A 144,179-nucleotide genomic window follows, 5' to 3' on the forward strand; every position below is an offset into this window, starting at 1 on the left:
CAATGACTGATGTACCATGACACCCAGATCTCGTTGCACCTCCCCTTTTACTAATCTGTCACCATTCAGATAATAATCTGCCTTCCTGTTTTTGCCATCAAAGTGGATAACCTCATATTTATCTACATTATATTGCATCTGCCATGCATTTGCCCACTCACCTACCCTGTCCAAGTCACCCTGCAGCCTCTTAGCATCCTTCTCGCAGCTCAGACTGCCACCAAGCTTAGTGTCATCTGCAAACTTGGAGATATTACATTCAATTCCTTCATTTAAATCATTAATGTATATTGTAAATAGCTGGGGTCCCAGCACTGAACTTTGCAATACTCCATTAGTCACCGCCTGCCATTCTGAAAAGGACCCGTTTATTCCCACTCTTAGCTTCCTGTCTGTCAACCAGTTCTCTATCCACATCAATACATTACCCCCAATACCATATGCCTTAATTTTGCATGCTAATCTCTTGTGTGGGACCTTGTCAAAAGCCTTTTGAAAGTCCAACTATTCCACATCCACTTGTTCTCCCTTATCCACTCTACTAGTTACATCCTCAAAAAATTCTTGAAGATTTGTCAATTTATGATTACCCTTTCATAAATCCATGCTGACTTGGACCGATCCTGTCAGTGCTTTCCAAATGCGCTGCTATTACATCTTTAATAATTGATTCCAGCATTTTCCCCGATGTCAGACTAACCAGTCTATAATTCCCTGTTTTCTCTCTGCCTTCTTTTTTAAAAAGTGGGGTTACATTAGCTACCCTCCAATCCATAGGAACTGATCCAGAGTCAATGGAATGTTGTAAAATGACCACCAATACTCCAAGGTCCCTCTGTTCCTCCACACCTCTCAGTATCCTACCATTTTTTGTAGATTCCCTTGCCTTGTAGCTCCTCTCCAAAGGCATTACCTCACACTTTTCTGGATTGAATTCCATTTGCCACTTTTCTGCCCAACTGACCAATTCATCGATACCTTCTTGCAGTCTGGAGCTTTCCTCTTCACTGTCAACCATATGGCCAATTTTTGTATCATCTGCAAATTTCTTTATCATGCCCCCTGCATTCAAATCCAAATTATTAATATATACAGGTTGGACCTCTCTGGTCCGAGATTCTCTGTCTGGAAACATCCGAGGTTCAGCTTTGGCACTGGTTTCCCGCACTTCCTGGCTCTCAGTGATCAGTGCGCAACTGCAGCTTTGCGTGGGTGGCGTCCCAGTTTCCCACGCTTATTCTCAGTTTTCATTGCTGCAGAGAGAGAGAGCAAAGCCCGAGTTTCACAGCCTGAGCCAGAGCCTAGGCTCGGCGTGATCTCCCGTGGTTTGGAAAATTCTCTGTTCCAGCACCGGGCAGGTCCCAAGGGTGCCATACCAGAGAGGTGAAACCTGTACTACAAAAAATAAGGGACTGAGTACTGAGCCCTGTGAAACCCCATTGGAAACAGCCTTCTAGTCAAAAAAGCTCCCCTCAACCATTACCCTTTGCGTTCTGCACTGTGCCAAAGTTGGAACCAATTTGCCACACTCCCTTGGATCCCATGGGCTTTTATTTATTTGTTTAGTCTATCATGTTGGATCTTGTCAAAAACCTTGCTAAAATCCATGTAAACTACATTAAAACACACTGCCCTCATTGACTCTCCTTGTTACCTTCTCAAAGAATTCAGACACGACCTTCCTTTAACAAATCCATTCTGACTGACCTTGATTAATGGGAGCCAATATCGGGGCCAATATCAGAGCCAGTCTAATTCCAGTCATGTTTTGCACAGGCTTGATTCAGTCATTAAAGGGGATGTGCACTGATGCTGCAGCCCCTCATTGTCAAGCCACTCAAAACTATAGCTGGAAGAAGAAAGTACTGCAAAGCCATGGAGGAATGTCATCATAGGAAGAGAAACGGCAGATTTTCCGACCCGGCTCTTGAGCCATCAGTTGTGGCCATGGAGAAGCGGCAAGCTGTCCTCTTCCCACACATTGGCAGGAAGCCCTCGCCCCACACCTCCCAAAGGCAGTGGCAGGAGGTAGTTGCCCATGTCGCAGCCAGCACTGTGGTGCCAAGGTCAGCCCTCCAATGCCGAAAGAAGTTTAATGACCTCACACGGCTGGTCAAGGTGAGTGAAGGCTTCAGCAAATGCAAAATCCCACCATTTGCATCACAAGCTTCACACACTACTCAATGCGCCACACCCCAGCACCCACCTACAACAATCTCTACTTATCACCACTCATACCACACAACCTTGGCTCCACTTAACCCTCACAACCTTACCAATGCTGCAACAATCACACCTACATCTCACACCTTGCACACACTGTCAGTTATTCAACTACGGCAGGTAGATCACCCAAACACATTGCACCACACTCATTGACACACTTTCTTTTTCTTGCAGGCCAAGGTCACACATAATTGGAGGGAGCAGTGGTAGACATGTGGGGGACAAGCTGACATCCACGACCTCAGCCAGCTGGATGAGAGAGTGCTGGATATAATTGGATGGCAGATCATAGAGGCCATGGCAACTGGCGAGGGGACAATAGTGGTATGGTCATTCCAAATCCTTCTTCTCACATCCCATTTCCCCTTCATCCCACCATCACTTCTCACTTACAAGCTGCCAATGCTGAATGCACGCTTAAATTGCATCCACCACTGCTCATCTCCCCATGACCTGATTCTTGTGGCTTTCTGCTTTTAGACCAGCCTGTCCCCAAGGTGATTGAGGAGAACGAGGAGGTAGAAGAAGAAGTAACAGCATCACTTGCAGACACCAGCTCAGAAACTGGCATTACGTGTTCTTTAGAGGTTAGTGTAGATGTGGGATCTGCACAGGGTGCGGCATTGAGCACGAGTGGGCTGCAGCAAGGCCAGAGGGAAAGGGGAGTTCAGGGGCCAGCTCCCCGGAGGGCAAGTTCACATGTGTGTTCTACTGCACATGACTCAGATGAGGACCTTGATGAGATGGCCTTCAGAAGAAGGGTGATGGGCATACAAACCGAATTGCCAGATGCAATGGCAAGCCTGCTAGAGAGCCTCTTGGCAATGTCAAAGAGCATGGAAGAGTTCGCGTCCAACATTGCAAGGGGCTCTGCACAGATCTGGGAGCCCCAGATTCCCAGGCTGGAAAGGATGTAAGACTGCCGATGAGATCGAGTCGACCCAGGCATGATGGTGCATGTGATGAGTGATGTCGCGGCTTAAGGCATGCCAATAAATGGAGCGTCAAAGTCCAAATTCACAGATTGGGCATTAAGTGAGCATTGTATACTCACTGATGTCACAATCTGCATCATTTCCATGATTTACATGATCCACTGATATAAGCAGCGCTGCTGGCCATTGGAAAATGGCGGCCACCACGTGATCCGCCGGCAGCTGCCGGAATATCGCAATCACATTTTTTTCACCTGAATCTGGCAGTAAAGTGTGACTCTAAATCCCCGAATTTATAGGCCTCTCTTGAACCACATAGCTATCATACCTTCAGATTATTAATGATTGGTCTCTAGTCTTAGAAGATGGTGATACTGGAATTGGCAGAGAAATTTTGCATGGGGAGCTGATATCTTATTCTGATTTCAATTTTGAACCCTTACTGCTGCAAGGGTGGGGACAGGTGGGAAAGGAAGGGAGTGACGGGCAAATGCCAGGGCCTAACTGTGGCAGAACAGAGAAATGGAAGTGAATGGAAATGTCAAGGCCCTACATGAGGATGGAAAGTAGGGGACTGACTATTGATGTTAGGGCAGGGAAGAGGAAAAGTTGACTTCAGTTCTGCTCTGCATGTAAATAAAGATTTTTATATTGGGCCTCAGAATGTAAAACATCAACTGAATAAGTTAGCTGGGCCTGAATTATCAAGGAAGAGTGTACCTGAGATTAATGATGGTCATGAGATCTGCGACTGAGTAAATTTGTTGCAGTCACTGGAAGATAGGTTGAGTAAGTTAATCAGTATGTTTGTGATCTGTTTTTCTGATTTGCTGAATGCTTAATTGTTTATTCCATTATAAAGGTTCATTTTAGTGGTTTATAATGAGGCTGCTGAAGGGCTATAATGGAAGCTACATCTAAGATAATTATTTTGCTGCAATGCAATTGGGGTGATTTGTTTTAGAGGGGGAGAAAGATTTTGCGTGATATGGCTGGTGAACAACACAACTGTGAGTCAGAGGCAGGGCTCCAACATTAGCTCGGACGCTCTTACCTGTACGTCCAGTGAGCACAGCTTCCAGCTGGGAATGTACAATCGCTTAGTTAATCTTTATATCTTAGCTTTAGACCATATCCTGCTTTGTTAATGTTGAATATTTCATAGGGTTCCCATTTATCTGTTCCCTTTAAAGATCCTAAATACCTCAATAAGATCACCTCTAAACCAACCTTTTTTCCAATGTAGCCATCACTAGTACCCTACTCTTTCCTCAAACTACATGGTCAAGCCAATTTATCAACTTCGTTGCCCTTTATTCCACGGCCAGGATGTCCCTCCTTTGTTACAGAATCCAGACCTTTTAAAAACTAACTCCCATTTACGAGGACTTATGCTCTATTCCTTGAGCTATACATCCTTTGACCCTGTTTGCCGTTTCAAGTACTCCTGTATATTTGCAATAACACCCCTCCCCCCCCACCCCCACATTTCTACTTCATGTTGTTTCCTGTTGACTGTTTTCATTTATTTTACACTCCCACTGCTTGTTTCACTTTTCCAAACTCTTTATTTTGCATTTGTCTATCTGTCATCCATTTGTATCCTTCTTTTGGTCTTTCCTTATGGGTACTTTCCAGATCTAACAGTTTTTCTTTCTCTTGTCTTTTAAATCTTGACCATGTTTGAGGAAAGTGGTGCTCAAATTAATTTGCAAACACTGACAGAAAGAAGTTATGAAGGACACCCACTATTCCTGGTCATTTGTCAACCTGTCCAACACAGGATCCCTCAGGGATCCCTTGTCACGTATTATTCTGAATATATATATATATAGAAAAGCCTTTCATTTTTGTTTTATATTTAGTGCAATCCTCATCTCATTATTTATTTTGTCTCCTCTAATTGATTTCTTCACATCTTTTCTCTTTTTCCTATACTAATCCCAATCTTTAATCATACCTATACAGGTTGAACCTTCCTTATCCAGGACTTCCTTATCCGGCACCACCACTCATCCAGCATCATTCCCGGCAGGTTGGGGAGGGCACATGTGCAGATAAAAAATGTTCATACTCACCGCTACCTTTCTCTTCGATGCTGAGGTTACTGGCTGCCTCCTTCTCATTGCCCAGCTGGAACTCCTGCAGCCACAGTCCTCGGGCTGGCCACTCCTCCACTCAGCACTCCCTCCGGGGGGGGTCGGGCCGCCGACCTCCTTCCCCTCTGACCTCCGGCAACCTCCTCCCTTCCCCACTGCCCACACCACCTCGGGCCGTTGGCTTCCAATCATCCGGCAAAATCCCTTATCCGGCACAGGCCAGGTCCCATGGGTGCCGGATAAGGGAGGTTCAACATGTAGTTTAATGCTTACTACAGGTTGAATCTCCCTTTTCCGGCACCCTCTGGACCTGACCTGTCATGAATGAGGGATTTTGCTAGATGAGGGGTGGTCACGTGTTTGGGTGGACTGCGTCTTTAAATGCCATTGCTGGGGTAAGTGTGTGAGTGCGCTGATTGGCTGGACCGACTGTCAGTCAGTCAGTCAGCCAATCAGTGTTCAGGGGCCTCGAAGAGTCGGCAGACCCCGAAGTCAGCAGGCCCCGGTGGGCCCAGAAGAGCCAGCAGGCCTCGAAGAGCCGACGGGCCTCGAAGAGTTGGCCCGACCCCCCCGAGGGAAGGCAGTGGGGAGGAGTGGCTTGCCCGAGGACTGTGGCTGCAGGAGTTCCAGCAGGGCGACAAGGAGGAGGCAGCTGACTGATGAGAAAGATTATATTGGTGAGCAGGATTTGACGTTCACGTTCAGCGCATGCATCACCAGGAATGGTCCCAGACGAGGGGTGGTGTCCGATAAGGGAGGTTCAACCTGTATAAGATATTTTTCTAATCCTTTATCCTCTACATCATTTCTCTTATTACCCATCATGTTTCCCTAGCTCCTCTACTGCACATAGTACCTGATGGAATGTATTTGTTTTATAGCTCCCTGTTTATGTCTCTGAATATATTCTATTTGCTCTCTATACTTACCCAGCTAACAGTATATACCAAATCATTATTCTTAGTTATTTCCTTGTCACCTCAAAGTCTGCCTTCTGGCAATTAGAAGTCTTTATTACACTCTTATTTCCCACCATCTGCATTATATTGTGATTTCTATTCTCTAGTTCTTCTCTGCCTTTAACTGTATCAAACATTCCTTATCCATTGCATAACGGCAAGTCTAGCATTGTCCTCCCTTGTAGGTTCCATAATTATTTGACTCAATTAACAGTCCACAATCATGTCCAGAAATAGTCATCCACTCTTCTTATTCCTACTATAATCTTCCCAACCAATGCCTGATTAGCTTCCTTAAACATTTCTTTGACTCGAGAGTCAGTTGCCCTATCTATATCTTCTGCCTGATTGGATGGCCTACAACAGAGTGCTAAGATTCTTCTTTTCATCATTTAGCCAGTCTTGGTACAGTTACTAGTTACCATCACATCATTGTTAAATATACAAAGCCACTCAACCTCTCATTTCTTTTTCCTTCAATCCCTTTGGTAAAATCAGTAACTGTGTAAATTTCTCAATCAGTTTGTGTTATGTCTGTTATGCACTTATGAATGACTCCACGAGGCAATATGTTGTACTCAAACTGTAGTGACCTTGGTCCTTTATTTGTAACTCCAGAGTGAGGCACAAGCATGGTGGACAGCCTTTTATACTGGGCCCTGCACACCTGTGCAGGTAACCCTCAGATCTCCAACCACAGTGCCTTCTGGTGGACAGCCTCTGCCACAGGGGCAGGAAACCTCGGTCTGCACCAGTTGCACCCTCTAGTGGTGCCAGCGTAGTATATACACAGTGTAAACCTTATTGATAGGACATCAGGTAACGTCTCCATCTTATGCAACTATACAGTCTATAGTCTGCATAAAAAACATCACTTTTCCCCAAGTCCTTTGTGCTGATTACCGTTGCACTCATTATGTGCTCTGACTTAGCTCTCCCCAGACCTAAGTGCCAAAAGCCCTTGAACCTTGGCTGTGCTTTGACTTGGCTCTCTGACTGTTAACCCCCAAGTCCTTTTGCCACAATGTTGGGTCGTGGTTACCAGTTTGGATGGTTCGGTAATGCAGTAGAGGTTCCAGTGGGTTCTGGGTGAGATCCATGTGTGTGTCCATGGCTACATACATCCATTCCCCCCCACCTCCCCCCACAGCGAGATCGTGCAGCAGGCCTGTTACATTAACATAGAGGATCGGACACAGTGCAAGTACAATGAAAGGAAGTCGCAGTTTGTATCGTGGCAACTTGGTTCAGTGACTTACATTCGTTACGTTTTGCAGTTCAGCGCCAGGATTGGGAGATTGCATTCATGGTTCAGTCATAGTAATTACTGAGGTAGCAGTACAGGTATGCGAGGACGCAGGTTCCAGAGCAACCGGCCGGGGTCCTAGTCTTCTGACAGCGGCACTGCACCTCCTGCTAGCGGGGTGGGCTTAGTTCGCTCACCTAACCAGGACTCGGGACCTTTGCCGTTGCCTAATGGTGGGCAGAGCCACAGATGTATGTGGCCTCCCTGTCCTCCTTTGAGGGCTGCAGAATCTTTTGCCTGCTCTCTAACAGTGTTGGCAACCTGGTTGTTCCAGGTCCTGTTTGGGGAACTCGTTGGTTCTGACCTTTCGCTTCTGGACATGGCCGAGGTAGCGATTGTGTCTGGGGGCTGCGCCGTCTCCACCCGAGTGGTGGGCAACGGCGGCCGACTGTGCATATTGGCGCCATTTTTGTTTCCAGGTCCGTGGCAAATAGTGCCATCGGGTGCCTGCAGCGTGGGATAGACCTGGGGCAGGGTATCAGGATCAGTGCCTTCACCTTCCTGAGGTCGCTGGCCTATAACTTGTGGGGATACCTGGGGCAGGGCATCAGGATCAGCATCTTTACCCTCCCGAATTCGCTCGCTTACTACTTTTGGGGACACTCTATTCCCGACATCTCGTAACAACATTTTATTCTTTACACTAGGACTGGTACCGACATCTCGCAACAACATTTTGTTCCTTACATTAGGAATAGTACTGACATCTCACAACAACATTTTGTTCACATTCTTAATCGGTTCGTTAAATTGATTGCCATGCATACAATGTCTCTTTAAGTTCAGTTGGTTGCAGGTCTCCTTTAAGAGAACCCTGCTGGCTTTACCCCAATCAAATCCTTTGTTAGACACCACGTGTTGGACCCTCAGCATTGCACCTCGTGATATGGCCGTGGCCATCTTTTTTTTCAGCCACGCTGCACCTCGTTGCATTAGCAATGCCATCTTGCCTCTGTCCTCGAGGTCGACTGCCTTTATCCTTCTCTCCTGCGATTCTGCCACAAAAGCTGGAAGAGTGCCTGTGAATTTGATCTTCCTCCCCAGGAGTCCTGCCACTGGAGCCGGGAAGGTACTTTTAGGTCATTCCGGTCGCATCATTGCCACGCTGTCATGATGGATGGTCTGTGCCTCAGGTGCTGCGCTAGTCTCTTCTCTGGTGCCTGGCCCAAGCAAAGGTGAGATTTTGCTCTGCCTCTGAGCACGGGGGACATTGATTGCTGGAGTGAAGAGACCTTCCCATTTCCACTGGATCTTCCCCATCCACCTTCTTCCGAGTAGCGTTGGACCATCACCTGCAACAATCCACAGAGGTAACTTGTGTACCACGCCATTATAGATTACACTTACATCCGCACTACCAAGGACTGGGATCAGCTCCTTGGTGTAGGTGTGCAACTTTTCATGTACTGGAACCAGCTCGGGTTGTTTTTCATTCCATAGCCTCTCAAAGGCACCCTGGCTCATTACTGACTGGCTCGCTCCCGTGTCCACTTCCATGAAGACTGGAATGCCGTTTATCTCGATTTCCATCTTCACTGGAGGACAATCGGTGGTGCAGGGTTAGGGTTAGGGTTAGGTATACACTCCATACACTTCTTCTTGGGGCTGAGCTGCCTCTCTGGCTAAAGTAATTTACTGACTCCTCTGCTGGATGGTGAGTCGTATTTCTTTTACACATATGCTGGAGGTGGCCCTTCGTGTTACAGGCTTTGAATATGTACTCAGCAAACCGACACTGGTGAGCCCTATGGTTGCCTCCACAACGCCAGCATGGTGCTACTTGATTAGCACCCCTCGGCGAACTCTGAGTTCTGAAACCCTGAGGTCTGTGCCCTCTGCCTTGGGCAGAGCCATGTTCTACAGTCTTGCCTGTTTTCCTGCCAAATAACTTGTCTCAATATCATAGAAATGTGCAACCCTCCTTTTTACATCAACTCTCAACACGTGTTGTTATGTCTAGAATGACTCTCCCTTACTAGCCTTGCACATTGCACTGAGGAAAATCCTGAACCTGTTAACCTTGATGTTCTGTTTATCGATCTAACACAATTCCTCAACTTCCAAACTTCCTTTACAATGTCTTCTCCAGCTCTCTCTCATGAACCCTGACTTCTGACTGCTCACTCTCCTTTTCCAGAAACTGACTCCATTATATTCACTTATCCTGACATAGGAAGCAATACATAATTCTGGACTCCATGTCATGATTACATAAAAGACTATCAATGCCTCTATAGAACCCCCCATTATTTTCCCTTGAATATTGATACTATCACTCCCCCCCACCCCATCCCGCCCCTGGCCAGGTAGAGACTTGTTCTATGGTACTACATTGATTTTGCTCCCTGTTTGCATTATGAGTATCCACACTGTATACCTACCATTCAACTTCAATCTCACACTGTTTCCTGTATTACCTCTACCTGAATATTTTTTCCTCTTTGTGGATGTTCACCCATTTCCCTTCCTCTGTCCCACAATGGCACTTGTCATACAAAGTGGAGTCGAGAAACTCTTCTCCGTCATGTTGTAGAGTTTGTCTACCTGTTTCACAAGTCCAGTGACTTTGTGCTTCAGTGAGTTCACCTGGAGATATTTCTTGTGCACATCCTTGTCCTGGACATTGATGCCTTCCAGAGGCTTCCACATGATAGAAATTGTGTACAAAACTGGTTCTCATTGTCCTGCTGCACTAAATGTTTATAGAATCAAATATATATAAATGTAGCTTCAAGCCAATTACATTTCAGTGCCAAACTCTTTCTAAACAGTATGTTCCCTTGTTACTTTGCTGGCCTCCTGCATTTTATGTTGTTCTCAAAGGACTACCAACATCATCTTAATCACCACTGTTGGAGTATGTTCAAGTAGAAGTGTTGCCCATTTTCTAATTGTTGTTTTCTTAACCTTTGCAATAAGCCCATATTCAACCGTTCCATTTGAAGACAGCACAGGTCCTGGTATGTAATGCGTCTGGATGGTGTCTTGTGCACAGGGATTATATCCATTTTATACTTGTTCTCACAGACAATGCATTTTATTGATCAAACTAGTTTCCTTGCAAATCTACCTATTGTCACACTTGTTTTCCCCTGCTCTATGCTTCTATTTAAATGCCACCTTTATCATATTTATTTTGCTTCTTTCTTTATTTTTTTTTGCCTGCCAACAGACCTTTGAGTTTTTGCATGTTGAATTTCAATTGTCTCCAAATTTTATCAAATTTGCAAGTATTAAAAGAACTGCCAGTTCAGCAGTGCATATTTCCATTTTGGCTACTCAAATTACATGGAAATACTCTTTAGCCTATTTTTTTCAATTCCTGAGTTTAAGTATCATGTTTCAGCTGTCAACTTCGAATGGTTTGGTTGACTCATTGTGGGACTTCCGTCGAATTTCCATCTGAAACCTCATTGCATTACCTATCAATAATGGTCTCCCACTGAGTTAAGTTTATTAAACATTATATGGAATAAATTATATGGGTTGTACCAAATCCCATTCCATGGATAGCCAGGATCCAAGTGTGTGAATGACACAAAGACCTTTGTGAATTGAAGGGCAAGGTAGTAATTTAATGGATCGAACAAGGCCAGGTCAAATACTTGCTTTTCATTTGGAATAATTCCCTTGCTGCAATCTTCATTTTGTCCAGTTTGTTTAAACATTCAAATGGTGGAAGAAAGTTAGCAATTGCTTAAATAACTAATTGAAGTGATAGGCCAAAGCCCTTAGTAAAGGACAATAGTATGCTTGAAAGGAATTTTAAAAACAATGAGGTAAATCATTAGTAATGATTAGATAGCACCACCGTTTTTTTAAGACGTCTGGAGATGGTAGGAAAATAATTTCTCATAGTTAAGAGTTCCACAGATCGAACATCCAAGGAAAAGGTTAGTTAAAATATGGATTCTATACTGACTGTTGATTTCAATACAGTGGGAATATAAGGAAAAGGAAGAGTGTGTATATTAGTTTATTTGGAACTGAGAAGGAATAATTGAGGAAAGTTCAGAGGAACACTAACTGTGTAGACAAAATAGAGAATGAGCAGAGAAAGAGTGAGCTTAGTATCAAGAGGTGAAAGAGATTAGATCAACCAGATGGCAAGATTTTTAATAAATGCTATCCAGAGTGCAAGAGAGATGCTAAAATAATATTTTTAAATAGGAGAACATAATTCTAGTTTTGGGTGGACAAACTTCAATAGTTAGTAATAATTTAGGGATAAAGACATTTTTGCACAAGAGGAAATCACATTTTTAGTGGCAGCTTTAGCAATGGAAGAGATATGGGAGTTTCATGTGGAGTCAGAGGAGATAGACAAACCAAAATGATCATGAAGGACCAAGGGTGAAACCATCACATGTAAGAGGAGTACCTACATTTATTTTATAGGCTACAAAAAAATGCTGTTGGACGGATCATTACATTTGCTAAAAGCAATGAGTTCACTAGTACTTCCCACACTAACTAATGACCTGCAGTATTTTAGAGGGGTAGCTAGGTTGAGTTGCATACTTTGCTGACCCAAATAATGATCGAGTCATTAACTGAATCAGTCAGACTCAGTGGTCATCTCTGGTAGATAATGACAAGAGAATGCCAGGAGATCTCCAGACGGGATATTTCTATCTTCTTAAGTTTTAATACACACATTTGTAGGTGTAACTGTTTTATAAAGAGGCAAATTGATAATGGACAGAGCAAACATATGGGATTAGGACTACTGCTTGTAAGGAGGATAAACAACATGGAATAGTTGGGCTGAACATCCATGTTGTGATTGCTACATAATAAAATGTTTTTGGATTGTTATGCATTTTCACTGATATAAGGATTAAAATAAATGTAAAATTATGTTGCCATAGATGTGAAATTACAATAGTCCGAGTTCTGTATTGGCAAGCTGATCTTTGGTGTATAGGTCATGGAAAGAGATAGGACATACTGAGAACAGATACAAAAATAACAAAAGGAAATAATAAAAGCCAGAAAACAGGATACGTTGCTGAAAGAAAACAATGACAGCATATTGAAGGAGAGAAAAAAATACAATGATTAAGAGGATCAGAGGAAAGGAAAAGATGGGGAGAGATGAAATGATGGAAAGCCAAAGAGGAAAGCTATTTGTACACTGACCTCCTGCATTATAAGAAATTACACAAGGAGACAGCAACAGGAAACAGGACAAAGATGACTATGAACTGGAATTAATCCAGATTTACGATTCTCATTATGCGGTTTGAATACAGCATGCATAATCTCCAACCATCACAATATTATATACCTAAGGGGTAACTTTATGGGTCTGCAATACCAGAAGACAGCATTGTCCATTGAATAGTCAATCATTGGCTGCGCGTGCTAGACTTTCTGATATGCATTGCCAGCTGCTGAAAGCCCTCACCAGCAGCATTGACTTTTAAGGTTACTCCCCTCACCCAGCCTCGAGGAGTGCAGTGTTTGGTTCTTCACCATTATCTAGTTGCTGGAGGTAGATTCTTACAGTACACAATCAATACACGTGCTTTGGTAGTGTGTACTTGACAGAAAATTGGATAAAGGGAACATACCAGGTGCTGTAGAGATAGAGCCCAATACTTTCTTAATGCATCTGAACTTATTTATGTAATAAAGTCTGAGAAACCATTGCTTTCATAAATATTGTAGGTTATTTTATTGCATATTGCTATTGAAAGAGCATTCATGATCAATACATATATAGTACAATACACTATTCTAGATCCGTTTTTCATCTTCAGGCAGCATTACATTGAACCTTATATACAATATATACAATGGAAGACACAGCAAGATATGCTAACGTTACAATGATCTCTTGTCTGGTCACAAGAAGAAAAATTACATGTTATCTTTCCTGATATCCCAAAACTAAAAGGTAACATGAAAACACTGCGCTTACATTGTTTAGAGTTTATACAGCATCAGGAGAAAAGAAAACACACGCATTGAACTGAAAGGGGCAAAATATACAAATAGCAAACAGTGCTGTACACTCTATTGAATGTTACCTTCATATACAGATATTTTATCATTTGGTTCCAAACTGTAAACTAAGGATGTAAAATATTGCATACACAGTTTCTGAATCAAACATTTAATTGTTTCTGATACAGTGTAGCTACGAAAACTGTATTTAGTGGCAAGTGGTCACTTATTTCAGTACATTCCATACTCTGCTGTTGTCTCAGATAACTAAATTTGAAGTCAGCATTTTTATTTCAGTGCCATGATTATGAGTGGCTTTTAATGCAGATTCAGCCACTGTTTCAAGATTAACTCTGGTGTTTTTTATCCAATGTAAAAATAAACAATGCTCACAGTACAGATTTTCTTTGTACAGTATATTTACACACACCATCAGACATGACTACAATGGAATTGGCCTCTAGTGAAATATAGAGACCTTCACACAAATCTGTAGTGAAACTTAAATTTGCATTGCAGAAAATCATGTCTACATTCAGAATTTTCTGGCACTTTCATCAGTTGTTCCAATATTAATAAATAAGTCAGCAGGAAGGTCTTATGGAGCCACATCCACTAAAGCAGTACTAAACAATCCAAGTTCTGCGTCCAACATAAGGAGCACTCGTGGGTAAGAAACAGCAATAACTTTTTCCTCTATATATCTTTTAATCAAAAACTGCTGACTCCTCTGTGGAGGAATAAAACTTACATTTTAAATAAGCTGTACAGTTAACAATGTTTTGCATTTAATTGCATTTAATATTTACATTCTGATGCAGCTCAAAATATGTGAAGATTCTTATTGTCCACATTTGTAATATCACATCTTTTCTCCTTATGATGACTTACTGAAGGTGACCATCCTGGTTTTAGGGAAAGCACTTGTTTGAAACTTGCTGGGTTTTTCATGGGTCTTTTGATCCAAGTCCAGTGACCTTTTCATTCCTCCTATCTGTCAGACCATTTTGTTTATTAAGTTAGGCTTAAACTCCTCAACATGGGATCCTTGTTGAACATAGCAAGCCCAAAATTCTTGTTTGTTGCAAGAGTACAGTATTTTCAAGAAGTTAAACTTAGTTAAGGCCCAGGGTTTGTGTCTCGGGAGTTCAGCAGTGATAAAGCTAAGTTTTTGCTCCTTCTCCCATAAAAGGCTGCCTTTAGTATTTAAACGAGGTAGGATTTATACCAGGTCAGTAATGTTCCAGTTCAGTTGGTTTCTGGTGTGAGAAGCATTTCAAAAAGGTAATGTTACCAGACTGGGAAAGTTAAGTAATAGAAGTTGGCCATATCTCAGCTTAAAGCAAGGCTTAACTGGCAACAGTTAATATACTGCTAAATAAGTACTGCTTCAGTGCACTCCACCTAGAAAAGGAAGAGGATGATCAATATCCATAACAGAAACTAATGAGGCAGAAAGCTTCCTTGTCCTTGAAGGTATGCTGTGCATTGCAGTGCTATAACGGTCTCGAGGCATTATTGGTTACCCATTCACAACGAGGAAAAAAGGTAAACTAGAGCAGCATTCCACAAAGGTGTTTGCTGAGCAGCATCGCTTGTGCGAGGTTCCAGAGATGCAGAAGGGTCTGTCAGTCTGAATAAGAGAAAAGAAGAATGTTGTTTGAAACAATTTTTGACAATATATTAGCGAATTCGATATTCACACTTGTTGATATTGCTTAGCCTGGATCTTTGCAATTATTTTATTTCCTTAATAAACTATTTAGACACACAGGAGGGTCCAATAACAAGTTGCATCTATTAGTACTAGTGTTAGAGCCAGTATCCTAGCCCCCTCTCCCAAAGGTTGTTTGGTTAGCTATCTAAGCACGGCATCAATTCACATGGGAAATGTTGCTTTCGAAGCAATGTTTATTTCTGCTGCAAAACAAGAGTTTAAGGATTAAGACCAGGAATCTAGACAGTGGTCCAAGTGGATGGGATGTAGAATGCAAACAACAGGCACTGCAACTACAATTTCATGATTCTAGGAAGAGAGTCCGAATTAACAGAGGTCTCAGAATAGTCTGCAGGTCAGAGACAAGAGTCAAAATACAACATGAAGACAGGCCTATGGGATTGATTAAAATGTGATTTCAAAGTGCATCATACCAAATCTGTGCTCTATTTTTGAAAAAACACATTTTATTTCACTTTGTGTGTTTTTTTAAATGGTGAGGACTAGGATTGTGAAGTGTGGTAACTGTGTCTAACCTTTGAACTGTGTGCTCTAATCTGCCATGTCAAGTTAAGTCGCTTTACTCTTTCAAGTTTTTTTTGTAAAACAAACTTTGCACTATTCTACTCAGATGGTACTTAATAGGTGTAATTAAGTCTAAAAACAAAAGATTAAAGCCTCAAAAAGATTCTGAATAAAAAGAGTGCATAAGCAGTGAAAGAAGTTTCTGGAAAGTATGGGGCTGGTGTTTACAATGGGAATACTGTGCTCTAAATGTTACTGTTGGCACAAGTTCTTTTCAATTTCCTAAAGTGCAGTTATCAGGCAGCTGGACACAGGCTTCTTTTGTTTTTCAACATCCCATTGAAGTTTTAACAAAAGAAATCCAGAATATAATGAGTATCAGATGCAGAACAATCTGCTGCTGGAAAGTCAAACCCTTGAAAGGAAGTTTTTGAAGCTATGGCTGCAAGAAAAACATAGTATATCACTATAATCGTGGATTGGCACACATAGCCTCTAAGGCAGTACACGATTCTATTGCTAATAGAGATCCCTACCAACACGTGTTCTTTGGACCTCGAAGAATAGGATTTGAAAACTAAAAGAGGGTTTGAGACATACAGCTACTATTTTTCATTTTTATTTGTTCTCAGGTTGTGGGAAAGCTGGCAAGGCCACATTTGCCCATGCCTAGTTGCCCTGAGGTACATGATCTTCTTCAGAAAGTACTTAGAGTCAATCATATATAGTATTGACTCAGTCACATGTAGATCAGAACAAATGAAAGTGACTGGCTCCCCTTCCCAGAAGGACATTAGTGAACCAGTTGTGACTTTACAACAATCCAACAGCATTCTTGGTCACAAAAGTTACTGAATTCAATTTCACAACTTGCCATAGCTACTGTCTAGTGTAATATTGCATGTATGATTAATCTATTTAGATTATAACACATTGCCTGTTTGAATTAGCCTTCACCTTAAACTCTTAAATCCAGATAATTTCAATCACACAGTATTTTTGATTAAAGACAATATGACCATTACCAGAAATTCACCAAAAGCTAAGAAAAATGCACCCAAAACCAAACCACCTCAACAGAAGGTACTGGCAGCTGGCTGCAGTTATCATACTATACATGGTAATAGTTACTCTGAGGGAGCTTTAAATAGGCATTGCCTAGCATGACTAAGCAGGATGTTAATAAATTCATGCAGTAGCTAAAATATATGATATTCAGCTTACTTTGCTTCTAGAATGTTGTGAACCAACACACAATCAAAACGCTAGCTGGATGATAAAAGATTTTGCATAATCATCATCAGCACAAAGGAAAAATCCACTGTTCCCCAGTCATCAAGATCCAAGGCATGGCCCTGGACAATGTGACCACTTCCCATATCTCGGGAGCCTCCTATCAACAAGAGCAGGCATTGACGACGAGATCCAACACCGCCTCCAGTGCGCCAGTGCAGCCTTCGGCCGTCTGAGGAAAAGAGTGTTTGAAGACCAGGCCCTCAAATCTGCCACCAAGCTCAAGCCCTCCTGTATGGCTCAGAGACATGGACCATATACAGTAGACACCTCAAGTCGCTGGAGAAATACCACCAATGATGTCTCTGCAAGATCCTACAAATCCCCTGGGAGGTACAGATGCACCAACCTTGACCAGGCCAACATCCCCAGCATCGAAGCACTGACCACACTTGATCAGCTCCGCTGGGCAGGCCACATAGTTCACATGCCAGACACGAGACTCCCAAGACTTCCAAGTTCTACTTGGAACTCCTTCACGGCAAACAAGTCAAAGGTGGGCTGCCGAAACGTTGCAAGGACACCCTCAAAGCCTCCCTGATAAAGTGGAACATCCCCACTGACACCTGGGAGTCCCTGGCCAAAGACCATCCTAAGTGGAGGAAGCGCATCCGGGAGGGTGCTGAGCACCTCGGGTCTCATCGCCGAGAGCATGCAGAAAACAAGTGCAGGCAGCGGAAAGAGTGTGCGGCAAACCAGTCCCACCCACCCCTTCCCTCAAAGGCTATCTGCCCCACCTGTGACAGGGACTGTGATTCTCATATTGGACTGTACAGCCACCTAAGAACTCATGTTAAAAGTGGAAGCAAGTCTTCCTCGATTCCAAGGGACTGCCTATGATGATGATGAAAGGAAGAATCAGCAATGGAGCTCTGTAAGATAAATTACTATAGTATACAGTGGCACTGTGAAATCAGTATTGTCTGACTAGTTAAGACCTATTAAATCACATAGTTTAAAAAAAAACATTAATTTGACTAAGCAGTAGCACTCGTATCTCTGGAGTCAGAATCCCATTCCAAAGACTTGAACACATAATCCAGGCTGACACTCCAGTACAGTACTGAGGGAGTGCTGCACTGTAGGTGCTCTCTTTTGGATGAGACGTCAAACCGAAGCCCTGTCTGCCTTCTCAGGTGGCCATAAAATATCCTATTGCCCTATTGAAGAAGAACAGGAAAGTGCACCCAGTGCCCTGGCTAACTTTTATGCCTCAACTAACATTACTAAAACAAATTAACAGGTCATTTATCTCATTGTTGTTTGTGGGAGCTTGCTGTATGTAATTTGGCTGTCATATTTCCCTACATTACAACAGTAACTGCACTTCAAAAGTACTTCATTGAAGCGCTTTGGGGCAGCCCAAGGCCCAAGTTCTTTTAATGCAATTTAGTATAATTCTACTTCTGCTTAAGCACTTAACTATAGTGACACCAATGTAATTGGACAAAGAGGTATAACAAGCAAAGTTTTTTTGTAAAATAGTTCTTGCTGGGACTCACATCTCACCATCTGGTCTCAAGTAGATAAATAGATTCAGTACACCTTTTATGTTCATCAACGATCACCCGATGAAAGCAGGGTCAAGTTACAAGAACCACAAAGCCACACCACTGTCAGCCAACCCAAATTCAAAATGGTGAGGTAGCAGGTTTCATGATCACAACATAAATACAGATGAGGGAGGCCATTTAGCCAATTTCCCAGGGAACATAAGCCTATGACTAGACATTCCAACTGTCTTCATTTTAACGTGAGCATTAAATAACACCAATCAGAAAGTTTAATCAATAAAACACATGAATCATCCAACTGGATCGTAAATAAATCATGTTTCACTTCCACTGCTCTGCCTGAAAGGCGATTTTGATCACTCTCTGGAACTTCTTCCTGTTATCAGTTCTAAGTTGACTTTTCACCAGTATCAGTCAACGCTCCTTACACTACTGAAATAGCTCAACTTGGATTTACTTTTGTTATATCATTTAATATATTATTAAGGTCTCCTCTCATCATCTAGTTTCGATGGCTGCAGAGTGCTAGTGTGGTCAGGTTTCCCTCAAAGTCCAATCTTCTCATACAATGGTTCATCCTAGCAGTTCTTCATTGCACTACTTTTATTTGCAACCAAAACTGGACAATATTCAAATGTGCTGACCAGTGCACTGTAAACAACGAGAATGGCTGACTTGCACTCTAGTTGTTATTTTTATACCTTCACACTCTTTCCTTGGAGTGTGATGTAGTGGAAGGATTCACAAGATGATTAACAATCAGACAGACCTCCATGGCTATAACTATTTTTACATTTGGGGATTACTGGTTAGTACTATAAGCTTGTTCTGATGAAGGGTCATCGACCTGAAACGTTAACTCTGTTTTTCTCTCCACAGATGCTGCCTGACTCGCTGAGATTTCCAGCATTTTCTGTTTTAGTCCTATAAGCTTTATGGGCTCCCACAGCCCATGTGATGAGGGGGAGCCACTCACACACATACATTGGATGTCAACCCAGAATTCTGAGGCACAGCTCCGGTCTCCACTCACCAGGACTGTCCAGAGCGGGGTTTGAATCCTACACCTTCTGATTCAAAGCCAAAGGCTTGCTCCAATACTCTCGTGATTTAGCAATATAATTCAGAATTCTGTGCTCTTTGCTTATTGCTGATGCACCATTATTTGGTGTGTTAAGTGCTTAGACTGCTACCACTAAAAGCAGACATCAGTCTTGACAAGAAACTTTGCAGGAAACTCTACAGCTATTGGAAGGGGCTACCTGAGGCCAGATACACAAATGCATGCTTGTAGATCCACTGCTGCAGCAACTAGCTACTGAAACTCTGCAACTTCTACTGGTGGAACCAGAATGCCATGAATTAACGAGGGTTCAAATTAGTGCTCGTCAGCTGTCTAATGACTATTGTCCTTGGGGGCGGGGATAGGAAGTGGTAGGTGAGAGAGGTCTCTTTGGTGGTGCCAAAATGATACACAATGGAAGTTCAGAACCAAGTCAATCCTCTGTGTTAGATTCAATAATCGGATATCAGAGCCAAGCAGGTCCACAACCCTATGGGGGCTGGTGGTGAAGAATTAGCCAGCCTGAAATTCTTGAGGTATTGGGACTGCTTCTGGAGGAGATGGGACCTGTACACACTGGGTGGGTTGCACCTCAACAACACCAGGACCAATATTCTCGTGGGGAATTTTGCTAGTGCTGTTGAAGAGAGTTTAAACAAGCTTGGCAGGGGGATGGGAACCTGAGAACAAATTCAATAGGGAAGAAAGTAAAGCAGAAATTGGACAGCAAGAATTTAGAAAGCAAATCTGTAAGGCAGGGAAAACAATGCTTTGTAGCTAAATGGTACATACTTTACTGCAAGGAGTATAGCGAATAAGGCAGATGAGCTAAGAACACAGATAGATACTTTGGAATATGACATTATAGCCATTACAGAAACTTAGCCAAAAGGGGGGCAGGTTTGGCACATCAATATTCCTGATTACAGGATTTTTAGACAAGACAGAGAGTGGGGTAAAAAGGGAGGGGGCGTTGCGGTATGATTAAAGAAACTATTACAGCGGTGAGGAGGGATGATATGTTAGAGGGGTCATCAAATGGGTCGAATTGAAATAAAAAAAGGGATGATCACACTGCTGGGTGTGTATTATAAACCTCCAAACAGTGGGAGGGAGATAGAGGAGCAAATATATAGGCAAATTACTGTGAAGTCCAAAAGCCATAGGGTAATAATAGTGGGGGATTTTACCTATCCAAATATTGATTGGGACAAATTTAGTGTGAAGGGTATAGAGGATGTGGAATTCTTGAAATGCATTCAAGGTAACTTTTTTAGTTAGTATGTAGCAAGCCCAACACGAGAGGGGGCGGTTTTAGATTTAATTTCGGGGAATGAAGCTGGGCAGGTTGAAGGGGTATTAGTGGGAGAGCACTTGGGTGCCAGTGACCATAATTCAGTCAGATTCAAGTTCTTTATGGATGAGCACAAGGATAGGCCTGGAATAAGAGTCCCAAATTGGGGAAAAGTTAATTTTGCTAAGTTAAGGAGTGATTTGGCGACAGTGGACTTGAAACAGTTACTTGTGGGTAAATAATCAGTGTCGGAATAGTGGAAGGCATCCAAGGAGGAGATCCGGAAGGCTCAGGCCAAACATGTGCCTGTAAAGAAAAAGGTAGGAATAATAATTCTAGAGGCCCCTGGATGTCTAGGGACTTACAGGGGAGGATAAAGAAAAAAAAGGGAAGTTTATGTCATACACCAACAGCTAAATACTATAGAATCTTTAGAGGAATATAGAAAGTTAAGAGGCAAAATTAAAAAGGATATTAGGAATGCTAAGAGAGAGCATGAAAAATTCTTGGCTAGTAAAATTAAGGAAAACCCTAAGATATTCTATAAATACATTAAGAGTAAGAGGGTAATTAAAGAAAGGGTAGGGCCTATTAGAGACCATAAGGGTAATCTTTGTGTGGAGGCGGAAGATGTTGGTAAGGTTCTTAATGAATACTTTTTTTTCTGTTTTCACAAAGGAAAGGGGCAATGCAGATACTGCTATTGAGGAGGAGTGTGATATTCTGGATGAAATAAATATAATGAGAGAGGAAGTATTAAGGGGTTTAGCAGCTTTGAAAGTAGGTAAGTCTCCAGGCCTGGATGAAATGCATCCCAGACTGTTGAGCGAAGTGAAAGATGAAATAGCAGAGGCCTTGTCCATCATTTTCCAGTCCTCTTTGGATTTGGGCATGGAGCCGGAGGATTGGAGGATGGCTAATGTAGTACCCTTGTTTAAGAAGGGAGAAAGGGATAGGCTGAGTAATTACAGGCCTGTCAGCCTAACCTCAGTGGTGGGAAAGTTATTGGAAAAGATCCTGAAAGACAGGATAAATCTACATTTGGAAAGGCAAGGATTGATTAGGGACAGTCAGCATGGATTTGTTAAGATCGTGTTTGACTAACTTGATTGAACTATTTGAGGAGGTAACCAAGAGGGTTGATGATGGTAGTGCATATGGACTTTAGCAAAGCCTTTGATAAGGTCCCACATGGTAGACTGGTCTCGAAGGTTAAAGCTCATGGGATCCAGGGCAAAGTAGCAAATCGGATCCAAATTGGCTTAGAGGTAGGAAGCAAAGGGTAATAGTTGATGGATGTTTTTGTGTCTGTGGGGTTTCGCAAGGCTCAGTATTGGGTCACTTACTTTTTGTGGTATATATCAACGATTTAGATTTGAATATATAGAGTATGATTAAGAAGTTTGCAGACGACTCTAAACTTGGTTGTGTGGTTGATAATGAAGAGGAAAGTCATGCGCTGCAGGAGGATATCAATCTACTGGTAAGGTGGGCAGAGCAGTGGCAAATAGAATTTAATTCAGCAAAGTGTGAGGTAATGTACTTTGGGAGGGCTAATAGGAAAGGGTATACACATTAAGTGGTAGCCCACTTAATAATGTAGATGAACAAAGGGACCTTGGAGTGCTTGTTCACAGGTCCCTCAAAGTAGCAGGCCAGGTGGATAAGGTGGTTAAGAAGGCATATGGAATGCTTGCCTTTATTGGCCAAGGCATAGAATATAAGAGCAGGGAGGCTATGCTTAAATTGTATTATACTTTGGTTAGGCCGCAGCTGGAGTACTGCGTGTAGTTCTGGTCGCCGTATTATAGGAAGGACGTGATTACATTCGAGAGGGTACAGAGGAGATTTACTAGGATGCTGCCTGGAATGGAGAATCTTAGTTATGAGGACAGATTGGATAGGCTGGGTTTGTTCTCATTGGAACAGAGGAGGTTGAGAGGAGACCTCATTGAGGTGTACAAAATATTGAGGGGCCTGGACATAGTGGAAAGTAAGGGCCTATTTCCATTGATGGAGGGGTCTATTACGAGGGGACATAGTTTTAAGGTGGTTGGTGGAAGGTTTAGAGGGGATTGAAGGGGGGGGCTTCTTTATGCAGAGGGTTGTGGGGATCTGGAACTCACAGCCTTGAAGAGTGGTGGATGCAGAAACCCTCACCACTTTTAAGAGATGGCTGGATGGCCATTTGAAGTGCTGTAGCCTGCAAGGTTATGGACCTAGAGCTGGTAATTGGGATTAGACTGGATAACCTCTTGTTGGCCGGCGCAGATATGATGGTAAGTACTGCAGGGAATAGAATACGGCCAGGGTGATCTCCTGGACTAGTTTTGATCGCCTGGATGGGTCAGACAGGAATTTTCCCCGATTTTTTTCTCTAAATTGGCCTGAGTTTTTATCTGGTTTTTGCTTCTCCAAGGAGAACACATGGCTCCGGTTGGGGTGGAGTGTAGAATGTTTCAGTGTAAGGAGTGTCGCAGTTGAGTGGGGCGGACTGGTTGGGCTGGGTGCTCTTGACCTTCAGGGCTACTGACCGAGGGCTGTGCGGCTCTTTGTCGGCCGGCACAATAATGATGGGCCGAAATGGCCTCCTTCTGCGCTGTAAATTTGTATTTTTCTATATTTCTGAATGAACTAACAGTACCTTGTGGGATCTTCCCACTTAGCCTCAGATAATCCTGAAATACAATGCTCTAATAAGAACATAAGAACATAATAAACAGGAGCAGGAGTGGCCATAAGGTCCCTCGAGCCTGCTCCACCATTTAATACGATCATGGCTGATCCGATCATGGACTCAGGTCCACTTTCCTGCCTGCTCCCCTTAACTCCTTATTTCCTTATCGGTTAAGAAACTGTCTGTCTCTGTCTTAAAATTTATTCAATGACCCAGCTTCCATAGCTCTCTGAGGCAGCGAATTCCACAGATTTACAACCCTCTGAGAGAAGAACTTCCTCCTCATCTCAGTTTTAAATGGGCGGCTCCTTATTCTAAGATTATGCTCCCTAGTTCTATTCTCCCCTATCAGTGGAAACATCCTCGCTGCATCCACCTTGTCGAGACCCCTCTTAGTTTTATACGTTTCGATAAGATCACCTCTCATTCTTCTGAATTCCAATGAGTAGAGGCCCAACCTACTCAACCTTTCCTCATAAGTCAACCCCCTCATCTCCGGAATCAACCTAGTAAGTCTGCTCTGAACTGCCTCCAAAGCAAGTATATCCTTTCGTAAATATAGAAACCAAAACTGTATGCAGTATTCCAGGTGCGGCCTCACCAATACCCTGTATAACTGTCACAAGACTTCCCTGCTTTTATACTCCATCCCCTTTGCAATAAAGGCGAAGATTCCATTGGCCTTCCTGATCACTTGCTGTACCTGCACACTTTTGTGTTTCATGCACAAGTCCCCCCAGGTCCTGCTGTATTGCAGCATTTTGTAATTTTTCTCCATTTAAATAATAACTTGCTCCTCGATTTTTTTCTGCCAAAGTGCATAACCTCACACTTTCCAAAATTATACTCAATCTGCCAAATTTTTTCCCACTCACTTAGCCTGTCTATGTCCTTTTGTAGATTTTTTGTGCCCTTCTCACACATTGTTTTTCCTCCCATCTTTGTATCGTCAGCAAACTTGGCTACGTTACACTCGGTCCTTTTTTCCAATTTGTTAATATAGATTGTAAATAATTGGGGTCCCAGCACTGATCCCTGCGGCACCCTACTAGTTACTGATTGCCAACCCGAGAATGAACCATTTATCCTGACACCCTGTTTTCTGTTCGTTACCCAGTCTTCCATCCATGCCAACATATATTACCCCCAACCCCGTGAACTTTTATCTTGTGCAGTAACCTTTTATGTGGCACCTTATCAAATGCCTTCTGGAAGTCCAAATGCACCACATCCACTGGTTCCCCTTTATTCACCCTGTTCGTTAAAAACTCAAAGAATTCCAGCAAATTTGTCAATCATGACTTTCCCTTCATAAATCCATGCTGACTCTGCCTGACCGAATTATGCGTTTTCAAATGTCCTGCTACTGCTTCTTTAATAATGGACACCAACATTTTCCCAACCACAGATGTTAGGTTAACTGGTCTATAGATTCCTGCTTTTTGTCTGCCTCCCTGTTTTAATAGGGGCATTACATTTGCAGTTTTCCAATCTGCTGGGACCTCCCCAGAATCCAGGGAATTTTGGTAAATTACAACCAATGCATCCACTATCCCTGCCGCTACTTCTCTTAAGACCCTAGGATGCAAGCCATCAGGTCCAGGGGATTTATCTGCCTTTAGTCCCATTATCTTACTGAGTACCACCTCCTTAGTGATTGTGATTGTGTTAAGTTTCTGCTCCTTATAGCCCCTTGACTATCCACTGTTCGATATTGTTAGTGTCCTCTACCGTAACGACTGATAGAAAATATTTGTTCAGAGATTCTGCCATCTTCATGTTCCCCGTTACTAATTCCCCAGTCCTGTCCTCTAAGGGACCAACATTTACTTTAGCCACTCTTTTCCTTTTTATATACCTATAGAAACTCTTGCTATCTGTTTTTATATTTTGTGCTAGTTTACTTTCATAGTCTATATTCCCTTTCTTAATCAATGTTTTCGTCATTCTTTGCTGGCTTTAGAAAGCATCCCAATCTTCTGTCCTCCCACTAGTTTTGACCACTTTGTATGCCCTTGTTTTTAATTGGATACCGTCCTTTATTTCTTTAGTTAGCCATTGATGGCTATCTTTTCTCTTACAGCCAGCCTCCTCACTGGAATATATTTTTCTTGAGAGTTGTGAAATATCTCCTTAAATGTATGCCACTGTTCATCAACCGTCCTACACTTTAATCTATTTTCTCAGTCCACTTTAGCCAAATCTGCCCTCATACCTTGGTAGACTCCTTTATTTAAGCTTAACTTGTTGGTTTGATATCCAACTTTCTCGCCCTCCATCTGAATAGTCTTAGCTGGACTAGCACTGAAAACTTACCAGTGCTCTGTGTTGATAGGTGGCATGGTTTTAGCTGGTTAAGCTCCTGTAATACCACTTGATGGTCCCTAACACTTGTCTTATCCAATCTGGACTTGTGTAAGTGAGATGTGCTCCTCTAGGGATAGGGTGTACACTCCATATTTGGCAAACAGAAAATCTATCTGCACGTAGTCTCAGCAACTTGGCTTTGGGGACTTTTCAACATGGCGTGTGATGATTATTTTCGCATATTGGAATGCCACGTGACCCCAAAAAAATCAACACTGCATAACTGCATAATTTTAAAGCATTTACTCATAGTCAGTTCAGAAACCGAGATTTTCTAGAATAAACAACATGTTCAAGTAAACATGTCTAAACTCCAGTAAAATTGGTCTCCAGGAAGCACTCACAGCTGCAGAAATGCTGGAGTTTCCTATAACTCTCACATTACATCTGCACTGTACAATAATGGCTATAACATACTAAAATTAGGTTATAAGTGCTACGGGTTGTAGAGTTACAATAAAGTAACCAACTTTTGACTGAAGACTTTCAGATATTTCCATTGTTTTATTGTTTGAAATGGAAAATTGGAACACGCTTAAGTTTCATCTAAATTCACAATGATAAGGTGAAGTTTACTTCCAAACCATATGGGTGGCTTTGCAGTAACACATTACACTCACAGTGTCCTTAACATAACATCCCGAAGCTTTAAAGATGATTGGAGTAAAATGAGCAGGCAGAAAGAGGTAAGTTACAGGCGGTGACAGTGGGGTGCGCTCAAAGAGGTTGATTTTGAGATGGCTTTTGAAAGTGGGGAGGGCAGCAAGGAACACCTTTCCCCAGTATATTAGCATAATATTTTCCATATGTGCAGAACCTCATGGAATGGGGGGCAGGGATGAAGCATTCAACAGCTTTGTTTTCTTTTGCTTCAACAGTGGAAGCAGTTTATTCAACTGATCACAAGATAAAAGGCAGGAAATTTCAACGTGTTGGTCTCGTTCAAATGAGATATGGTTTGAATCATGCTTTGCAGACTTGCCATTTTCAAAAGAAATGCAAGAAATTGTTTCATTAATGTATAGATTTTATTATAATACATAGAATGTTGCTGATGCATTAGACATCATATATCATCACGAGTTAATCCTTAGTTTACTGGAAGTACAGGATGAATAGATGTCTTTAAAAAAATATAAAATAAAATCTTCACACTACATGTATTACAAAGTAACTATTTTGAACACTGATGTTATCTTTTTGGGTTAATAACGTGAGTGTTGTGGGGGGTAGAAACAAGTTGAGGGATGAGGCAAAATAAACATATGGTTGCTTTAGTGTCTTGGCCAGGTATTAAGCAGTTAAGACTGTACTACTGAAGGTCTGAGTTTAAGATTCTAAGAGGCTATGATGACCTATTTCCTATAATTTGGTTTATATGGTTCTGAATACATCTTGGGACATAGATACACTCACAATCATTCCTCTAAATCCAACACAGTTATTTGTTATTTTGTCTTAAAACAATCATGGCATTACCCGCCTCCCCTTTTTGGCTTGGATCATGTAGCATGAGTGAGAGAGAAAATAGCAAGAAAACATCAGGAGATAGAAGAGTACTGAAAAGTAATCTGCAAGTTTTAACAATAGGAATTATAGTTTACGGGGATAGAACAATCTCTAAAATACATGGTGTGTGTTATAAACAGAGTGTGAATGGAATTTATTAAATTAAAACCAATCACCAACCCCCCCACCCTACCTCCACCCCAACCCACCCTATGTTTCTCCCCTCCTCCTCATTAAAAAAACAACTTGAGTATCACGGTAAATGTTAAACTAAAATGTAAGAAAATACATATTTTGAGGCTGCACTTTTTAGAATTTCATTTGATGGTAGAATAACTTTGCATCATGGAAGAGGGAAGGATTAAAAAAAACAGAAGAAAAAAAGGCAAGAGGGTAGGACTGCAGCATCATTTTTGTTTTAAATATGGGCATTGTGAAAAGGTGGGTTTGAAAGACACCAAGATGTTATTTTAGTAGATGATTAAGTTCAATTAATTTTACCCCCAAATCCCACTGAAAAGTATTAATATGGGGAGGCGATATTAAAAGCTATTTCATTCCATACATGAATTCATCTTTTATGCAACACTGCACAAAAGCAAAAGTTTAATTCATGTAGATGACAAAAGTCATGGAGGATGGAAACTGATCATACTGGTGAATCAAAGTTTGGTTATTGAAGCTTCTATTCAGTTTAATTTTTTTTTTAAAAACGCAATTCCCAGCATGTCCTAAGGTTGTTTGAATTCCATGTTTTATTGGGGCCACTAGCTGCCAGTACTGGGTCAGATGCTCCACCTTCCCGCACCCTCTTCCATTTTAGAGCACCTTATCAGAAACACATGGTAAAAATTGCTTCTCTCGGACATTATTGTGATACTTAAGAGCAGAAGAAAGTAATGAGATTAACCAACGACATTCAAAAGGCAAGCTTCTTGTAGAACCTCCCGATCTATGTTAAAAAGTTTGCACATCTAATAATTACAGATCCTCAGGGAGGAGGAACGCTGACCATGTAAAGTGGGGGAGGGGGTGGGGGGTTGGAAGTGCTATTTGCGTGATTAATTCATGGCATATAGCCCAGCAACCACTCAAGTATTTCATGCACAAAGCTTTTCAAGAGGCATGAAAGCAAACTCATGCATTTTCTTGGTGATGGCTGCAGTGCTGTTGCAACTGTTACCCAGCTGATAAGTCATCACTCACTTCTGTCAGATTTCCATTACCCAGCACAGATAGATAGCTAACTGATTTGTTTGTCTTGCTTTACCAACCTACTCATTCACTTCCAGTCTTACCACTAACTAGTTCATTTGCAGCATTGATAACCGCTTCACTTAAGTCTTTGACAATACAAAGACATAAAAGGTTGTTACTAAACCAAACAAACTATATCTCGATGCGATTTCATACATTTCTCCTGAGTCATCAGAGAGCCATTTTAAGACATAAAAGAACAGTGTGATTTACTTTTGAGTACTGAGAAGATGAAGTGAAAGCAGCTTTCAAATTATTATTTTTTTCTTTAATAGTTGCAAACATTATGCAAATTTATAATTATAAAGTAGAATTAGATAAATGAGCAAATTCATAGGAAACACCTTAATTCAGGACATTATGGGCTAAAAATTTGATTAGGCCCGAAAACGGGCATGGGGATATCGGCCCTCACCCGTTGAAAGTTGTACAGGTAGCACGTGACATTCGTGCTGCCTGCTAATTAACATGATTGATGCGTGCAGCCCAGCGATGAGAGCACTGCTGAGTGGCTGAACACTCAGCAGGGGGCCCACGTTCATGTGAGGCTAGCTCTATTTAAAGTTAGCCTCCAGTTTTAAATGCAGTCTGCACTTCTTAAAGGACATTCTGCATTCAGCTCCTCATTGTACTTGTTGTCAAGGCAACAGTCAGGCAGTTATGGCTCAACAGTACTGAGAAAGGGCACCTAGGCTCTCAGATGCAGCACTGGAGGCCTTAGTGCAGGGGTTAGAAGGAAGGGGACAGGTCCTCTTCCTGCAGGAGGCCCTTCAGGTGCACAGTCTGAAGGCAGTGGGAGCAGATAATTGAAGAGGTCACTGCCATCCTCTTTCCCCAAGGACCTGGATCCCGTGCCGAATTAAATTTAATGACCTCACATGAATGGTCAAGGTCAGTGAATGCATCTTCTAATACATTCTCTACCAACTGCACCACTGGCCTCGCACACTGCTAAATGCACCCCCCCCCCATTACTCACCTACCAACAATCTTTATCATTCACGCCTCATACCTCACATTCATAGCTTCACCTCACAGACTTACCACTGCTGCAAGCCTCACACCCACATCTCACAGTTTGCAAACACTGTCAGCTATTCAACGATGACAGGCACATCACCCAAACACATTGCACTACACTCACTGACACACTTCCCTTTCTCTTGTAGGACAAGGTTTGCATAACAGGAAGCAACAGGAGCTTCCTGAAGGGGCACAGGCACACCTGCATAATCTCACCCCCCCCCTGGAAGAGACAGTGCTGGCCATTCTTGGTAGGGTCTGAAGTTATCCAAGATGACGGTATCCTCATACCTAATTCTCCTTCACACATCCTCCTCATCTTACTATCTCTTCTGACTTACAAGCTGATGATGGTATAAGCATGCATAACTTGTTTTCCCCCTTCCCCTCATGACAGATTACCCTTGTGTCTTTCTCCTTTCAGATACCCAAGAACTCCAAGCTTCCCAGCCAGTGCAGGAAGAACAAGAGGAGAGTGACAGAGAAGAAGAGACACCGTCACTCGATCTGACACTCGCAGGCACCAGCTCAGATACTGGCACTACGCGAACTTTAGAGGGTAGCATAGAGGCGGGATCTGCACGTGGTGAGTTACCGGATACGAATGGCCTGCAGCCAGGTCAGAGGGAAAGGGTAGTGCAGGTGCCAGCTCCCAAAAGGGTGCATCTGCACATGAGTTCTGCTGCACGCTCAGCTTGCTGCCATCGTGGCTGCGTTTACCAATGTGGAAAGGGGTTCCAGGGTTTCACAGCAATCTGTCCTCCTACAGATTACTAGGATTGCTGATGCGCCGCACCGGGGGAGTGACAGCGGCTCCGTGGAACACAAACCTGATGTCCTCTCTCAGGATGATAGCATTCATACTTCCAGCATTGCCATTCCACCAGTGCCCTTGCTGTTGTCTGTCAGCCAGCCAGCCCAGAATGCTGCCACCGATGCTGAGGTGGTGCAGTACACAGCCAGGCCTTCTAGGCCCAGAGCTGCTCGAGGTCATCCTGCAAGGCCTTCTGCTGACGACCCCATTGAAAGTAAACAGCCTTCCACAAGCCATGCTGCAGCTACAGGGGTAGCACTGCGTACGAGCACTAGCAGATGCAAGACAGTCACTAAGGGAATAGACGAGTGATTAGTTGACTTTGTTATGTAAATTTGGTTTGGAATGTTTCTTTTGTGTTGGTTTTCATTTCACTATTGTGGTCAAGAGGACACTGTGATGTTCCGTGATTATATAGTGCCTTTAATGTAGCAAAACATCCCAAGGCACTTCATAGGAGTATTATAAGACAACAAATTTGACACCAAGCCACATAAGGCGAAATTAGGGCAGATGACCAAAAGCTTGGTCAAAGAGGTAGGTTTTAAGGAACGTCTTAGAGGAAAGAGAGGTAGAAAGGCGGAGAGGTTTGGGGAGGGAATTACTAAGCTTAGGGCCTAGGCAACAGAAGGCATGGGTGACAATGGTTGAGCAATTATAGTCAGGGATGCACAAGAGGACAGAATTAGAGGAGCACAGATATCTTGGGAGGCTGTGGTGCTGGAGGAGATTACAGAGATAGAAACATAGAAACATAGAAAATAGATGCTGGAGCAGGCCATTTGGCCCTTCGAGCCTACACACCATTTAATATGATCATGGCTGATCATGCAACTTCAATACCCCACTCCTGCCTTTTCTCCATACCCCCTGATCCCTTTAGCCATAAGGGCTACATCTAACTCCCTTTTGAATATATCCAACGAACTGGACTCAACAACCTTCTGTGGTAGAGAATTCCACAGGTTCATAATTCTCTGGGTGAAAAGGTTTCTCCTCATCTTGGTCCTAGATGGCTTACCCCTTATCCTTAGACTGTGACCCCTGGTTCTGGACTTCCCCAACATCGGGAACATTCTTCCTGCATCTAACCTGTCCAATCCCAATGGAATTTTATATGCTTCTATGAGATCCCCTCTCATTCTTCTAAATTCCAGTGAATATAAGCCTAGTCGATCCAGTCTTTCTTCATATGTCAGTCCTGCCATTCCGGGAATCAGTCTGATGAACCTTCGCTGTACTCCCTCAATAGCAAGCACGTCCTTCCTCAGATTAGGAGACCAAAACTGCACACAATACTCAAGGTGTGGTCTCACCAAGGCCCTGTACAACTGCAGTAAGACCTCCCTGCTCCTATACTCAAATCTTCTCGCTATGAAGGCCAACATGCCATTTGCTTTCTTTACTGCCTGCTGTACCTGCATGCCTACTTTCAATGACTGATGTACCATGACATCCACGTCTCTTTGCACCTCCCCTTTTACAAATCTGTCGCTATTCAGATAATAATCTGCCTTCCTGTTTTTGCGCGGAGGGCCGAGGCCATGGAGGGATTTGGAAACAAGGATGACAATTTTGAAATCAAGGTGTTGCTTAACCAGGAGCCAATATAGGCCAGTGAGCACAGGGGTGATGGATGAATGGGACTTGGTGTGGGTTAGGACACAGGCAGTCGAGTTTTGGATGACCTCAAGTTTGCAGAGGGTAGAAAGTGGGAGGCCAGCCAGAAGTGCTTTGGAATAGTCAAGTCTAGAGGCAACAAATGCATGGATGTGTGTTCCAGCAGCGGATGAGTTGAGGCAAGTGTGGAGACGGGCGATGTTATGGAGGTGCAAATAGGTGTTCTTAATTATGCCGTGGATATGTGGAATGGTAAGGTGGAAAGTGTTCAGTGACAAGAATCTGGGGATTCATTCAGGGAAAATGGAGTCTGATGCGCTTGCAGACAGCCCATCCAGAATGTGGATTTGCAGGCTGCCACCTCCCATCCTTCTCCTCGTCCTCCTCCACCTCGTCCTCCTTCTCCTGAGGTGGTTGTGGATCCCATGGTGGCAAGGGCCTTATGATAGCCATGTTATGGAAGATGCAGCAGGCCACCATGAATTGGGATACCTTCGTGATGTGCTGAGCGTGGTCCCACACATTAAGTGAATGGTATGATTTGCAGTTATAGAACATCTCACCATTGAGATGCAGTGCCCACAAGGCCATGTGTATGCAGTCGATGGTATCTTGCACCATGGGGAAGTCGATATCCTGGCAAGGCCACTTGTATGCTCCTCCTGCTTCTCTCTTTTAGAGAGAAGACAATGAAGTCCCTTCTCTTGATGTAGAGTGCATCTGTGACCTCGTGGATGCAGCAATGGATGGGGACAAGTTGTTGAATGGAGCGGAGATGTCAAAAATGGGAGGTTGTGCATCAAATCAGTGTTACACGCGGACTGGCATTGTGATCTGCCTGCTCTGCATACTGCCGGCACATGCACATACTGCCTGTGCATCGCCCTCATCAAGATCGTGAACAGCAAGGGCTGCGCCGGAAGTGGGCCGAAGCGAGGCAGACACGATTTTTTTCAAAACCGGCCATAACTACCGATGCTAGTTTCATGGCCTAAATCTTAATAACAAAAAAAGTTTTAATATTGACACAGAAAAGGTTCTGTGGCCCTCACGGTTTAAATTCTGATCCACTAGTTATAACCGATTTATAACTGTCTGTCATTAAGTTCATTTTATTTCACATTCTATATAATGCTATACTGTTGTATTTGAATGTTTGTCATTTTGCAATTATTACATTAACAGATCACATGCGGAATTGCTCATGGCAAGTCAGAGTGTCCACTAAAATGTGATGGCTAAAGTGTGAAAGGAAGCAAGTGAGACGCATTGGAGGTGCACAAGACACACAAGACTTTTGATATCTTATTAGTCAACCTCCCATGGTGTTGCATATGGGAATTTGAGACCAACTGTAGTCTTCAGGTGGAGCAGATTAGAGAGTGGACAAAATTCGACCAGGGTGTGGCGATGTAATTCAGTCATCATTTCAAAATCATACATTCTGTCCTTATTCTAACAATATTTTGATTCTATATTATTATTATATACCTAAGTAGCAAAGGCACAGCAAATTGGGAAGTGGAATTGGTTGCAATCAATGGCCTGGAAATTGTGGTTGGAGGCTTCATGCGGGCGGACGCCTCCGACCAAAATATTTTGAACGAAAATACCTGGTGATCCTGGAGGAACGTAGAGTTGTGCTCCGAGGCTTAGTTGTGCAGTCCAGCTTATGGGTCCATGTCTTCCAGGAGGATATGCGTGGGCCTGGGATCATGTGGGCCTCCACCACCAATCACAATGTAGTATTCTCATTCATAGTAATGGGAGCTCCGAGCTCCCATTACTATGAATGAGAATACCCCCAAAATCAAATAAAACACCAACATAAATTTAAAAAAACACTTCACTTTTTTTAATAGAAATTGCCTTAAATTAATTGTTTTAGAGAAAAACAATATTCTTGAATTAAAAAAATATTTTAATAGCATTAAGTTTAAACTTATCTTCATAGATGGGGTTTTTAATATAAAAATAAGTAATAATATTTAATTTTTCTATGTTTTAAAACTCTTTCACTGGAAAAAGTAGGCTATACGCCTGCTTTTACCAAATGTAAGTATTTGAAGGACATTCACTGGGCATGAGTTGGGCAAATAGCCCAAATCTCCACCTGCGAATATCCTTCTCCTAGGGATGCACGCGTGCCGAGAACAAGCATTTGCGAGGCCTCTTCGGGTGCGTGTGCACATCATATGCACCCGGAGAAGCCGCAATTTTCAGGCCAATGTTCCATCTTTTTCTTTTGGGTGAGTGGCCCCTTTAAGGGGCCCATTCACAGCTCGCGAAGCTTAACAATGAAAAAGATGGTTCCGGGCTACATGGGACCGACAGTGAGGTGCATGGCCGCTCAGCTTATGGGGACCGCTGGTTGCAAGAGAGCAGTTTCTCTGCTGTACAGGCTGAGAGATGTAAAATCAAGGCACTACAGCGCCACCACTCGTTTGAGAGTGTAACTAAGGCATGACAAGTTTACATAAGCTGTTCCTATTATAAATGTGGACATCTGAAATTGTAATGGAAAAAGCAGAGAAGAAATGCGAACCGACTTGTGATTTCAAAATATTAGAAATAAATATGTGAATTGCATATGAAATCAATTCTTCTGAATGAATGGATGGGCTTTCCAACAATAATGACTGGATTTTGTGGACCTTTTATTGCTTGAACTACTTAGTACAAATTAGATTTGGCATGGATGAAGCTTGACAAGAATGCCTATAATTATCTGGAAATATTGCAGTATTATATCTTCTTCAATAAAAAAAATAAAAGGGGAACTATGAAACCTCAGACAAAAGCAATAAACTCAGGACTTCATTTTGCTCACTGTCTTTGTCCTGGTTTCTCCTTTCTTGTGTGGTCAGGTCTGGGTTCAGGTCCATTCGACACAGTCAGCTCAATAGGAAGCACAGATTGGGAGATTGGAACAAGAAAATTAAAATGAAAAATACAGAAAAAAAAAAGATGCAGAATAAGCTTAATAAAATAATCAAAGTCATAGGCAGTCCCTCGAAATGAGGATGACTTGCTTCCATGCCAAAAAAAGGATGAGTTCACAGGTGTTTCAAATAAAGAACCCGAACTACATCCTCAAGGATGGAAGATGCCTGTGCGTGGATTTTTTTAACGTGGGGTGGCCGTTGCACACCAGCTACCACACGGGCTTGACAGAGCTAGGTCTTGGTCCAGTGACAAGGGTTACCCAAGACAACTGGAGACCTGCTCTGCTGCACGGACCTAGTGCGCACACATATCGCAGTGTGGGCTGGCCCGTGCTGGCCCTGGGGCCCTGGCCCCAAACTCACATCTCCCCTGGACCCCGATCACATCCCTCCAGAGTGTCTCACAGCTCCTTCGCCCCGATCTCGCCGCTCCTGCTGTACCTTCCCATGCTCCAATCACCGACCTGGACCTTGATGACGTCACTCTTCGCGGCCATCGCCCTCTTACACCAGCTTGCGCTGTACCTTGAAGTGGCACGCCTCCACATGGCTCATGGCCTCCGCTCGCCGCTCCTTTTATGGCCCCGACCTGCCGCTGATGGTTTCTCGCTGATCCTGAATTGTTGAGTCAAAAATCCTGATGATAGAGTTGCACTGAACGCAGAAGAACCTCGCTGCTTCTCGCGATGAGGCGTATCTTCTGGGTCTGTACCAAACTGGTATTCAAGTCCAGTCTCGAGGTCAGCCTCCCAGTCGAAGTAGCAAGGCTCTCTTGGCTTGTCGATGGTGGACCGAGCACTCCATCTGTCCTCCCCCATAGTCCAGGTAAACTCCGCTGGTCCTGGGCTTCACACTCGGGGTCAGTGGGACACATGGGCTGTCAACAGCTTTATATTCATTCCCATTTCTCAGCCGCACAGCCCAGTATCAATGTTCAGAACCCAGGTATATATTCAAAGTAGAATAACAATGTATATAGAAAAATATCAGCAGGTGAAATTGATCGATAAAGGAACAAAATAAAACTCAAATGGAAACAAAGGATAAAGTAAAGAGGGAAAGGAAGGATGAGGGTCTGAAAGAAGATCGATTTAATGATCAAATTTAACAATAACTTGCATTTATATAGCATATTTAATGCAGAATAACATCTCAATATGCTTCATAAAGGCATAATCAGACAAAAATGATATGCAATTTTGGGAGGACCTGACAATCTTTATGTGGTCCAGCAAAATCTGGCGGTGAATGGCTAAATCATTTGTTAGCTATATCCATTCAAGTCTGCGGCCCTTGGACTTGAGGGAAAGAAGATGAGGGCTGTACCTGGGGGAACGGCCTGGATGAGAGGGAGTAATTGTTTCAATAGGGTCTAGGACATCAAAGCTGGTGCTGAGGGTGTGGTTGAGCAGATCGGCAGCACCTGTAGAAATGTCATGGTGAATGGAGGGCCATAGACTTGATAGTTGGGATTTCATAAATGCAGTTGTAAGAGAGTTGGGAGAGAATTTTTTCTAGGGGTGTACACAGAAGGAAGTAGGGTTGGACAGGAGGGAGGGGTGGGGGGGGGGGATGAGGGGATGTGGGTGGAGAATGATATGAGGAAGTGGTCATAGATAGCCTTATCTGCGATTGACACGATGGGAGAAGCGCACCCAGGAAAGATGGTAAGGTCGAGAAGGATATAATAATCTTTGTGTTTTAAAACACTTCTTCAGCTTTGCTAGAACCTTGCTCAGTGTCACATCACAGAGCTGAATAGTTCATGATTTTTGCTGGTGCCAAATCAGTTGAACCCTTGCATTGTTGGAGGCCAGAGGCAGAGAAACAAAGCGCTCAAGGGGATGCAGTTGGAATGTTGACTCTGGGTTTTTAAATTTCTATTATTAAATAAGAAATTGTAAATGAATAATTTCTCAGATTTGTTTTAGAACATATTGTAAAATGATTATTAAATACCTTGGCCTAGAAATTGGCCTCCTGAGCGCATCCTATTTTCATCTCTGGGGGCGATAACGATGTATTAACCGGGTTCCGACCGAGTGCGGCGATAACATTGACTCCCGCTATATTTGGCGAGAGGTTTGCAGCCGTGGTATGGCGATACACCCCGATCTCCTTCATCTGGAGAAGCACCATGGACTCGAATTTGCATTCTGTTCCCTGCAGCATCGCTGAGTCAAAACACAGACCTGTGCAGGAGGCATCCATTGGGAAGCCGGATGCTTTGGGGGCGATACTTAAAGGCAAAGTGGCCGAGGTAAGCACAAAAATGTTTTACCTTCTCTCTTGCAGGTTTTTGGCCGGTCTTCTTTGCCCGCAAATGATCAGCCCGGCAGTCTGCTTGAGCACATCAGGTTGATTGGGCGGGGTCGTGGCTGCCATCGGGGAAAAGGTACGTTTTATTTTGCAGAGCCTGCAATGATAGCCCTTCCCTTTAAGGGATGGAAGGAGCCTTTCAATGTGGTAATTAGGCAATTCTCAGATTGCAATTGAATCCTTACCAATTCCAAATGAAGGAAGTATTTTTCCTTTTATATGTATTTTTCTGAAGATATGAGGGCTCAATTTTCCCCGAGCCCGTTTTCTGGTGTATTGCCAGAGTTGCGCCGCTTAATTAGGGAAATAAATGTGCCAGAAAAAAATTTCCGAAGTTTCCCCGATGTTTGGCCTCTAATCTGTAGCCACGCAGTGTGGTCAGTCGCCTCGGCGGGTGGAGCCTGCGGTCTGTGCTGGAAAAAGGAGCCAGGCCCTCTGCGCATGTGCAGGGGAAAAAACTGACATTCTTGACATCATTGAAAAAAAAAGGGGGGAAAAAAAGGGCCTTGTAAATGTCTGGAGTGTCACCCAGGTCGGGTGGCACCGTTTAATGTCTTTATGTTTTGCAGGTAAACTCAAAAGAGTTTTCTTGACATCATTGAAATGGCCGCTCATGTGCAGTAGAGTTCCGAGCTGGCAATGTCCTCTCCTCTCTCCCTCTGCCCTCCTGGAGTCTTGTGACCTCTCTCTCCCTCGCTCCCCTCCCCCCTTGAGTCTTGTGACCTCTCCCTCCCTCTCCCCTCCCCCTCGCCGGGCACCAAGCCTCAGATCGGCTGTCTGCGACTCTCTCCGGCCCCCGACTGAGGTAACTTCCTGGTCCGGTCTGTGGCCTCCAAGTGCATGTCTGCTGGTCAGTTTGCTCCCCCCCTCTCTCCCTCCACCACCGAGCCTCTCCGGTCCCCAGTGCTATGCCTTCCTGGTCTGCGGCCCCGCCAGTCAGATTGCTCCCTCCCTCCCTACCCCGCCGAGCCTCTCCGGTCCCCGAGTGAGTGCTGGTCCCGGTCCGCTCCGCTTGCTGCCCCTAGCCTAGACCGAATGGCCTCCGATGTACTTACCTGGCTGATTTATTAACTCTCTGCAAGGGTTTTCTTGAGAGGCGTCATACACTGGCCTAAGTAGAAATGGAGTAACTATCAGCTGGCCAAAGTTGCCTAAATGACCAGAATTGGCGTTGGTGGCTGGTAACGCCCCATTTTGAGAAAAAAAACATACCTAAAAAAAATTTAACTAAGTCAGTTGCACTGGTGCAAATTGATTGGGGAAACTGGGGATTTTTAAGTTAGGCCGGAAAAAGCAGCCTACTCCAAAAAAAAATGGCGCAAATACTGGGGAAAATTGAGCCCTAAGTCTCTGACCTCCTCCAGTCCTACAGTTTCATTCAAGCTCTTTTTTTCTCCGGCTCGGGGGTTTTGTGTATCCACCTTTCCCTTTGCCATGTCCTTGAGCTGTCTAGGTCTCTTACTTTGGAATTCCCTTACGAACCTACACTGCCTCTTCACCTCCCTATCTTCCTTTAAGGCCCTCCTTTAAACCCACTTCTAACCATGCCTAATATCTGCCACCCAATCCAACAGTATAGCCAAAAGTTTAATGGGGAAGGTGGATTGGGAACAGTGGGCCCCGAAGCAGTCAGGAAACCTAGGAGGAACGGGTTTCCTGCAGGTGCTGCTGAATTTAAAGGCAGTGCCTGATTTGCATGGGAATCCTCTGTTTCCCACCTGCAGCCAATCAGAGTGAGAGGCTGGCTAGCTGCGGGCAGGTAGGCCTGTGGCACTAGGCCACAGAAGGAGGGAGGAAGGGATCGTGTGGGGGCTGGCCGGAGCAGCATGGGGAGGGGTCTGAAATGATCTGGAGCTGGGACCAGCATGGGGAGGGGGTTGGAAATGATCATGGGCTGGGAGCAGCACAGGGGTAGGGGGGCGGGGTATGAAATGATCGGGGCCAGCAGAAGCAAAGGGAGGGGGTCAGGTGAGGATCGGGAGGGTGGAGGAAGGTGGGGGGGCAGGTTCGGAGTATCATTGAAGGCCAGGAGTAGTACGGGGTCCACGAGGAGAGGATGCGTGGGGAGGGAGAGGAGGAGCAAAGGGTGGAGGCTGATGACATCAGAGGGCTGGAGGAGCATTGGCGGGATGGGGGGGATGGGGGGGGGTGGGAGGCCTCGCGGGGGGCGATCAGAGGCTAGGGGGTTGGCGGGGGAATCTGAGGCTTCTTGGGGGGGGTCTCCGATCGTGGGGGGCGGGGGGGTAGGTTAGGCAGTGACGCTGGATCCAGGAGGTAGGTATAAAGGCACTTACCTCCTCGATCCAGTAGTCCTCACCTTACTTTAGCTGGCGGGTTTCACATAGCCTGCAAAACCCAACTAGCTAAAGTTAAATTCAAAATGGAGGTTAAAGCACAGGCTTCTAGCCTCATTATAATATTTAAGTCGTCGACCTGCCTCCTGGAAGGAGGTTGGCTGCCCGCACCTTCCCCATCCCGCCTCTGTTAAAACCGGATGTGGGCAGGTTGGAGACAGGTTTCGATCGGGATTCAGATTTTTAACACTTCAACTTCCTCCACACCCCCAACCCATCCATATTTTTTTAGGTTTAAACCCCCTATGTCACTGAGTCTGAAGGCCTCTGAAGTGACCAAACAAGCCATTCAAGTACTAGAAGTATTTTGTAACTGTAAACTAAACTATGGCTCCTCAGGTCTCTTCAATTTTGTCATCTGAACTTCACAAGATCTCTTATGAAGACCTTGGGTTACTGCACAACTCTCTAATGGATGTTGTGGGTGAAAGCATTTGTGTTCAACTACATATTCCAGAATGATTAATTGTCGTGAGAATGGGGTTTTGTCAATAAAGCAGAAGGTACTTCCTCTATCCAGTGTTTCTCCCCTTCCCCCTAATTAGATGAAAATAATTATTGAGCTGTTTGCGAGAGACAAGGCAGTTTTAAAACTCATTTCTGGCTTCTGCATCAAAGAGTTGACTTCAAGCAGTTCCCACAATATACACCTGGTTACTAATGGATAATCTCCATCTTTAAAAAGGTGACAATCACCTCACATCCAAGTTACTTTGAAATGGTAACAAAGACTCTTAAAACCCATACTACCTCATTACACTTATAATTTGAAAGGACGCTGATTGTAAAATCATTTAAGCAGATGGGAATCCTCCTAAAATAACTTGCCTCAAGAAACAGTGCAACCACGCATTTTAACATTCCACTTTATCCTTCGAACAAAGTATACAGCTTCGAATAAATTGACTGCATTGTTGTCACTCTACATGCAAACATGTAGCTCCGAAATCTTGCTTTTTCCTCAGCTGGCAGCCAGAGTTGGGTTAGCAAAATGGATGCACACCCCCTCCCCCCTCCTCCAAAAGTCAGACAGTGTTTACTGCCACATTGCTAGATGCTTGTTGTCCATTGTGCATTTTGATCAAGCTATCTAACAGGACATCGATATGTGGGTCTATAAAACAGGACTTAGGAAATATTTGCTGGGACATTTTATGCAGATCACAACATAAACAAACAAAAGCTTTGATATTTATGCTGGCTACCAGCCGAATACAGGTGGGTCCTGATTGAGTAGCTTCTCTTTTCACAACTCTAATGGATTCAGATTGACTAGAAACTTTGGGGCACATACCCATCATTTTGATTCAAATTCCAATTATCTTCTACAAGATGAGGGCAACTGACCCTTTACCAATGAAAATTATGAAATATATTCTTAATTACAGTGATATTAACTCTTTAGGAGGTAAAGTTTTTCAAGTTAATCATTAAATGCATTGTGCAAAGATATACCCCTTTATTTTACCTTCATGCTTGGGAGAAAGAATGAAAAGGAGTGGACCTTATGGTCACAGCATTAGCAGCATTGATCTAACCACTATCAAACAATTACTGCCTTAACAGAGAGTAAAAGGCAATGCACTACAGTTTCTAAGGTGCCACTTTGGCTTAGTGGTAGCACTCTCCCCTTTAAATCAGGAGGTTACAGGTTTCAAGCCCAACTCCAGCACTTGAGCATACAATCTAGGTCAGCACTGCAACGGGGAGAGTTGTATTGTCAGTAAGGCTGTCTTTTAGATCAAATGTTAAACTGGAGGCCCCATCTGCTGTTCAAATGATCATTAAAAAATGCCAAGAGCAGGGGAATTCTCCCAGTGTCCTGATCATCATCGCCAAGACTTATTATCTGATCATTTATTTCATTATTGTTTGTGCGACCTTGTGGCGCTCAAACTAGCTGCTGCATTTGCCTACAAAGCAGTGGCGACATTAAAATAATGAATTGGCTGTAAACCACTTTGTGACATCCTGTGAAAGCTACTACATAAGTGTACATTCTTTTCAGCTTTGCTGGAATGTTTTGAAGTCCTTCGAAACACTTGTCTCACCCATCCCAAAGGCAATTTCTACATAGCTGGATAGTAGAGGCTCAAAAAGTAAATGTGCTCTCTGTTCTCATTCTTTGGTCTTTTTTCCCAAAGACTGACTACATGGATGTTTACAAACAATTTGAAAGATGTTATTTATAGCAGAGAGCAATTCATTCTCACATTTCAAGTAAGATGGATAGTAAACAGCTAATTCCAGAAAAAGCAGCTGTCTTTTCCTTCCCTGATTCTGATTTACTTAGAGCAGTATTTCAACAAACACCTGAGGTGATAAACAGATCACAACAGTAGCAAGCTAATTGAATGGCTGTCTGATACTTACCATAGGTACTTTTTGGAAAGAGTTCTTCCCCTGTATTGGAGATTATTTTCAGTCAACACAACACATCTGGAGGGTTCAACGATACAGTAGCCCTTTACTGATACGCTGTGACGGTAACATAGTTCACTCGTTCAATGACTCCTTCTTTTATACACTCCTCACTTGCACATTCATTTTATAGATTCCTGTGAGTGTTACAGTTATCATCCATTTGGTGTTGTTATTCTGTGATTGTAAAACGTGCTGTGGCTAAATTAAGTATCTATGAAATCTAGGAAGTCTCACAACATAATTTTGAAATTACATGCTCTCTAGACTATTTTGCAACTATAAACAATTCTAAACAGGTCCATTAGAATTTGCAGTTACAAGTACATAGTCTGCAACAAACCACAAGCCTGTAACACACTAAGGAGACATAATAAACTACGAAGCAAAGCTTCAGCAGTTTATTGGCATGTTTTAACCCAGAGATGCATTGGTGCCTTGTAACACAATCTGGAGCATAAATATAATTATGCAGAAGTGCACTCATTTTTGCAGTTTTTCATTTTTGAAACGAGGGCATCACGATAGCTAGCAAACTCCTACATTTTGTAAAGAAATTGATTTTGTGCCAGATAATTTGAAACGCAGTAATACTGAGATCTATTTCAACATTTGATATTGGGAATTATTACAGCTTGTACACATGTGTATACACACACACACACACACACATCTTTTAGCAAGCACTAATGCTGGAAGAGAATCTATGGTAATCATGTGCAATAAATTTAAATAATGGCAATAGATGAGCAGCACCTAAACTTTCTATATTTCTAATTGTAATCATAGTGCCCCTCCCACTATTCCAGTAGCCTACAATGGTCCATACACAAAGGTGTCAGTTGTGGCTCAGTGGCAGCACTGTTGTCTGAGTCAGAAGGTCCTGGGTTCAAGTCCCACTTTAGAAACTTCAGCACATATTCTAGTCTGACACATCAGTGCAGTACTGAGGGAGTGCTGCACTGTTGGAGCTGTCATCTTTCAGATGAGATATTAAACTGAAGCCTTGACTGTACTGTCAGGTAATTGTAAAAGACCCCATGGTACTGTTCAAAAGAAAAGTTCTCCCAGGGGGATGAACTGGCCAATATTTACCCCTCAACAAATTACACTAAAAAAACAGAAAGTATCCATTTGTATCCTTGCTATGTTGCAAACTGGCTGCCGTATTTCTCTACATTACAACATTTATTTGGCTGTAAACTGAAGTGCTGTATCCTGAGGTCCTGTAAAGCATTATATGAATGCAAGTTATTTCTTTTTGACATCACTCGTATAGCTCTGGAGTAAAACACACACACCATTTTTCTATAGTATGCTACATCACACATTGACAACATGCAAACAATATAATCAGCATTTGAAAATACAACACCCAGGATTAGCTCAGCACCACACTTACAAACTCAAGTGGCAGCCAGCCCTGTTGGAAATTCTCATGAAGACATCTCTAAGCCACTGCAAACTGACTACGAGATTTGAAAGTTAGAATGAGGAAAAATATGTTTTTTCCCCAAGAAAAGGCCCAATATGTTTTCAGATAGTTATAGACACACAGAGCTGTCACCTGTGGGCTTTCAATTTCTATACAATCTACTCTTAGTTTAAAAGCTTAATCCACAGCAACTGATAATAATTTATTTCACACTAAATTTCCACTTTGCTGTGTTAACATTGATTAACTCAAATTATTGGATGATTCATTTTTAATAGCACAAAAATCGACTTTAAATTATAAGTAGACTATAATGAGTGAAGTATTATAGTAGAGCAGTAAAAAGACAGGAGGTACTAATGCCAATTTGTAACTAGAGCTTTTATTTAGCAACTTTGGATAGTCAGAATTTCCTTTTTTGAGAGCATTTGCTGACATTGATGAAATGGAGCAATATATTCAAGTTTCCCAATTCAGATAAAAAGATCTCCAGTCAGGTTGCCATTACAACACACAGGACATTCTTTATTGCTCAGTTACTAATGGTTTATTCCTGATCATCACACATTGCAAATGTTTCAGTCATTTCTTTTCCATTCTGAAAATCCAATTCACTCAAGTTTCATAGGGCCCTCCGATTTTTTTCCGCGCACCTCCGAACCCCCGCCGTCATATTACCTCAGAAGCAACGCCAAGAAAACTCCCTGCGATCATGGCCGATTCTTGGGCCATCTGTGGAGGTGGCGTGGTGTACAATGAAGAGAGGGAGGCGGAGCTAGGTCCACGCTGGCCGCGCAGAGCCGACAGGGGGGGGCGAGGCCTGATCTGTGTGACTGTGAGAGTGCCGGCAGCACACGCATGCGCATTGCAGCGTTTGCGCATGCTCAGTGGGGTATTAACATTGGCAATCGGCCATTTTTAAAGGGAGAACCTCTCACTGAGTTTTGGATGCCTGCTTGATGTTTTGAAAGCTATAGGAGTGTTGTTTGGTGTACTCTGCAAGAATCAGTTGCTAAACCTCCACAAGGAGTGCTGCATAGGTGAGAATCATTCATTGCTGCAAGCAAAATAAAGACTTTGTGTTTTTAAAAATCACTGAGTGTCAATTCAATAGAGCAATGCAACACCAAGAGCAAAGAATTTCACACATCAAGAAGTGGAGGTACTAGTGAATGTAATCAAGGAAAGATGGCAGGAGCTGGATACGAGCAACAGAGGTCGCGCAAAAGTGCCACCCAAAGAAATTAATAAACGCTGGAACAAACTTGCAGGAGATTACTGCGCAGTGGTGAATACCACGAGAAATGGAAAGCAATGTAAAAAGAAATGGCAGGACCTTGATCAAGCAGTTAGTGTAAGTAATATTTTCATTTGTCAATGGAATTGCACCTGTAAATGTGACCATTTGTATATGTCCCAACCAGCAGAAAGACACTCTCTCTAACAAGTTATGTTTTCATCTTTGCAGAAGAAATTGGTCCATAACAAAAGGGAAAGAACTCGCACAGGAGGAGGCCTGCCAAATCTGCACCCACTGATACCCTTGGAATAGAAGGTCGCTGCTTTGGTGGGTCCTGCCTGGAAAAAAGCAATCAGTACTGCACAAGCTGGGCTCACACACGAGGGACAGGGTAAGGACTGAAAATGACTCGTAGCCCTTCAAATCAATCTGCTGCCTGGCCTGCTACATGTGAGCCTACTCATGCCACACATCTGCCCCTCCTCTGCTGCTAACCACTTGACTGTTCTCTGTTATATTTTGCAGAACCGGATGCCAATCCTGAAGATACAGAAGAAGATTCAGATGCGGGCGAGCCAGACCAACTTTGTAGGGGGGAGGGGGTGGCTATGGAGCGGTATGAAGGGGAGAATCTTGAACTTGCATTGCCAAGCACTTCCATAATTTCTGATTCGTCATTCTGTGGTTTGAGCGCGGCCCAGTCCCTGCATAGTGGTTTAGGGTCTGATTCGACATTCCGTGGTTTCATCTCGTCCCAGACCTTGCATAGTGGTTTAAGGTTTGGTCCGACATTGGATGCTTTCGAAAGTCCAGAGGTTGCGGGTTCCAGTGCTGCTGGAATGCAGTATGGATCATTCAGTGCCCAATATCCCAGCCTGAGTCTTCCAGTGCTGCTGGAACTGTGCTATGGAACAGTCAATGCCCCACTGTCCGAGGTTCTGGATCCCACTCCTGCTAGAATGCAGTATGGAACACCCAGGGGCCACCCGTCCGAAGTTCTGGGTCCCACTCCAGCTGGCATGCAGTATGGAACACCCAGGGGCCCACCGTCCAAGGTTCTGGGTCCCACTCCTGCTGGAATGCAGCATGGAACAGCCAGGGACCCACTGTCCCAGCCTGCGACTCCCAGTGCAGGTGGAATGCAGCCTGTAACACCCAGGGCCACACCTTCCCAGTCTGCGCCTCACACTGGAGGGATTCTGCTAGACAGACCCTGGGCGAAGCCAAGGAAAAATGTACCACGCTGTCCTGAGCTGGAGGGTGCAACAGATGTGGCTCAGGTGATAGCATTGGGTATGGAGACCAATGATCTTACCCGATCACTCGTGAATACCGTCAGTAGGGTGGGTGATGAGGTAACGACACTGACGCCAGAAATAGCAATACTTTCAGAGGACATGAGGGAGGACATTTCAGAGGCAGCGGGAACGACGGCACAGGCCATCCGGGAGGAAATGTCACAGGCAACGGGAACGACGGCACAAGCCATCAGGGAGGAAATGTCACAGGCAGCCGAAACGATGGCACAGGCCATCAGGGAGGTAGCTGCTGCTAGAAGGGAACACAGCCAGGCCAATCCACTGCCACTCCCACGGCAATCCCTGCACTAGTCTCTGTAGAGACCCAAGCCGTAACCCCCACAAAGCAGTGCACATTCACCGAGATGTGGATCTGAGATGGGTGCAGCCTTTCTTTGCTGCTGTTGTTTTTGTTGTTGTTGTTGATTTTACTCTTGTAATTGTTTTCAAATGTAAATTGTTTTGTAAGTGATGTAACTTTACAAGTTTATAAGTGATCTTAAAGTTTTTAAGTGATCTTTGTAGTGTCCTTAGATGCTCCAGTAATGACTCCATGAGGCAGTACTTGAACTGTAGTGACTTTAGTCCTTTATTAGTTAACTCTAGAGTGAGGATCACACCTGGTGGCCTGCCTTTTATACAGGCACACCTGTACAGGTAACCTATGAGTCTCCCACTGCTGTGTCCTCTGGTGGCACACCTTGTGATAGTACCAACAGTAGCCATGACATGACATCACTCCCCCCTGAGCCCTCAGTGCAAATTGCCTCTGCATTGACTGTGCTCTGGGCTTAGCTCGATGTGGGCTCTGTCTGGTTGACCCATGGCGGGTCACTTCAACCTTGGGTGAGTAGTTGGTGCAGTAGCGCTCTGGTGGTTGCTGTTTGTGTGTGTCCCTGACCACTCCATTCTCCACCCCATCGCCGCCCCCACGTCGATTATGACGGGGGCTCCTGGCATTCATGTACATTCAAATTTCGGTAAGTGGGTTTTGCATTTTTTTTTTGTGTGGTTCCGTGGTGCGACAATTGTGTTAAATGCCTTATCGATGCAGTGACAGTGCATGAGGACAAGCTAGTTACGGAGCTGCTGGGTTGTGTCCCTCAGTCTGGTGGTGGCTCAGTGCCTGGTGCTGACAGGGGAAACTCGGTTGGCTCGCGTGGCCTGCTCTCGGGGCTGTTGCCATGGTCCCTAGCGTCGGGACAGTTCACAAATGCCTGTGACCTCCGTGTCCTTTCTTTGTCCCCCGGGTCGCTGCTGCTCCCAGAGGAGCTGTTGTCAAGCAGTACACAGGGAACTGCTGACTCCCTGGCCTGAGTGTCGTTTGGTTTGGAATCCTGGCTGGTGCCTTTGGGGGAACAGTGGCAAGTGACCCTACCAGGGGTATGGCCTTGGTGGCAGTGGGGTCTGGGGACTGCACCTTAGTATAATCTGCTCCTTCTGGCTCGTGGCAGTTGGTGCCATCGGTTGCCTGAGAGGTGGAGCCAACCAGGGACATGGTCTCGATACCGGTGCCATTGGCCTGCTGAGGTCGCTTGCTCTGCAGCTCATGTGTGTTGGCTGTTTGTGGCCACACTTCCTGGTGCATGACTCTGGTCCCCGGGACGCATTGGATAGCTCACTGGGCCTGTGTGTACCCGATGGGTGTCTGCTGACTGCATTGACTGCGCGCAGTTGAAATCCTGCATCGCACAACTTTTCCTTACTTATGATGGACACTCTGTGGGTCCGATCGCGATCGCGCGACTTTTCCTCGCTGGTTGCATGTGCACAGTTCAGATCATCAATTGCACATTTTACATGATCAGTTACACATTTTGCCTCTGACTTATAGTTCTTATTACATTGCTTGATTGTGTGGAACTGTCCCTTTAATTGTAGTGGGTTACAGGCATCCTTTAAGAGAGCGTGCTATCTTTACCCCAATCTGCTTCTCCATTTGGTGCCACGTGTTGCTCCATCAGCGCTGCACCTCGTGGTCTGGCCGCGGCCATCTTTGTTTTCAGCGCCTCACCTCGTGGTTTGGGCGCCATCTTTCCTTCATCCACGATGTCGACTGCGGTGATCCTCTTCTCCCCAGGTTCTGCCTCTGAAGTTGGGAAGTCGCTTCTGGATCCGATTTTCATCCTCCGGAGTCCTGCCACTGGAGCCTGGAAGGTGCGTTCGGGTCATCTCAGCTGGATCATCTCCACGCAGTCGTGCTGAGCGGTTTGTGTCTTGGGTGCTGTGCTGGTCTGCTCTCCAGTGCTGGGTCCACCCTCAGGCGACGGCTTGCTTTGCCTCTGAGCGCAGAATACGTCGATTGTTGGAGGGGTGAAGTCTTCCCACTTCCACTGGATCTTCTCCATTCACCTTCTGTCGAGCAGCATTGGTCCATCACCTGCAACAATCTACAGAGGTAACTTGTGCACTGCGCCATTATGGAGTACCTTTACATTCGCACTACCAGCGACTGGGATAATTTCATCGGTGTAGGTGCACAGCTTTCCCTGAACCGGGACCAACTCAGGTCATACAGCTTGATTGTCCCATCGCCTCTCAAAGGCTCCTTGATTCATCACTAACTGGCTTGCCCCCGTGTCCACTTCCATGAAGACTGAAACTCCCTCTATCTCGACTTCCATCTTCAGCAGGGAACACTCGGTGGTGCAGGTAAATATGCTATGTACCTCCCCGTGGGGCTAGGCTGCCTCTCTGTCTATCGATTCATAATCCACGCTGGATTCATGGCCATCTGCAGACGCTTCATCGACACAGTGAGTCATATTTCTCTTACACATTCACTGGAGATGGCCCTTTGTGCTGCAGCCTTTTCACATAGTCTTTAAAACATCACTGGTGAGCCCTGTGATTCCCTCTGCAACGCCAGTATGGTGTTACTCGATTAACCCTCCTCGGCGGACTCTGAGTTAAGGGACACGGGGGCCTGTTCTCTCTTCCCTGAGAGGGTTCGCGCTCTACAGTCCAGCCTCTAAACGGCGCCACTCTGTGCACAGTACCTGCCAGGTTTGAGTCCTGAGGGTGAGACATCTGCCTAGAGCTGCAGGTCGAGGTCATGAATGACTGGCTCACAGAGATGGCCTTCTGCAGTGTGACTGTTGTATCCACCGACAGTAGCTTGTGAAGAAGGCCCTCCTGGCCAATTCCAATGACAAAAATGTCCCGCAGCACTTCGTTAGGAGGGTGCCGAGCTTGCATGGTGCCGCCAGCCTCCTGAGGTCTGCGGCATACTTTGCGATTTCCTGGCCTTCGGGCCGTCAGTAGGTATAGAATCGGTGTCTGGCTGTGAGGATGCTCTCCTTGGGCTTGAGTTGCTCCTGGATCAGGGTTACGAGCTCCTTGTACGACTTGGTCGTTGTCTTCGCTGGTGCCAGCAAGTCCCTGACAAGGCCATACACGTTGGGCCCACAACTGGTGAGCAAGATAGCTCTGTGCTTATCAGCCAGTGTGGCCGGGTCATCTCCTGCCAGGTCATTTTCTGTGAAGAAATGTTCGAGCCTCTCCACAAAGGCGTCCCAATCATCACCATCGGTGAACTGCTGCAACGTAAGAAGGGTAGCTATTTCTGCATGAAAATTCGTAACCTCGTGGTCAATTGTAGTGTCCTTAGATGCTCTAGTAATGACTCCACGAGTCAGTGCGTTGTACTTGAACTGTAGTGACCTTAGTCTTTTATTAGTTAACTCCAGAGTGAAGATCATACCTGGTGGCCTGCCTTTTATACTAGGCCAGGCACACCTGTACAGGTAACCTACAAGTCTCCCACTGCTGTGCCCTCTGGTGGCACACCTTGTGATAGTACCTACAGTAGCCATGTTGGACACATGGCAATCTAAAAGAGTCATATTAAATTAAAATTTGATTTAAAAAAAATTATTACACTAAAGTGAAATACAGTCTAAAATTTTCAATAAAATATTTTTTACATTGAAACTGAATCATGTTCCATTAACACAACACACAGCCCAACTCTTCTCACTCCCCAAACAAGGTAAGAAACCCAAAGGTCTTTTGTTCTCTCCCCCTCCCCCCTTCAGTCATGTGACTTCTCCATCCCTCCTCATCACCCCGCTCCCGTCACAACCTGCAGAGTTCAGCCTTCTCCCTCCCCGGCCCCCGCAACAGCCTGCCGCGTTCTTTCTCTGTTTCTCTCCCTCCCCTTCCTCCCACAGCCTACCGCTTTCTCCCGATTCTTGCCCTGGCCGAAGGGCTTGCCGGTCTCCCGCACCTTGCCCTGGCCAAATGGATTCCAGCACGGCCAGCCTTCAGTTTAAGGTAGGATTTGATGCAGTACTTTTATTTGTTACTTTAATTATTTACTTCACTTCTTTATTTTTTATTGAATTGTTATTACTGCTTGTGCTTTGTTTGATGCTTGGTGGTGCTTGAAATGTAGTTACTTGCGCCGATTCCTTAACTGTAAGTAAGGTCTTTCTGTGCGGACAAAAGTAGACACATATGCTGCCCTAAATTAGTTTAATACAACTTTTTTCTGGCTAAATTGGCATAAATGGTGTAAGTGGCTGGGAATGCCCCCTCCCCTTTTGAAAAAAAAACTGACCGAACAAAAAACCTAACTAACTCACTTACACTGGCGCAAATTAAATGGCCATATTTGCAACTAAAAAGATAAACCAGAAAAATCAAGTACACCCAAAAAAACGGTGCAACTCATGGGGAAATTTGGGCCCTATGTCATCGCAAGCAACATAAACTGCTGCACTTACTCGCACTTGTTGGAAACTACTTTTTTAAATTCACTGGTGTTAGAATATTATAGCAACTTTGTAAAATGCCAGGATAACATGGTTTGTCACAAGTCTAATAGAAGCTTTCTTGCCAACTGCGCGCTGTTCATATAAAGGCATCCAGCAGATGACCACCAGTACTGCCCCCTGTCACAAACCTCCCTCTTGTTTATATTCCTCACACATTACGTTAAGGGCTGCTTATTGTCTTCGTGTTTCTCATTCTGTCTGCATAGACACAGATTCAAACCATGGTCTATTTCTCTATTACAGTTTTATTGTTAAATTGTCCTTGACCTGCCACAACTTTCAACTAACTCATCATCATAGGCAGTCCCTCGGAATCGAGGAAGACTTGCTTCCACTCCGAAAGTGAGTTCTTTGGTGCTGAACAGTCCAACACGAGAGCCACAGACTCTGTCACAGGTGGGACAGATATTCGTCGGGGGAAGGGAGAGATGGCACTGATTTACCTCACATTCCTTCCGCTGCCTGCGCCTGACCTCTTCACGCTCACAGTGTTGAGATTCGAAGAGCTCAACGCCCTCTCGGATGCACTTTCTCTACCTTGGGCGGTCTTCCACCAGGGTCTCCCAGGCGTCAGTGGTGATGTTGCACTTCACCAGGGAGGCTTTGAGGGTGTCCTTGTTATGTTTCCACTGCCCAACTTTGGCTCCTTTGCCATGAAGGAGCTCCGCATAGAGCAGTTGCTTCGGGAGTCTCGTGTCTGGCATGCGAACTATGTGGCCTGCCCAGCGAAGCTGATCGAGTGTGGTCAGTGCTTCAATGCTGGTGATGTTAGCCTGGGTGAGGACACTGATGTTGGTGCGTCTGTCCTCCCAGGGGATTTGCAGGATCTTGCGGAGACATCGTTGGTGATATATCTCCAGCCACTTGATGTGTCTTCTGTAAGTCGTCCATGCCTCTGATCTATACAGGAGGGCGGGTATTACTACAGCCCTGTAGACCATGAGCTTGGTGGTAGGTTTGAGGGCATGGTCTTCGGACACTCTTTTCCTCAGGCGGCCGAAGGCTGCACTGGCACACTGGAGGTGGTGTTGAATCTCCGCATCAATGTCTGCCTTTGTTGACAAGAGGCTCCCGAGGTATGGGAAGTGGTCCATGTTGTCGGGGGCCGTGCCGTGATTCTTGATGACTGTGGGGCAGTGCTGTGTGGCGAGGACAGGCTGGTGGAGGACTTTTGTCTTACGGATGTTAACCTAAGACCCATGATTTCAACTAACTACTCAAAAGGTGAAGGCCAAATTTAAATGAGTTCTGGCACAACAGTACATAATCAAACCGGTTCAACATAAAAATCCTTTTCAAAAAGAAAATGACCTATTTTGCAATAAAATGAAATCCTACATCTCCTTAATAAATACAAGAGTAAAGGGAAGTCCAACCTTTTGAAACATGTGCCAAAATGAGCGAGTGGGCTGCACATAACTGTGCAGAAATGCAAATCCCTGCCACACCCATACTCAAAAATTTAAGTCTCCATTGACAGAAAGTCCAAACATCTCCATACACAGAAATTCAAATCCCCATACAAAAAAGATTTGGGGAGCCGAGGTGAAGGTCGTCAGAGGTCGGTCCATCAAAAACATGTCAACTTCCTACCTTCAGGCATACACTACATTTTTTATATTCATCTAAATATTACTAAGGAATTTATACAGATATGATATAAATGACATAAACATTGCTTTATCCATTCACAATTGTGTTTTACTAATACTTTTACCCTAAGTTATTTGACCAGCATTAGTTAAATGTCATGGCACCATTACACAGGAAGATTGTTTTTGCAATCAATAGATTAGCTGCCCTGATAAAATCTATGACTGTGCAGGTCATTATGTCATCAAAAAAAGAAAATTCAGTCAGCTCCTATCATAGGTAAGCTTTCTGCATCCACCAGCCATTAACTACACTTATGGCAAAGTTAATGAAAAGCCATACAAATAAAATAAAAATATAGGGCCCAAGTTTCCACACGATAAAAATCGGGCGCCCCTCCGAGCTGGGCGCCCGTTTTTCGCGCCTAAAACAAAATCGCGATTCTGGAGCGTTCTGCAGCTCCTTGTCTGCCTGGCGCGGCGCCCAGGGGGGCGGAGCCTACACTCGCGCCGATTTTGGTAAGTGGGAGGGGGCGGGTACTATTTTAAATTAGTTTTTTTCCTGCCGGCAACGCTGCGCGTGCGCGTTGGAGCGTTCGCGTACACGCAGTGTGAAAAAAACATTGGCACTCGCCCATTTTTGTAGTTCTTTGTAGCTGTTTAATTTTTGAAATTTTTTTTAATAAAAGCACATTGCCATCAGCACATCAGCACTTGCAGCCTTCTCACTGTCTCCTTCCCGCCCCCCCCCCCCGCGGGAAAGAACAAGCGCCTCCTCTCCCCCCACCCCGGCCGCGGGAAGAACGGGCGCCTCCTCTCCCCCACCCCCCCACCGCGGGAAAGAACGGGCGCCTCCCCCCCCCAGCGGGAAGAACGGGCGCCTCAGGCTGACTGCAGCATTCTCCGTGCCTGAAGCACTTTCACACAGGTAGGAAGATGGTTTATTTAATCTTTTCTTTGCTTATAAATGTTTATTCAGGTTGGATTTATTTGTATAATATTTGTAAAAGTATAAATAAGGATTTATTGTAGAATTTAATGACTTCCCTTCCCCCCCCCCTCCCCCCCCCCACCTTGTTCTGGACGCCTAATTTGTAACCTGCGCCTGATTTTTTAATGTGCAGAACAGGTTTTTTCAGTTCTACAAAAATCTTCACTTGCTCTATTCTAAGTTAGTTTGGAGTACATTTTCACTGTGTAAACTTTGAAATCAGGCGTCAGTGGCCGGACACGCCCCCTTTTGAAGAAAAAATTCTGTTCCAAAGTAGAACTGTTCTACCTGACTAGAACTGCAGAAAACTAAATGTGGAGAATTGCGATTTCTAAGATAGTCCATTCTTCACCAGTTGCTCCTAAAATTCAGGCGCAAATCATGTGGAAACTTGGGCCCATAAAGGGGGAGAAATTCAGGAGTGCCCTATTTGGGGCGCTAACTTTTAAAAGTTGAAAAAATGATAATGATTTTCAACTTAAAAAAAATGTGGGTTTGCGCTCCAAGAAGGAAGTGGAGCACTAAATCAAGCGCCCCACTCTCTTCCTGGAGCGCTACAGGATGCAGGCGGGGCAGTACTTGTGCAGCGCCGCATAATGGCCCGCGCAGCGCTGCCGCGTTCTGAGGCTCCTTCCCTCCCTTAAAGGGAAAGGGCCATTGCTGCAGACTCTGCATTGGGACCAGTTAGCTGGTCCCCAACAGCAGCCATGATCCAGCCCAATGCACTGCAGCAGAGTGCCGGACAGATCGATCACGTCAGAAGGGGATTGAAAAGAATTGATGCACACAATTGTAGAAATCTGTTCACTTATCTTGGCCACCTTGCCTTTAATTTTCACCCCCAGCATGCCCGGCCTCCCGATCAATGCCTCCTGCAGCTGCCAGTGTTTTTGTCCGGCGGAGGCGGAACTGAAGTTTGGGTCCTGGGCACTATTGAGGTGATGCGCATGGCAATGATGTCACAATCTCCGGGTGCAGGAGATTGGGGCGCAACATCTTACCGTCGCCACAAACCTCCCATCGAAGTTAGCGGGAGTCGGTCATCCAGTCGGTAAGTGGTTAGCACTCTGTTATCACCCCCTGGATGAGGCATTAAAATAAGACCCAGTTTTCCTGTTCAGATGGATATAAAAGATCCCTTGGCACTAGAAACATAGAAATTTATAGCACAGAAGGAGGCCATTTTGGCCCATCATGTCCACGCCGGCCGACAAAGAGCCGCACGGCCCTCGGTCAGCAGCCCTGAAGGTTACATATAAACCTGATCAATGAACAATGGCAGAAAGGTAAAGAGCAACCATCCCAACCAGTCTGCCTCACACAACTGCGACACCCTTACACTGAAACATTCTACACTCCACCCCAACTGGCGATCGCCTGGGAGAGGCAAAAAAGATAAAAACCCAGGACAATTGTGGAAAAAACATTTGGGAAAATTCCTCTCCGACCCATCCAAGCAATCGAAACTAATCCAAGAGATCACCCTGGCCATATTCGATTTGCTGCAGTACTTACCATCGTATCTGCACCGGCTAACAAGAGGTTATCCAGTCTAATCCCAATTACCAGCTCTAGGTCCGTAACCCAGCAGGTTACTGCACTTTAAGTGCCCATGCAAGCACCTTTTAAATGTGGTGAGGGTTTCTGCATCCACCACCCTTCCAGGCAGTGAGTTCCAGACCCCCACAACCCTCTGCATGAAGAAGCCCCCTCTTAAATTCCCTTTGAACCTTCCACCAACCACCTTAAAACTATACCCCTCATAATTTACCCCTCCACCAATGGAAATAGGTCCTTGCTATCCACTATATACAGGCCCCTCAAAATTTTGTACATCTCAATGAGGTTTCCTCTCAACCTCCCATGTTCCAGTGAGAACAAATCCAGCCTATCCAATCTGTGGATCCAATCCAAACTAAATGAAGAACAGGAAGGCATTTCTCCTGTTGTCCTGGCTAACATTTATCTCTCAGCTGGCATGGTGAGGAGTGTGATACCATTGGCTTCAGTGTCAACAGGTTATGGAGAGGGCAGAAAGTTAGGTATTGGCCAATGTTGGCACATCTGATGGCCATCTAGTCCAGCTACACTGCTGGATGGTGTGACCTCCAAAGGGCAGTTGTGGGCTCTGCACTCACAACCACTAGGTACTAGATTGAGTCTGCCCCAAATGGTAGGGTTGCTAAATCTCCAGATTGCCCTGTAGTCTCCCGAAATCAGTCTCCTGAACACTCCTGCGAACAATACGGGAAAAATATCAGTGGAAATTTTCTTCTCCTGTTTTACCCCAGCCGGACTCACAACAAACATCAGGGCAATGCAGCCCTGGTAAGTGCACGCGATAACTGGTAAAACTGCACAATGGATAGAACAGTATCTGACATCAAGGATGGTGAGTATTGTCGCCACCAGTATTAACCAATTTCTGCAGGGTCGACGTGTCAATGGTGGGGCCGTGGAGGTGGGGCAGTTGGAGCCTGGAGGTCAAGTGACCAACCAGTGTTGGCAACCCTACCAAATATGCCACTATGAGGAAAGAAGGCTTGCACCTCTTTAGCCTGAGCTAGATTCAAAACAAAGCCCCATTGCTGAAACAACATTTTTCTAACCCACAGGTTCCTACTTATCTACTTAAAAACAGTTTTCAATAGAAAAACTAGCATGGAAAAGTTTCCAGCTAAACTCTGACATTCCTCATTTTCACAAGTGCCAGATGGCATTTTATATCACCAGACAATATAATTTACTGGTTAATGTTACCCACTGCCAAAGAATTTTAATCAACATTACACAACTGGCCTGTGGCAATGTAGAACGAGGACAGTGATGATGATGACAATAACTTGTACTTGTGTTGCGCCTTTAATGTAATCGGAAATAAAGAAGGAGAAATGAATGGAGGCAACCAAAAGTTTGGTCAAAGAGGTGGATTTTAAGGAGGGTCTTAAAAGGAAGAGAGAAAGGTGAAGTAGCTCAGGATAAGCTGTGATACTTTCAGAAATAAATTTAACACTTCACACGGTTCGTATATTTTGATAAAGGAAGGTCAGGACGATAATACTTTTCTGCTTTTTGTTTCACTGCCACAAGTTGTCAGTCACCTGTGGATTAGCATCTGAACCACAAAATTCCTATACTTCTTTGTAGCTCAATGATGAGAATTAATCATCTGTTTAAAAGAGTGTCAATTTAAGAGAGGACAGTTGTCAGGAGCGATAGGTTAGTGAAAGACTCAGAAGGCACAAACAAACTACAAGGGACAGAAGTAAATCTGTGTAATTTAATCTAATTTTCACATGCCCATTACAGTTTAAATAGAAAAGGGTTTTAGAAATTTTAACAATCCAGAACATTATCATACTACATGTATTTGCATAATATTAACAGCAATGGCCTCCATGCTGAGGAAGCACTAGAATCATTTGGTAGTGTACCTTCATGCTCAGACATCAATTCAGTACAAGAAGGATGTGAGGGGGAGGATCAGCAATATTCACCACACATGAAAGATTGTATTTTAGTGTGTGGTAACTGATGAAGAACTAGAGCACTGCACCAATAATGATATGTTCCTAGATTCCTTTCAGAGTTCACTGGACTCATAATTCACAAGTATCACAGACACAAGCTTATTTGGAGGTCTCATGGAATATTACACTATAGAGTTCAAGACATCTTTTTGCCTTGAGACAGCAATGCAATAATTCAATTTGTGGCAGGTTACCTGCTTTGGTACCATTCACTCTACTTATTACATTTGCTCTCATGGGCTCATTCTGGAGTTCAAAACCTTTTACTTGAACATTTGTCTAGGGGGTATGACTAAGAAGTTTGCAGTTGATTCTAAAATCAGCTGTGTGGTTGATAATGAAGAAGAAAGCTGTAGACTGCAGGAAGATATCAATGAACTGGTCAGGTGGGCAGAACAGTGGCAAATGGAATTTAATCCGGAGAAGTGTGAGGTTTGGGGTGGGCTAACAAGGCAAGGGAAGACACTGAGTTGTGTAGAGGAACAAAGGGACCTTGGAGTGCATGTCTACAGATCCTTGAAGGTAGCAGGCCAAGTAGATAAGGTGGTTAAGAAGGCATACGGAATATCTGCCTTTATTAACTGTGGCAGAGAATACAAGAACAGGGAGGTTATGCCTGAAATGTATAAAACACTAGGTAGGCCACAACTAAAGTACTGCGTGCAGTTCTGGTCACCACATTACAGGAAAGATGTGATTGCACTAGAGAGGATACAGAGGAGATTTACAAGGATGTTGCCTGGACTGGAGAATTTTAGCTATAAGGAAAGATTGGATAGGCTGGGGTTGTTTTCTTTGGAACCGAGGAGGCTGAGGGGAGACCTTATGAAGGTGTATAAAAATATGAGGGGCCGAGATAGAGTGGATAGGACGGACCTATTTCCTTTAGCAGAGGGGTCAATAACCAGGGGCATAGATTTAAAGTAATTGGTTTAGAGGGGATTTGAGGGAAAATTTATTCACCCAGAGGGTGGTGGGGGTCTGGAATTCACTGCCTGAAAGGGTGGTAGAGGCAGAAACCCTCACCACATTTAAAAAATACTTGCATGTGCACACAAGGCTGACAAAAAGCAGGAAACTATTGACCAGTTAGCCTAATATCTGTGGTTGGGAAAATGTTGGAGTCCATTATTAAAGAAGCAGTAGCAGGACATTTGGAAAAACATAATTCAGTCAGACAGAGTCAGCATGGATTTATGAAGGGGAAGTCATGTTTGACAAATTTGCTGGAATTCTTTGAGGATGTAACGAACAGGGTGAATAAAGGGGAACCAGTGGATGTGGTGTATTTGGACTTCCAGAAGGCATTTGACAGGGTGCCACATAAAAGGTTACTGCACAAGATAAAAGTTCATGGGGTTAGGGGTAATATATTAGCATGGATAGAGGATTGGCTAACTAACAGAAAACAGGGTTTCAGGATAAATGGTTCATTCTCGGGTTGGCAACCAGTAACTAGTGGGGTGCCGCAGGGATCATTGCTGGGACCCCAACTATTTACAATCTATATTAACGAATTGGAAGAAAGGACCGAGTGTAACGTAGCCAAGTTTGCTGACGATACAAAGGTGGGAGGAAAGCAATGTGTGAGGAGGACACAAAAAAATCTGCAAAAGGACATAGACAGGCTGAGTGGGTAAAAATTTGGCCGATGGAGTATAATGTGGGAAAATGTGAGGTCATGCCCTTTGGCAGAAAAATTGAAAGAGCAAGTTATTATGTAAATGGAGAAAAATTGCAAGGTGCTGCAGTACAGTGGGATCTGGGGTGCTTGTGCATGAAACACAAAAGGTTAGTACAGCAAGTGATCAGGAAGGCCAATGGAATCGTGGCCTTTATTGCAAAGGGGATGGAGTATAAAAGCCGGGAAGTCTTGCTGCAGTTATACAGGGTATTGGTGAGGCCACACCTGGAATACTGCGTACAGTTTTGGTTTTCATATTTACAAAAGGATATACTTGCTTTGGAGGCAGTTCAGTGAAGGTTCACTAGGTTGATTCCGGAGATGAGTGGGTTGACTTATGAGAAAGGTTGAGTAGGTTGGGCCTCTACTCAGTGGAATTCAGAAGACTGAGAGGTGATCTTATCGAAACGTACAAGATTATGAGGGGTCTTGACAAGGTGGATCAAAGAGGATATTTCCACTGATAGGGGAGACTAGAATTAGGGGGCATAATCTTAGAATAAGGGGCTGCCCATTTAAAACTGAGATGAGGAGAAATTTCTTCTCTCAGAGGGTTGTAAATCTGTGGAATTCGCTGCCTCAGAGATCTGTGGAAGCTGGGTCATTGAATAAATTTAAGACAGAGATAGACAGTTTCTTAACGATAAGGAATTAAGGGGTTATGGGGAGCGAGCAGGGAGTCCATGATCGGATCAGCCATGATCATATTAAATGGCGGAGCAGGCTCGAGGGGCCTACTCCTGTTCCTATTTCTTATGTTCTTATGTTATGTTCTTATGTTCTTACGTTAAAGTGCCGTTACCTACAGGCTATGGACCAAGAGCTGGAAAGTGGGATTAGGCTGGATAGCTCTTTGTTGGCCGGCACGGACACGATGGGCTGAAATGGCCTCCGACCGTGCTGTAAATTTTTATGATTCTATGAGATGTAAGTGAACATACGATTCTAAAACCTGCATGAATGAAAGCAGAGAGGGACAATTACTTAAAATGGAGAGAGGACTGACTAATGGAAATTCTGAGAGCTTTTTGTGAGGTAGGGGACAGATAGATTAAAAATCAAAAACTGTCGACAACTTTCATTTAGCTATTCTATGGCCATTAAGATTTGAACACATACTGAGGCAGGAAATGAAGTTCATGTCTGAACCCTTAATGATATCCATGAGATCTCCATTTTAACATCTGTTTAAAAGAAACTGGATGGTGGCTGTGTAAACAATGTAGTGTGAGCACAGTAAGAGTCTGTTTATTGGTGTTGCCGATCAGCATTTCTACATTGTAGATTTAAAACCTACAAACACTGATGCTTTTTGTCTAAAGATAGGCAAAGTTTGTGGCAGATAGAATGCAAAGATTACAACTGTCATTTGTCGTGTTTGCACAATGTTAACTGGAGCACTGTAATGAGGTAGCTCATTAGCCGATACATTATTTACCCACGTGGACAAGTTCATTCTTCCCCTCACTTATGACAAACTGTGCAACCGTCCACAAAATAAAATAATTTAACTTGAGCAAAATCTCTTCCTGCTTTTAATTGTTTTTTTTCCCTGGATACCATCCGTGCCATCTTCTAGTGGAGAGTGGGATGGTGACATGCCCCAACCCCTCTACCGGTGTACTGAGGGGATCACTGAATACTTCTCAGGAGTGGCGCAGGGTCACTTCCACTCTCCAGGAAAGTGTCTGCCTTCTTTCTGTACCTTTCATCCTCCTCCTCTCCCCTTTCAGCCCCCTCCCTGCTGTACAATCAGAGCTCATTCCATGGAAAATTACAGAAACAAACATCTTTCCTATTGCAGTGTGGCAATGTATATGAAACACCAACATATTCTATCATCTGTCGCCAGTCAATCATAGTTAGCTGATTAATATATTAGACCTTATTTTATTTTCTATTCACATTGCATGGCAAATTGTCTGAATCTATCAGGGTGAAGGGAAACGCTTTCCAATACCAAGGCCTCTGTCTTTGAGCTGACCTGCTCATCACAGAAATCTCTGGGTCATGGCAAGTCCCACTGTTGTTTTGGCAACACACAAAAGCCCTCTACCTCCCTTCACTGACCACAGAACAAAAGCAGGCTGCTCAACTTTATCTAATCTCCACGTCATGTAATCTTTCCTAGTGCAGTGCTAACTGTTCATAATCAAAAGTTCCATCTTTAGCAAGAACATAATGACCTAGCTAAACTGTCATTTCTTAACCTATGACATAAAAACATTATATATAATTAATAAACACTTCCAAATATATACTCAAACTGACTAAAATGCAATCTAAAAGCAAACATCAAATAACTAGGAGCCACATCGACACAAGACGCTGGATGGAAACTCCTGTACTTGACTGTTGTAATTGGAAACACCATGTTAGGTGCAAAAAAAATGGAGTATGTTAATGAACTTGGTGTGTTCTGGGTATACAAAAACATGCACAATGAACTGATAGACCAAAGTGCAGAACATTCATTCTAATTATTAAGAGTTTCTTTTTCTTAAGCTGCCCTCCTCTTTACCACGACTTCCCAAGTGTTGCCATTTCCCAGCTGAAGGACAAATATTTTCCCCCTGTTTTGTTTAAATTGAAAGGCAGATGGTCTGAAATCATTAGCCCATTATCAGCAGTGATGGAGGGTAGATTACTGTGCTCCTAATGGCAGGTGTACAGCCCTGGGACTGCCATCTGCTGGGAAGGAAATGTTCTGTGTTTATTCCGCTGAGATGCTGAAGAGGTTGTGCCTCTATTAAATAACCAAATAGAAGCCTGCCCTCTGCAACAGTTTTTCCCTCTCCCCTACAGCCTTTTATGGTCTGCCTGATTGGAGTGACGCAATGCCTAAAAATAGCCGCATGTTCCATTCATTATTACTTCTTTGTAACACTTAGTGCAGGCGGTTATCTGCTAAATGAACTAAAGCCTCCCTCCTCCTTTATACGCCAAGCTCATAGCTCGTGGAGTAGGCGGGGATTGCAAGATGACTCAGACATGGTTTCAGCCCGGACACAGCTGCCTTCTGAAGCCTGAGCTTTTCTGTAATTGGACATCAGAGGAGGGAAAAACCTATCCAGATCATTTTAGCTTTTTTAAAAAATGTTCATATGATGTTACCAAAGGTTTGAAAAAGGAGGACTGCGGCAATGATTGTGGGAGAGGCCAGAACATGTATAATACCCCCTCCCCCTCCAGAGAATCACAAACACGACTGTGAAAACTACACACACGCATATACACGCATAGTCAGTACTGCCAGAAAAATACCAAACAGGAGAAACCACATTCAGCATCATAAAAGTAGAAAAGAGCCTGGTTCCCAGAGTAACTGAAATGATAGCAAATGTGGGAAAAATTAAGAATCCTAACATAAGAATATAAGAAATAGGAGCGGAGTAGGCCATACGGCCGCTCGAGCCTGCTCCGCCATTCAATAAGATAATGACAGAAATGGCCACATTTTCAAACAGGAGACCCATTTAATTGAATTAGACAACAACTTCATGTGAAGAATTCAACAATTTTAAACCTATCCATGGCAGATTGTGCAATTTCTGAAGAAAATATAAAAAATACACAAACCTCAAATTTGTACATCATATACACAAAAGACATTTTAATGTAATATCAGAATGATAACCGACAATAACAACAAAAACAATTTGTATTTATATAGCGCCTTTAGTGTAATGAAACTTCCCAAGATGCTTCACAGGAGTATTATGCAATAAAAATTTGACACTGAGCCGCATAAATAGAAATTAGCGCAGCTGACCAAAAGCTTGATCAAAGAGGTATGTTTTAAGGGGCATCTTGAAGGAGGAAAGAGAGGTAGAGAGGCGGAGAGGTTAAGGCAGAGAGTTCCAGAGCTTGGAGCATAGGCAACAGAAGGCACGGCCATCAATGGTTGAGTGATTACAATCAGGGATAGTCAGGCGGATCGAATTAGAGGAGTGCAGACATCTCGGGGGGTTGTGGGGCTGGAGGAGATTACAGAGATAGGAAGGGGCAAGGCCATGGAGGGATTTGAAAATAAGGATGAGAATTTTGAAATCGAGGCTTGCTTAACCGGAAGCCAATGTAGGTCAGCGAGCACAGGGATAATGGATGAGCGGGACTTGATGCGAGTTAGCCGAGTTTTGGATCACCTCTAGTTAACAAATTAAGCCAACTGAATTTAACAGGTTAAGGCAACAGGACATGAAAAGGGTAACAGTAGGAGAGCACAACTTTTTCCTGCTCTGCGATGGTTAATGCAGGAGGAATGCATTAGTAGATTAATACTCCTCTGGTAGGTGAGATTTTAATTTGGATTTAAAGGATTTCACACAGGAAAGAACTGCAAATAATCTAAAGCCAGCACAACACAGATATTAGTTTTTGTTTAAATCATTCAGATTCTGTGTGGTATGTTTGGTTATATTCAAAAGGAGAAGTAATATAATAAATGATATACATATATTCCTTTCAACATCTGGTGAAAACAGTGAACCACTAATTTGTGACAGAATGCTGAATTTTCAAACTAAAATTTATATTTGGATGACTACTGTCCTTGACCAAAAAGTGTAGGAAGGGGGCCCACATTTCCTTGATCAAGCTCAATCTGTCTTTCCCATTGCAAAACTTCCCTTTGTTTGCATACTCTGTGAAGAGTTATTCATTCCTTGGACCGGGCTGGGCTTGGGACTTACCGGGCTGGGCTTGGGACTTGGCCTGAGTCAACGAATCACCCTCTTCGAAACCATAACTGTGGAGAGGCCAATGTTATCCTACCTCAGAGAAAAATTAAATGTTTTAAACTCCTCCATAATAACAGGCAATTGTCAACTGTGATATCAGCATACAGCCTCCGTCACGACTGCTATGAATGACAATAACTAGGACTTCTGAGGATGGCACATAAGGGATTTATTTTTATTTGCATTTACAACAAATGCCACCATCCAGCTTTGACACACACCAGAGTTCAGCATAACCTGGGGGGATTTAAAACAGGGATATTTCAGTTCTGACTGAGGATTGTTGGTGCTGATGAATTTTCCACAGGCATCAAGGGATATGGAGAATGGTGGGTAAATGGATTTGAGGTACAGATCAGCCATGATGTAATTCAATGGCAGAACAGGCTCGAGCCTCCTCTTATTTCCATTTACCTTAGGTGGTCACTGCAGAATAGACAAGGTGGGACTGTCAAGCTCTTACTCCCATGCAGGTCTCACTCCAAGAAGGCAACAACTTCAATGACACATATATAGGGATGAGGAATCGGATGATGCATCATGGCTGTTTCATGAAAAGAGGTGGCCATAGCCTCTGCCTTTTGTAGGAAGACACACACCTTCCGCTTAAAAGGGAAAAATCCCATTACTAAAAGTGGGTAAATAGCTGAGATTCTTGGGGAGGTTGACTAACAAATTTCAACAAATCCCATACCAGGAACAGTGCAAGTTTATCTAAAAAAATGAAAGACTTACATTTATACAGTTCCTTTCACAATTAAGGATAGTGTTAAATCCAAGGAAGAGGCATATAAATTGGCCAGAAAAAGCAGCAAACCTGAGGACTGGGAGAAATTTAGAATTCAGCAGAGGAGGACAAAGGGTTTAATTAGCAGGGGGAAAATAGAGTATGAGAAGAAGCTTGCTGGAAACATAAAAACTGACTGCAAAAGCTTCTATAGATGAAGAGAAAAAGATTAGTGAAGACAAACGTAGGTCCCTTGCAGTCAGAATCAGGTGAATTTATAATGGGGAACAAAGAAATGGCAGACCAATTGAACAAATACTTTGGTTTTGTCTTCACTAAGTAAGACACAAATAACCTTCCGGAAATACTAGAGGACCGAGGGTCTAGCGAGAAGGAGGAACTGAAGGAAATCCTTATTAGTCAGGAAATTGTGTTAGGGAAATTGATGGGATTGAAGGCCGATAAATCCCCAGGGCCTGACAGTCTGCATCCCAGAGTACTTAACGAAGTGGCCCTAGAAATAGTGGATGCATTGGTGATCATTTTCCAACAGTCTATTGACTCTGGATCAGTTCCTATGGACTGGAGGGTAGCTAATGTAACACCACTTTTTAAAAAAGGAGGGAGAAAGAAAATGGGGAATTATAGACCGGTTAGCCTGATGTTAGTAGTGGGGAAAATGTTGGAATCAATTATTAAAGATGAAATAGCAGCGCATTTGGAAAGCAGTGACAGGATCGGTCCAAGTCAGCATGGATTTATAAAAAGGAAATTATGCTTTGCAAATCTTCTAGAATTCTTTGAGGATGTAACTAGTAGAGTGGACAAGGGAGAACCAGTGGGTGTGGTGTATTTGGACTTTCAAAAGGCTTTTGACAAGGTACCACACAAGAGATTGGTGTGCAAAATTAAAGCACATTGTATTGGGGGTAATGTATTGACGTGGATAGAGAACTGGTTGGCAGGCAGGAAGCAGAGAGTCGGGATAAACGGGTCCTTTTCAGAGTGGCAGGCAGTGACTAGTGGGGTGTGACAGGCAGTGACTAGTGGGGTGCCGCAGGGCTATTTACAATATACATCAATGATTTAGATGAAGGAATTGAGTGTAATATCTCCAAGTTTTCAGATGACACCAAGCAGGGTGGTGGTGTGAGCTGTGCGGAGGATGCTAAGAGGCTGCAGGGTGACTTGGACAGGTTAGGTGAGTGGGCAAATGCATGGCAGATGCAGTATAATGTGGATAAATGTGAGGCTGTCCACTTTGGTGGAAAAAACATGAAGGCAGAATATTAACTGAATGGCGGCAGATTAGGAAAAGGGGAGATGCAACGAGACCTGGGTGTCATGGTACATCAGTCATTGAAAGTTGGCATGCAGGTACAGCAGGTAGTGAAGAAGGTAAATGGCATGTTGGCCTTCATAGCTAGGGGATTTGAGTATAGGAGCAGGGAGGTCTTACTGCAGTTGTACAGGGCCTTGGTGAGGCCTCACCTGGAATATTGTGTTGAGTTTTGTTCTCCTAATCTGAGGAAGGACATTCTTGCTATTGAGGGAGTGCAGCGAAGGTTCACCAGACTGATTTCCGGGATGGCAGGACTGACATATGAGGAGAGACTGGATCGACTGGGTGTGTATTCACTGGAGTTTAGAAGGATGAGAGGGGATCTCATAGAAACATATAAAATTCTGACGGGACTGGACAGGTTAGATGCAGGAAGAATGTTCTCGATGTTGAGGAAGACCAGAACCAGGGGACACAGTCTAAGGATAAGGGCTAGGCCATTTAGGATTGAGATAAGGAGAAACTCATTCACTCAGAGAATTGTTAACCTGTGGAATTCTGTACCACAGAGAGTTGTTGATGCCAGTTCGTTAGATATATTCAAGAGGGAGTTAGATATGGCCCTTACGGCTAAAGGGATCAAGGGGTATGGAGAGAAAACAGGAAAGGGGTATTGAGGTGAATGATCAGCCAGGACTTATTGAATGGTGGTGCAGGCTCGAAGGGCCGAATGGCCTACTCCTGCACCTATTTTCTATGTTTCTATGTTTCTATCATAGGGCATCTCATAACACTTTAGAGCCAATGCAATACTTTTTGAAGCGCAATCACTGTTGTAATGTAGGAAACACAGCAGTCAATTAGTGCACAGCAAGCTCCCACAAACAGCAATGTGATAATGATTAAATAATCTGTTTTATTGATGTTGATTAAGGGATAAATCAAGCCAGGACACCAGTGATAACTCCCCTACTCCAGTGCCAAGGGATCTTTTGCAGCCACTTGGCAGAGCAAACGGGGCTGTGGCTGCTCATCTGAAAGATAATGCCTCCAGCAGCACAGCACTCCCTCAATACTGCACTGGAGTGTCAGCCTAGATTTTTTAGTGCTCAAATGTGGAGTGGGATGTGAACCCACAACCTTCTGACTCAGAGGTGAGTGCCACCCACTGAGCCATGGCTGACACACTAATTCTGGTGTTTTTCATACAGCAAAGGAGAATAGATTTGATTTGATTGCTCATTAAAGCAACAGCACAGAAAATTGGTAGTCTGGTGAGAGCAGACCCTGAAACCCCAGCCTAGTTTTCTAAATATCTTACAGCCGTTCCTTTATGTGGGGGGAAAGGTTTAAAATGCAAGGAGGGCATCACGTGGTTGTGAACCACCGCCTCATGTTGACAATGCAGACAACCCAGAGGAACTGAAACTAGATCAAACAAGTGAGCTAACTGATGTGGCTGGAATGGCAGCAGCACAAATGTCTAATCCTACCTCAGTTTATGGTAGAAATTGAATTCAAAGCTAACCTCTTTGTAACCCACATGAACCAAGACTGAAAAAATCAATAGTGATAAAAGCAACTTGTGGAAACTGGCTTACAGTCAATAATATAATGGCAGTGCAATTAATGGGAGATATTAATGTTGAACCTAGTGCAAGGTTCATTTACCCTGACACAAATCCTAGTTGGTCCATTTGTGCCTCCTACTGGCTCATTTAATAGCTACAGGGCTCCACAGGAAGTGCTACTTGCACCCACTTCAACAGAAAAGAGCCACTAAAGTAAAATCAGGCAAGCAGCAGGTTATTGTTGTACCATCAGTGGTGATGGGGATAGTGTTTACAGACTTTTCATTTCCAAAAATATCTGTTTCAGGGCTGAAAAAAAAACTGAACTGAACAAACCGATAATCAATGTCGAAACAGAGAATAAACGTTACTAGCAGATACTCTCCTGACATGACCCACGGGTACTATCACAAATAATGTCAGCCAGGGTCCATGATTTAAACATAACAGGAATGCTTTCTATTTGACAGCAGATAGTTCGCTGAGGATATAGAAAAATTTATCAGGGGCTAGTTCAAACAACATGGGCCCACAACGGCCTGAAAAACATTCTGCTTTTATATAGCGCCTAATCGTATTCGCAGGATGTCCCAAAGTGTTGCACAACCAATAGCTCATTGCTGTTACATGGTCAAACATGGCAGCCAATTTGCACACAGAGGAGAATGAGTGCCCAGGTGATCTGTTTTTTCAGTGGTGTGGGTTGAGGAAGGAACATGTTTTTTTTTTATTTGGATCCGGAAATCGCTCTTAATGGGGGTGGTAACTACACAAGAGGGGCAGAAGTTGGGGCGGTGAGTGTACTTAAGGGGCAGAAGTTGGGGGGTGCGGAGTGACCGCTGCAATGATGTCATCACGGTGCCGCGTCGGCCACGGCTCTCGCCTGCATTTAAAGGGGAGAGCCTTTGCAATTTTAAAAATTCGGCTCACTGGTCCACCAGGGAGGGTTTTGACCGGACCAGCTGCCTGGCACCCAAGAGGGGTGCTAGACTGCCTGCTGGTGGCCCAGCCGATCCCAGGGGCACCATTGTCAGGCCGACATGGCAGTCGGCCGACAAAAAAAAACATGGCGGCAGCAGCAGTGCGTCCTCCCGTTTAAGGGAAGCCGCATCCCCATTGCAGAAGGCCACAGCCTCACTGGACCACTGGGAAAAAACAGGTTTTAGTACTGCCGGGTGGGATGAAAGTTTTCAGAGGGGAATGTCGCTGTCGGGTTGTAGATCGGCGGTGCGCACGGTGATGACGCACTTCAGACAGAGCAGTAGGGTGGTGGGGATCGGGGCACCACCGGGAAAACTCGGAAGGGCATTTGGGCTATCAGTGGCCAATCCATGAAAAGTCGGCAGCCACTCCACTCCGTAGGCCTTAAGGAGAGGGGCAATTTTGACCCCAGAACTCCCTGCTCTTCTTCAAATAGCGGCACAGGTTCCTTTATATGCATCTGATGGGGCCTCAATTTAACATCTCATCTGAAAGATTGTACTACACTGATTATAGAAACATAGAAAATAGGTGCAGGAGTAGGCCATTCGGCCCTTCTAGCCTGCACCGCCATTCAATGAGTTCATGGCTGAACATGCAACTTCAGTACCTCATTCCTGCTTTCTCGCCATACCCCTTGATCCCCCTAGTAGTAAGGACTACATCTAACTCCTTTTTGAATATATTTAGTGAATTGGCCTCAACAACTTTCTGTGGTAGAGAATTCCATAGGTTCACCACTCTCTGGGTGAAGAAGTTTCTCCTCATCTCGGTCCTAAATGGCTTACCCCATATCCTTAGACTGTGACCCCTGGTTCTGGACTTCCCCAACATTGAGAACATTCTTCCTGCATCCAACCTGTCTAAACCCATCAGAATTTTAAACGTTTCTATGAGGTCCCCTCTCATTCTTCTGAACTCCAGTGAATACAAGGCCAGTTGATCCAGTCTTTCTTGATAGGTCAGTCCCGCCATCCCGGGAATCAGTCAGTTATGTGTTCAAATCTGTAGTTGAGGTTGAATCCAAAACCTTCTGACTAAGGAGCAAGAGTGCTACCACTGAGCCAAGCCCTGTGGCACTACATTATACAACAGAAAGCAAACCTTTGCTTACAATTATCAAACAACCCTCGAGAAGGGATTCTTTTTGTAAATGATGGAAATCAAGTTTAAAGCTATACATTGCGGGCAGCAAAAGGGAAGTACCTGTACTCCTCTCTCCCCATACATGAAGCTTCTTAAATATCTCGTTAGTAATGCAACGTTTCACTCCACATATAATAAAAACTGAGAGCAATTTGTCAACATCTATTACAAAGTAAATAGTTTTCTTCTAATTAAAATGCAAGGTGCAACAGTTATTTTTTCAAAATTACTTAATTTCAAATTATGGCATCAAAAACATGTACAGGTAACAAGTCTGCGCCACTTTAAGTTTCCCAAAGTCTAACCCCTTTCTCCTGATAGCTTTCCATACCTATTAATATTCATTTTTTCAAGCATCTACCTAATTCCCTTTCAAAAACAGTTAATTGGCTCTGATTCAACAAGAGTTTGGGACAGAGAATTCCAATTCTACCCACTCTCGTGTAAAGGAATTTCTCTGTCCCCTTCAATTCTATTTGTGGATATCATAAATTTGTGCCCTGCTGTTACCACAAATGTTCTGTTCTTGTAAAAATCCTGATGCTGCTGTTGAATAAATACTTGGGAGCAGCAAAACATGCAAGTGTTAAAAACACAAATCAATTTTACTTAGAATCTTTCCAAGAAAACTACCCATTGAAAGATGAAGGCAAAATAATGTGCACAGTTGGAACCCATCAGTTCTATATTGAAGCATACCTAAAACCGTGTACTAATGTGTTTTACAAAAACCATTCACAGTTATCAAAGTGCCCTTATTTGACATAGCCCTGCATTTATATTGTAACTTCAGCGTCGATGAAAAGCTTTATAGCTCCGGTATGATATCAAATCTGGTATAGAAAATGCACTGGTGGGCTCTCGATCCCCTGAGCACTTCTGGAGTTAAATGTTTAGGCCTGAAGCCCTTGACCATGAGGCCTTTAAACATTTATAAACGGCTGGGAGCAGAGCTCTGACTATGTAAACGTGCACGGGGAGGCTCAATTCCAATCGCAGCCAGCTAGCACACGCAAGCTGTGCTTGGCTGGCACCTACTGCAGTCACTGAGCCCAGACAGCTGGCTGCAGTATAAATGCACCATGACTTTGTGTGCTGTGTCTCTTTTGTGCTCAATGTTAGGTCAGTATTACTCTGGGAGGAGGATCACACCAGGGCAGGGTTAGAATTGAACGTTTGCGTGCTCTTTGCTCAGATTCTGTTTATTGCCCTTGCTGGATATAAATATACCACTGTTATCCTGTAAATACAGCCCTGGTGCCACTGTAAAGCCACTGCAGTTACTTACCATCAAACTATATTAATAATCTAGAACTACACAAAAGACCTGAGGGACGATTTTAACTCGGGGGTGTATGGGCTAAAGCAGATGTGACACTGCCATTTAAATTAGTCCCCTGCTCCTCTGGGAATGGTGGCCTTCCCATGCCTGAGGTCAGGCAAGTTAATGGGGGGGGGGGGAATGTGATGTTCCCCCATCCCATCATCTTAAACCCCCACGAGCACCATTTCCCGCCAGGTGGAGAGGAGTTAAATTCAGCCCTCTGCACAATTTATCTTTTTGCTCACTGTTAGAAAACTTTATGACAGCACAAGAAGGATTGAACAGGTTATATTCCCCCTTTTCAACACTAATTCACCTTTTAACCTCTTTCATATTTCTTTATGAACTGGGTAACTTACTGCACTATCTCAAACTATAATCAGACAAGTCAATTGATCCTAACTTACCCCCAACAAAACCAGTTGGATGAAGAACATTGTTGGTTTTTCTCTCACAAAAATCCACTTTTAGGCCACAGTGGTGCATCTGAACAGATTGTACACACACTTAAAAAAAAAGTGATACACTGGAGATAAAAGTCAGCTTCAGCAGGGGTGAAAAACAGATGGTTTAACATTTCATTTAATAGTCAATACCTCTGACAGCGCAGCACTCCCTCGATACTGCATGGGTGTGTCAACCTAGGTTATGTGCTCAAGCCTCTGGAGTAGGGAAAAAGAAACATTTGATCGTACAACTACATAAATCATTTTGTAGAATTTTGGCTGGTGAGAACATACACTTGGAAATGTGTATGATAACAGTGCTTCATTCTGAATGTATTCTCAAAGCAATAATATTTTTAATATATTAAAATAGATTAATGCAAAAATGCTACGTTAATTCTCAGTCTTTATTTTAAAGGGATCACGCACAGTAGCAATAATTTGCCAAAAGAGAAATTCTCTTCTTTTAAATTAAATTACAATCTTAGAATAAATTGTGTAAACCAATCTATTGAAGGAAAAAAAATCAACTAAGCCACTCCTTCCTTCCCTGTGACAGGAATGTTCAAACTACGGTTGTGAAATTTATGGGACATAGAGCGCCGACCAATACCTTACTCTAATCTCTAGAATGATAACCTTCTTGTTTCAAAAACATCCATTGCCTAACTCTGTAGGTCAAAAAACAAGTGAGCAGCTCAACCTTTGGACGAACAGTCTGCATTCCAGTCAGGAAACAGAGTACCTGACAACTGGCAAGCAGCTGACTCACTTGTTTTTGTAAAGTATTTTAATCACTGCCCAAAGTGAGTTACAGACATGAAGCTAACATCAGCTTTTAAATAAAAACACCCGCAAAACACAACTGCTATTTAAGGTACATGCACAACTTTTGAGAGAGCGAATTCCAATTAATGGTGACCTGCTGAAATAATTAATGATATATCTGAGGAAATGTATAACAGATGTTGAAATTGCAAAAATAAAAACATAGAATGCTGGAAATATACTGCAGGTTCTTCAGCATCTTAACATTTTGGGTTGACCCTTTTTATTTTCTTCTGCTTCCATCAGGTTTGAGGGCTTTGGTGTGTTATATTCTTGCAGTGTTTGGTTTGAATTATGCATATTATAATTATACGCAAGCCCAAGGGTTGACTGAAACAGCACCCACAGAATATAATGAATTAAAAAGTAATTGTGAGAAAATATTGCTTTGATTAACTAATCGTAATACAGCTCTTCAGTCAGACATTATACAACAGCCAATCTGGTTCCCTCACGGCAGATTGCACTTTATGGAAACAAACGAGTCCTGAACTTCTCAAGAAGCACATTTTCCACCACACCTGAGTCCTGTGATACCCATAATGAGAACCATCATTGTAGCATTAGTTTTTTCCTGATCCCTTTGCTTTATGCCTTTGGCATTAAATGAATGGAGTAAACCAAGGCATATTGTTACTGGTAACATCCTGTTGTGCAGGAACAGAGCAACAGAATGCCTGCCTTCACTGGAGTTGGTGGGGGGTGGGGGCAGGGAGGCGAGAAGAGTGGGGTAAAGAAGTTATTAAATCAATCAGAGCCATGTTGAAGTTCAGTAGTTAAACTCGGACAATGTCTTATTAAACGAGTGAAGCTTCTTAGCAAGCCATTTTTATAACCGTATACCTCATTAGTAACTATTTATCAAGGAACTCTGCAGATATTAACTGCAACCCACTCATAATATCGCACTAATGACCCAAATTAAAAGATAAAATTAATTTCCATCAGAAAAATGCCAGAGGTAAAGGAATTCCAATTAATAATTTTTGCACCAATTAGTTAATACTGCCCATGCAATTAGCTACCAAAGTAATTGCAATCAACACAAGCTATAGAATACATCACAGTACTCAGAACATGGACTCACAGTCACCCAAGACTGGCAACTGGTCTCCTAGAATGATATATCATCAGCGTTAACCCTTCATTGTCAACTTAAGCTTAGGATGAAAGCAGACTACAACCAAATTAAAACTGTCCAAATATCGAAATAATGGACAGTTGTTCATGTTGTTAATGACTGGAGGAAATGGTCACTTGTTCCAAAGAAATTAATGAATGGATAGCAGAGTGAGTGGGCAGAGCTCCACTTATCCTTCAGCTAGTTTTCTTCAAGTCAGATCCCTTAGTACTTTCCTTAGCAATCATTGCAGCCAGCCTCACAAGTTGAAACAGAAATCTTACACACACAACCCTTCCCCATCAGAATTCTGCTTTTAAACAAACCCCGCAATATACTACAAAGTAAGGTTGTATCTTCTCTATAATGTAAATTAAAAACTTTATAGGCAGAGTGATGAAAGGGACTGGATGGTAAGTCGCAGTATAGGAATCAAAGTGTTTTTCTTCCATTCTCCTGTGACCACACATTTAGAGGATAGACACCATTTAGTTCATACCCACAAGGAAGATAAATGTTTCCTCCTCCCCAATTATTTAGTTTATTTTTTCCTCTGGGCTGACCCGGCCACACAAGATAGGGAGCTGATCTGCAGCCAGGGCTGCCAATAAACACTAACCAGTAGGCTCACAAGAGCAGCATGGAATAACTACTGCACCCTTCCAACAATAGCAAGCGCCTGACTTGTTCTCACACTAATGCAGCAGAAACCAGCTGAGCGGGAAATTCAATCTGCATTCTCCCTTCGTTCTGTGGCATAGTGCAATGGTTGTGCTGAGTCACTGTGGATAAGCCCTGGTAAAGTATTGATATATTTTAATTGACTGAAGGCCCAACAGCTCACAAGTACAGGTACTGTAGTCACAAGTTGTGGAGAGACTCCTCAATCATTGACTATGGAAGTTATATTTAATGGTTTAACACAGCAGTCTTTTCATACCATCATTATTGTAAAAGTAATTAATTGGTAGTGAAACATTTTGGGACATCCCAGGGAAATGAAAGGAACTATATTATATACAAGCCTTTCCTTTCTTTAACAAAAAGGGGTACAGTTTTCATGAAAAAGCTTTTTTTCCAATTGTTTGGAAGCACAATGAAATGTTATAAAGTGTTCAGAAACACGTTATTATGTCACTTGCTTTTCTTCTTCCTCAACGAAAAGTTTGCCAAGCGCATTTTCACCATGTTTCTTCAAACTATCTTTCCACTCAATTTTTTCCCTCAATCTGGCTGGTTGTCAGCAGAGTGATTCGAATGGCCTCTGCTGCATACTTTTGCTGCTCTCCTTGTGCTGAGGGGTAGTTCTAAAAGGCATCATTAGCCACTCAGTACCTCAGTCAGGAGGCTGTTCCTCATGTGTGAGTCTGGACTGCGCGTGCCTGGGGAATTTCTTTGACAATATCACACAGGTAACTCTGGTCCTGTCCTCACCTGACATCCACATGCTGGCACTTTTTGAGCAGAGCAGGGTTACTGGATAATGTTCAGAATTAGGAACTCTGGCTACCATTTCCAGCCCTGAGACACTGCAACCAACCGCAGTGCTCCTTCTGTCCACCTCGTATAGGACTTTTCTGTACCAGACCGGCTGGTGTTAATACGTACTGAGCTACCGGGGAAGCTGAACATTTCTGAAGCAGCAGCAAAATGCACAGACAAAGGCCCGGGAAAACTTCTTAATTCAGCGAATCGGCACTATTGAAAGAAGGAGAGCTGTTGAGTGCACTGGAATAGAGCAGTGGCTTTAACTTACTCAGTAGCTGCTGTACAGAGAGGATTGATGGTATTGATTCCTTTGTGGGTCATGGGGTCCGAGAACCTGAGGATTTTTAAACATCAAACACTAGGGGCCTCATTAGGGGGAAGTGCTAGCAGGAGGATTAGAATCCATACCAGTTCAGACTGGACTGTTTGTGGCTGAAGAAAAAGGGTGAATTATTTTATCACTAATGTGGAAATACATATTATTTCCGAGGTTTTCACAGTTGGGTTAGCTAGGTACAGACCTTTGTGGCTCTGCATTTGACCTTGTGACTACCCCATCTCCCAGTACGCCAGTCATTTCTATTCTCTTCCACAGGTCAGTCTTTTTTTATATGTAACGGAGCTGAGCTATGGGATTTGAATCTGTTCCGGGGCAAGCTCCTTGGACTTTCAGTGTGGACGGGTCCTCTGAGACTCCGCTTAGTATAGCCTTCTGAGTGCCTTGGGTAGCCACAATTAATGATCTTGTTTGGTATCAGAATTCCTAAGTGACTCTGCAGCTGGCGCTCTGGGTCGAGATTCTGCCCAGGCAGACACAAGCTTATGTTGCCCGCCTGGAACTGCCCCAGGTGGGCAGAGGAAACGTTGCACAGACACTTTCAAAGCCTCCTTGATAACGTGCAACTTCCCCACCGGAACCTGGGAGTCCCTGGCCCAAGACTGCCCTAAGTGGAGGAAGAGCATCTGGGAGGGGGCTGAGCACCTCGCGTCTCGTCGCCGAGAGCATGCAGAAAACAAGCGCTGGCAGCGGAAGGAACGTGCAGCAAACCAGATTCCCCACCCACCCTTTCCTTCAACAACTGTCTACCCCACCTGTGACAGAGACTGTAATTCCCATATTAGACTGTACAGTCACCTCAGAACTCACTTTTAGAGTGGAAGTAAGTGTTCCTCGATTTTGAGGGACTGCCTATGATGATGATAATGAAACTTTTTAACCATCCTGTTTAGGAGCGACTTCTGAGCATGCGTGGGGACATACATTCCAACAGCTAGAAGTGTAAGCGTCAAGAGCTGGAGCAGGGGATGGTCCTGCTCTCCATACATTTACATTTAGATACTGTGGGTTTAAAGACTGCCTGAGTGGTCCTGAGCACTTTCTAAACCACAATTGACACCGCACTGGATTTACACTCCACGCTAAACCAAAGTGATAAGAATCTATCCGCTACAAGGACTCTTGATTCAGCTTCATTCCAGGGACATGGCAGAACGTGACTCCAGACTGAGATTGCAATGTTTCAGACCATAAATTAATACTTCAAGAAGTGTTGGAAATTAAAGAGTTAAAACATCCCTTTCAACAACAGCTGGCCATTATATGACACTTTTAACGTAGAAAAACATCCCAAGGCGCATCACAGAGGCGTACTCAAAGATTGGACACAGAGCCATAGGAGATTTAGGAGAGATGGTCAAAAGCGTGGTCAAAAGATGGGTTTTAAGGAAGCTCTTAAAGGAGAGGCGTTTGAGTTTAGGAATGGAATTGCAAAGAGTGGCAGCTGAAAGCGAAGGTCGGGGGGGGGGGGGCGATATATGAAAGGCTGGGGTCAAAGAATTTTCCTTCCAACCTTTGTGAAATGACTAACTTTTTGGGGGTGGCAGTGATTTTGTTCTCCCTTCTTTATGTATGATTGTGTATTTAAATAAAGCTGAGTGAAATCCACAGAGTACTCATCTGGTTACCATCTTTCATCTTTAGTACTTTACTAATACTCTCAGGAGCCTTTAGTAAACAAATTATTAAGCACTCTGCCATGAAGCTTATGCATACACCTCCTGTGCTTTGTACATTTAGTTCTTAACAGATTAACAGACCAACAAAAAAGCCTTAGCTATAGAATGTCTCAGACTCCAATCCATCAATGTCCACACTACAATCTATTTCTCACATTCATCCCCCTAAAATGAGTCAATTTCTCACAGTGTACATTTCAACGACGCTGGAAAAACACGCCAACTAGTGCCACGTACAGAAATGAACATTTTCCCATTGCCCCTAGCAAAAGCAGCTAATAAAATAAATAAATCACAGACAGACTGGCAGTTTGTGCTAGACTACTACCAGTTACAAACAAGCTACATTTTTCAGTGTCTTTTGGCATCCAAACGTGTTATTTAACATGAATGAACAGAATGTGGTGTCTTTTTGTTAGGGTGGTGCCGATCCAATTTTGCAACAGATCACTCCAGTGACTAATCAGACAACCGGATCAATTCAACCACCATATAAAATAACACAACTTCCTGATTAAATGTGTTATGGGAATCTTACAATAACATACTGACATCATGCTGAACAAGACTCAGCTTGTCGAGAGTGATTTTCTTTTCGTCTGATACCTGCGCCAACTAGTCCAATAACAAACTAAAGACTTTTCACTTTGTGTTTTTTTATTACAATAATGTCACCAGTGTTCCACAGGACTGGATATGAATAGCCTGATCAGAAGTGCTCATGGTACCGTGCGTGGTGACCATACCATGATAACCTAGCAATCACTTAACCTACCATTAACCAAATGTAACTGCTTTTAAAAAATGTATTTGTCAGAGACTGTGGGGCTAAAATTCAGGCATGCCAGAAAGCTGGTGCACCAACGATTTTTTAGCTGGTTTTACTTCCGGATGTGATGAGGCGGCCTTCCAATCAATTGTCTCCACCTTGACCTTTTTTTCGCTTCAGACTGGAAGTCGGTCATAATGGGGGGTGGAAGTGTGGAGATAAATCCTGGTGAGGGTCGGAAATTGGGGCGGGACCAAATTGCCGCCGATGTCACTCAGCGGCGGAGCGTCATCACGTCTCTCCCCTCATTTAAAGAGGAGAGAATCGGTGAATTTGTAGGTTCGGCCACTGGACCACCAGGGAGGGTTTCGGCTGGGGCAGCGGCCTGGCACCCAAGAGGCAGCCTGGCCAAACCCGGGGCGATAATTGGCCGACTGATCGGGAAGTTGGCCAGTAAAAATTAAAATATGGCGGCCGTGGTAGTGGGCCCTCCACTTGAGGGGCCATCGCACTGCCGTGCTGCACACAGACACAAGGTGCCCCGACAGAAAAAGCTGTCGGAGGCACTGTGCGGCGGCTCGTGGATTTTTTTAGGTAAATTTGGGGGTGATTGCAATGTAGGTGCGGGATAGCGGTGGTGTGCGCTTTGATGACACGCTTGTGACGGTCGGCAGCAGTAGGGCAGAAGTGGGGACAGGCCGAAAAATCGTTAAGCTGAATTTATGTTGTGGCAGCCAATGGCCATGACTGAAATGCGGCGGCCACTTGATTCCGCCACGTGGCTGCCGCAAAACGACAGTAATGGGCCTTATCCGGACCCTGAATTTCGGTCGTGTGTGTTTTTCCCTCAAAATGACCAATGTAGCTGGCTTTTAGATTTCTGCAGTGGTCAGAGACATTACACAACAGTTAATCTCATATATCTTATGTTCTTAGATCACATATACTGATTAAGTCATGTGTGTCAAGGAAAAGCAGCATAAACTGTAATATAGTAAAAAAAAATGTGGAATATCCTGGTACAGTAATAAAATGTTGAAACACTCGGAACCTCTAGCTTGACCAGTTATCTACTCAATTACTATTTCAATTGTGTGCCTATGCAGTTCAGCTCCCCTAATACAGCTGAATAACTGCTGTGAAACTCGACTAACATTGTAGCCCCCTCGTATCGAACTAAACTCACAAGGACGCCTGCTAATTCAGCTTTTGGTTTCAGTTTGACTATACAGCACAACCGAAAATCCCAAACAGATAAAAAACAATACTGTGATGGAAAACAAACTGATTGGTTCCAGTTACTAAGTTTGTGCTTCAGAAAGGAGGCAAATACAAACTATCAACAGATATTCATATGTGAATATTTACAACATAAGAAGTCACAAGCCTTCACTGGCACTCATACTTTGCATTATTATATCTGCACTTTGCATTTACTGCACATTCTATCACCATGACTGCTCTTATTAATGATTTTGAGATGAAACAGATCACAAAAGACTTTCCTCTGCTTCCTCCTCTCCATACCCCATCTCCTACCCTGCTTGCCTTCTCTCACCCATTCAATTGAGGCTGTGCTTAAATTCTAAAGAGGGGAGGATGAATCTTGGCTGGCTAAATCCAAAGAAAGTATTCCAGCTCTGACTTTTGTTTCTTCCTCTACCCCCCTGCTCCCCTCCCCCCTGTATTTTGAACTCTGTCCTCTGATAAATTGCAGAGTTAACACTATATAAAAGCACCAGCCAATACAAATCTGTAGTTGTAACAAGCTGAACTATTTGACATTCAATTTGAAAGATTTATGTTCAATATATAATGCTACAGCTTGTTTTTGTAAATAAACAAAACTAAACTAAATATTGAAAATCTAAATAGAGAGAGACCAATACTTTTGCATAGATGCTTCATTTTCAGTATTTGACATACTACACAGTGTCCAGTCTTTACCCCTCGCCTCTCAGAATCAACTGCAATAAAATTACCAAGAGCTTCCAGTCAGTTCACCAATAGAGTTCAGACAGATTTCTTTTTTTTTGGGGGGGTGGGGGGGGGGGGGGGGAGTGCGATGAGCAGGTGCATTCATCACTTCTAAGTAAAATACCATAGGAATAATCAAACAGCTCTAAGTTCCAAATCCTACCCTCAAAGATCCCTGATCCATAATCAAAAATCATCGGGAATATTTGCAAAATTGAACTGCCTACCCATAAAATGATTCCTCCTGATTACCAGCACATTTAATGCTATAGTGGTAAATGCTTAGAAAATATTTTTAAAAACCTCAAAAGATAACAATATACAGTCGACAAACCTTCAACAGCAGCAGCTCAGTCGAAATTCGATGACACAAAGTCTATGCTGGCATAGGTGCTCGTATCTATACCATTAATACTTCCTTTGGGCTGAGGAGTTGATCGGCATCGTGCTATTTTCTCGCATCTCATCAAATCATCATCCATTAAATCTAAGGCAATGTAATTCAGCCCGTTCTGGAAACCGGTGGAGGTTTTGCGGCACATCGGGCTTCCTTGTTCCTCGTCGGCTTCGTCATTCTTTCTGAGAGAAACATTTTCAAACGAAGCAGAACTGTGCCTCTTGGGATCATGAGCAAATGAAGGCGAAACAGGTGTGACAGTTGTTGTAGAAGAGAATGTCTCTGAACTATGTCGTCTTCGTCCCTGGGGGTCAGCACGGATGACTTTAGCGCCCCGATTGGGATCTAGTGGCAGGCTCGGAATCATGAATACCTCTACCCCAGGCATTTGGTCAATCAGGGAAAGTCTTTTCACACCTGTGGTAGCGCTAGCCACTTGGGTACTTTCGTGTTTTGGTGAAACTGGTAGCGGCGGTGTTGTGGCGATTCTAAATGTCATTTCTGTATAATCCGTCTCATCTTCTAAAGGGTTTGAGAGGCAAGATGTCCCAACCTGACCTTTTAGGTAAATGTCATTTGGGTGACTTCTGCTGGAGCATGACATTGGTGCAACTGCATCAAAGGAACTGACAGTAACAATTGCACTTTTTGGCGACTGTGAGTTAGGATTGATGTTTATGTAATCAGACACTGGCGACCTTCTCTGAACATTCCCAGAGTTCAGGGAAGATAAGGAACTTTCTAGTGACACAGACGGTGGGGCATATACAAGTTTGTTGTTGAAGTCTATATTGATATATTCTCCTGGGCTTTTCGGTTCAGGTGGTAAAGGATGCTCATTTGTACTTGGTAATGTTTTGGCTCTTAGCATGTCCAGTGACAATCTGGTTGGTCTCATAGCTCTTGCTCTATACACAAAACAGTCAGTCCGAATTTGTCTCACCGGTGAATGTGCTGCATGACTGACTACACAAGATGTGCTAGACTTTATATTAAGCGTTGGCTCTTCAAGAATCACACTACCTGGCGAATTCATCAGAACGTAGTGATCATTTTCTCCATTCTTCTGACACTGAGGTTTATAAGATCGGGGTAATGAGTAAAAGGAGTAGCTGAGTTTGGGAAGTTCATCACTTACAGGGTTGAAGAAGTAGTCTGGAGGAGTAATTGATGCACAGCGGTCAACAGGAGACATGTTCATATATTCATCATTGGTGAACTTTCCATCGGAACTCTCCCCCGATAGCTTTGACCCACACCACATTCGCATGTATCCACTTGTATCTGGCGAGCAGCTCTCGGGAGGTGAAATGTTCTTGTATCCATTTACATTCACTTCGGAATGCGATCGTGGATTAATTATTTGCTTTGGGGCAGAAACACTTTTGGGGCTCATTGGCATGTAGTCGTCACTTTTGTTAGGTGCAGGTGCCACTCCAGGAGTCATTGGCATGTAACCATCATCACCGAGGTTACTGCATCCTGAGCTCTTTTGGGACCCTATTTCAATGTCACAATAATCTTCTGGATAAGGATTGTAGGTTACTTTGGGAGAGGCAGCATATGACAGAGGTCCTGAGCTGCCCATACAGGTAGCTTTCATTAAGGTATATTCATCTAATGAAACTGAAGAAACCTGTGATGTGGCTCTCTGTCGGCATGGAGTCGTTAAAGAGTAAGTTCTTTTCCTGTAGCCCTTCTCCAATTCTGTACTTTCATCCCTCGCCGTCCGATAACAGCTGCGGTTACACTGGCCATGTCTTCCCATCAACATATACCCATACAACTCGTTGCCTTCTCGAACAGGTGGTGTATCAGTAAGGGACTCTGGTGTGTTACTTCTGTTCCCCACATAATGCCTTAAGTCCCCGGGACTAGAACCGTACTCATCAAAGGAAATAAACCCGCCATCGCTTGGGGAGCCTGAAACGGATGCACTGGCACTGGATGGCCGAGGTATGGTGTCCGATGCAGACCCATGGCCGCTACTAGATGACAGACTCACCGGACTTGTGGCAGATGGGGGTGAATGGGACATTGGCATAGACATCGATCGGCTATGGTGAAGAGAATTGTGCTGGATCACTCTTGAATTTCTAGACATAGTATTTGAACGGCTGAAGTGTGTTCTCACCATCCCGGGGCTGATGGGACTGCCAGTTACAGATTCTGGTCTGCACATGGAGCTATCACCTTCGCTGGCTGTCCTCATGCGACACGATGTGATTTTATTGGCTGGCGAAGAGGTCGCGATGCTGTCAGTCCGTGATCTCCTCTGAAGACCGGTCTGACTGGGGGGCAGGTTATTCAGGTGTCTCCTGGTGGGCACGGTGATGGGATTGGAACCTGAGGATTGACTCTTGCTCCTGGGCCGGAATTCACACAACTCTTTCATGGCTTTCATAGCTTCTAGAATGGTTTCGTGGATGTGCTGAGCCACCACCGAGTCATCCACCTGCATCCACAGCTCCCCGGGACCAGTAGATGCCGACCTGCCCACTTCAATGAAGAAGAAATTCTCCGAGTGCCCACACCTCCTGATGTTCATCAGTTGCAGGCTGACAGAGGGGACCTCGGAATTGAGTTTCACGAAGCCCATGCTCTTACTGGAAAGGCACAGCATGTAAAAGCCGGTGAGGTTTTTGGCTTGCCCCAAGCCTTTAGGCTTCAGGTTGACTTGCCACACTTCCTTGTAAACCGCAGATGCGGGGGTGATCAGACCGTAACAGAGCTCCTCTCGCTGCAGCGACAGCGAGGACGCGTCGGGCACCAGCTTGTCTTCATTGAGCAGGTCGGTGAGGGCGCTGAACCAGCTCTCCTGCTCCTGATCGCTGTCCGCCGCCACCGCAAAGTACTCGTCCTTAGTGTAGAGGGCGATGAGGTATTTGTGCTTGGCGTCCGCTCTCTTGTTGATGTTCAGGCAACACTCCAAAGGAATGACTCTCTTCGCCGACGACTTGTTCCTCCACTTCTTCTCATTCTCGTAGTACTCCAGCCTGGCCGGGCAGTCCCCGCTCCGCTCCCTCAGCACGAAAAACCTCTTGTGCCCATGTTTCTGCTTCTTCAAGTAGCCACATTTCTTCACCTTAATGGGGCAGAGGTATCCTCCTAACCCCCCTTTTACTATTGGCGGACTTGCCATTCTTTAAGAGAGGGAAAATCCTCCAATAATATATATATTTGCTTCTTTTCTTCTGCTCCTCTTTTTCCGCTTGTCTTTCTCTGTACTAGAGTGGAAGTGTTAGCTGTAAATAACACACACATACATTGACTGGCTGAAGAGCAAAACAACATGTGACGTCCCCACACACGCCAGCTTTTAGCAAAGCAAAGAAGGTGCCGGGCGGGGCGGGAGAGGAGAGGAGAGGGAGGGGACGAGTCTGCAGTGAAAGCCCAGCCAGCAGCCTCTGCCATTGCTCAGGACTGCAGTCTGACAGCGAGAGCCGCCAATTACAAGCCGCTTCGAAACCCCAGAGCCCCGAGTTTCTGCTGCCCTCCGCCTCCTGGGTTTAAGGTAGCAAAAGGCGGCCAGTTGTAGAGTCGTTGGATGTTTTGTTTATCTATAAATAGTCCCCTTTACATTCAAAGCAAAATAACTTATGCTAAAATAAATAAATGTCCACGAGTTTCCAGAGATGCAAACGCCAGTCAGGGATTCTCCCCTCTGTATTTTTATTATTGAGATTCTTTGTGAACACAAGACGTAAAGGTGCTGCGAAAGAAATTACTTGAAGTGAGCTCAACTACCTTAAAGTTAGTTGCCATTGTGAGACAGGGAGCTCCTTGTTTATCACCAATGCGTCAGGCTGCGCTGGAGATCAATAGCGTTACCATAGCTGCAAGCGCAGAGCAGGACGCGGGCGGTGCACTTTCATCTCAGGCAAATAACCTCCTGCAGGGAAACTCGCAACAAAGTTACAACTTGCCCAGTCTCTAACCAGTGTACGGATTGTTATTATATATATATATATGAAATCAGCAGCAGGTCGGGTTTACAGTGCCCCACCTCCCACATTTAAAGCACGGTCTGGAGCTGCAGTGTTTTCTTGAGTTCAGCTGGTATTGTGCTGAACTCCGTCACCCGCTGAGCCATTGGGAGCACGTCTCTGCAGCAATGAAAAGCACCATTTAATACTCCGAGTTGTTGGACACATTTTCTGCCGGATTTTTGTTTTGTACCTGCCTACCCGCTTAATACTGACAGAGTAATGACTAAATCAAATATAAATTGAAAAAAGCCTGGCCCCCAGCACCGAACCAAATGCGAGGGATTATTATTTTACTGTGGGAAAGGGGCGGAGGTTCATATCGGCAGTGAGGCGTTTGAGTAAAGTTATTGACGTCGTTTACTCTGCGAACCAGGAGGCCCGCAGATTGTTTACCAGAGCCGGGCAGTCAGCTGGGAGCAGAATCCTGTCCCACACCAAACTATGGTTGCAATCCTGTCTCGTTCGACTCGGAAAGAGTAGGGTTAATTTGCAACTGAACCGTAAGATTACAAATAAAAATGAAAATTATTATTTAAACACATCTTATCCCTATCCTTGTTTACACGTGTATTGCAGGTACTGTTTGCGCGTGCAAGTTACTCTGACGTGCGTTTTTAACGCTAATCTGTACAGATCCCAGTAAAGATCGAGTCATTCATTTTATTTTTCCATTGCCATTTTGTGATTGCAAATTTAAATTAAAGGCAATTTTCAGAACGATTGTGCGTACGTTCATATCTTTCGTGTGGCATTAACAGAATGAGATTTAAGGGTCAGTGTGTGTGACTTAAACAAAATAATTAATAATCCGTCCACCATTTTTAATATAACCTTCAGTAAAGTTCCGAAGAATGCTAAAAACACAGAAGATTTATAAATCTTATTTGACAGTTACAAATTGACACAGAACTTACTACGCTTCCCACTGCATCACAAATATAAACGGACAAATCCCCAGCAGGAATACTATTTCTTTAAGAAGTCAATGCTCTCTAACTGGTGGGATCCCTCCAACATAATCCCCCTTGCCTGTAAAATAAGCTTTTATTAATAGACTTCATTTATTTATTGCACATATTGATTGCCCAATCTAATTATTGTGAAAATGTGTTACTTGTTTTCTCGACAGTAATAGATGGCGTTTGAAGAATTAATGTCTGCACTGTTGATATTCCCATTCCTTTGGTAGCTAGCTATATAATAAGGTGTCTACTGTACATGGTCCATGTCTCTGAGTCATACAGAAGGGCGGGTATACAGTAATACATTGACGACGAGATTTAACATTGCCTCTAGTGCAGCCTTCGGCCGCCTGAGGAAACGAGTGTTCGAAGACCAGGCCCTCAAATTTACCACCAAGCTCATGTTCTACAGGGCTGTAGTAATACCCGCCCTCCTGTATGGCTCAGAGACATGGACCATGTACAGTATACACCTCAAGTCGCAGGAGAAATATCACCAACGATGTCTCTGCAAGATCCTGCAAATCCCTTGGGAAGACAGACGCACCAACGTTAGTGTCCTCGACCAAGCCAACATCCCCAGCATTGAAGCACTGACCACACTTGATCAGCGCCGCTGGGCAGGTCACATTGTTCGCATGCCAGACACGAGACTCCCAAAGCAAGCACTCTACTCGGAACTCCTTCACGGCAAATGAGCTAAAGATGGACAGGGGAAATGCTACAAGGACACCCTCAAAGCCTCCCTGATAAAGTGCAACATCCCCACCGGCACCTGGGACTACCTGGCCAAAGACTGCCCTAAGTGGAGGAAGTGCATCCGGGAGGGCGCTGAGCACCTCCAGTCTCATTGCCGAGAGCATGAAGAAATCAAGTGCAGGCAGCGGAAAGAGCTTGCGGCAAACCAGTCCCACCCACCCCTTCCCTCAACGACTATCTGTCCCACCTGTGACAGGGATTGTAGTTCTCGTATTGGACTATTCAGTCACCTAAGGACTCATTTTTAAAGCGGAAGCAAGTCTTCCTTGATTCCGAGGGGCTACCTATGATATAATAAGAAAAGATTTGACATGCACATTCTGATAGTTTAAGGTAACAGATCACTTAACCTGAGTAAACATTTAAGTTTCCGAATGTAGTAAAAATGAATTTGTTTCTTCAGTTATTTGATGTTACATCTTGTGTGAAATGTCTATTGATCAAACCATGAAAATTCAGAGTATGAGCCCAGTCAGGGATAGACTTTCCACTTTTACTGCTACCGCCCATATCTCGGCGGTATTCCGGCAGTATGCACTTCTCCACTTTTCAGTACCGCCAGAATACCGCTAAAAACCAAACCTGATGGTTTCATTTTTTTCCCCCGGCGGTAGCGATAGTGATCGGGCGGTAGCGGTATTTTTCCTCTTGTAAGGCCGGTATCCTTGGCAACAGCCGTTCTTTTTTTTCTACAATTGAACTTTTTCCCATGATTTGGGGGTCAGGGGTCACAGATGAGGAAAGAAGGGGGAGAGAGAGAGATAAAGGAGACTGCCTGATGGTTCTGTCTGATTTGATTTGAGGAGAAATCACATCTCTTTTTAATTAAAAAAGATAAATTCACTGATTATAATGGATAGTGAAGACCAGACAATGGTAGGTAGGTAATTAATAAAGGTAGTTAATAAAGGTAGGTGGGAGGAAGAGGGAAAAACGCTTCACCATCAATGCCCAAGCTGCCTTGGTCCATGAGGTGGAGGTGGTTGTGGGAAACCAACCCCGGCAGTTTACCAGTGAATATGGGCAGAGATTGTGGAGGCAGTGTCCTCGGTTGCCCAGGTCCGTCAGCAGTCAGTCCAGTGCCACAAGCACTGAAACAACATTGTTTTGGCTGCGAGAGTAAGTAATAACTTTAATCATGCACTGACTCATTACTTAAAATGTAAATCTGCCACATGGTAATATTGTTAATCTTGGTAAGCTTGGTGTCACACATTATTTATTATCAACGATATGATTACATTGTTTTCCTAGCGGTAAATGGGCAGTAATATGGCGGTAAATGGGCAGTAATATGGGCGGTAAATGGGCAGTAATATGGGCGGTAAATGGGCAGTAATATGGGCGGTAAATGGGTGGAATGTAGCCAAAAGTCTAGCCCTAGTGTTTTAAAGAGACCGGATTGCAAGGCTGAAATATTCTCTTGCTTGTAAGTACAGCATTATTCTCAAAGCCATGTTTTTCTCATTGCAAGATATGAGAGGCTGGGTGAGATGAGACCAAATAATTGATTTATAAACTAATGAAAATATCAGCACCAGAAACTAACTATTGTGTTCAGGTTAATATTACTTTTAATTGCATATTATAGAAATAAAAACCATTGCTAAAATCTTCAAGAGACGAAGACAGCATTTCAAACCATGTCTCAAACATTGTATTTTCTTTGAGTTTATTATAAATAAATAATCTCTGTGTTCTGTTCTTCCTTCTCCATGCATCCAGGATCCTGGTTTTGTTCAAAATGTTAATTTTAATTAAAAATTCATTTGGTTAATAGAAACATGGGAACTTCAGTCCTCAAAAGTTAGTGTTAAACCACCTCAACGTTGACATGAGTGGACAAATAGACTTGGTTTATCATTTGCTGCAGATCCGCGGCCAGATTTTAATAGTAGGACTATCCATCCTTTATCTGAAGCATTCTCACATGTGCATTGTCACAAACATAAGTAGGAATATTCTCCCACTCTCTGCACTGCTGTGTAATACAGCACATCCATCACACTCTGCAAGCTAACAGCCTGTGTAAGTATCCAAACATTAGGGCACATAAGAGAATATTGTACAGTTCAACCTTGCGCTATTGAGGCAACTATCCTTTCAGAAAAATATATGCTACACAGTTAGATGTTCTATACTACATATGATATTTTACAAAAGATGCAAGAATCCTGAAATTGGGCATACTTGAATTGCTTGTATTCTAACAGAAAGAGAATGAACAGAGCATCTGACCCAAGGCTGTGAATGCTGCCCCCAGGTGGTCACTTTTAATCCAGACTGACAAGTACATGTTGTGCAGACTGATATGTTATCGTGAACACCACTTATTTATGGGTTTCACAGAAAAATATACAGGATTGCAAAATTCCATCATCAATAAAATTCCTGGAATCCCATGTCATGAAAACAGAATCTGATGTATTATTGGTCACTATAAACCAATGGTCCTAATTGTAAACAGAGAGAACAGTAGAGTTGCATCTTTAAAATCCCTATAATAATTATGCACACAACAGACATATATATCACTCCTATATATATATGTGTATATATAGATATATCTCGCTATATCTATATATATATATTATGGCTACATGTGCATCTTGTCAACTTTATCCATTATAAATTTCTATGTCCACATTTATAATGAACACTACCTATGGAAACTTGTTAAGCTGTAACTGCATACTCCTCTGGTTTGGTGGTTGTACCTTAAACAATGCTGTGTGATTGGTTCTGATTGTGTATGACTGACAGTTGTTTTTTACACTTAACTGTTGAATTATTTAAGATCCAGGAAATCCCTGTAACTCTTCTGGGATATAAAAATAGCTGTTCTGTTTGAATCTGGCAGTCAATTTAAAAATCTCTGCAAGAAGAAACTGGTCAATTTGAAACTGCTGAGAGAGCAAAAGAAAATTGATTTGAAACTTCCAAGATGAATATAGACTTTTGAATTGATGAGAATGTTAAGAGGAATGTTAAGAGGAAATATAGACATTATTTATAAAGGATGTGCTAAATAAAAGAACGTGCAATCACATCGCACCTTTTATGACCCCACGTGCAATGAAGTATTTTTGAAATGTAACCACTATTGTAATGTAGGAAAACACTGTAGCCAACCTGGACACAGCAAGTTCCCACAAACAACAATTAGATAAATGACCACACAATCTGTTTTAGTGATGATGGTTGAGAGATAAATACTGGTCAAGATACCAGGAGAACTCCCCTGCTCTTCTTCGAATAGGGCCATGGGATATTTTATGTCCACCTCAGAGCGTTTAATGTCTCATGTGAAAGCTTATTACTTAGAGTTGCAGTGTTTTATTTTTTTCACTCAAGGAATTAGATAGAGTGATATTTACTGTAAACATGTAACTATTTTATATGGCTGTTACTTATTTTCTTGTCTGTCTTTTGTTAAATAAGTTCAGTTAATGGTTTTAAACTTAAAACAAGAACTGAAGGTGTGATGCTCTATTTATTCATCAAAGACCAGAAACATCCTAAAGAGACATAGGATAATTCCAGTTGCAAAAAATAATGAATAGGCAAAGTTTTCTGTTCCAGTAGCCCTCGGCATTATCAAAAGCTTTCATAAATCTTAAGGCAAAGATAGACATTCTCAAAGGTTGGTAGTCTTGCCCATGTGAATGAGCCAAGATATGAAAACCAAAATAATCAACTACAACTTGAATTTATATAGCATTTTAATGTAGAAGAACATCATAAAAAACTTCACAGAGGATAAGCAAAATAATGGATGACAAGCCACAGAAAGAGATATTAGATGCGATGCCAAGAGCAAGTTCAAAGAGGTGGATTTTAAGGGGGATGTTAAAGGTAAGCTGGAGGCTTTAGGGAGGAAATTCAAATGGTGGAGTCAGTAAGTTGAATGTAAACTAACCCCTTACTTTGATGCCCAATTGTTTTGACACTATTACAGCTGGCAATATTGTAAGGGTATGCTGATCATTGAACTCATTGAATGGCGGTGCAGGCTAGAAGGGCCGAATGGCCTACTCCTGCACCTATTTTCTATGTTTCTATGATGTGAGAACTTTGCCAGTAAGTAATCATAGCAAAAACACATGACGTGTGAAAAAATCAATGCTGTCTCTTTCCAGATGATTATTTTTTGCCAATCAGATGGAATTTGCAACCCCTACCACACTAACATTCAACTTCTGTAAAGCTCCTGTGTGTGTGCAGAATCTCACTAGGTGGGAGCACAGGTTAAGCATAGGACTATAGAGCCTTGCAACTTCTGGCCTGTAGTGTAATTGACCAAACATTTGATGAGTGTATAGCAGCAGCCTGCACCTCTTCCCACTTGCAGTCACCGCATCACTGACATAACTTCAGTCCAAGTGATGTTATTCAATACTTGGTAATCAGCAACATATCCCAGCAAAACTTTGGCCATGTGTACCAGTTAACCTAATAGAGCACACAGAAAATCTGGCTAGTAGCTCAAATTTAAAAGGATGAGGCAACTTAATGGTAAGTGGCTGCACCTCGGGGCAAAGATTGCATCAACCTTTCTAATGATTCAAAATGTATTTAAATACTAGTTATTCACGATATTTAAAAAGTTGTGATAGTAAAGGAAGGCCTCAGAAGTCAGAAAATGCTGGAAATACTCAGCAGGTCAAGCAGCATCTGTGGAGAAAGAAACAGAGCTAACGTTTCAGGTTGTGATGCTGCCTGACCTGCTAAGTATTTCCAGCATTTTCTGTTCTTATTTCAGTTTTACAGCATCCACAGTATTTTGCCTTTGAGAAGACCACTTGCTCACAATCCTGCGGGGCACATGGAGATGAAGCAGAGGCAGCAAAGGGGACCAATGTGCTTGCAGAGGGAAGAGGAAGAAGCAGAAGAAGAGGAAGCAGAAGGAAGGAGGTAACCCAGACAGCCCCTTTCTGGCCGGGATATCCAGATCGAATCATCCGTCTGCGGTACCAGTGACCACAAACCCAATTCTCCTTTCAACATTAGTCCCACACCTTCCCTTCCCTCTGTTACCGACCATCACAGCATCCTCTGGGCCACAATGCTGAAATAAAAGTCACCAAAATGCCAAATTTCCAATCCAACTTTATCCATAATGCATCCAATATGACAACAAGAAATCAACGAATCACACTTATGTTTTCCCGTAGTGACTGCCTTGCGTCTGCTTTGCCTATCCTAGTGATGTCACGCAGTGCTACCCCAGTTGCTACAGAATTGCTGCTGGAAGGCTGCTGACCTTCAGCGGGGGACACTACAAATGGCCTTGCAGGATGACCTTGAGGAGCTGGTGGCTGGGAGGGTGAAATCGAGTTGTTTCTTCTTCTTTTTCACTCTCCTCTCTCTTGGTGAATCAATAGCTGGGCAGGCTGGATTTCCTGAGTGTCTGAAATGAGAAAGGTGCAAGGGTGAGGTTATGGTGAGGGGAGGGTGGGAAAGCAAGAGCTGCATGTTTACATCATGCGCAGCTTGCACATCAGAAGAGATTGTGGGATGAGGGGGAAGTGGGATGTGAGAAGGACGAAAACTTATGAGGATACCGGCATCTTGTATTCTTTCAGCCCTGTCGCTGGTCAAGGGCTCAGCCATACCCCTGCCAAGAATGGCCTGCACCGTCTCCTCTAAGGGGGTGAGGTGAAGCTAGGAATGTGAGGTGTGCCTCGTGCTTGTTAGACATTGTTGGTAGGTGAGTGATGGGGGAGAGCGGTGCAATGAGCTGTGTGTGAGGCTAGTGGTGCAGTTGGTAATAGGCGGCTTTTGAAGATTAACCGTTGGTCTGAGGTCATGAAATTTCTTTGGGCACTGGAGCCAGGTCCTGGGGGTGAAATTGCTGGCAGTGATGGCCTCGGCGATCTGGTGGATCTCCTGGCTTCCTCTGTGTAGAGGGCCTCATGTTGAGCCATTTAAGTTAGGGCTGAAGCATCTTTACCATTTTTTAATGTACAGAAGGCAGTTCAGCTTTGAGGACTGAAGATTGCCATTTTGGAAATATTTTTAATGTTTTTCCTTTTTTCAGAAGGCAGTTGAGGTCTATTGGCTAAAGACTGCCTCTTTTTAAATAATTTTCATTTTTTTATTTTAGAAGATAGTTCCCCTTTAAGGGCTTGACAGATTAGCTTTAAGAAAAGGCAACCTCGTTCTAGGGACGCTACGACCATCCTACATTGGGCACCTGCTGACTGCATAGCCTGAAGCACCGCATTCCATGCTGGGCTGTGCGCTGCAATCATTCAAATCAGCAGGCAGCAGCGAAATAACGGAGCAAACCTTGTCTCATGGTCGCACCGTCCATTTTCGGGCTTTATCAGATTTCTAGGCCTAGGAGAATAAAACAGAAGTGTTACAGTGGCTACACTTGGCAGGAGGTTGTAATTACTGTATGTAATAGTTACATCGGCAGTTTCTATTATAAATGTGAACATAGGAATTTATAATGCAAATGCATGTAGATACAAGGTTTACTGATTTTTTTGTCTTTGTTCTGGGGAGAAGGGGAGAATCAGCAGACAAGAATGGAGTGCAAGGAAACCCAATGTGGTGGCACAAATCACAAACTAGAGACTGTGAGCAAGTGATGGAGGAGTGCAGTACCTGACTCCATGATTGACTCCTTCACCAAAAGGACTGCAGCTGTTCAAGAAGGCAGCACACCACCACCTTCTCAAGGACAATTGGGAAAGAAAATAAATGCTGGCCTTGCCAGCAATGCCCACATACCAGGATTTTTTTTTAATGATATACGGTGCATGGGTGCCATCTGTGGTGCTTTGCACTCTTGGGATCCCGGCCAATCTGGAACAATTCTTTGGCCTCTTGAGTTAATGCTCCTTTTCCAGAGGGAAATTGACAAATTTGTTGTCCTTTGCAAACAAACCCTCTGTTATGTGCTTAATAATGATATTTGTCTTGACGAAGCCTACTTCTACAGGCAAGGACAGCCACATATTACTGTACCAACTTCATCTGGACACACGGCAAGAAGGTAGCATGAAATCCACTGAATCTGGTGTGCGATCTATTTAAATTTTATGTTTTCACTTCAGCCCTTCAACTCCTCCCCTACCCCCTCCCCCCCCACGCCCCCCAAACTCTTGATCTTGACTTTGGCCTCTGGTGCATCCCCTCCTCTCTTTACCCCTCCAAATGGCTTGAATTTTACAGTCAGCGGCGAATGAACAGCGCCAGCCATTCAATACATTTACACATGCCCACATACTTTCTATGGGCTGTTGCACTGGAACTTGCGATGATTAGAAAGCCATTTTGGCGCAGCGCCCTCTACAGGGGACCTGGGACCTGTGGAACAGGTGAAACAACTGTGTATCTCTTTAACCAATCAGATTGACAAATTCTTACTGCGACACACAGGCCAGAATTTTTCCGGCACTCAGAGGATGGGATCGAAGGCAGGTTAGCTGTGAAATTTGAAAAGTTTGACAACTGGTCGGGACCCTGCTGTCAACCTTCCTCCATGTTACTTTACCAGGTGTTGGGTCTGTCAACACTGAACAGATCTGACATGCAGTGGTAGGTGGGGCAATTTAGGTGATTAAGACTTTGTTAAAAGGCTATTAAAGACAGTTTTGAGGTCAACTTACCATTTTTCCAGGTTTTCTACGAGGTTGCTGTTGCTTGAGGATCATGTCAGGTAACAACGTTGGGACTTGTGTCAACATGAATTCAGTTCTTTTCCGCACTTTACAGTTGCACGTGTGCTATAAAAGCTCCCATCTCACAGCTGTTCACTTTCAAAGATCAGAAGAACTTGCTTACTGCATTTGGAAGGTACATTGAGCTTTCTGCAGGTTGCAAGTCTTTAGAGCAATCTCTCTATCCGGTGTCACCTCATTGGAACAACCTCGCTCACCATTGACAGATCGCTTCTGTCATCTCATGTTCATCTGCCATCTATTACATTAGCATCGGTGCCCTTGAAACTATCTTACCTTGATCCTCAGAATTCCACCATGATCAGCTGCAACCTCAGCATCCCCAGGCACACGAGCAGCACCAATAACAACACCAAACTTCTCCACAATCAACTAATGCTGTACAGTATGCAGGGCATGAACACCCAACCAGGTTGGCACCAACCCACACCAACACCATAAAGCATCCCTACCATGCCAAGCCATTCCTTTCACACTCATCAGCATTGCGGGGGTACCCTTATGTCTCACCATTCACTGCAACTCACTAAACGACTTCCAAACGTGCAGAAAAACCTGTCTAAGTTTTGAAAATAAAGATTTCAATGTTTGATAACACATTAACAGAAACTTTACATAAACTTTCTAAAAACACTCAAATGCCTACCCTTGTGTGTTGTTAGTTGGTCTGTTTGCACAGGATGAGGGTGAGTGTGAGAGGTGGCTAGTGAAATGGGGATAGAGAGGGATGGGTGGAGGTGCAAGGTAAGTTGGTGTGAATAAGGATGTGCAGGAGTAGGGTAGGGAAGGCGGAGATGTAATTAATGGCTCGGCATGATGAGGTTGAGTGTGGCTTTGCAGTAACATTTTGTGATCTACTGAGATCATTGAAAGGTTTACACCACTGCAGCCTGGTCCTCCTGTCGGCATCCCTGCTTGTGCCCTCCTGTGCAATGTGCAACCAGGCTATGTTACTGTCCTGGGGAGGTCTCTTCTGCTCATTGGAAGGGAATAGAACATCCCTATGTGCTGTGACTTCCTATATATGCTTATGGAGGGAGTCATGGGAGAGTCTGGGTGCAGCTCTACACCTCTGTGCAGTCATGTCAAAATAAATGTCAAAATAAATTTGCACATGGTCCCTTTAAGGAAGCTGGCTGATGATGCATCATAAGAACATAAGAACATAAGAAATAGGAGCAGGAGTAGGCCATTTGGTCCCTCGAGCCTGCTCCACCATTCAATAAGATCATGGCTGATCTGATCATGGACTCAGCTCCACTTCCCTGCCTGCTTTCCATAACCAAGGCATCGCAAAAGCCGGTTTTCAGTGCACAATGCGCATGCGCTTACAATTGGCTTTTCCGATCTGTCAAGCTAGAGCTTGACAGATCTTCCATATCTTCACATTCAGGACATTCATACGGACACGATTGTGGTATTTACCCATATCTTTCCCAGCAAATGCGCCTGATAAAAGCAGGCGCATAGCCTACTTTTACAGGCGTAAGTTTTAAAATACACAAAAATTTTATAAAATAAAATTAAAAAAACACATTTTATTGTTAAAAACCCTCCCCACTACGGTAAGTTTATTTTAAATCATAATTAAAAAAAGGTTTAAAAAAAATTGGAAAAATATATTTTTTTATATTAAATTAATAAAAATATGTGGTGTATTTTTTCTATTTTTTATTTGTGTTTTGGGTGTTTGGAGGGATTCTCAATCATAATAATGGTAACTCCAACTTACGAAGTTCCCATTATTATGAATGAGTATATACTTTATCTGGATTGGCTGCCCAGAGCCATGTGACTGCAGCTCCAGCTCTGCGGATGTCCTGACATGCACGTGCTCCGACGCGCAGTGAATGGAGGCCTCAGGAACGGGATCGCACATGACGCGGCAGGTTTAAGTAAGTGCGCATCTTTTAAAACTTTTTTACCCGATTGCCTGCGGGAAGCAGCCATCTGGGATTTCTAGGCCAATGTTTTGTGTGTTTGGAGGGGTTCCTCATTCAAAATAATGGGAACTCCAACTTACGGAGTTACCATTATTATGAATGAGAACATACTTTACCTTGATTGGCTGCCCAGAGCCATGTGACTGCAGCTCCAGCCCTGCGCACGTCCTGATGTGCACACACTACGACACGCAGTCAGTGGATGCCTCAGGACCGGGATCTCTCATGGCGCAGCAGCTTCAGGTAAGTGCGCATCTTTTTTCTAGAATCCAATCCAATGCCCGCGGGAAGGAGGAACCGAGAATTCTGGGCCAATATTTTTACCGCAAAATCCTACGTCTCCTTCTTTGGCTCCATGTACAATTTTGTTTCTAATTGCACCTCTATGAAGCGCTTTGGGTGTTTTTCTTTGTTAAAGGCGCTGTCTAAATGCAAATATGTTGTTGTTAGATGAAATTTGTCCCTAAACTGAGGGTTGCACTGGTCACTGGTACATCATCATCATCATCATCATAGGCAGTCCCTCGAAATCGAGGAAGACTTAACCCGGTACAGACATCAAAAGACGGCGTTTTGTTGAGCTAGGAAATGCCACGCACTGCCAATTAGCCGTGCAAGTCTGTGTGTCTGATTTCACAATCTACGTTTGTTCCCAGTAAGGCTTCATCACACCAGCAAAGCTTTGCAAAATCAGGGCTGTAAATTAAGCAAGCGGCTGGAGTAATTAGCAAATTAGTACCATCAACATTTCTTCTTCAGATGAAAGCTTGCTTTACAAATGCCTTAAATGCCATTGATACAGTTGATAATGCTGCTGCAAAGGCACAAATACCTTCGGTGAAGCTTTACAGTGGAAACTTGGTGCCAGGTGGAAACATCACACCTTTCTGTTCTTTTCCCACTGACGATATCAAGACTTATCTTAAATGCCATTTACACAGATTGGTGTATTTCAAAGTTGAATGTTGCCTGAAGGTTGATACTGCAGTTTCTGGGCCGCCAGTTTCTGTGTGAGAACACCATCGCAGGTCAGGGCTGTAAATAGACCTGGAGCGCGGGCCCTGAAACATTGTGGATGAAGGTGCAGTGAATGGGTACAGGGTCCAGAAGAGCCGAGGGCCCAGGGGCAGCACGGGCCTGCCCACACTACGATATGTGTGCGCACTAGGTCCGTGCAGCAGAGCAGGTCTCCAGTTGTCCTGGTTCAACCCTTGCCACTGGATAAAGGCACAGCTCTGTCAAGCCCGTGTGGTGGCTGATGCGCAACGGTCACCACAAGTTAAAAAAATCCACGCGCTGGCATCTTCCACCCCCTCAATTGGAGTTCAGGACTGTAACATCGGGTTTTTCATTGAAACATCTGTGTACTCTTGTGGAAGCTGTTATGTATGAATAAAGAGTCTGACCAGATACTGTGAGCTCAAAGTAAAGTGTGACCTTAGTCTTTTATTGCAGGTCTCCAGAGTTCCTCTCCAGCCTGTGAGGCTATCTTAAGTACAGGTACTCCCAAGGGATTGTGGGATCCCTTGGGACTCCAGGGGATGAGCCCTCTGGTGGTTACACAAGATATTTACAGGTTTACATATATAACAACACTGCCCCCGCAAAGTCAATAGTATAACTATTTACAAGGTGAGTCGATCTGGGGCCTTCCTTTCCCTGGTTGATCGTCTCGGTGCAAATGCTGGTTTAGGTGAGTCGTTTGTTGGGCCCTCGCTGGGCTGCTGTGCAGCTGGCCTTGCTGGGCTGCCTGGTGTGGTAGTCCTGCTGGGCTGCTGCGGGTGATGGGTTCTGCTTCGTGGTCAACAGTGGTGTTGGTTGCCACTGGTGTGTATGTTGGGGGGTCAAAGAAGGTAGGGTCCAATGTGGGTTGCTCTGGATAGTCCGTGAATCTGAGTTTAGTTTTGTCCAAGTGTTTTCTGTAGCTGAGTCCATTTGAAAGTTTGACTTGAAACACCCTACTTCCCTCTTTGGCCACAACAGTGCCGGGAAGCCACTTGGGACCTTGCCCATAGTTCAACACAAATACAGGATCATTAATTTCAATTTCGCGTGACACATTTGCGCTATCATGAAAGGTACTTTGTTGAAGCCGCCTGCTCTCTACTTGTTCGTGTAAATCAGGGTGGACTAACGAGAGCCTTGTCTTAAGAGCCCTTTTCATGAGCAGTTCAGCGGGTGGAATCCCAGTGAGCAAGTGGGGTCTCGTGGGGTAACTAAGCAGGACTCAGGATAGACAAGTCTGCAGTGAGCCTTCAGTTACCCTCTTCAAACTCTGCTTGATGGTTTGCACTGCTCTCTCTGCCTGACCATTAACGGGGCAGATTTAACATGTTTGATTCCATTACGGGTCATGCACTCTTTGAACTCAGCACTGGTGAAACACGGCTCGTTGTCGCCCACAAGCACATCAGGCAGGCTGTGCGTGGCAAACATGGCCCGCAGGTTTTCAGTGGTGAGCTTGCCGACATTATCTCACATTCAATCCATATGGAATACACATCTACAACCACTAGGAACATTTTACCCAAGAATGGGCCTGCATAGTCGACATGGACCCACGGTTTGGAAGGCCAAGACCATAAACTTAGAGCCGTCTCCCTGGGTGCATTGCATAACTGTGAGCATGTGTTACATTTGTGCACGCAGGACTCGAAGTCCGCATCGATACCGGGCCACCACACATGGGATCTGGCACTCGCTGTCATCATTACAATGCCTGGGTGAGTACTGTGAGATCACTGATGAAAGTGCCCCTGCATTTTTTGGGAACCACTACCCGATTACCCACAGAAGGCAGTCTGCCTGTACAGACATTTCATCTTTGCGCCGCTGGTACGGCTTTAACTCTTCCTGCATTCCTAATGGGACACTTGATCAGCTCTTATGAAGCACACAATTTTTTTTTACTAAGGACAGTAAAGGGTCCTGGCTCGTCCAGGTTCTAATCTGTCAGGTGGTAACAGGTGATTGCTCACTCTCGAATGCTTCCGTTACCATAACTAAATCTGCGGGCTGTGCCATTTCCACCCTCGTGGTGAGCAATGGCAGCCTACTGAGAGCATCGTCACAGTTTTCTGTGCCTGGCCTGTGGTGGATGGCGTAGTTGTATGCAGACAACGTGAATGCCCATCTCTGGTTGCAGGCCAATACATTCGTATTTATCTCCTTACTTTCAGAAAAGAGGGATATCAATGGTTTATGGTCAGTTTCCAATTCAAATTTGAGCCCAAACAGATATTGATGCATTTTCTTTACCCCATAAACACATGCTAATGCTTCTTTTTCAATCATGCTGTAGGCCCTCTCAGCCTTGGACAGACTTCTGGATGCATAAGCAACCGGTTGCAATTTCCCAGATTCATTAGCTTGTTGCAATACACACCTGACACCGTATGTCGATGCATTACATGTTAGTACCAAACGCTTACATGGATCATACAACGCAAGCAATTTGTTTAAGCATGACAGTTTACTAGCTTTTACAAAGGCATTTTCTTGGCTTTTACCCCATATTCATTCATCTCCTTTACGCAGTAAGGCGTGCAGTGGTTCTAACAGTGTGCTGAGACCCGGTAAGAAGTTGCCAAAGTAGTTCAGGAGTCCTAGAAACGACCGCAGCTCCATCACATTCTGTGCCCTTGGTGCATTCTCAATTGCCTCCATCTTCAAATCGGTGGGCCTGATGCCATCCACTGCGATTCTTCTCCCCAGGAACTCCACTTCAGGCACCAGGAAAACGCACTTCGAGTGTTTTAACCTGGGCCCCATGCGGTTGAGCTGACTAAGAAACTCCTCGACGGTGTCCCGACCTGTAACCAAGATGTCGTCCTGGAAGACCACGGTGCACGGGACCGACTTCAGTAAGCTTTTTATGTTTCTCTGGAATATCGCTGTGGCTGATCGAATCCCAAATGGGTATCTGTTGTAAATGAAAAGACCTTTGTGCGTGTTGCTGCAGTTGAGGCCCTTTGATGATTCCTCCAACCCCAGTGGTGGACCCGTTGGTCACGATCACATCTTGCAGGTCACTGTGAAGCAGGTGGAAGATGGTGACAAACTTTTGAGGGCAGCTGAATTTGAGGAGGACACTCCATAATCCCTCATGGATGACAGTGTTGAAGGCCTTTGTGAGATCAAAGAAGGCTATGTACAGAGGTTAATGCTGCTCCCTGCATTTTTGTTGAATTTGGTGCGCGGCAAAGATCATGTCCATTGCGCCCCTTAGTGGGTGCAATCCGCATTGTGACTCTGAGTGAAACGGAACTCACCAAAATTACGAATGGGAATACCCCCATTTTGACAGGTAGGGCCAGCTCACATGATCCCAGCAATGCGTACAAACCACATAAGTCCCTGGGATACATGTGCCTCTATGCAGGCTTACGCATAGAGGCCCAGGAACAGAGGTCTCCGAACCTACGGGACCACCAGGTACTTTCGTAGAAACTTTTGCAGTCGGAGGCATCCACCTGCAAGAAGCCTCCAAACGCAAATTCTGGGCCAATATTATTTTCTTTAAGTTAAATAAGACAACCCTTCAGACTGGGGGTAACATTGTGCCTTCTTTATTTTGTATCATTATGCAAACATAGATTGTACAGATTGAACAAAGTTCTCCTGATCATACTCCTTGGTCAACTGTGGCTCAGTGGTAGCACTCTCCTTTCTGAGTCAGAAGGTTGTGGGTTCAAGTCCTGCTCCAGAGACTAGAGTGCATACGTAGACTGTCAGTTCAGTACTCAAGTAATGCTGCACTGTCAGAGGTGCCTTCTTTCAGATGAGACCCTTTCTGCCCTCTCAATTGGACATAAAATATCCCATGGCACTATTTCAAAGAAGATAGTTCTCCTAGGTTTCCTGGCCAATATTTATTTCTCAACCAACACCACTAAAACAGATAATCTGTTCATTATCACATTGCTGTTTGCGAGACCTTGCTATGTGCAAGTTGGCTGCCACGTTTCCTACATTACAAGTTCATTGGCTGCAAAGCGCTTTGGGACATCGTGAGGTCATGAAAGACATGGGGCTAGACTTTCCACTTGCGATCACTGAGCTAGTGCCCATATATTGCCCAAAAAGGCAGGCTATTGCCAATTTCGCTTAAAAAGTGGAAAGCCAAAACATCGCTGGAAAATTGCCAGCACAACTTTCGTGTCACATTGCCAAGGTGATCTCCGAGGCGGTCGCCCACACATCGGCCAGCTCAACTTTCAGTACATCGCCCATACATCGCCGGGCTGATCGCTCGCCTAGAAGATGTGTTCCTCACAGAACTCGGCACTATGGACGCCATTTTGATGGGCGGAGGAAGTGAGGAGGCTGCTTAAACAGGGGGCTTATAATTTGTGAGTTATTTAAGGGCCTTTAAGTTATTGATTGATCCACTCACAATTATATTTATATTTATTTTATTATAAAGGTCATTTATAATTCTAACAGTGATAGTGATGGGGTCTGTAGCTTCTCTACCATTACTTGTAAATGCTTACATGCTGCAGTCTGAAGTTGGGTTTAGTGAAGGGTTCAGTGAAGGGCCCAATTGAAGATGTGGCAGACTAATGCGGAGGCAGAGGAGGAGAGTGTACAGCTGGCGAACTTACAGGGAAAAACAATCTTATCTCAACTTGTCTGATAACACATGCCTTAGGAGGTTGCGCTTCCGAAAGGAGGTCATCGATGAGATATGCCAGCTCATCAAAGGGGATCTGCAGCACCATCAAGACCGCACTGCCCATTGAGGTTAAGGTTACTGCAGCACTATCCTTCTACGCATTGGGCTCTTTTCAGGCTTTAGCTGGTGACATCTGTGGTATTTCGCAGCATGCCACACACTGCTCTATTCGACAGGTGATTGAAGCCCTTTACGCTCACAGGATGGACTTGAAAAGCTTCCCTATGACCAGGGAGGCGCAGACTGGGAGGGCTTTCGGTTTCTCGAGAATAGTAAACTTCCCCAAAGTGCAGGGAGCAATAAATAGACTGCACGTATATCGCCCTGAAAGCCCCTTTACAGAACCCAAAGGTGTTTCGTAACCGTAAGGGATTCCACTCCCTGAATGTGCAGGTCGTTGTCGACCACAACCAAATAATCATGGCAGTTAATGCTAAATTTCTAGGAAGCATCCACGATGCACACATTCTGCATAAGAGCGTTGTCTCTGACCTGTTTAACAGTTAGCCAGAATGTTATGGTTGGATGCTGGGGGAATAAAGGATATGGCCTCGCCAGCTGGCTCATGACCCCCTGCGTAATCCTCAGACAGAAGCCGAGAAGCGTTGCAACGAAAACGACATAGCTACACGCAATATCGTCGAAAAGACAATTGGAGTGCTGAAGCAGTGCTTCAGATGCCTGAACCACTCTGGAGGCAGCCGACAATACCACCCTGACCAGGTCGCTGAGATTATTGTGGTGTGCTGCCTGTTGCATAACCTAGCTATAAGGAGAGGACAACAATTGTCAGATGGGACTGCCGGTCCACCTCAGGAGAGAGTGGAGGCGGAAGAGATAGACAAGGAGAAAGAGGAGGAGGCTGGGGAAGACAATCGGCCTGGTGATAAATCCATGGTCCCACACACCCCCACCGCCCCCCCCACCCCCACCCCACCCTGCAAGACTGGAAAAACTCCGTGGCAGTTACACACTGCAAAACTGTTGCGCCAGAAGCTCATAAATGAACGCTTTGCATGAACTTACATTGGGGACAGTCACAGTTACAGTAATGGTTACGGAAAGACAACAGTTGCATTTGCGTTGAGTTATGTTTCATAGAAACATAGAAACATAGAAAATATGTGCAGGAGTAGGCCATCCAGCCCTTCGAGCCTGCACCACCATTCAATAAGATTATGGCTGATCATTCCTTCAGTACCCCGTTCCTGCTTTCTCTCCTTACCCCTTGATCCCTTTCGCCACAAGGGCCATATCTAACTCCCTCTTGAATATATCAACAACTCTCTGCGGTCGGAAATTCCATAGGTTAACAACTGTCTGAGTGAAGAAGTTCCTCCTTATCTCAGTCCTAATTGGCTTACCCCTTATCCTATGACGATGTCCCCTGATTCTGGACTTCCCCAACATCGGGAACATTCTTCCTGCATCTAACCTGTCCAATCCAGTCAGAATTTTATATGTTTCTATGAGATCCCTTCTCATCCTTCTAAACTCCAGTGAGTACAGGCCGAATCGATCCAGTCTCTCCTCATATGTCAGTCCAGCCATCCCGGGAATCAGTCTGGTGAACCTCCGCTGCACTCCCTCAATAGCAAGAACGTCCTTCCTCAGATTAGGAGACCAAAACTGAACACAATATTCCAGGTGGGGTTCATCCTTCCCTCGTCTGGCCTTGCCATTGTTTTGCAACAGTTGCATTCATGTTTTACCTTAACTTACGTTATTAGAAGACACTGCACAACAATTGTAAAGTGAAATAATTTTTTTTTATTGTATTAACAAAATGTATTAATTATTTTAGTGTAACACCCACCAAACCACCCCCCCCCCCCGCCAACATCCAACCCCCAACCCACACCCCAACAGTGAGACAACAATAAAAACAACAACAATAAACATGAACAATAACAATAAAGCACCCCCCTCCCTACATGGGGCCACCTTTCCCTCCAAGTCCTGTACCCTCCCATGTCTTAACCCCACCCCATTTTAGTCCCCAGGTACTATGACAAGTCTGGTGTGCAGCGGGCGATGGCAAGACTTCCTGCCATGGAGTGGGGGGGGAGGTGTGGGGAGGTGATGGTGGCGCGATCGGCTGCTGGGGGGGGTGCTGGAGGGGAAGACGAAGCTGGGGAATCGCCTTCCGAGTCAGAAGGAAGTCCTTCCTCCTGACTCACTTGTGTGCTGGTGCTGGTGGTATGTACGACGGCACCTTGGGGGTCAGTGCCATGTCCCACCACTATCGCATGCCGCAAGGTATTGATGGAGGTGGTCGTCACATGCATCTCTCAGATCATCTGCTGCATATATTCCGAATTGCGAACAGGCGACTGGGACATGTCCCTCGTGAATGCCATAAACACCTGGAGTAACTCGCGACTTATCGCGACACTCTCCATGAACAGTCTGGTCAAGCCCTTGATCCGATCGGCCAGAGGAGGCATGTGCTGACGTCGCTGACCCGACGTCACTTGGTCCCGCTACTTCTTCCGTCGAAACCGACGATGTGGCTGGCCGCAGGTCCCACAGCTACATCAATGTCTAGCATGGGGATGGTAGAGGCATCATCCTGTTTCCTCCTCCTCAGGTTCGCTACTGTCTTCATCCTCCCCTCCCGTGGTGATAACCACCTGCATCTGGAGCGGGAGGGGTCCCGGTCGCGCCTCTGCCTCGCTGCACATGGGTGTTGGTGGACCTGCAAAACACAATTGAACTTATTGAGCTTATTAGAACGGAAGGATACACATTCTTGTGCTGCGTTGCGCTGGCATATGAAGGAGGAGCAGGACTACTACAATAAATGAGACCAAGAGACGTTAAATATCAACGCATCACACGGTACATATGGCGGTAAATCCAAGTTGAAATTCAGTGACCGAGAGAGCTCTGGAGGCTGGATCAGTCAGAGAAAGACAGAATGATAAGGGATAATGTTTATGGGGAGCAGACAGAGAAGGGGACAGATGGCCAGATGGCCTGCTCCTGCTCTTATTTCCTATGTTGTCAACCTGACAGTAGCACATAGGCTGCATGGGAATCAGGCTAACTGCATGCATAACATGACATCATTTTCATATTATAATGAAATGACATTACATTACTTTAACACTGCTTGACGCATTACTCACGTGACGCAAGTGAGGGCTCTGCCTCACCATGGGTGGCCAACCGAGTGTGGCCTCCCACTTATGCCACAGCATGTTCCTCCAACTCGGAGAAAGTTGCCAGCTGTGCAGGGCCTCCTCCAGTGTGCCTGCGCTCAGCCCGATTCTTTGCTAACTTCTGTAAACGTGAAAAGAGCATGGCATAAGCTCATTGACTAGCTACTATTATGGAAAGATAGCATTCACCAATGTTATATGCCAATAGGGTTTTTAGCCACAATTGATGCACGGTTATAACAAAGATCGTGTTTAGGAGCTAATGCTTGACACAAACATCTCAACTACAATCTCCATTGAAGGGCCACCGGGGATGGTGGGAATCAGGATAGCTGGTGAACTCAGCAATGACAGGAGCTAATGTCCCAAAGTGTCCCAGGGCAGACAGTGAGCAAGGGCAGCTCTCCCTCAGTCCAGGTTGAGTCACTGTGTAAGTGACAGCAGCCAGAGAGACTTAAAAATGGCGCAGGTTCATAGCCCTGTCCAGATCTAAGCAGGGAATATATGTAATATTGTAAGAATAACAAGCTTAATTTGAATCCTAGATATTTATAGCTATAATTACAATTTGCATCATTACAATATAAAATCTATACTTACTCTTGCCGAAGCAACCAGGCTGTTCCAGCGCTTCTGGCACTGGTCGGATCCCCTGGCTTCATGGGACGCCGACGAAACGATGTTGGAGATCTCGCACCAGATATTCCGATACGTCCGGGGTGGGGGTTTCCCACCCCCACCCCGGGTTAATTGGACCCACTGCGAGTGGACCTCCTGCATCAATGCCTCATTGACCTCATCACTACAAGGCTTGGCCCTTTTTCTCCCCTCGTCCACATCATGGACACTGTTGTCCGATGATGACATTTTTCTTCTATCTATTCAATCAATTGTCTCAAATTATCTCAAATTATCTCTGCCACTCTGTCCTCTCCTTCCTCTCTGCTCTCTCTCTCTCTCTCTCTCTCTCTCTCTCTCTCTCCCCCACCCACTCCCTTTGCTTTCTGCGCATGTGTGGATGACCCCTGACCTTCCAAAATGCGGGAAAACCTGTTTATCCAAAAGAAACGCATGCGCAGAAGGCCGTTGCTAGGGAAGCTTTGCCTTCCACATCGCTGGGCCCATTTCACATCGCTGGGCTATCACTGAGCTGAAAGTCGTGATCCCAAAAATGGGCGATGTTCCAGCGATCAGGAAGGCTGAAAAATCGGCAAGGCTGGAACATCGCCCAATTTTTGGGCCCTAGCGATCTGAGTGGAAAGTATAAATGCAAATTAATTCCTTGATTTTACAGTTCAGTTCAATGTTGAATAAAGCAGCATACATTAAAACCAAACTTTGCCTCATTTATTGTTAACTCGGACTGTCTTCAGAGAGATTGAAGGAACCCAAATGCATAAGACCTATCACAAGAGAGTTTCACTGTTGCAGTCCCTGGTCCCGCTATGGTACAATCAAAGTAAAGCACTCAAACCACTGTGACTGAAACTGAGAACGTAACCACGGGAGACCTAAATTTGTAGCACCCATTTTTATAAATGTTTACTCCTGCGGGCTTATTTAAGGGAATACTGCTCCCAATGGGGAGCTTCGATTCCAGGATTGCATATCAAGGCTCCATATGCACATTCCTCAGGACTTTCCATTCAGTAATGGACAGAAAATAGTAGCGTTTGCCCGAATTCCTCATATGTGCTTCTGGGGGGGGGCAGAAATGAATGGAAATGAATATTGGAGGGGGACCTATAACAGGCGAGTGATCCACTCCGCCAGATTTTGTCCATACAGTGAAGATGAAAATTAATGGAGTTAAGATGGCTGGGTAATGTTCTGCTTCAATATGAGATGCTGCATTTAAGTGATAATGTGTACCAATGATACTAGTGTGCATATTGACAAGCAGTTGTGGCAGGTGTTAAGAAACAGAAAAGGGTTGATTTTAACTATTGTCAGTGACGGCAAATGTGTGGTAGTGGATTGGCCACCTGTTACACAAACTGTCCGACATTAAAGTCTGCGGCCCGGATTTTACAGGGCCAATAACCGTGTATGCACAGCGTATGCCGTCGGTAAGTGCCCCATAAGTTCCAAGTTTCCATAGTAGCGTTTGCCCGAATTCCCCATATGTGCTTCTGGGGAGAGCAGAAATGAATGGGGATATAAAAGGGGTCAGAGGGTCTAGTAAGGAGGAGGAACTGAGGGAAATCCTTATTAGTCGGGAAATGGTGTTGGGGAAATTGATGGGATTGAAGGCCGATAATCCCCAGGACCTGATGGACTGCATCCCAGAGTACTTAAGGAGTTGGCCTTGGAAATAGCGGATGCATTGACAGTCATTTTCCAACATTCCATTGACTCTGGATCAGTTCCTATCGAGTGGAGGGTAGCCAATGTAACCCCACTTTTTAAAAACGGAGGGAGAGAGAAAACAGGGAATTATAGACCGGTCAGCCTGACCTCAGTAGTGGGTAAAATGATGGAATCAATTATTAAGGATGTCATTTGGAAAGAGGTGACATGATAGGTCCAAGTCAGCATGGATTTGTGAAAGGGAAATCATGCTTGACAAATCTTCTGGAATTTTTTGAGGATGTTTCCAGTAAAGTGGACAAGGGAGAACCAGTTGATGTGGTATATTTGGACTTTCAGAAGGCTTTCGACAAGGTCCCACACAAGAGATTAATGTGCAAAGTCAAAGCACATGAGATTGGGGGTAGTGTGCTGACGTGGATTGAGAACTGGTTGTCAGACAGGAAGCAAAGAGTAGGAGTAAATGGGGACTTTTCAGAATGGCAGGCAGTGACTAGTGGGGTACCGCAAGGTTCTGTGCTGGGGCCCCAGCTGTTTACATTGTATATTAATGATTTAGACGAGGGGATTAAATGTAGTATCTCCAAATTTGCGGATGACACTAAGTTGGGTGGCAGTGTGAGCTGCGAGGAGGATGCTATGAGGCTGCAGAGCGACTTGGATAGGTTAGGTGAGTGGGCAAATGCGTGGCAGATGAAGTATAATGTGGATAAATGTGAGGTTATCCACTTTGGTGGTAAAAACAGAGAGACAGACTATTATCTGAATGGTGACAGATTAGGAAAAGGGGAGGTGCAACGAGACCTGGGTGTCATGGTACATCAGTCATTGAAGGTTGGCATGCAGGTCCAGCAGGCAGTTAGGAAGGCAAATGGCATGTTGGCCTTCATAGCGAGGGGATTTGAGTACAGGGGCAGGGAGGTGTTGCTACAGTTGTACAGGGCCTTGGTGAGGCCACACCTGGAGTATTGTGTACAGTTTTGGTCTCCTAACTTGAGGAAGGACATTCTTGCTATTGAGGGAGTGCAGCGAAGATTCATCAGACTGATTCCCGGGATGGTGGGACTGACCTATCAAGAAAGACTGGATCAACTGGGCTTGTATTCACTGGAGTTCAGAAGAATGAGAGGGGACCTCATAGAAAAGTTTAAAATTCTGATAGGTTTGGACAGGGTGGATGCAGGAAGAATGTTCCCAATGTTGGGGAGGTCCAGAACCAGGGGTCACAGTCTTAGGATAAGAGGTAAGCCATTTAGGACCGAGATGAGGAGAAACTTCTTCACCCAGAGAGTGGTGAACCTGTGGAATTCTCTACCACAGGAAGTTGTTGAGGCCAATTCACTAAATATATTCAAAAGGGAGTTGGATGAAGTCCTTACTACTAGGGGGATCAAGGGGTATGGCGAGAAAGCAGGAATGGGGTACTGAAGTTGCATGTTCAGCCATGAACTCATTGAATGGCGGTGCAGGCTAGAAGGGCTGAATGGCCTACTCCTGCATCTATTTTCTATGTTTCTATGTTTCTATATAAGTTGCGCATGCGCAAACACGGAATTTGTGATCTGTCAATCTACTGCCCAGCGAATACCCACTAAACACTTATGCCTGGTAAAAGCAGGCGTAATGCCTTCTTTTACTGGCATAAGGTTTAAAATAAATATTAAAATGCATTTTTTTAAATGATTTAAACATTTACTTGCATATAAAATTAGTTTAGGTCAATTTTGTCCTGCTTAAAAATGTCTACATTTATTCTTCAGGAATTAAATTTTTATTTTAAACGTTTAATTAAAAGGTATTTTAATTAATTTTGAACCTGTGATCATTTATCTTTATTTCAGTGTTGTGAAATTGTATTTATTAGGTGATTTCTATTATACTTCTGGAGATTCTGTAAGTAAATGGAATCCCATTAGCATAACAGGAATCCGCCTTTGTCATTGGTTGGCCTGGCCCACATGATCCCAGGGATGCTTGCGAACCGCATGGGCCACTGGGATGCATGGGCTTTCATGCAGGCATACACTCATAGACCAAGGAGCCCAAGAGTTCGAAGCTCCGGACACAGCAGGTAAGTACGGAGTTTTCTTACGGTTCGGAGGCGTACTCGGGCCGCAAGCCTCTGACCGCAATTTGCAGGCCAATGTAAAGGAAAATCGGGTGAACTGTATAATGGATGGCCGACCTGCCACCACCTGTTTTCTTCAACTGCTGAAAGTTAATATCAAACTAAAACATTCACAGTTAAAGAAACTGTTAAGGACTGGATTTCCAAGTGTGTGCTCCCATCTCAGAGCACTCCTGTCTGCAAGAGATATAGCAAAATCGCAATTCTGCTGCATGGATGAAAAATCGTGGGGCGTGCTGCTGTAATTTCACAATATCTAAGAGGGGGAATGATGCTCCCCGCTGAGTGCATGCATTCAGAACTTTGACTCTTTAGTGTATGAGTGGCAACAAGCAATCAGCTCATTCTCATGACCAGCTCTTTGAGAAGGAATAAATGGGATTCCTTGGGATTCAGTTGGCTCAAAGATGTATGACCTGGCAATGAGAGTTTGGAAACAAGCTGACCCTCAGTGGCAGGAGAGGCACTCCAACACCTGAGCCAGGTAATCTGCAGCACTCCATTGATGGGACCTGGCCAAGTCGACCTATCACTGGGGACGAGGGAAGGGGGATTGGGATTCTTCCCACTTGATTCTAGATGACGCTGCAAATTAATCCCCAGCTTGCTAGACAAGAAGGAGGAAACTTGCCAGTGTAGTAAATTGGAAAACTATGACATTTCAGCTGGTTAAATTCCAACTGCAGCTCTGTGCCCACACTTGGGAGAGCGGGGAATCCTAAAGTGTGTGCTATTGTCAACCTGTGCCTAAGTTATCTGGGGTTAGGTAAGTAGGACAAGTCAAACAGGGAGAGCTAGCGCATTCCTTATTGGACCATCTGAAACTTTGTGCAATGTGGATTTCCCAGTAATTTGAAATATGTTAAGCATAATGAGGGATTTCAGCAACTGTTAGGAATCCAGCCAACCAAAGATAAAAAAACAGGCAAAATAAATTTTTTCTGTGAACTGAGAGTAGAAAAAAATTAACATGTTCCTGATTTCACTACAGCAAACGAACAGAGAAAATCTTCACCTCAGGTAATTCATTGGCCAAGCTGCCAGTCAGTGTCATATAGATGCTAATAAAGAATATTCAGCTGTAGGATGATCATTCCTGTGTGATTCAACTACTGATGATTTTTCCTTTACAGTAAACCAAAACAAATAAGTTATCAAAGCACCAAAACGTAAGATAATTTCACATTAGTAAAGTAGGTCCACTTTATTTGCAGTGCTTCTGAACTATGCAGTCCCCAGAGCGGGCAGGAATTATAACGCTGCTTAATTCCAGTTTCACTGACACGTTATAACCCATGCAGACGCAGAGACACAATGTACAAATCTCTGGACAGTGGTGGAAAGGATGTTCCGAACATGGCCCTCATCCTGATGGCCACCTTTGTGTGCGGCTGCATCAAGCTGTGCACAGACCCCCGGTACGCAAACACCAAGTGTCACTACGTGCTGCGTTTCTACCTGTCCCCATTGTTGCGAAGGATGGGCCTGTCCACGCTGCCGTGAAACGCCCCCACCAGTTGGACCATGCCTGTCCACCTGTCCTTCGTTGAAAAGTTTTTCACAAAAACCCCTTTGACCACAAGGCCATAAAACAGTGGTCAGCACGTAATGTCCTGGACGCCCTACGAAAGAAGGAGAGGGTGGACCCTGTCGGGTGGTTCCCTGAGCAGACTGTCGAACTCGTTTGGCAGAACGTCTCATCGCCAGAGCTTTCACACAAGCACCAAGACGTAGCTTGGTTGGCGGTGAGGAGGGCCTTACCCGCCAGAGCATTCATGCACAGCCGGCGTCTCAGCAACACGGCACGGTGCCCCCGAGTTGGCTGCGGGGCGGACAAGACTATCACCCATCTCCTTCAGGATTGCGCCTTCGCAAGGCAGGTTTGAAGGAGATGCAGTGGTTGCTGTCGAGGTTCATCCCAAGCAGCTCCGTAACACAGGACTCTGTGCTCTACGGGCTGTTCCCAGGGACACACACCGAGATAAACATCACCTGCTGCTGGAGGGCCATCAACTCGGTCAAAGACACTCTTTGGTCTTGCCGAAACTTGCTGGTCTTCCAGAGCAAGGAGATGTCCACGTCTGCGTGTTGCAGACTGGCGCAATCCAAGATCCAGGATTACGTGCTGAGGGACGCACTTAAAATTGTTGCATTCGCCGCAAAGGCACGTTGGGGAAGGGCCACAGTTTAAAGCCCTTCTGCCACGGTAAACCCGGGGGCAGGAATCAGTACAAAACTCCCCTCAGGCTGTACTTGTAACTTCCTTTTCATGTACATGGAGCACATGATCTGTAAACACCTATGTAGTGCCATGTACAATGCAAGGTCTGTTTCGTAATGCACGTTGAAAAGAAAAATGTAAATGTACAGTCACCCATTCCGTGTACTGTATAGTGACACATGTAATGTAATTTGTTGAATGTACTACAATATATCCCGTACCACTCTGCTTTCGCTCTCTTGATCCTGGGATGTGGGAATCAGTGCTGGAGCATGGACATTCTACAAATAATGCCACAGGAGATATACTAGTTTATATAGTGAAACCAACTTTATTTATTTTTCATGATTAGTTAACTCATTCAAATCTGTATTAAAATATAATCTAAAAGTCCTTTAATAATAAACCTTACAAAGGAAAGTGGAGTAAATTAGTAATTGCAGGATCATGGTGACCCTGAATCTGTATGTAATATAAAGTGCTACAAGCTATGTTAAAATCAAATATGTTTACAATGCTAATGATCCAGAGTTTGTGCATGCCATGTAAACTTCTAGTTGCAGATTGAATCTAGGTTAATTTGCTTTATAATTCCTCCACTTCCTTTAACGGTCAAAAGAAATTAAAATTCAACAAGGACAACAATTTAGCAAGCACAAAGAGAACAGACAATTAGCAAATTAGAAAGCATCAGTCTTACACACATAATAAAGGCCCAATATTATGAATGTCAACTGTACAGGGAACCTTGCCTGCCGGCTAAGCCTACTGGGGGAAAGTGCGGGCGGCTACCCATGGTTAACCATCCAATAGACTGAAAATCGTGGGCAGCAGTCCCACAATTTCCTGATAGGCACAGCTCCTTGCCAGGAGCATACATTCGGATAGCCGACTCCTACAGAATAATTTAATAATCAGCAACTAAATAAATAAAACAATTAACTGATTTGCAAATGTTGCCTGTTTTAATTAAATCCATTTCAAAATGCTTACTGCACTGTTCTGCAGCCAGAAACAGGACCTTCAGGCTAATGAATGAAGAGTTAAGTGAAGCTTGACGGAGAAAATTCAGGAGAAAAACATTCAGTACAAGGAGAATTGAAATCTTAAGCCTTAAGCAGCCAGTTTCTCTTTTTATAAAACAGATTACAGTTTTTTAAAAATGGCATGTTGCAGGAGCTTTCCTTTTTACGAGGGTGCTTTTACTACGATATCTGCAGGGCAGGGACCAGTGATGTGCGTTAAACTTCCAGTAATAAAAATCATTGGAAACAACTTCGGAATAGTCAACACACAAGTTGCTAAAACGGCAGAGAAATCCGCCACATTTAAAACATCGCTTACAATTTCAAGTGAAAATGTTTTGATAAGAGATTTAATAATGAGACACACAGTAATTGTAATCTGCTCCAATTTCCTAGCTGAAACAATGCAAGCTTAAGGATTGGATTCATGCCAGGGATAATTGCACATTTCATTGGCACCTTTTTAGAGGGTAAATATTAAATTACTTTGTTTAGCATGTGTTTATTTATGGTAAAACTTGAACCCATTTCAAAATGGATGCTTTAATCAGGCCCAGCCTGATTTGAATTGGAGCACATGTAAAATGGTGCCCCTGGAAGTTTTTATGAAAACCTGAAATGAAGAAATAAAATCTCCATGATTTAGTTAAGGACATTTTCTTGGTTGGAATCTGGAGTTCAGTTTGAATGGAAAACAGAAAGTTTTGCTGATCCCAAAGTGGCAGCACTCTCCCTTCTGAGTCAGAAGATCCCAGTTTAAGCCTCACTCCAGATGCAATACTGTGGTAATGCTGCATATTTGGAGGTGCTGTCTTTTGGGTGAGAAGTTAAACCCAGGCCCCACCTACCTGTCAGGTGGACGTAAAAGATTCCATGACATTTTTGAATAAGAACAGGGAAGTTCTCCTGGTGTCCTGGTCAATATTTATCCCTCAGCCAACATTACTAAAACAGCTTGGGCAGAAGATTCGGCTCCATAGCACCTCAATTTTTGGCACTATGGGTGCCGTTTTGTGATGAGAATGGCGTCTGCGTGCGCACACTTCTTGGTGAGGGCATTAAAGTTGGTACTGGGAGCGTGCACCAGAAGTATGTAGAGTAGAGAGATTGTCACATCAATGCCAGCGCTGCCATTTATACCTTCAATGCTGGAACTAATGGCCTGCGTTAACCTTGCACAGCAGAACATGCATCCAGCAGCAGCAAGGATCCTCTACCAGCACTATTTGAAGGATCACACTAAGGCTAGTTGCTGATTAACTTTTACTGGCTTTGTGCAGGTTTGTGTATATGCTGGGAGCTTTCTAGAGTTGTTTAAAGTTGATGAGGTGGCAGGGAATGGTACTACAAATGGAGAAGGCCTTGGTTCTGAATTCAAGGCTTTATATCAGACCACTTGCTCCTAGTCATAGGTGCTCTGGTTGTCATCCCAATTGGCCTACAGCATGACAAGAAGATGGAGCCGAGGCAGCAAAGAAGGCCAAGCTGCTCACAGAGGGAGGAGGAGGAGCGGGAGAAGGGGTCTCAGCTCTTTTCCACCTAGTCTTCTGAGAGCAAGCCTGAGCAGTGTATGAGGAGTCTGTGCTTTACGAAGGAAGTGCTCAAACCAGGGCAATGACAGAGCTGCCAATGGCTGTGAAGGTGACTGTGGCCCTGAATTTCTTCACGTTGGGATCCTTTCAGGCTGGAGCAGGCGACATCTGTAACATTTCCTAGTTCGCTGTCCACTACTGCACAGGAGAGAGGAATACATTGTCTTCTCTCAGAGCGTGCACATTGCTTTGCCAGGATCGCGGGCTTCCCCATGGTGCAGGTTGCCATCAACTACCTGCAGGGGCTTTGGGTGCCGCATCTAAATGCTGAGATAGACCGCAACCGCCAAGGTTATCACTCACTGAATGTATAGTTGGTGTGCAACCATGCTCACCACATCATGATGGTGAATGCCCCGTATTCTGACAGCAGTCATGATATTTTTATTCTGTGCTAGTCCGCTCTCCTGGCGGGAGGGCTCAGGTGGAAAATGTTGTATAAATAATTATTCAAAAATAAACGAAAGAAAAGAGTAGAGCAACAGTCAGAAATTGTACTTTAGGGACGACAGGTAAAGGGAAAATTAAAAGTTGCAAAGTGATTAAATCAGGAGAGAGAAATAAGAAACATATGAGTAAAACTAGAGCTAAAGGACAGGGTAGAGTGTGTTGCCCAAATAAGCGCTCTTTATACAAACGCAGGGAGTATAAGGAATAAATTGAATGAACTGCAGGCGCGAATTCAACTTCGAGGGTATGACATGGTAGCCATTACACAGACATGGCTGCAAGACAGTCAGAAACATAGAAAATAAGTGCAGGAGCAGCCTATTCGGCCCTTTGAGCCTGCACCGCCATTCAATATGATCATGGCTGATCATTTAACCTCAGTACCCCACCCCAGCCTTCTCTCCATACCCCCTGAGCCTATAGCTGTAAGGGCCACATCTAACTCCCTTTTGAATATGTCCAATGAACTGGACTCAACAACTTTCTGTGGCAGAGAATTCCACAGGTTCACAACTCTCTGGGTGAAAAAGTTTCTCCTCATCTCGGTCCAATATGGCCTACCCCTTATCCTTAGACTGTGTCCCCGGTTCTCGACTTCCCCAACATCGGAACATTCTACTTGCATCTAACCTGTCCAACCCCGTCAGAATTTAATACGTTTCTATGAGATCCCCTCTCATTCTTCTAAATTCCAGTAAGTATAAGCCGAGCTGACCAGTCTTCCTTCATATGTCAGCCCTGCCATTCTGGGAATCAGTCTGGTGTACCTTCGCTGCACTCCCTCAATGGCAAGCACATCCTTCCTCAGATTAGGAGACCAAAACTGCACTACAAGGTGTAGTCTCACCAAGGCCCCGTACAACTGCCGCAAGACCTCTCTGCTCCTATACACAAATCCCTAGGCTCTGAAGGCCAGCATGCCATTTGCTTTCTTTACTGCCTGCTGTACCTGCATGCCTACCTTCAATGACTGATGTACCATGACACACAGGTTTCGTTGCACCTCCCCTTTTACTAATCTGTCACCATTCAGATAATAATCTGCCTTCCTGTTTTGGCCACCAATGTAGATAACCTCACATTTATCTACATTATACTGCATCTGCCATGCATTTGCACATTCACCTAACCTGTCCAAATCCCCCTGCAGCCTCTTAGCATCCTCCTCGCAGCTTGCACTGCCACCCAGCTTAGTGTCATCTGCAAACTTCAATTCCTTCGTCTAAATCATTAATGTATATTGTAAATAGCTGGGATCCCAGCACTGAACACTGCAGCACCCCACTAGTCACTGCCTGCCATTCTGAAAAGGCTCCGTTTATTCCCACTCTTTGCTTCCTGTCTGCCAATCATTTCTCTATCCACATCAATACATTACCCCCAATACCATGTGCCTTAATTTTGCACACTAATCTCTTGTGTGGGACCTTGTCAAAAAACCTTTTGAAAGTCCAAATACACCACATCTATTGGTTCTCCCTTATCCACTTAACTAGTTACATCCTCAAAAAACTCTAGAAGATTTGTCAAGCACGATTTCCCTTTCATAAATCCAAGCTGACTTGGACCGATCCTGTCATTGCTTTCCAAATGCGCTGCTATTACATCTTTAGTAATTGACTCCAGCATTTTCACCACCACAGATGTTAGGCTAACCGGTCTAAAATTCCCTGTTTTCTCTCCTGCCTTTTTTAAAAAGTGGGGTTACATTAACTACCCTCCAATCCATAGGATCCAGAGTCCATGGAATGTTGGATAATGACCACCAATGTATCTACTATTTCTAGGGCCACTTCATTAAGTACTCTGGGATGCATCTATCAGGCCCTGGGGATTTATCGGCCTTCAGTCCCTTCAATTTCCCTAACATTATTTCCTGACTAATAAGGATTTCCCTCAGTTCCCCCAGGTTGCTAGACCCTCAGTCATCTAGTATTTTTGGGAGATTATTTGTGTCTTCCTTAGTGAAGACAGAACCAAAGTATTTCTTCAATTGGTCTGCCATTTCCTTGTTCCCCATTATGAATTCACCTAATTCTGACTGCAAGGGACATTAGTCTTTATTAATCTTTTTCTCTTCACATATCTATAGACGCTTTTGCAGTCGGTTTTAATGTTCCCTGCAAGATTACTCTCATACAATATTTTCCCCCTCCTAATTAAATGCTTAATTCTCCTCTGCTGAATTCTAAATTTCTCCTAGTCCTCAGGTTTGCTGCTTTTTCTGGCCAATTTATATGCCGCTTCCTTACACAAGACCCAGTCTAGGATGGCATACTCTCTAGTTGGTTCCTCGACATATTGGTCTAGAAAACTATCCCTTATACACTTCAGGAACTCCTCCTCCACAGTATTGCTACCAGTTTGGTTAGTCCAATCAATATGTATATTAGAGTCACCCATGATAACTGCTGTACCCTTATTGCACGCATCCCTAATTTCCTGTTTGATGCCGTCTCCAACCTCCCTACTACTGTTTGGTGGTCTGTACAAAACTCCCACTAACGTTTTCTGTCCTTTGGTATTCCGCAGCTCTACCCATGCAGATTCCACATCATCCACACTTATGTCCTTCCTTACTATTGTGTTAATCTCTTCTTTAACCAGTAACACTACCCCACCTTCTTTTCCTTCCTGTCTATCCTTCCTGACTATCCTTCCTGAATGTTGAATACCCCTGGATGTTTGAGTTCCCAGTCCTTGGTTACCCTGGAGCCATGTCTCCGTAATCCCAATTACATCATATCCGTTAACAGCTATCTGCGCAGTTAATTCATCCATCCTATTATGAATGCTCCTCGCATTGAGACTCAGAGCCTTCAGGCTTGTTTTTTTAACTGTCCTTTTAGAATTATGTTGTAATGTAGCCCTTTTTGATTTTTGTCCTTGATTTCTCCTTCCTACCTTTTGCTTCTGCTCTCATTTTATTTCCCTCTGCCTCCCTGCATTGATTCCCATCCCCCTGCCATTTTAGTTTAAACCCTCCCCAACAGCACGAGCAAACACTCCTCCTTGGACATCGGTTCCGGTCCTGCCCAGGTGCAAACCGTCCGGTTTGTACTGGTCCCACCTTCCCCAGAACCGGTTCCAACATCCCAGGAATTTGAATCCCTCCCCCTTGCACCATTCCTCAAGCCACATATTCATTGAAACATAGATACATAGAAAATAGGTGCAGGTGTAGGCCATTCGGCCCTTCAAGCCTGCACCACCATTCAATAAGATCATGGCTGATCATTCCTTCAGTACCCCTTTCCTGCTTTCTCTCCATACCCCTTGATCCCTTTAGCCGCAAGGGCCATATCTAACTCTCTCTTGAATATATCCAATGAACCGACATCAACAACTCTCTGCGGCAGGGAATTCCACAGGTTAACAACTCTCTGAGTGAAGAAGTTTCTCCTCATCTCAGTCCTAAATGGCCTACCCCTTATCCTAAGACTATGTCCCCTGGTTCTGGACTTCCCCAACATCGGGAACATTCTTCCCACATCTAACCTGTCCAGTCCCGTCAGAATCTTCTACATTTCTATGAGATCCCCTCTCATCCTTCTAAACCCCAGTGTATAAAGGCCCAGTTGATCCAGTCTCTCCTCATATGTCAGTCCAGCCATCCTGGGAATCAGTCTGGTGAACCTTCGCTGCACTCCCTCAATAGCAAGAGCGTCCTTCCTCAGATTAGGAGTCCAAAACTGAACACAATATTCCAGGTGGGGCCTCACCAAGGTCCTGTACAACTGCAGTAAGACCTCCCTGCTCCTATACTCAAATCCCCTTCCTATGAAGGCCAACATATCATTTGCCTTCTTCATCGCCTGCTGTACCTGCATGCCCATTTTCAATGACTGATGAACCATGAAACCCAGGTCTCGCTGCACCTCCCCTTTTTCCTAATCTGCCGCCATTCAGATAATATTCTGCCTTCGCGTTTTTTCCCCCAAAGTGGATAACCTCACATTTATCCACATTATACTGCATCTGCCATGTATTTGCCCAGTCGCCTAACCTGTCCAAGTCACCCAGGAGCCTCTTAGCATCCTCCTCACAGCTCACACTGCCACCCAGTTTAGTGTCATCTGCAAACTTGGAGATATTACACTCAATTCCATCATCTGAATAATTAATATATATTGTAAAGAGCTGGGGTCCCAGCACTGAGCCCTGCGGCACTCCACTAGTCACTCCCTGCCATTCTAAAAAGGCCACGTTTATCCCGACTCTCTGCTTCCTGTCTGCCAATCAGTTCTCTATCCACATCAGTACATTACTCCCAATACTATGTGCTTTGATTTTGCACACCAATCTCTTGTGTGGGACCTTGTCAAAAGTCTTTTGAAAGTCCAAATATACCACATCCACTGGTTCTCCCTTGTCCACTCTACCAGTTACATCCTCAAAGAATTCCAGAAGATTTGTCAAGCATGATTTCCCTTTCATAAATCCATGCTGACTTCGACCAATCCTATTACTGCTTTCCAAATGCGCTGCTATTTCACCCTTGTTGATTGATTCCAACATTTTCCCCACTACTGATGTCAGGCTAACCGGTCTATAATTACCCGTTTTATCTTTCCCTCCTTTTTTAAAAAGTGGTGTTACATTAGCAACCCTCCAGTCCGTAGGAACTGATCCAGAATCGATCGACTGTTGGAAAATTATCACCAATGCATGCACTATTTCTAGGGCCACTTCCTTAAGTACTCTGGGATGTAGACTATCAGGCCCTGGGGATTTATCGGCCTTCAATCCCGTCAATTTCCCGAACACAATTTTCCGCCTAATAAGGATATCCTTCAGTTCCTCCTTCTCACTAGTCCCTCGGTCCCCTAATACATCCGGAAATTTATTTGTGTCTTCTTTCGTGAAGGCAGAACCAAAGTATTTGTTCAACTGGTCTGCCATTTCTTTGTTCCCCATTATAAATTCACCTGAATCTGACAGCAGGGGACCTACGTTTGTCTTCACTAATCTTTTTCTCTTCACATATCTATAGAAGCTTTTGCAGTCAGTTTTTATGTTTCCGGCAAGCTTCCTCTTGTACTCTATTTTCCCCCTCTTAATTAAACCCTTTGTCCTCCTCTGCTGAATTCTAAATTTCTCCCAGTCCTCCGGTTTGCTGCTTTTTCTGGCTAATTTGTATGCCTCTTCCTTGGATTTAACACTATCCTTAATTTCCCTTGTTAGCCACGGTTGAGCCACCTTCCCCGTTTTATTTTTACTCCAGACAGGGATATACAATTGTTGAAGTTTGTCCATATGATCTTTAAGGGTTTGCCACTGCCTATCCACCGTCAACCCTTTAAGTATCATTTGCCAGTCTAATCTAGCCAATTCGCGCTACTGTTACCTTTCCTTAAGTTCAGGACCCTAGTTTCTGAATTAACTGTCACTTTCCATCTTAATAAAGAATTCTATCATATTATGGTCATTCTTACCCAAGGGGCCTCGCACAACAAGATTGCTAATTTGTCCCTTCTCATTACACATCACCCAGTCTAGGATGGCCAGCTCTCTGGTTGGTTCCTCGACATATTGGTCTAGAAAACCATCCCAAATACACTCCAGGAAATTCTCCTCCATCGCATTGCTACCAGTTCGGTTAGCCCAATCAATATGTAGATTAAAGTCGCCCATAATTACTGCTGTACCTTTATTGCACACATTGCTTATTTCTTGTTTGATGCTGTCCGCAACCTCACTACTACGATTTGGTGGCCTGTAACCAACTCCCACTAGCGTTTTCTGCCCTTTGATATTCCGTAGCTCCACCCATACAGATTCTACATCATCCAAGCAAATGTCCTTCCTTACAATTGCATTAATTTCCTCTTTAACGAGCAACACCACCCTGCCTCCTTTTCCTTTCTGTCTATCCTTCCTAAATGTTGAATACCCTTGGATGTTGAGTTCCCAGTCTTGGTCACCCTGGAGCCATGTCTCCGTGATGCCAATCCTAAATTTAGCTTGTAGGACCTCATCCCATTTTTTACCTATATCGTTGATACCTATATGCACCACGACAGCTGATTGTTCACCCTCCCCCTCCAAAATGTATTGCAGCCGCTCCGAGACATCCTTGACCCTTGCACCAGGGAGGCAACATACCATCCTGGAGTCAGGACTGGGAACTAAATATACCAGGTCATCAAGACTACAGGAAAGATGGAGAAAATGGCAGAGGGGGAGGAGTAACCTTAGTGATTAAGGATAAAATAACTTAAATGATAAGAGAAGATATAACGAGAGGTAAGCAGGCAGCGGAGACAATGGGCCCAAGTTTCCCAGAAGTTGCTGGTTTTTTTTGGAGCAACTAGATTTTTTTGGAGTAACTTAAAAGTCGCAATTCTTCCCATTTAAGTTGCTCCAGTGTAAGTGTGTTAGTTAGGTTTTTTTTTTAAGTTCAGTTTTTTTTTCAAAAGGTGGTGTTACCAGCCACTTATGCCAGGTTTGGCCATTTAAGCAAGTTTAGCCAGCTAAAACTTACTCCAAACTAACTTAGACCAGCGTAAGTTTACGTTCTGAAAAACCCTGCGGTGAATTAAGAAATCAACGCAGGCAGCCAGAGATAGTGGGGGGGCGGCAGGGGGGAAGGGGACCTTGCAAAGCACTAAACACCTTCACAACAACATTAAAGAAGCATATATACATTTAAAGCACCAAGCACTAAACAAAGCACAAAAAGTAATAAGCAATTAATTAACAAATAAAAAATAGAAGGAACCCTGCACCTAAAGCACCACGACCAAAGTAATAAGCAATCAATCAATCAATAAATAACAAATAAAAAATAGAAGACCTACCTTAGGGAACGCAGCGGGCCACCGATGAGGGAGCCCATTTGGCCAGGGCTAGGGGCGCGTGTTTTGGGCCCCTCCCGCATAGCCTGCAGAGTGTCGCACAGATTCGGGCTGCCAGGAGCTACTGCACATGCGTGCACACTGAAAACAGTGCCGGGACCTGGCTCCGCCCCCAATCCACTGGCCACGCTACACCACCACCGAGGAGAGGTTGGGGAGCGGCCAAAATCGGGAGGAAAATTTTCGGTACGCTTGGAGGCAGACAAAAGTGCCGCACCTCGGGTGAGTGCGCCAGAAAAGGGGTTGGGGAAATTTGGGCCCTATATGGGTAGAATTAAGTTATAGGAAACAATTTAAGACTGTCGTGGGATTTGTGTATAGGCCCCTGGTAGCAGCTGTGAAGTGCTAGATTGTATAAATGGAGAGATTAGACAAGCATGTAGTAAAGGCAGAGTAGTTTTAATGGGGTATTTTAACTTTTATATAGATTGACATGGGCAGACTAGCACATTTCAGAAAGGTAGTGAATTACTTGAGTGTGTATGGGATAGTTTTCTGCAATATTTTGTCCAAGAACCAACAAGGGGGCAAGCCGTATTCGATTTAGTAATGAGTACTGAGCCAGATTTAGTTAACAGCTTCACGGTGTGAACATTTATCCAATAGCGATTATAACATGATCGAGTTCAACGTAGTGTTTGAAAGGGAGAAAAACGAAACAGCTAGGAAATTTTAGCTTTAGGTAAGGCTGACTTCAATGCGATGAGACAGAGACTCATTTTGTGCATCATTTGGCCGTTGCACACCAGCCACCACACAGGCTTGACAGAGCTAGGTCCAATGGCAAGGATTAACAAAGACAACTGGAGACCAGCTCTGTTGCACGAACCTAATGTGCACCACACATATCGCAGTATGGGCTGGCCCGTGCTGCCCCTGGATCCTTGCCTCTCCTGGGCCCCGAACTCATGCCTCTCCTGGGCCACGATCACGTCCCTCTATGAATTCTCGCCGCTCCTATACCCCAACCTCGCCGCTCCTTAGAGCAGAGAAGGTGGGGAATCTAGAACCAGGGGGCACAACTTAAGAACAAGGGGTTGCCCGTCCAGAACTGAGATGAGGAGGAACCTCCCCCCTCAGAGGGCCACAAATCTGTGGAACTCTCCGCCTCAGAGAGCCGCGGAGGCCAGCTCAATAAATATAATCAAGGTGGAGATAGACAGATTCCCGAATGGTAAATGAGTCTATAATTAAGGGTACGGTGACTGAACACCTTGAAAATTTTCAGCTGATCAGAGAGAGCCAGCATGGATTTGTAAAAGATAGGTCATGCCTGATGACTCTGATTGAACATTTTGAAGAGGTGACTAAAGTAGTGGACATGGGAATGTGTATTGATGTTATTTATATGGACTTCCAGGAGGCACTTGCTAAAGTCTCTCATAAGAGACTGTTAACTAAGGTTGATGTTCATGGAATTGAAGGCAAATTAATGAGCTGGTTAGGAAATTGGCAGAGCGTCAGGAGACAGAGAGTAGGGAAAATGGGCAATACTTTAAATGGCAGAATGTGACTAGTGGTGTCCTGCAGGAATATGTGTTGGGGCCTTAACTAGTCACGGTATTTATTAATGACTTAGATGATGGGATAGAAAACCAAATATCCAAATTTGCCGATGATACAAAGATATGCAGCATTGTCGGCAGTGTAGATAAAAGCATAAAATTAAAAGGGATATCGACAGATTAAGTGAATGGACAAAAGTGTGGCAAATAGATTTCAATGTTGGTAAATGTGAGGTTATCCGTTTTGGATCTAAAAAGGACAGGACAGGGTACTTTCTAAATGGTGAAAATCTAAAAACAGTAGAAGTCCAAAGAGGCTTGGGGTCCAGGACATAGATCATTAAAATATAATGAACAGATACAGAAAATAATCAAAATGGCTAATGGAATGCTGCCCTTTATATCTAGGGGACTAGAATAAAAGTGGGTAGAAAGTATGCTGCAGCTACACAAAGCCCTGGTTAGACCACACCTGGAGTACTGTGAGCAGTTCTGGACACCACACCTTAGGAACGAGAGCAGCGTAGGTTTACCAGAATGATATCCGGATGCAAGGGGTTAAATTACAAGGAGAGACTACAAAAACTAGGGTTGTATTCCTTGGAATTTGGAAGGTTAAGGGGTGATTTGATCAAAGTTTGCAAGATGTTAAGGGGAACAGATAGGATAGATAGAGAGAAACTATTTCCACTGGTTGGAGAGTCTGGGACGAGGGGCATAGTCTAAAAATTAAAGCCAGACCTTTCAGGAGTGAAATTAGGAAATATTTCTGCACACAAAGGGTGGTAGAATTTTGAATTCTCTTCCGCAAACGACAATTGATGCTTGATGAATTGTTGATTTTAAATCTGAGGTTGATAGATCTTTGTTAACCAAAGTTGTCAAGAAATATGGGGCAAAGACAGGTAGGTATATGGAGTTAGGCTGCAGATCAGCCATAATCTCATTGAATAGCAGAATAGGTTCAAGGGGCTAAATGGCCTACTCCTGTTCCTATATTCCCTCAGTCTTTGAGCCACTAAGACAAACTAGAGGGTGGCTACTGGGTGAGAAGTGCTATCAGCTGACCACCTGGCTCAAGACTCCTCTCCACAACCCAACCAAACATGGTCAGCATTCATACAATGAGAGCCTATGCTGTCACCTGAAATCTGATAGAACAGACCATTGACGTCCGAAAATAATGCTTCTGCTGCCTAGATTGCTCTGGAGGAGCCCTGCAGTACTGACCAAAGTGTGTCTCAAGATTCGTCGTGGTCTGCTGCAAGCTCCGCAACTTCGTCATCAAGAGGGCAATGCCCTTGCCACCAGGCATATGGCAACCTGCTGAGGAGGAGGAAGAGGAAGAGGAAGAGGAAGAAGAGAGGTGGTAACCCAGATGGCCCCTTTCTGCCCAGGCTGTCCTTGATCGATTATTCCAACAGCAGTACCAGTGAACGCAACCCCAATTCCACATTCAACAATAGTCCCAAACCTAAGCTTCACAGTGTCCTCTTGGTCAAAATGCTGAAATAAAAGCCACCACAAAAGAAACATTCCAATCCAAATTCATACATCAATCCGTCCAATATTACATATCAAAGTCAACTAATCACACTTGTGCATCCCTTACTGCCTGCCTTGCATGTGCTTTTGCCTGTTCTAGTGTCCCTACAAAGTGCTACCGCAGTGGGTGCAACATGGCTGGTGGAAGGCTGCTGACCTTCAGTGGGTGAGATTGCAGTTACACTTGCAGGAAAACCTCAGGCACCGCTGGGCCGAGAAGGCCCGGCTATGGATTGATCCACCTCAGCATGGGCGGCAGCAGTTTGGGCTGGCTGACAAGCAAGGGAACTGGCAGAGTGGCAGTGGCAGGAGGATGAATGCTGTTGTCCTGAGAGAGGACAGCAGGCTCTTGCTCCACTGAGCCATTGCCACTCCCCCACACAGCATTCATAGCCATCTGTTGGAGGACAGATTGCTGGATCCCTTTTCGCACTGGCAAACACAGCTACGATGGCAACAGTCTGAGCTTGCATGGAAGCAAGCTGAACCTGTGTGGTGACTACTCAGAGTGCCAATATCTGAGCTGGTGGCTGCGAGTGTCAGATCGAGTGACTATGTTTCTTCTTCTTCACCACTCTCCTCTACCTTTTGTTCTTGCACCATTGGCTGGGCTGGTTGGATTTTCTTGGGTCTTTGAAATGAGCAAGGCACATGGATAGGATTATGGTGAGGAGGGGTGAAATCGAGAGGTGCCTGGTCACACCATGTGAGAAGGAGGATTAAGTATGAGGATACGGGCTTCTTATATTCTTTCAGCCCGCCATTGGCCACAGGCTCAGCCATGCCCCTCCCAAGAATGGCCAGCACTGTCACCTCCATGGGGGGTGATATTATGCAGGCATGCCTTTCCCCCATCGGTTAAGGGCTGCTTGCGCCGAATTATAAGCTACCTTTTTGTGCAAGAGAAAGGGAAGTGTTTCAGTGAGTGTGGTGCATGCCTTTGGGTGATGTTCCTGTCATGGTTGAATAGCTGGCAGTTGTGCTAGTTGTGTGTGTGAGGCTTGCAGTAGTGGCGATATATTTCCAAGTCAGGATGGTGTGTGACTTGGAGAGGAACTTGGAAGTGATGGTGTTCCCACGTGCTTGCTGCCCTTGTCCTTCTAGGTGGTAGAGGTCGCGAGTTTGGGAGGTGAGTTGCTGCAGTGCATCTTGTAGATGGTACACACTGCAGCCCTGATGCGCCAGTGGTAGAGGGTGTGAATGTTGAAGGTGGTGGATGGGGTGCCAATCAAGCGGGCTGCTTTGTCCTGGATGATGTTGAGCTTTTTGAGTGTTGTTGGAGCTGCACTCATCAAGGCAAGTGGAGAGCATTCCATCACACTGCTGACTTGTACCTTATAGATGGTGGATGATGGGGAATCAGAAGGTGAGACACTCGCCATAGAATACCCAGCCTCTGACCCACTCTTGTTGCCACAGTATTTATGTGGTTGGTCCAATTAAGGTTTGGTCAATGGTGCCCCCGGATGTTGATGGTGGGGGATTCTTTGAATGTCAAGGGGAGGTGGTTATACTCTCGCTTGTTGGAGATTGTCATTGCCTGACACTTATGCGGCGAGAATGTTACTTGCCACTTATCAGCCCAAGCCTGAATGTCGTCATGGTCTTGCTGCATGTGGGCAAAGACTGCTTTTTTTTCCTGAGGTGTTCCGAAGAGCACTGAATATTATGCAGTTATCCCCATTTCTGACCTTAAGATGAAGAGGGAAGGTCATTGCTGAAGCAGCTGAAGATGATTGGGCCTAGGACACTGCCCTGAGCAACTCCTGCAGTGATGCCCTGGGGCTGAGATGAATGGCCTCCAACGACCACAATCATCTTCCTTTGTGCTAGGATCAGTGGAGGCTTTTCCCCCTGATTACCTTTGACTTTAATTTTACTAGAGTTCCTTGATGCCACACTCAGTCACATGCTGCCTTGATTCAAGGGCAGTCACTCTCACCTCATCTCTGGAATTCAGCTCTTTTGTCCATGTTTGGACCAAGGCTTAAGTGAGCTCTGGAGCCGAGTGGTCCTGGCGGAACCCAAACTGAACATCAGTGAGCAGGTTACTGGTGAGTAAGTGTCGCTTGATAGTCACTTGATCATCACTTTGCTGATGATTGAGAGTAGACCGATGGGGCGGTAATTGGCCGGATTGGATTTTTCCTGCTTTTTGTGGACAGGACATACTTGGGCAGTTTTCCACATTGTCCGGTAGATGCCAGTCTAGTAGTTGTACTGGAATAGCTTGGCTAGAGGCACGGCTAGTTCTGGAGCACAAACCTTCAGCATGACAGCCAGGATGTTGTCGGGGCCCATAGCCTTTGCTGTATCCAATGTGCTCAGCCATTTTTTAATGTCACATGGAGTGAATTGAATTCGCTGAAGACTAGCTTCTGTGATGGTGGGGCCCTCAGGAGGAGGCCGACATGGATCACCCACTTGGCACATCTGGCTGAAGATGATTGCAAACGATTCAGCCCCCTCTTTTGTACTGGCATGCTAGGCTCTGCCATCATTGAGGATGGCGATACTTATGGAGCCTCCTCCTCCCATTAGTTGTTTAATTGTCCACCACCATTCACAATTGGATGTGGCAGGACTGCAGAGTTTTGATCTGGTCCATTGGTTAAGGGACTGCTTAGCTCTGTCTATAGCATGCTGTTTCTGCTGTTTAGCATGCATGTAGTCCTGTGTTGCAGCTTCCCCAGCTTGGCACCTCATTTTTAGGTATGCCAGGTGCTTCTCCCGGCATGCTGTCTTGCACTCTTCATTGAACCAGGGTTGGTCCCCTGGCTTGATGGTATGGTAGAGTAAGGGATATGCCGGGCCATGGCATTACAGATTGTATTCTGCTGCTGTTGATGGCCCATAGCGCCTCATGGATGCCCAGATTTTAGCTGCTAGATCTGTTCTGAATCTACCCCATTTAACATGGTGGTAGTGCCCCACAACATGATGGAGGGTGTCCTCAGTATGAAGACGGGACTTCGTCTCCACAAGGACTATGCAGTAGTCACTGCTACCAATACTGTCATTGACATATGTATCTGTGACAGGTAAATTGGTGAAGACAAGGTCAAGTAGGTTTTTCTCTCATGTTGGTTCCCTCACCACTTGCCACAGGCTCAGTCTGGCAGTTATGTCCTTCAGGACTCAGCTAGCTTTGTCAGTAGTGGTACTACCAAGCCACTCTTGGTGATGGACATTGAAGTCCCCCACCCAAAGTACATGCTATGCCCTTGCTACCCTCAGTGCTTCTTCCAAGCCATGAGACTTCATCGGGTCCAGAGTCAATGTTGAGCACTCCTAGGGCCACTCCCTCTTGACTGTGTACCACTGTGCCGTCTTCTCTGGTGGTGATAGAGGAGTCTGGGACATTCGCTGAAGAGTATGATACTGTGAGTATGTCTATATCAGGCTGTTGCATGACTAGTCTGTGGGACAGCTCTCCCAGTTTTGGCACGTCCCCAGATGTTAGTGAGGTGGACTTTGCACAGTCGACTGGGCTGGGTATGCCATTGTCATGTCCGCAGTTGGATGCACAGTTTTGAGAAGCTAGATCTGGGTGGTCTATCCGGTTTTATTCTTCTTATTTTTTTTCGTATTGGTTTTTATACAACTGAGTGAATTACTAGGCCATTTCAGAGGACATTTAAGAGTCAATCACATGACTGTGGGTCTGGAGTCACATATGGGCCAGACCAGATAAGGATAATAGGTTTCTATCCCTAAAGTGAACCAGATGGGTTTTTACTACAATCCGATAGTAGATTTTTATTCCAGATTTATTTAATTAACTGAATTTAAATTCCTCAGCTGCCATGCTCACATCTCTTGGTCATTAATCCAGGCCTCTGGATTACTAGTAACATGGCCAGTATGCTACCATTCCTGAATGGAACACCTGAGGCGTGTGTTAGCCTTAGCTTAATAGGAGCAGCTTCAGATTACTGGCAAGCAGAGCATTTCCAAAGTTAAATATTTCACCTTGGCCCTGTTGGTATCACTCTTTCTTCTAAGTCAGAAGGTTATGGGTTCAAGCCACAACAGAGAATTTAGAACGCAATGGAGGCTGTCACTTCAGTGGAGTACTAGGCGAGTGCTATGTGGCCAGAGGTGCTGTTTTGCAGATGAGACATTAAGCTGCATGCCTGTTTGCCTGCTCAAATGGACACAAAGATCCTATGGTACTACTTCAAGAAAGGAATAGAGTTTTCCCAGTGTTCTCTTTTGGGATGTCCTGAGAATTTGGTGACTTTATGAATGCAAGTGGCTATCAGAGTCACCATAGCCACTGGCTCATTCCAGTCTGCTACGAGGAAAATCAGCTGCATCTCCCTGTCTGCAGTAAACAGCTGCATTAAGCAGATCGCTAATGTCCTGTTCACCAGGGCTAACCATTACATCACCTTCCCCATTGACCTCAACAGTCAACGCGAGAGAACTTTAGTATTTGCAGCAGTGGCTGGCTTCCCTCCCGACCAGGTAACCAAGCAGCTGTCATGATGACATTTGGATGAGCAAAATTCGGTCAGGCAGAGTCAGCATGGATTTATGAAGGGGCAGTCATGTTTGACAAATTTGCTGGAGTTCTTTGAGGATGTAACGAACAGGGTGGATAAAGGGGAACCAGTGGATGTGGTGTATTTGGACTTCCAGAAGGCATTTGACAAGGTGCCACGCACAAGATAAATGTTCACGGGGTTGGGGGTAATATATTAGTATGGATAGACGAGTGGCTAATTAACAGAGAATAGAGAGCCAGGATAAATGGTTCATTCTCTGGTTGGCAATCAGTAACTGGTGGGGTGCCGCAGGGAACAGTGCTGGGACCCCAACTATTTACAAGCTACATTAACGACTTGGAGGCAGGGATTTAGTTTGCTGACGATACAAAGATGGGAGGAAAAACAACATGTGAGGAGGACACAAAAAATCTGCAAAAGGACATACAGGCTAAGTGAGTGGGCAAAAATTTGGCAGATGGGGTATAATGTTGGAAAGTGTGAGGTCATGCACTTTGGTAGAAAAAAATCAAAAAAATCAAAGAGCAAGTTATTATTTAAATGGGGGGGTACTTGTGCATGAAACACAAAAGGATAGTATGCAGGTACAGCAAGTGATCAGAAAGGCCAATGGTATCTTGGCCTTTATTGCAAAGGGGATGGAGTATAAAAGCAGGGAAGTCTTGTTACAGCTATACAAGGTATTAGTGTAGTTCAGTTTTGGTTTCCATATTTACAAAAGGATATACTTGCTTTGGAGGCAGTTCAGAGAAGGTTCACTCGGTTGATTCCGGGGATGAGGGGGTTGACTTATGAGGAAAGGTTGAGTAGGTTGGGCCTTTACTCATTGGAATTCAGAAGACTGAGAGGTGATCTTATCGAAATGTATAAGATTATGAGGGGGCTTGACAAGGTGGATGCAGAGAGGATGTTTCCACTGATGGGGGAGACTAGAACTACAGGGCATGATCTTAGAATAAGGGGCCGCCCATTTAAAACAGAGATGAGGAGAAATTTCTTCTGTGGAATCTGTGGAATTCGCTGCCTCAGAGAGCTGTGGAAGTCGGGACATTGAATAAATTTAAGACAGGGATAGACAGTTTCTTAACAGATAAGCGGATAAGGGGTTATGGGGAGCGGGCGGGGAAGTGGAGCTGAGTCCATGATCAGATCAGCCATGATCTTATTGACTGGCAGAGCAGGCTCGATGGGCCGTATGGCCTACTCCTGTTCCTATTTCTTATGTTCTTATGTTCTTATGATGTATTTGTCCTGCCACAGTCTATTATCCTCGCAATATTTGATCATTCCAGGAATTTGACATGATGGCTGGCAGGGGACAATGGATACCCCCTACAGAAATGACACATGACAGCTCTCCGCTACCCACCACATTTGGACAACAGATAGATAATCAAAGCTAGGTAACCATGAGAATGATTATTAAGCACTCCATAGGGCTGCTGAAGCAGAGGCTCAGGTGACTCGACAGATCTGGGGGTTCCATATATTATGCTCCTGAAAGGGTCTCCTACATAATGGTGGTGAGCTGCATACTGCACAATCTAGCCATACAACGAGGACCACATTTGGAGGAGGCAAAGCAGCAGTAGCAGTCCTCGGTCTCTAAATTGTCAGACTGCTTGTCTGACATCCAGTTCTGGATGAGCAGAAATGTTCTCCAATTTAATATTGGGAAGACCGAAGCCAGTGTCTTTGGTCCCCATCACAAACTCCGTTCCCTAGCCAGTGACTCCATCCCTCCCCCCAACTTCTGTCTGAGGCTGAACCACACTGTTCACAACCTTGGTGTCATATTTGGCCCTGAAATGAGCTTTCGACCACATATCCATAGCATAACTAAGATGGCCTATTTCCACCACCGTAGTAGCATTGCCCGCCTTCGCCCTTGCCTCAGTTCATCCACTGCTGAAACCCTCATCCATATCTTTGTTATCTCCAGATTTGACTATTCCAATGCACTCCTGGCTGGCCTCCCACATTCTATCCTACAAAGAGGTGATCCAAAACTCGCTGACCATATCCTAACTCTTACCAAGTCCCACTCACCCATCACCCCTGTGCTCACTGACCTACATTTGCTCCTTGTTAAGCAACGCCTTGATTTTAAAATTCTCATCCTTGTTTCCAAATCCCTCCGTGGCCTCGCTCCTCCTTATCTCTGTAATCTCCTCCTGCCCCACAACCCCTTGAGATGTCTGTGCTCCACTAATTCTGCCCTCTTGAGCATCCTTGATTGTAATCGCTCAACCATTGGTGGCCATGTCTTCTGTTGCCGAGGCCCTAAGCTCAGGAATTCTAAACCTAAACCTCGCTGCTTTTCTACTTCTCCTTCAAGATGTTCCTTAAAACCTACCTCTTTGACCAAGGTTTTGGTCACCTGCCTTAATATCTCCTTACGTGGCTCGGTGTCAAATTTTTGGTCTCATAATACTCCTGTGAAGCGTCTTGGGACGTTTCACTACATTAAAGGTGTCATAAAAATACAAGTTGTTGTTATCTTCATTGGATGAGAAAGACCAGAAGAAGGAAGGCCACCATATTGCCTTGCTACAATAAATATTTTTAGCAATTATGGTCAGCTTCTTAAACCCCTGTCTTCAAACCTTACATCGAGTCCCTCTGCATTAATAGCATTTGTTACATCCTTCACCAAACCCATAATTCTACATTAAAGAACATTGAAACCATTCAGCCAACTACTTTATCAATGACCTACTGACAATGCAGTCTCAGATGCTGCTTTGAAAGCAAACTGCAGAGCAAAGTGCCAAATGGGATCAATGTGATAAAAATGCATTTAATTCCCAACACAATAAATGCCTTCCATTCATTCCCCATCCAAGTGTCAATCCATGGCACCTTTCTTATAAGAAGTTTACCTAACTGTACTACACCTAACTGCACTAGTGGAATCAGCAAAACTGTTGGAAGGCTGCTGTTGCTCATGTGGGAACCTTGAGATGCTCATAGCTGGTGATCTTTGGGTGATGGAGCCTGTGAGGGCCCGGCTGCAGACTGCTGCACCTCGACTTCTGCCAGACCATTCTGGCCCAGCTGACATTCTGCCACCATTGGTTGAAAGGGTTGCAAATGTGCTGACATCCTGAGAGAGGGCAACATGTGCCACTCCTGCTGTGCCACTGCTGTTCCCGCTGCTTAGCACTTCCATTGATCTGTAGGAGAGCAGACTGCAGATGATAAGTGACTCCATGAAAGCGTCAGGTAAAAACCCAATTGATTTCCTAATGTCCATCAGGAAAGGGAACCAGTCACCCCTACAGTCTGACCTACTTATGATTCCGTTAAATTCTGCAGCAACACGGAGTTCCTGCCTCTCCCAATAGGGGTGCTCCCAGTCATCCAAAATATTCAAATTAGGTTCACTCTGGAAATTAGAGCAGGGTCAGCCTACCATATCAGGCGGGCGCAAAACACATTCTGTGTTTAGCACTCTCGACTCATGACTGTAAAAAACAATATAAAAGTACAATGATATTGTTTTCCCTTGCTTTGTTTGATTGGAAGAATAGAAGGACCGAATGGCTCCTTTCTATGCTGTAAGTTTCTAGGGGCTAGATTTTCCATTATTTTTGCATGTATAATGCCCACTTAACATCTATTTTAACACTGCAATGAGGTATAATGCCCAGATATCGCCCATTTAGCCACAAAATGGAAACTGCCGCCCATTTTTCGGACACTTATCGGCGAGTGTTACTTTCGTCATGTACGTAACACCGGGAAAAAATAATATCGCCCGCCCACTTTTTTGGGGCGGAATCATCAGAATGGGCGAAACCAACACCCATAATATCTCCGAGCGTTACTTTCGGCATGTAATTGATGCAGAGATTCAATAATACCGACCGCCCACTTTTTTTCCCCGTAAAGATCACATTTGCCGAAACTGGCGACCAGTATATCGTCCAGCATCATTTTCACCACCTCGCACACATCTCGGCCACAATACCGCTCCTCCAAAACACCGCCTTGAAAAAGTTGAGCTATTCTGAACTAATCACAGCGGTGTGGACGCCATTTTGCAAATCGCAGGTCTCTTCATTGAAAAGGCTGCTTCAACTTCGGGGATTTAGATTAACTCTGGAGTTCAGGTGAAGTGACCATCTGCACAGACATATTTTCATACTGTGGATTGGGTGTCTTTTAGTGTGGAAATGTATTGCTTGTGAACAATTGGCATTATACTTTTATTGGAACGGGGCCAGCCATTTCTCAGCCTGCATCAATTACAATGCAGATGCTATAGAGTGCAAATGGCACAACATCTAATCCACAGCATTATGTGACAAATCTAAGACGTTCCAGACTGAGAAGGAGGTCCAGATCATATACACCTCGCACTTACAGGGAGAAGCGGTCTTACCTCGACTTATCCGAGAACACCTGCCTTCGGAGACTGCGCTTCTACAAAGTGGTTATCAGTGAAATATGCCAGCTCATCAGGACACATATGCAGCCTGCTAGCACCTTCAAGACATCACTGTCCGTCGAGGTCAAGGTCACCGCAGCACTGTCGTTCTACGCAGCCGGTTCCTTTCAGTCCTCTGCAGTCGACATTTCCCCTCTGTCTCAGCATGCCACACATCGCTGCATTAGACAGGTCATGGAGACCCTGTACGTGCGTAGAATGGACTTTATCAGCTTCTCTATGACCACGAAGGATCAGACTGAGAGGGCAGGAGCATTCTACTGCATTGCTAAGTTCCCCAAGGTGCAGGGAGCAATACAGTGTACTCACATCGCCATGCGGGCACCTTCTCAGGACCCAGAGGTTTTTCGCAACAGAAAAGGATTTCACACCCTGAAGGTCAAACTAGTTGTCGACCACAACCAGATAATTATGGCAGTGAATTCTAAATATCCAGGCAGCTTCGATGAGGCTAACATCCTGCATGAGAGCGCTGTCTCTGACAAGTTTAACAATTGTGATATAGTCACAGAGCACAGCACACACGGCTCCTAACACGGCAGGCAGCTCTCTCGGAAGCATCCGGAAATCTGCCTGGTTCTGTTTATTATTAACTCTGCACTTGCAGTACACAATGCATCCACATCCACAGTGTGGAGCTACAAACATTACCAGCTTACAGACATTACACTTTTCCCTCCTTAATGAAGAAGTTATTATAACAAACATCATACATAACTTTCATGTTTATACATAACACAGGATATAATTTTTTTTTTTCCATATTTACAAATTTAACTTTACCACTTGTTTTCTGTATCGAAGAGGATACCTTTGCTCTCGAACATTATGTCGAATCTAAACTCATTTGAGGCTCATCGTAAGGAACATTTTCCTCCATGGAATTTCCTTGATTTTCATTTGAACTCACTCTAATTTCAGGCTCTTTGTTTTCCTGACTCGGACTCAGACATCCATCCTGATTCTCTCCTGGATTTGTTTCCAGTACGTTGGATTTAGGATTTGCTGCTAGTATATCAAAACTATTCGATGAGTCAGAAATAATTGAATCATTCCCACCTTCAACTCCTTCCATGTCTGTAGGTAAAATCTGATCAATATGAACAAATCAAAACTGACATTATCAAACATCTTTACCAAATATGTGCGAGGACCACATATCTTCACCACTCCTCCTGGTAACCTTCTGGTTTATTTTCACACTTCTCTCTTTTACTCTACCTCTATCATGATTCTCTTTCTGTCTTAATTGTGTCTCTTCAACGGACTGCACCAAATTTGGCTTTAACAACGAGAATCTGGTTCATGGCTGTCGTTTGAGAAACAGCTCTGCTGGTGTTCTACCCAATAGTTGTATGAGGAGTATTTCGATATGTAATCAAAAAATTAGCCAATTTGTGATCCAATGACAACTGTCGTTTGTTTTATGAGGGCACGTTTTACAATTTGTACAGTGCGCTCTGCTGCACCATTCGAAGCAGGATGGTATGGTGGAACCTTGGTATGTTTCACACCATTTTTGCTCGTGAATTGTGCAAATTCTTCTGATTGAAATTGTGGTCCATTATTCGAAACAATCTCTTCAGGGAGGCCAAATGAAGGAAATAATTTTCGTAAAATGTCCAATGTTTTCCTTGTTGTTATTTTCCACATTGGAAACACCTCAACCCATTTTGAATAGCTATCAATCACAATGAACAATTGTTGTCCTTCTAACTCAGCAAAATCAATATGTTGCCTTTGCCACACCCTGGGAGGCCATTTTCATGGCTGTAATGGTACTGGTGGTGGTTGCTTGCTTACCGATTGACATGTCATACACTGACTCACAATGTACTCCATATCTTTATCAAGTCCTGGCCACCATAAATAACTGGGTGCAAAACTCTGGGTCAAACACATTCCCAGGTGCTGGACATGGAGGTCTCCGAATAATTTGGACCTGAATTTATTTGGTATAACTACTCTTGCACCCCACATGATAAAATCCTTATCGACTGATAATTCATTCCTACGAATGAAGAATGGATGTGTATCTTTGTCTGTTACCTAGTTTGGCAATCCATTTGCAATATACTCATACATCTTTGACATCACTGGGTCACGTTTGGTTGCTCTACCAATCTCTTCAGCTGTGACTGGCAGTTCATCAATGCATGAAAAATAAAACACTTCTTCCCTATCGGGTGTAACTTGTGATGAGGAAGGCAATCTAGACATTGCATCAGCATTACTGTGATCAGCTGATCATCTGTATTCAATATCATATGTATATGCTGACAAAATCAAAGCCCATCTCTGCATTTGGGCTGCAGCTAATGTTGGAACTGGGGACTTTGGATGGAGGATTGCTGTTAGGGGCTTATGGTCCTTACGATGGTAAACTTACGACCAAACAAATATTTGTGAAACTTCTTTGATCCCAAAAATGAATGCCAAAGCTTCCCTTTCAATTTGTGCATAATTACTCTCACTGGCACTGAGAGTGCGTGAAGCAAAAGCAATTGGTCTCTCCTCCCCACTACTTAATACATGAGAGATTACTGCCCCAACTCCATACAGAGAGGCATCACATGCTAGCTTAATCTCCTTAGATATGTCATAGTGAACTAACATGGTGCTCTCTACCAATTTGCTTTTACACCCCTTGAATGCTGTATCGCATTCTTTTGACCACTTCCAATGGACCTGTTTTTTCAAAAGTTAATTCAGTGGATGTAATACTGTAGCCAAATTTGGTAGGAACTTCCCATAATAGTTCAAAAGACCCAAGAATGAACGAAGTTCAGTGACATTCCTGGGAGTGGGTGCATTTCTGATCGCATCCAATTTTTTCCATGGTTGGATGTAAACCATCTTTGTCCCTAAATACTCCACTGAGTTTTTAAATAACTCACACTTACGAGCAGACACTCGTACTCTGTGCTTCTCTAGCCATTTGAGGACTTCATTCAATATGTTATTATGAATTTGCCTATTTGGTGCTGAAATTAGTATGTCATCTAAATAACATACTACCCCTTCAATACCTTGCAAAATCTGGTTCATCACCCCTTGGAATATGGCAGGGGCGGAAGATACTCTAAACGGTAGTCTATTAAATTGATATAGGCCTAGATGAGTGTTTATAGTCAAACATGGCTTGGACTCCTCATCTCGTTCAAGCTGTAAGTAGGCATTTGTAAGATCCAGTTTTGAGAAGATCTGACCACCTGTCAGTGTTTGAACAAATCTTCTATATTCGGCAATGTATTCGGGACATTACCCTCTGGAACCTGGTTTACGGTTACTTTATAATCACCACACAATCTTACTTTACTATCAGACTTAGGTACAATAACAATGGGTGTAGCCCAATTACATCGATTTATCTTAGAAATAATGTTCTCGGTCTCTAGTCTTTTGAGTTCTTGCTCAACTTTCTCCTTGAGTGCATATGGTACGAAACATGGCTTGTAGTAAACCGATCTAGCGTCCTTCTGTGCCCTGACACTCGCCTTGAAGCTTTGGATCGGACTGCCCGTTTCACAGAACACCTTCGGATACTTCTTGATAACCTCATCCGTTGATGAAAATCTCGCTTCCACACAGAAAATCTTACTCCAATCCAGCTTCAATGAGCTCAACCAATTTCTTCCTCGTAAGTCAGGCTTGTCTCCTTTCACTACTATTAGAGGCAAGTTCTGAAATTGATTTTTATATTTCACCGGTACGGTGATACGACCTACCACAGGAATTTTCTCTCCCGAGTAGCCTCGCAGCTCTATCTTGGATTTCTCCAGCTGGAAATCACACAATTTGTTGCGATATAGTGACTCTGGTACTACACTCACGGAAGCACCCGTGTCAATTTCCATTGGTATCTTGAATCCCGCAACATCTATGTGGATTTTGATGCTTTCCGAATCGCTGTCCGTTAACATCGTGCTCCTGATGACGTGTAACTCTAACATCTCCTCGTCCTGTTGTTGTTCTTCCATGCTATGGAGTCTCTTGGGATTTCTACTCATAGCTTTGAACACTGGACTCATAGCTTTGAAAGCTGGTTTACCCTTCAGTCAGCATGCCTTCACAAGATGCCCAGTCTTTCTGCAGAAGAAACAATCTGCCTTCACGTATGGACAACTTTGAGCAATGTGTTGTCCCAGGCACCTATAGCACGATTTCGATGCTCTGTTAGAATTTCCAGTTTCTGAGCCTTTGGGCCCCCACCGTCTTTTACTTTGAACCTGCAGGTGATTTACCTCGGTTGACTGATGACCGTAATTATTATTTAATTCTCGGGAATATTGTTCGGCCATGCTCATTGACCTCGCTGTCTGACAAGCAATCTCAAAAGTCAAGTCATCCGTTGTCAATAACTTCCTTCTGATCGCATCATTTTTCAGCCCACAAACAAAATGATCCCGTAATGCTTGGTTTTGAAAGTTTCCAAAATTACAGTGCATCGATAGCTCTTTTAATGCTACAATGTAGTCACTGATACTTTCATCAGCCTTTTGATTCCGAATCCCGAAACGATAGGTTTCAGCAATTTCTAATGGTTCGGGGTTATCATGCTGCTCCAGCTTCATTAAAATCTCTTTAAGCGTTGTGTCCTTTGGCTTGTCAGGCACAAGCAGATTTACAAGTGTGTCATACAATGCCGGACCTGCCTCCGATAAGAAGATCGCTCTCTTATGTTCCAACACAGCCCAGTTCTGGACTGCATTGTCTGGAACTTCGATTATGTTATTTGCAGTGAAATACATTTCTAGCTGATCCACGTACATTGTAAAACGTTCCCGGTCATGTCTATATTCCCCCAAATGTCCGATTCCACCTGCCATTTTAATCTCTAGCTGTTCACACTGTGTGCTGTATTTTACCTCGGATTTTGTAGCTTTTTTCCAAAGACAGAAACTTCCAACGTCTTTGTCGGCTGGCTGAATCCTTCACCAACAAAATGTAAGCTTTAAATCGTCTGAAAAATCCCATCTCAATCGCCAAAATGTGATATAATCACAGAACACAGCATACACAGCTCCTAACATGGTGGGCAGCTCTCTCGGAAGCCTCCGGAAATCTGCCTGGTTCTATTTATTATTAACCCTGCACTTGCAGTACACAATATGTCCACATCCACAGTGTGGAGCTACAAACATTACCAGCTTACAGACATTACAACAATCAGCCACAAGGACAACGCTGGATGATTGGTGACAAAGGATATGGCCTAGCCTCCTGGCTGATGACCCCCATTGTGTGACACCTACACTGAGAACGAGAAGCGATACAATGAGAGCCACAGAGCCATGCGCTATGTGGTCAGGAAAACAATTAGTGTGCTCAAGCAGTGCTTTAGATGCCTGGATAACTCAGGAGGGGAACGACAATACAACCCTGATCAGGTAGCTCAATTCGTGGTCGGGTGCTATCAGTAGTGGACTGAGGGTCTACCTCAGGAGAGAGAGGAAGAGGAGGACGAGGGGCTGGGTGCTGACGTTGAGCCAGACAATCAGGCTGACTATGCAACCATGCCCACTGCCCTACAGGTGGCTACATAGCTGCAAGACTCTTACTTCAGCAGCTCATAACATAGAAACATAGAAAGATAGAAAATAGGTGCAGGAGTAGGCCATTCGGTCCTTTGAGCCTGCAACACCATTCAATATGATCATGGCTTATCATGCACGTCAGTATCCCATTACTGCTTTATTTCCATACCCCTTGATCACTTTAGCCATAAGGGCCACATCTAACTCCCTTTTGAATATAGCTAACGAACTGGCCACAACAACTTTCTGTGGGAGATAATTCCACATGCTCACAACTCTCTGAGTGAAGAAGTTTTTCCTCATCTCGGTCCTAAAGGGCTTAGCCCTTATCCTTAGACTGTGACCCCTGGTTCTGGACTTCCCCAACATCGGGAACATTCTTCCTGCATCTAACCTGTCCAATCCCGTCAGTATTTTATATGTTTCTATGAAATCCCCTCTCATTTTGCTAAATCCCATTGAATATAAGCCTAGTTGATCCAGTCTTTCTTCATATGTCAGTCCTGTCATCCCGGGCATCAGTCTGGTGAAACTTCGCTGCACTCCCTCAATAGCAAGAATGTCCTTCCTCAGATTAGGAGATCAGAACTGTTCACAATATTCAAGGTGTGGCCTCACCAAGGCCCTGTATAACTGTAGTAAGACCTCCCTGCTCCGCTACTCAAATCCTCTCGCTATGAAGGCCAACATGCCATTTGCCTTCATCACCGCCTGCTGTATGCCAACTTTCAATGACTGATGTACCAGGTCTCTTTGCACCTCTCCTTTTACTAATCTGTCACCATTCAGATAATAATCTGCCTTCCTGTTTTTACCACCAAAGTGGATGACCTCACATTTATCTACATTATACCGTACCTCCCATGTATTTGCCCATGCACCTAACCTGTCCAAGTTACCCTGCAGCCTCTTAGCATCCTCCTCACAGCTCACACTGAAACCCAGCTTAGTGTCATCTGCAAACTTGGAGATATTATATTCAATTCCTTTGTCTAAATCATTAATGTATATTGTAAATAGCTGGGGTCCCAGCACTGAACCTTGCGGTACCCCAATATTCACTACCTGCCATTCTGAAAAGGACCCGTTTATTCCTACACTTTGCTTCCTGTCTGCCAACCAATTCTCTATCCACATAAATACATTACCCCCAATACAATGTGCTTTAACTTTGCACACCAATCTGTTGTATGGAACCTTGTCAAAAGCCTTTTGAAAGTCTAACTACACCACATCCACTGGCTCCCCCTTGTCCACTTACTAATTACATCCTCAAAAAATTCTAGAAGATTTGTCAAGCATGATTTCCCTTTCATAAATCCATGCTGACTTCGACCGATTACATCTTTAATAATTGATTCTAACATTTTGCCCGCCACCGATGTCAGCCTGATCGATCTATAATTTCCTGTTTTTTCTCTCCCTCCTTTTTTAAGAAGTGGGGTTACATTAGCTACCCTTCAGTCCCTAGGAACTGATCCAGAGTCTATAGAATGTTGGAAAATGACCAGCAATGCATCCATTATTTCTAGGGCCACTTCCTTAAGTACTCTGGGATGCAGACTATGAGGCCCAGGGGATATAGCGGTCTTCAATCCCATCAATTTCCCTTACACAATGTCCTGACTAATAAGGATTTCCTTCAGTTCCTCCTTCTCTCTCGACCCTGGGTACCTAATATTTCTGGAAGGTTATTTGTGTCTTCCTTCGTGAAGACAGAACCAAAGTATTTGTTCAATTGGTCTGCCATTTTTTTGTTCCCCATTATAAATTCACCTGATTCTGACTGTAAGTGACCTACATTTGTCTTCATTAATCGTTTTCTCTTCGCGTATCTGTAGAAGCTTTTGCAGTCAGTTTTTATGTTCCCTGCAAGCTTACTCTCATATTCTATTTTCTCCCTCCTTATTAAACCCTTTGTCCTTCTCTGCTGAATTCTAAATTTCTCCCAGTCCTCAGGTTTGCTGCTTTTTTTGGCCAATTTATATGCCTCTTCCTTGGATTTAACACTATCCCTAATTTGCCTTGTAAGCCACGGTTGAGCCACCTTCGCTTTTTTATTTTTACGCCAGACAGGCATGTACAATTGTTGAAGTTCATCCATATGATCTTTAAATGTCTGCCATTGCCTATCCTTCGTCAACCCTTTAAGTATCATTCGCCAGTCTATCCTAGCCAAATCACGTCTCATACCATGGAAGTTAAATTCAGGACTCTAGTCTCTGAATTAACTGTGTCACTCTCCAGCTCAATGAAGTATTCTACCATAATATGGTCACTCTTCCCCAAGGGGCTTCACACAACAAGATTGCTAATTAATCCTCTCTCATTACACAACACTCAGTTTAGGATGGCCAGCTCTCTAGTTGGTTCCTCGATATATTGGTCGAGAAAATCATCCCTTATACACGCCAGGAAATCCTCCTCCACCGTATTGCTACCAGTTTGTTTTGCCCAATCTATATGTAGATTAAAGTCACCCATGATGACTGCTGTACCTTTATTGCACGCATCCCTAATTTCCTGTTTGATGCCATCCCCAACCTCACTATGACTGTTTGGTGGTCTGTACACAACTCCCACTAGCGTTTTCTGCCCTTTGGTGTTCCGTAGCTCCACCCATACAGATACTACCTCATCCACGCTAATGTCCTTCCTTACTATTGCGCTAATCTCCTCTTTAACCAGCAATGCTACCCCACCTCCTTTTCCTTTTACTCTATCTTTCCTGAATATTGAATACCTTTGGATGTTGAGTTCCCAGCCTTGGTCACCCTGGAGCCATGTCTCCGTAACCCCAATTATATCATATCCATTCACAGCTATCTGCGCAGTTAATTAATCCACCTTATTATGAACACAAAAGGTTACTGCAGAAGATCGAGTTATGTGGAGTCAGAGGAAATGTATTGGCATGGATAGAGAATTGGCTGGTGAACAGAATGCTGAGAGTCGGGATAAATGGGTCCTTTTAGGGTTGGAAATCGGTGGTTAGTGGTGTGCCACAGGGATCGGTACTGTGATCACAACTGTTTACAATATACAGAGATGACCTGGAAGAGGGGACAGAGTGTAGTGTAACAACATTTGAAGATGACTCAAAGATTAGTGGGAAAGCGGGTTGTGTAGAGGACACAGAGAGGCTGCAAAGAGATTTGGATAGGTTAAGCGAATGGGCTAAGGTTTGGCAGATGGAATACAATGTCGGAAAGTGTGAGGTCATCCACCTTGGGAAAAAAAACAATAAAAGGGAATATTATTTAAATGGGGATTACAACATGCTGCGGTGCAGAGGGACCTGGGGGTCCTTGTGCATGAATCCCAAAAGGTTAGTTTGCAGGTGCAGCAGGTAATCAGGAAGGCGAATGGAATATTGGCCTTCATTGCAAGAGGGATGGAGGACAAAAGCAGGGAGGTCCTGCTGCAACTGTATAGGGTATTGGTGAGGCTGCATCTGGAGTACTGCAGGCAGTTTTGGTCACCTTACTTAAGGAAGGATATACTGGCTTTGGAGGGGGTACAGAGACGATTCACTGGACTGATTCCAGAGATGAGGGGGATACCTTATGATGCTAGATTGAGTAAATTGGGTCTTTACTCATTGGAGTTCAGAAGGATGAGGGATGATCTTATAGAAACATTTAAAATAATGAAAGGGATAGACAAGATAGAGGCAGAGAGGTTGTTCCCACTGGTAGGGGAGACTAGAACTAGGGGCCACAGCCTCAAAATACAGGGGAGCCAATTTAAAACCGAGTTGAGAAGGAATTTCTTCTCCCAGAGGGTTGTGAATCTGTGGAATTATCTGCCCAAGGAAGCAGTTGTGGCTAGCTCATTGAATGTATTCAAGTCACTGATAGATAGATTTTTAACCAATAAGGGAATTAAGGATTACGGGGAGCGGGCGGGTAAGTGGAGCTGAGTCCACGGCCAGATCAGCCATGATCTTGTTGAATGGCGGAGCAGGCTCGAGGGGCTAGATGGCCTACTCCTGTTCCTAATTCTTATGTTCTTATGTTCTTATGAATGCTCCTCGCATTGAGACACAGAGCCTTCAGGCTTGTTTTTTTAACACTCTTTGTCCTTTTAGAATTATATTGTAATGTGGCCCTTTTTGAGTTTTGCCTTTGATTTTTCTGCCCTCCAATTTTACTTTTCTCCTTCAGACCTTTGCTTCTGACCCCATTTTACATCCCTCTGTCTCCCTGCATAGGTTCCCATCCCCCTGCCCTATTAGTTTAAATTCTCCCCAACAGCACTAGCAAACACTCCCCCAGGACATTGGTTCCAGTCCTGCCCAGGTGCAGACTGTCCGTTTTGTACTGGTCCTACCTCTCACAGAACCGGTTCCAATGTCCCAGGAATTTGAATCCCTCCCTCTTGCAACATTCCTCTAGCCATGTGTTCATCTTAACTATCCTGCTATTTCTACTCTGACTAGCAGCAATCCTGAGATGATTACTTTTGATGTTCTACTTTTTAATTGAACTCCTAGCTCCAGAAATTCAGCTTGTAGTACCTCATCCCACTTTTTGCCTATATCGTTGGTATCTATATGCACCATGACAACTGTCTGTTCACCCTCCCCCTCCAGAATGCCCTGCAGCCGCTCCGAGACAACCTTGATCCGCGCACCAGGGAGGCAACACACCATCCTGGAGTCTCGATTGAGGCCGCAGAAGTGCCTATCTATTCCCCTTGCAATGTAATCCCCTACCACTATGGCTCTCCCACTCTTTTTCCAGTCCTCCTGCGCAGCTAGAGCCACCCATGGTGGCATGAATTTGGCTGCTGCTGCCTTTCCCTGATTGGTCATCTCCCCCAACATTCGCCAAGGTGGTATACCTGTTTTGGAGGGAGGTGACCATAGTGGACGCCTGCACTACCTTCCTTCCACTGCTTTTCCTGATGATCACCAATTCCCTATCTGCCTGTGTAATCTTTACCTGCGGTGTGACCAACTCACTAAATGTGCTATTCACGACATCCTCAGCAGTGCGCATGCTCCAGAGTGAATCCATGTGCAGCTCCAGTGCCGCAATGCAGTCTGTCAGGAGCTGCAGCTGAATATACTTCCCGCACAGGGACACTGGGAGCGTCCCTGACTTCCTACATAGTACAGGAGGAGCATAACATGGGTCTGGGCTCTCCTGCCATGACTTAACCCTTAAATAACTTAATTTGGCAACAGTGACAAGGTTTCTTACTGCAAAGAAAAAAGATAAGGAAAAAGGAAACTACTCACCAATCAACCAGCCAATCATTTACCCTCTTGGCTATAACGTCACACTTTGATTACTTTTTACTTCTTTCTTACTCTTGACCCTGCTGCAGCTGGTCTTCTCCCTGACTGCCGCTGCTCCTCACTGTTGCTGGGTCTTTTATAGGCCTCACGTTCCTCCCGACTGCCGCTGCTCCTCGCTGCTGCTGGGCCTTTTATAGGCCTTGCTGTTCTTCCCCAACTGCAGGTTTAACCGGTATCTTCCAAACTCTCAGACCTCTGGACCTCGTCAACTCACGGACCTCCCGAACTCTCGTACCTCCCGAATGCATGGACCTCCCGAACTTTCGGAGTGATTTGCCTGAAGGAACGTTGCTGTTATTGACAAAACTGACACACTACTGTGCGCAGCTCAGACAGCAATGGTGGGCATCACCTTGCTGCCAATTAAAGTTTAAATTAATTCAAGTTAAGTGTAATTATACCCTTCCATGTTAAGGAATCACAAGTGTGTAACGGTCCAGCTATCTGAGACAATGTGCAACAAGGTTATGTTGAATATAAATTATTTAATGCGACATTGGTCTGAAATCATAGTATCACAGGCAAAAACAACCCACCCCCATTGACATTGACATCAATCAAATGGTCAACATCTATAACAACACAGAACACAAATGCAAACCAACAAGGTGGCCCTTTCCCCCCATACATTACAACAAATTACATACACCCAGATGGAGATATAATAAAGCCATCACCTGCGGACATGCACCTCGCTTTCCTTCCCCCCTCCCCTTCTTCTCCCCACCTCTACCCCTTCCCCTCCTCACTCCACAACGCCTGACCGAGGAGCTCCTCAGGCGGTGCCTCATTGGGCGGGGGGGTGAAGGCAGTGCCGATGGTTGCACGGGTACGGGAGCGACAGTACCGAGGTGAGAACATTCTCGGATCCAGAAGCAAGAGCTTCTGCCTTTTATCTGTCACTCGCAATGGGGGTGCAGAACTGAGGGGTGGAGTGCCGCGCTCCGGGACTAATGAGAGGCCTGTGTCACAAGTGTTCCTGGCTATCGCCTCCAGGGCCTCTG

General features: G+C 44.3%; 1 protein-coding gene across 1 annotated transcript; it reads right to left on the bottom strand.

Annotated features, from left to right (window-relative positions):
• Nucleotides 1–13,181: 13,181 nt before the first annotated feature.
• irs2b (insulin receptor substrate 2b) lies at nt 13,182–82,847 on the bottom strand. The gene is made up of 2 exons (XM_070891816.1): nt 79,486–82,847; nt 13,182–15,110 (listed from the first exon to the last, which is right to left on the bottom strand). The coding sequence occupies exon 1, from the start codon at nt 82,688–82,690 to the stop codon at nt 79,502–79,504; it is 3,189 nt and encodes a 1,062-aa protein (XP_070747917.1). The 5' UTR covers nt 82,691–82,847; the 3' UTR covers nt 13,182–15,110; nt 79,486–79,501.
• Nucleotides 82,848–144,179: the final 61,332 nt, after the last annotated feature.

The sequence above is a fragment of the Pristiophorus japonicus genome, chromosome 10 (assembly GCF_044704955.1).
Source record: "Pristiophorus japonicus isolate sPriJap1 chromosome 10, sPriJap1.hap1, whole genome shotgun sequence".
NCBI lineage: Eukaryota > Metazoa > Chordata > Chondrichthyes > Pristiophoridae > Pristiophorus > Pristiophorus japonicus.

What these genes read in the sequence shown, in the direction of transcription:
- irs2b (XM_070891816.1), bottom strand. Translation starts at nt 82,690, where the DNA reads ATGGCAAGTCCGCCAATAGTAAAAGGGGGGTTAGGAGGATACCTCTGC.